At 54.0% G+C, this 140,554-nt stretch overlaps 1 protein-coding gene and 1 long non-coding RNA gene across 9 annotated transcripts; one reads left to right on the top strand and one right to left on the bottom strand.

Moving 5' to 3' along the window:
• Nucleotides 1-6,779: 6,779 nt before the first annotated feature.
• LOC130541728 (uncharacterized) lies at nucleotides 6,780-10,852 on the bottom strand. The gene is made up of 4 exons (XR_008955824.1): nucleotides 10,729-10,852; nucleotides 8,925-9,060; nucleotides 8,186-8,443; nucleotides 6,780-7,057 (listed from the first exon to the last, which is right to left on the bottom strand). It is a non-coding gene; the product is annotated as an uncharacterized LOC130541728 (long non-coding RNA).
• A 27,409-nt stretch (nucleotides 10,853-38,261) lies between these two features.
• On the top strand, nucleotides 38,262-139,743 carry SLC45A4 (solute carrier family 45 member 4). 8 transcript variants are annotated; one of them, XR_010113037.1, is made up of 9 exons: nucleotides 38,262-38,378; nucleotides 92,219-92,859; nucleotides 125,037-125,225; nucleotides 126,991-127,170; nucleotides 127,792-128,813; nucleotides 129,634-129,733; nucleotides 130,854-131,065; nucleotides 134,353-134,891; nucleotides 135,212-135,338. XR_010113037.1 is itself a non-coding variant. In XM_063606922.1 (9 exons), exons 2-9 carry the CDS (start codon nucleotides 92,619-92,621, stop codon nucleotides 135,335-135,337), a joined length of 2,430 nt encoding a protein of 809 aa, XP_063462992.1. In that variant the 5' UTR covers nucleotides 38,262-38,378; nucleotides 92,219-92,618; the 3' UTR covers nucleotides 135,338-139,743. The 8 variants fall into 8 exon arrangements, 7 of the variants coding, with proteins under 7 accessions (XP_063462992.1, XP_034822609.1, XP_034822607.1 ...); XM_063606922.1 differs by having other exon boundaries at nucleotides 134,353-134,712; nucleotides 135,212-139,743; XM_034966715.3 differs by lacking the exon at nucleotides 38,262-38,378 and adding an exon at nucleotides 40,540-40,612 and having other exon boundaries at nucleotides 134,353-134,712; nucleotides 135,212-139,743.
• Nucleotides 139,744-140,554: the final 811 nt, after the last annotated feature.

Raw genomic sequence — 140,554 nt, 5'->3', positions numbered from 1 at the left:
GGCCCAGCCTCGCCCTCCAGATTGGACCCTGCCCCACCTTTCCTCGGCCTCACTGAGCCCTCAAGGACTCAGCACGGATGACCCCTTCACCATCCCTCGGCTAGTTCTGGGCCTCCAGGTGTGTCTACCTAACTCTCCCCTGCAGCACCTCTCTGGAACTCAGCTGGAGCTGAGGCCAGGCCCCCTGCAGAGCCCTGGGGAGTCCTGTGCTCTCGTGGCTCAGCTGCAGGAGTGCTCAGATCCTAACCCCATGTGGCCAGCTCCAGGGAGAACAGTCAAGTGTTGGGCACAGGACGGGGTCACCCAGGAGGGCTCCAATGAGGAAGAGGTGCTCGACGTCATTCCCTCCTGGTCCTCTCTTTGCCCACCTGGGCCAGGAGGGACTTCTTCCAGATGACTCCCAGCTGGGTCTCTCCTGGAGGGTGTGGTGCTGGGAGCGCCAAGTGCCGCACAGACCTGGACAGGCTGGCAGGGCAGGGGTGTCGTACCCCCGTTTTACAGATGAGCTCACCTGCTGCAACCACACACCCTCCTGCCTAGTCCAGCTCGGCCCCTGATTCGCTGATTCCAGGTCACCTCTGAGCCTGGGCTTTGTCCCTGTAGGTGGGAGCCTAACACCAAACCGCAGGTGCCCCTCGCACCCGCCCAAGGGAGGCAGCGGAGGCCTGGCCGCTCGGGGGTCCCCCTGAGACCTCAGCCATGTCCCTGCCCCTCTCTGGGCCTCAGTTTCCCCATCTGTAATCCAGAGCTTAGAACAAATGGTTCCCTAGCCCTGGTGTGCGAGGTACCCACCCAGTGCCTCTGGGCCCTGCCCACCTCCTCTGCTGCCCCGGCCCTCAGCACAGCCTCCGCCTATCACGCCTGCATGGGGACGCCCTCACAAGTTGACGCCAAGGGCTGACGTGGGAAAAGCTCTTGTGTTTATAAGCCAGCCCCAGGCTCTGTGCCTGTCCTTCTCCTACAGCCCCCCAGCTTCCCAGGGCACCGGCGTGGGAGTCGTGGACAGAGAGGGGAACTCGCCCAGCACCACAACCCAGGGAGGCCTCGGGACACTCTGCTGAGATGGAGTGGGGGTGGGGCATGAACCTGGGGGGGAGGAGTGGGCCAGGTGGGCTGTCACTTGTCCTGCTCTGGAACATCAGGGACCCGGGTGCCTCCCTGGCATGTCACAGCATCGAGGGGCCCCTGGGTGTCCAGCGTGCTGTCTGACCACCCAGTGAGAGCTGCCCTTCAGACTACCACTTGACCCCAAGGGCCAGTCAGGAAATGCCACATCATCTATGTGCTCAGTATTTCAATGACATTATAGCATCACTGGGTTTTGGGAATCCTCGGTGTTTTACATAATGGGAGTCCACAGGCATCTTCAGCCACCAAGAGTTCCCGGGGGAACAGGCACTGACCATCTGAACCTGGTGTGCCTGGGTGGGGCTCCCAGGGGACTGGGAGGGCTGGGTCCACCACTCTCCTGGTACCTGCCCTGCTGTCCATGAGAGGCTCATCCCCTCCCAAATGCATTGCACATTTTACAAACTATTCTGCTTGGAAACTCAGCAAATGAGCTACCTGTCGGGGAAGGGGGCAGCACGGGGGCCCAACACCCATCAGATTTCACATCGGGGCCAGCCTGGGGGCTGAAGGGCATCGGATCCCCTGTGTACTGCAGGCATCCAGGCGGTACCAGTGGCCTGGGGTCAGGGTCCTCCACTCACCCCCACGGGTGCCCCTCTTAGTGGCCTGGTGGGGGTGCAGGGTTGAGGTCCAGGAGTCTGAATCCCCCACCTCAACCATCCTCTCCAGAACAAAGCCATGGAAGGGTTTTGGGGAGCTCCCAGAACCCTAACTTGGGAGATCACAGAGAGGCTGCCACAGCCCAACCCAGAGCAAGCCCTCCAGAATACAGCCCAGGTAACAGGATGGCCCAGCCGCCAGGCCCCTGAATCACACTAGCCCCTCGGCAAGTTACGTGTCTTTCCTAAGCCTCAGTTTCCTCCTCTGTCAAGGGGAGATTGCGGACACCCTCTGCCTTAAGGCAAGGTTGCGGGAATTAAGTGAGTGTGTGTGGATCTGTGTGTAGGCACGTGTTATGCATGCCTGCGTGTCTGTGTGTCTACATGTACGCAGGCATTCATGTGTACATGCAGGAATGTGTGTGTGTGTGTGTGTGTGTGTGTGTCTCAGTCCACTTTCTGTTGCTATAACCACATGTGCAGAACACCACAAACTGGCTAATTCCTAATGACTAGGAATTAATTGGCTCAACAAATTCCGGAGGCTGGGAAGTCCAAGATGGAGGGGCCCCATGTGGTGAAGGCGAGACAGATAGAGAGACAGACAGAGACAGAGAGTGTGCCAAACTTGTCCTTTCCTAAGGAACCCACTCCCAGGATGATGAACCATTCCCTGCTTTTACCTTTTGTTGCTTTGGGGGAAAAAGAACCATTCCTGAGATAACGTATTAATCCATTCATGAGGGTGGTGCCCGCATGACTCAAACACCTCCCAGTGGCCCCTCATCCCAACACTGTCACACTGGTGATCGAGTTTCTGACATGTGAACCTAGGGGCACCCGTGCAAACTGCAGCAGTGTGCATGTGTGAGTGTGTGTGTCCATGTACCTATGTACAGTCATGCGTCACTCACTGACAAGATACATTCTGAGAAATGCATCATTAGACCATTTCCTCATTAGGGGACCGTCACAGACTGTCCTTACACAAACTCAGATGGAACGGCCTCCAGCACCCCTCGGCTCTACACCGTAGGCTTTGCTCCTAGGCTGCAAACCTGTACCACGTGTTACTGTACTGAGTCCTGTGGGCGATGTAACACGGTGATAAGTATGTGTGCAACTAAACAAATCCACACATAGAAAAGGTAACGCACTGTGCCACAGTGTTACGATGGCTGGGACATCACTGGGCAACAGCCATTTTTCAGCTATTTAGAATCTGATAGGACCACTGTCATATACGCAGCCCATCACTGACTGAAACGTTGTTATGTGGAGCATGGTTGTATATGTGTCTGCGTATCTGTGTGTATGTACGTGTATATGTATGTGAGTCTGTGTGTACATTGTGTATGTATGTGCATATGTGTATGTATGTGTATATGCATGTGAGTCTGTGTGTGTGTTTGTGAGTCTGTGTATGTATTGTATATGTGATGTCTGTATGTACGTGTGTGTACTGAGTCGCTGTGTGTGTGTCTGTGTATGCACGTGTGTGTATGTTTGTGTTTGTATGTATACATACGTGTGTGTGTGTATGTGAGTCTGTATATGTGTGTGTACATGTATTTACGTTTGTGTGTGTATGTACCTATGTATATGTATATATGCATGAGTCTGTGTATGTGAGTCTGTGTGTGTGTATGTGAGTCTGTGTGTGTCTGTGTGTGAGTCTGTGTGTGTATGTGAATCTGTGTGTGTCTGTGTGTGTGTATGTGAATCTGTGTGTGTCTATGTGTATGTGAGTCTGTATGTGTGTATGAGTGTGTGTATGTGAGTCTGTGTGTGTATTTGAGTCTGTGTGTGTCTGTGTGTATGTGAGTCTCTGTGTGTGTATGTGAGTCTGTGTGTGTATTTGAGTCTGTGTGTGTCTGTGTGTATGTGAGTCTCTGTGTGTGTATGTGAGTCTGTGTATATGTGAGTCTGTATGTGTGTGTGTGTCCGTGTGTAAGTCTGTGTGTCTGTGTATGTGAGTCTGTGTGTGTGTGTGTGAGTCTGTATGTGTGTGTATGTATGTGTATGCGTGTGTGTATGTGAGTCTGTGTGTGTATGTGAGTCTGTATGTGTGTGTATGTGAGTATGTGTATGTGTGTGTGTGTGTGTATGTGAGTCTGTGTGTGTATGTGAGTCTGTATGTGTGTGTGTGTGTGTGTGTGTCCTCCCATGGTGTTTGGCACTCAATCAGTGATTGAACTGAGCTAATGAAAGGAGCAGGGCTGTCCTCTGGACAGTCCCCAGCACGTTCATTCATTAATTCAATCAACAGTTTATCTACCCACCCTGTGCCAGGTATAACTGAGGGTCTCACTCCCAACAAAACGTCTGCCTCCCCATACACACCCTTACATCCATGCACCATGATCACAGTGGCCAACCCCTCCAATGGGGCTCATTCCCCTGGGGCCAGCCCTATTTGCTCTGGGCTTTCCCTGGAACTTGCACACACATAGGGGTGGGCAGAGCTAAGGGGGCACATTCTGGGCCCCAGCCCAGCCTGGGCGAGCCCCTCCAGCTGGCCCCAGCCCCTCCACTGATCCGCTGGGAATGCCGGCAGGATGGAAGTGCCTGGGGCATGTGACCACCAGGTGGCGCTGCTGGCCTGGGAGCGGCTGCAGAGGCACCAGGACCCTCTGACCTTCCTCTGCCGCCTGTCTCTCAAGGCGTCGTCCCCAGAGCTGAGCAATCCTGGAAGAATGCTCAGAGGATCTGTGACTTCCTGACCGGCCTGGGAGAGGTTCTCGGACCGGACCTCGTTCCAGACTGCCCCTCCCTCTAGGTCTCTTTCCCCACCTAGGGGAGGGCTTGCGCTCAGGGGTCACAGCCTCGAGAGAATGTCTGCACTCCTCCTTACCTGAGTGGCCTTGCAGGTTCCTTTGCCTTCCCAACTTGGGGACAAGTGAGGGCATCTTCACTGTGTGCCTGCCCCATGCCAGCCTTGCAGATGGAGCGCAGATGGAGTCGGGTACAAGTGCCCTCCACCCTCCACCCTCCACGCACAGGCAGGCTAGCTCCTCCCTCCTCTGTATACCCGGACAGGAGGGGTTCTTATAATGCCCTCCTCCCAAGCAGAAGGAGGCTGAGGCTCAGCGAAGTGAGCCCTCACTCTGCCCGGGGCACACAGCTGGGGGCAGAGCCCACTCCTCACCTTCGCCTTCTCTCCAGGTCCCGAGGCGGTGTGCTGCCTTGCAGAGCGAAACTGTTTTCCCTGTTGTAGAGATAGGTGGGGAGCATGCAGGGAGACAGAAAATGCCCTGTCTGGAGTCACCCCAGCGAAGAGCAGTGGGGCTGGGGCTGGGCAGCTGTGTAGGGGTCAGGGGGCCGCTGGGGAGCTGCCTCTCCTTCTGGATGACAGGCTGCACTTGCACTTGTGGGGGGAGCCAAGAGCCCCACGGCCATCCATGGTCCTCAGGTTAAAAACCTCATTCATCACCTGTGAGCCCAGAGAGGTCAGAGCCCCCCACCCCGAGTCACACAGCCTGGCAGCTGAGATCGCTGTGTGGGCAGGAGCGAGAAACCAGCCTGAGGGCTCAGATGTCCTGACAGGCAGTCCTGAGCATTGCCAACCAGATCACTGGCACCTGCCCCAAAGCCAGTGGCGAGGGAGAGAGTGCTTGGGTGTGTGTCACTCGGCAGTCTCTGGCCCCTTGGGTCAGGCAGAGGGGACAGGCCCCACCTGTAGGGACAGAGGGAGACAGTGACAGTGTCCAGTAGACCCTGGCCCGACAGCTGGGCCACGCCCCTGCCTGTGTATCCATCTGCCCACTGTGGTTTAGCTGAGGGGGGACTGGCCTGGCAGGTGGGCACAAGGCCCAGGCCCCAGATTCCTGGAGAGGTCGGTGGGAGCTCCTGTCAGGGGGCCCCAGGGAGCGGGCAGTGTGGCCACTGGGCCCTGAGACCCTCTGGGGAGCCAGGGCAGGGCCGGGCCAGGGGTCTTGCCAGCCCACTCCCACTCCCGGGCTCCGAGTCGCCTGCCAGCTGTCTCACTTCCTTCCCGTCCACCGGCCCGCAGGCCACCTGCTGCCACCTTCTCCAGCACTCGCTCTGCCTCACCCATAGGCCTTTGCTGGACTGGGGGAGGCCAGAAAGATGGAAACAACTCCAGAACCCCAGAACCTTGATTCTTTTTGTTTGTTTTTAGTTTTGAGGCAGGGTCTTGCTCTGTCGCCCAGGCTGGAGTGCAGTGGTGCAATCACAGCTCACTGCAGCCTCGACCTCCTGGGCTCAAGCGACAGCCACCCTCACCCCAATGCCCACAGTAGCTGGGACTACAGGCACATGGAACCATGGTCAGATCTTTTTTTTTTTTTTACTTTTAGTAGAAATGGAGTCTCAACATGTTGCCCAGGCTGGTCTCCAATTCCTGGGCTCAAGGGATCCTCCTGCCTCAGCCTCCTAACGTGCTATAATTATAGGCATGAGCCACTGTGCCTGGCTGATTCTTTAAACCAGGATTTGAAATCCTTTCTTCATATCTTGTCCCTGCAATAGCTAATAGTTCTAGAACCTTCTATCCATTCACTTCCCTCTTCCCCTGTGGCATGACCCCCACAAGTCTCTCACAGAGGAAGCCTCAGGCCACAGTGCTTACCAACGACCCCTCTAAGGGGACAAGTTGGGGGCCAGCCTGAGGGAAGGGGCTCCCACTGTGTCTGTGTGGGAGCCCTTGGGAGACGATGCTGGCCCAGCAGGGTGGGTTCTGGGCCTGCGGGGGAAGGTGGCGATGCCACACCTGAGAGCCAGCCCAGGGGTCCGTGGGGCCACGGGTGCAGGGGAAGGTGGACAGGCCGAGTGGTCAGATACACTGCCCACCCCTAGGGCCTACCTGAGCCCATGCTAGGTACATAGTGGGGCTGTGTTTGTGGGGCTGGGACCAAATCCCAGGTCCAGCCCTTGACTGTTGTGTGACCTTGGAGCAGGTGAGTTCACCTCTGTAAGCCTGTTTGCTCCTTAGTAAAACAGCCATACTCACGCTAACTTCTTGGGTGGTTGAGATGAAATTGTGGGAAAGGGACAAGGCATTCAACTTAGCACCACACACAGCCCATCTATCATTCAGCAAGCATTTATTGAGCACCTACTATAAGCCTTGGCATGGAATCAGGATGAATGAGGGACAATCCCTGCCCTCAAGGAGCCCGCAGCTGCAATCCCGGGCAGTGAGGGCCTGTCGGAAATGTAAGCTGGGCTCAACTGCCTGCTAGAGAGGTGGGGAAGGCTTTCCAGAGGAAGTGACATTTAGCTGGGTTTTGAAGGATGAGTAGGAGTTTGCATCTGGAAGTGCATCTGCTGCAGCAGGAACTGTCGGGGCAGAAGTGGAGATGCGGCTGTGTTGTGGAAGCACAGAAGCACAGGGGTCACAGGGCCTGGCCGGCTGGCAGAGGAGCCTCAGGAAGGTCACCTCCCCTCTCTGGGCCGCAGTTTCCCTGTCTCTAGATGAGGATAAACGCGCCCGCCTCCCAAATGGGATAGTGGCTGTGGCAAGCGCGGGGTGAATGCTAATGTTCTCTATTTAATTTTCCATGTTCTGTTTTGAGGCCAGTCAGGGTTATTTCTGTCCACACTCGACTATTTCCAGGCCCAGAGTCCTCCTTTCCCACAGAGGACAGCGCTGGGCCTGCCCCAGCCCACTGTCTACTCCCAGGCCGTGGTGGGAGGCCAAGGGCAGGGGGCACCTGGAGAAGAAATGCAGACTCAGGATGGATCAGAGGCAGGGTGGGGACCCAGCCACCCCAGGAAGCCCAGGGCTCCAAGGGCCCCGTTTGGTGTGCCCAAGGCCGAGCAGCCCAGTTCCAAGCCCCTTTTCCAGGTGAGGTGGGACGGAGGATCCCATGTAGTCAGGGGAAGAGAGCAGAAGCATTCACCACACCCCCCAGGACTGCCCCGCTGCTGCCCGGCCTGCCCAGGCGAGGAATCTCCCCATCCCCACAGCCACAGCCTGGTGTGCCCCACCCGGCCTCCTCCCTGTTCTCTCAGCTTCCCAGTTCCCACCATCACCCCCATTCCGGCCCAAGGGGCTGACCCAGGGGTGTGACATCAGGGAAGACAAGAGGTGGGGTTAGGGCGCTGCCTGACCTCCTACAAAACAAGCTGCCTTCCTGGTAGCCCTGGGCAGCTGGCCCAGGGATGGCCCATGGGGGCCCCGCACTCTGGCCAGGTTACCTGCTGCTGGCCAAGAAGCTGGGGTGCTCTGGGCTGCCTCCCTGTCCCTTCTGCAAAGCCCCTGATCCCCACAACCTCTCTCCCACGCTGAGAGCCTGCCAGGGGGTCCTTCCTGGCCGTCCCTGGGCTCAGCCTCCTTGTCGTGGGGCACAGGATTGGGTGGCAGGAAAGAACAGGGGTGGCTGGGGCTGGGGCACAAGGGGGGCAGGGAAGAGACACAGAGTGGAAGGTGGGGAGGGACAGGCACAGCTGGAGACGACAGTGTGTGGAGGCTCCAGGCAAACACATCTCACCTCCAGCACGTTCTCAGCAATCCATCAGTGTGACTGCCCCTGGAACGTGCGGGGGAGCCAAGGCGGAGTTGCAGAGGCTGTTACTGATATGTATCGTGGGGTGAGTCGGGGTGGGGGATGCATATCCCCACTCAGAACTCTGCATCGTAGATCCCATGCGTCTTGACACCTTCGTCTGCTAACATCTAGAAACCTTAGCATTTGAGAACCTTCAGATCCAAGGGTTCTGAGAGCTTAGAATTGTAGGATTTGTGAATTCTAGAAACACAGGCAAGAAGATCACCTGTAGGGTGTCTCCTCTGCTCATGCAGCCTGGAGGGACCTCTCGGTGATCCCCGGCCGACCCCTCCCCCGCACTCAGCCCAAGAACCAGCCTCAACCACCTCCCTTCCCAGCTCAGCCTCACCTGCTGCCCAACCTGCAATACCTCCTCCCATCTCCCATCCTCAGACGGCCCATCCCTCCTGCAAGGTCCAGTCCGAAGTCGTCACCTCCCCCAGGAGGCCCACCCGTCCTCCTCAGCCCAGCCTGACTCTCAGGATCAGGCTCACCCTGCGGAGGCTGAAGCCACCAAGTCATAGTCCCAGTCCTAAGGGGAAGACAGGCCTGGAGCAGGGAGAGGTGTGGGCAAGAACACAGCCTCGGTCCCACAAAGAGGAGTTCAAACCCCCGCTCCAGCCCAAATGGCCGGGGCAGTGCCCTCACTCGTCTGCTTCAGCAGCCTCACCCGACCACTCACGATGGCTACAGATGGAAACTGCCCACGCATCTCTCAGCAGCTGAAAGGATGACTCCACAGTGGACTATTACTCAGGTGTAAAAAGGAGCAAAGCACTGGCACATGCAATAATGCGGAGGGACCTGAAGCCACCGTGCTAAGTGAAAGAAGCCAGACATGAAAGGCCACGTGGTGCTCACACCTCCAGAGATGTCCAGAACAGGCAAAGCCAGAGACAGAGCACAGACGTGGTAGCCAGGGCTGGCTTCCTTGGAGGCTCCCAAGGAGAATCTGTTTCCCTGCCTTTCCAGCCCCTGGGGGCCCCCCTGGACTCCATGGCTATGGGGGCGGGTGCCAAGGCCCTGGAGCAGGGCACGACCACCAGGACCCATTGGGAATTGGCATCTGACTCCCTTCCACCGCCCCGGGTGCCCCCATTGAGGAAGAGCAGACTCTCAGCAACTGTGCCCAGAGTGGCCTGGCCCATCAACCATGTGCCCCCTCAGCCTTCCTGCAGCCATTCAGAGACAGCAGTAAACACTCCTCCATCCCAGTGTGTGGGCCCAAAGCTGAGATCCCAGCCCAGGTCTCCCAGCTCACAGCCCTGCCCAGGGCCACCCTCCTGCTAGACGTCACCACATCAATGAGCATCTACCCCGTGCAAGGAAGAGGCCGGCGATGGGGTCCAGGTGAGGGGACAGCCAAGCCCACCAGGCGGTGGCCTTCCCTCACCTGCCCATTCTGGGCTAGGTCAGCTCTACCTGGAGCCCGAGCCCAGGCCCCTCCAGTGCCCTCTGCTGACTGCAGCAGACTGACCACCCTGGAGACCCTCCTGCCCCTGCCCCGAGACCCTCCATGCCACCCTGCCTCCAACCTCTGTCTTCTGCCCCTATTGCCCCTTCATGGTCCTGCAGGCCACCCATGCTCTGTAAATCCAGCCCACCTGGGCACCCCATGAGACCTCGGACCCGTCACATCCTGGTCCCTCCTCTTCCCCCACCCCCACATCCGACTGGCACTCCCTTTGGGCAGCTCCATCCGGTGGTGTCCTCTCTGAGTCCCAGGGCCTGCATCGGGTGGTGTCCTCTCTGAGTCCCAGGGCCTGGCACTCAGCAGGCCCTGGGGACATCAACCAGGGGCCCTTGAAGCTGTGTCCCTGGACACAGTTTCCCTGCCCCAAGCCCTGGCACATTCGGCCCAGGCTTGGCAAAAACTCCTTGTCCTCCAAGGACTCGGCTGCACCAGCCACTCAAATAAATTGATGTTCCCATCTCCGCTGACTCATGGATGAGAACATCGGGGTTCCTGCCAATGGCCACACACACCCCCAGCCCCACCAGGGAATAGCCCTGCACCCTGCAGGGACAATGTCATGAGCCTGAGAAGCCACCAGCTTCCCCTACTCCATGAGCACCAAGCTCCAGCCTGCTTGAGCTGTTGGGGGCCCCCTGCCTTGGCACTGTTCCTAATAGAGCCTAGGACCTTGTTTGAGCCCTACAAGGAAGCAGGGACCCCAGGCATCATCTTACAAACAAGGAAACTGAGGCTTGGGGAGGGGAGGAGCTTGTGGGTCCAAGTTCCCTGCCAGCTGTAACACTGTAGGAGTCAGAACCTGGCCAATGCCTGGAGGGGGCTTCCTTGGCCAGGGCTGAGCCTCAGGCTGCCCCCACCCCATCTCTCCCCGACTCCCATTGCATATGGAAACCAGAAAATCAATCCTAAGACCCCCAGCCAAATGAACGGACCCTCGTCTTGGCCAAGGACATTCCAAAGTGAACCTGAGAAACGAGTTCAGGCCACGGTGGGAAGCGGGAGACGGACATACCTTGTTATCCCCCCTCCCTTTTGGAATGACTGGCAGAACAGTCTTTCAGTCTGATAATAAACATCTCCCATCCATTCTCTCTGCAGTCTGCTGCCTGGAGGCTTCATCTGCATGATGAAACCTCGGTCTGCACAACCCATTATCTTAACCCAGACATTCCTATCTACCGACAATAACTCTTTCAACCAACGGCCAATCAGAAAATCTTCGAATCCACCTATGACCTGGAAGCATCCCCGCTTCCGGTGGTTCCGCCTTTCTAGGCGTAACCAATGTACAGCTTATGTGTATTGATTGATGCCTTGTGTCCCCCTAAAATGTATGAAACCTAGCTGTGGCCCGACCACCTTGAACACATGGTCTGAGGGTCTCCTGGGGCTGTCATGGGCCCCCGGCCATTCATCTTTGGCTCAGAATAAATGTCTCAAACACTTTACGGAGTTTGACTTTTTGTTGATGTATACCTCCAGGGAGGCCTCACTGCAGACTTACTGGGCCGCGGGGGCCTCAAGGACCAATATGGCCCCTCCTCTTGGAACAGACGGCCCCAAGCCAAGAGGACTTGGGGACCCTGTGGCCCAAACGGGTCATTTCACAGAATGGGAGACGGAGGGCCACGTGGGGAATGGAGGAGAGCGAGGTGGAGCAAGGCCCTTCCCAGCCCTGGGCGGCCCCTTGACCCTTTTGTTCCCCCTCGCTGCCAGGCCTGTGACTGGGTGGGCCTGGGTCTGCAGCCCTACGGGGACTGGAGGGACAGCTGAGTGAGCAGAAGGTGCCTTGTGGCCAAGGCACAGAGGCGTCAGGGCCCAGCTGCGTTCAGCAGGAAGAAGGTCTGTGAGTGGAATATGGGGGTGCAGCAGGGTGGGGGGCAGCCAGCCTGCAGCTCAGATGCTGCGCTGGGGCTTCGGCCGTGACCACGCTCAGCCTCTGTGTCCTCCCCGGTAAAGTGGGAGGAATCGCCTTCCACACAGGACTCAGGGCTGGGTGAGGGCTGGGCGGCCACCACCACCTGCCCTGGGGCAGCAGGAGCTGCAAAGCCAGGCTCAAGGCCTGGGGGAAGGAACCCGGCGCTGGGTGCCCAGAGTCCAGATGAGATGGGTGTGGGGGGAAGGAACCCAGCGCTGGGCACCCAGGGCCCACACGAGATGGGTGTGGGGGGAAGGAACCCGGCGCTGGGTGCCTAGAGTCCAGATGATGGGTGTGGGGGGAAGGAACCCGGCGCTGGGCGCCCAGGGCCCACATGAGATGGGTTTGGGGGGAAGGAACCCAGTGCTGGGTGCCCAGAGCCCACAAGTTGGGTGTCGGAGGAAGACGACCCCACCCAGGCCACCCCAGCCAGGGCTCAGGGACTTTGCCCACATGTTACCCTCTGGATCTTTCGGAACATTCTGCTGAATAAAAACTGGATTTAAAAAAGAGGCCAGGCACGGTGGCTCATGCTTGTAATCCTAGCACTTTGGGAGGCCAAGGTGGGCAGATCACTTGAGATCAGGAGTTCAAGACCAGCCTGACCAACATGGTGAAAACATATCTTTACTAAAAATACAAAAATTAGCCAGGTGTGGTGGCACATGCGTGTAATTCCAGCTACTTGGGAGGCTGAGGCAGGAGAATCACTTGAAATCTGGAGGCAGAGGTTGCAGTGAGCTGAGATTGCGCCACTGCACTCCAGCTTGGGCAACAGAGTGAGACTCCATCTCAAAAAATAATGAAAAATAAAAAAGGTATATTCTATGAAACTCTATTTGGGGTGTGATCTCATTTTTAACAAGTATTTAAGAAGTAGGCTGGTGCAAGGTGTTTCTAAATGCTTCACAGTGTTATCTCTAGCAAACATTTCATCTGACGGTCTTTTGAATGAGGAACTCCTGAACGTTCGGCAGAGGAGGTGGGACAGAAGACAGAGGGCAGGCAGGGGCGTCTCCCTTCTTATCAACGTATGACTAAGGGCACAACCTTATTTCCAAACAGAACAGTGGACAAACCGGGAGAGGGAGAGTCTGGAGAGATGAAGCGATACTATTAGTGCGGCTGACATGTCAATCACGGGGCTGGCACCGTTCACAGCTCTGAGGCTGCTGGATCTTTCCTGCCTCTCACCTCTGCTCTGCTCAGGCAAGCCTAGCCAAGCAGGGACTGGAGTGGGGGTGCTGTTTTCCAGTTCACAGAGGAAGTCACAAGGCCCTAGGACACTCAGGGCCTTGGGAAAGCCAGCCAAGGACCAGAACAGATGTTTCGGCCTGACAGCACCTACTCTTGGGTTAAGCATCACCCTCGGTTTGAAAAATAGAAGTGAGGCCAGGAGTGGCTCACGCCTGTAACCCCAGCACTTTGGGAAGCCAAGGCGGGCAGATCACTTGAAGTCAGGAGTTCAAGACCAGCCTGGCCAACATAGTGAAACCCTGTCTCTACTAAAAATACAAAAATTAGCCGGGCGTGGTGGCGGGCACCTGTAATCCCAGCTATTCGGGAGGCTGAGGCTGGAGAATTGCTTGAACCCAGGAGGCAGAGGTTGCAGTGGGCTGAGATTGCACCACTGCACTCCAGCCTCGGCGACAGAGCAAGACCCTGTCTCAATAAATAAATAAATAAAATTTTTAAAATAATTAAAAAAAAAACAGGCCGGGCACGGTGGCTCATGCCTGTAATTCTAGCACTTTGGGAGGCCACGGTGGGCGGATCACTCAAGGTCAGGAGTTCAAAACCAGCCTGGCCAACATGGTGAAACCCTGTCTCTACTAAAAATACAAAAAATTAGCTGGGCGTGGTGGCGCACACCTGTAGTCCCAGCTACTCAGGAGGCTGAGGCAGGAGAATCGCTTGAACCTGGGAGGTGGAGGTTGCAGTGAGCTGAGATCGTGCCACTGCACTTTAGCCTGGGTGACAGAGCGAGACCCCATCTCAAATAATAATAACAATAATAAAACAGAAGTGGGTAGGGCACGGTGGTTGACACATGTAATCCCAGTACTTTGGGAGGCTGAGGCAGGCAGATCGCTTGAGCCCAGGAGTTCAAGATTAGCCTGAGAAACATAGTGAGACCCCGTCTCTACAAAAATAAGTAAATAAATTAGCCAGGCATAGTGGTGCCCACCCATAGACCCAGCTACTCAGGGGCCTGAGGCGGGACGATTGCTTGAGCCTAGGAGTTCAAGACCAACCTGGGCAACATAGGAGACTTTGTCTCTATAAATAATTTTTAAAAATTAGCCAGGCCTAGTGGCACACCCCTGTAGTACCAGCTACTCGGCAGGCTGAGGCGGGAGGATGGCTCGAGCCCAGGATGTCGAGGCAGCAGTGAGCTGTGATCGTGCCACCGCACTCCAGCCTGGGCAACAGAGCAAGATCCTGTCTCTAAAAAGAAAAAAAAAGAAGAAGTATTCGTAGGAGGATCACAGAAGACCCCCAACACCCTGGTGATGTCACCCTGAAGTCCAAGAGAGCCGAGGCTGGAGTCTCGAGGAGAAGGACCCGGCCTGGATTGGGCCGCAGCCTCGGCGCTGGAGCCAGGCCTAAGACACTGCTCTCTATCACGCTGGGTTCCCCCCGCGGTGCTGCACAGCATGGGCTGGGCACCCTCTCTGGGATCAGTTTGCTCCCTGCAGGATGACAGGGTGGGCAGGGACGTGTATGGGACTCACCACCCACAACAAGGACCCAGGTCCTTCCCCATCTGGCTGGGGTCAGCCTGGGAGGGGCAGGTGTCCGCCTGCCTGATGCATTGCCTCCTGCTCACCACCCCCAAGCAACACTCCGGTCACTTCTTACTTCCATACCAGGTCTTCGCACTTGCTATTCCCTCTGTTTCCCATGCCTTTCCTCAGGAGAGCTCCTATGCCTCCAACACACAGCTGGGCCGCTGTGTGGTCTGGGAAGCTGTCTCTGAGCAGAGGCAGCCACTGTGCCCCATGCCCCGTGGGCCCTCGTCCTCACCTCCATTCAGCTGTGGCCCTGCTGGATCGTCACCATCCAAGTTGATACTCTCTCCCAGGGCCCCGTGAGCCCCATCAGTGCAGGGAGAGAGGCCGAGGGCAGTGGGAAGGTGGGGCGGGGACACACCAGGACACAGGAGTCTGCTGGATCATAGCCAAGTGCGTGGGGCCCACCCGACCAAGGAAGAGCAGTGGGACCCAAATTAGGAACTCCCTTGGGAGGGGAGCAAGCACTGGAGAAAGCCCAGCCTGCCCGGCTGCCCTCCGCATCCCTGCGGGCTCCTGCCCCGCTGCCCTCCGCATCCCCGCAGCCTCCTGCCCTGCTGCCCTCCGCATCCCCGCAGCCTCCTGCCCTGCTGCCCTCCGCATCCCCGCGGGCTCCTGCCCCGCTGCCCTCCGCGTCCCCTCAGCCTCCTGCCCCGCTGCCCTCCGCGTCCCCTCAGCCTCCTGCCCGGCTGCCCTCCGCGTCCCCGCAGGCTCCTGCCCGGCTGCCCTCCGTGTCCCCGCAGGCTTCTGCACCTCTAGCTCACACCACAGGCTGCCCAGGTGGGGACCTGACCTCGGCTCTTCTCACCCACAACCTCCTGCACCAGGGCCAGCAAATGCTGCCCCTCCTGCTGTTCCCCAGCTTAATTCCCAGCTGAAAACAGAGCAAAGGCATTGGCAAGACCAAAGCCACTTGTTTCCCAAGGACCTGGATTCTGAAGCGGGTGCCCAGGTGTACGGCCACACTGGACACCCTCTTGATCATCTCTGGAGCTGAGCTAAGGCCAAGGGCTGGCCCCAGCCCTGGCTGCCTAGTGACTATGCCCAGAGGCCCAGCACAGAAGGCGTAGCCTGCGGAGGCGCTGGGCAGAAGGACGGAGCCCTGAACTTGTGCAGAGGACACACTGCCTGTGGGCAAGCGAGGCTGTGGGACTAAGTGAGTGGTGCAAGGTGCACCACCCGCCGGCAGCCCTGGGCAGGGACCCCCATCCATCTGCTACGTGCTCCCCCAAGGCCAGCCAGGTGTCTCTGCTGGAGACAGTCACAGTTTGTGATCTGTTTATCTGATTAGTGTCTGCCACAGACTGTCAGCTCCAGGAGGGCAGGGTTCTGTCCTGTCCCTTCCAGCTGGAGCCCCATGTCCTAGCATAGTGCCTGACGTATCACATGAGCTCGGCCCATATTTGTGAGAAGAAGAGGAAGAGGGAAGGAGAGGCAGGCACCCCAGGGCCGACACGGAGGGCAGGTTGGAGGGTCTGGGAAACTTATTCAGAAGATGGGCATGGAGCATGAGTGAGTTAGCCTCCACAGCAGCTCAGGGTTTGAGTCCTGAGAGCAGAGTTCAGCGCAGGTGAGAAAAGGCCACATCCCAGGAATGAGGAGCTGGGCCTGACACTTTCCTACGTGGCCGCGGACGGCTCACCTTTAGGGACCACGTGCACTCGCTGCCATCTCTCTCTGGCCCTAGGAGGGACGAACACCCCGATACCTCCATTTTCACAGAGGAGCAGCGGGAGGCCCAGAGGTGAAGGTCCTCACCAGGCATGCAGCTAGGGTCTGTTCCTAAACCTGTCCTGTGCTGCCCCAGGTGCGGACAGGGGCTGAGGCTGAAGCAGGAGCCGGCCTGCTTGCCTGCTCTGTGTTCCCTGAGAACCCTGGCTGTCTAGTGGGGGCAACCCTGGCACGCCCAGAGACCCCGCGCTGTGGTGGGGGAGCCCCTCACAGGCCCAGGCGCAGGTGCATGTCCTCCCTGCCCCAGAGGCCCTCGCCTCCTGCCGCTGCTGGGGGCCGCCCTGGCTGAGCGCCCACCAAAGTGTGAAGTGCTTCCCGAGGGAGTCCCTGGGGAAGCCCCAGCCCCGCCTGCTGTGGCTGCATCAAGGAGGCGGCCTTCCTTCCGGGCCCATCGCCTGGGCCTCTGGGGTCAGGCCTCGGGTCACCCTCCGGCTGGGACAGGAAGCCTGACATGAGTCTGGAGTTGGGGGTAGGACAGGGCCGGGAGCCAGCCCAGCGGGATGGGGATGCCGGCTGTCTGGGCAGACACCGGTGGGGTCAGGGAGGAGGCTGGGGCAGGGTAGCTGCCCTGTGACCTGCCCCCCAGGGATGCCGCAGAGCCCAGGCCCGCTGCTTCCCTCCGGTGCAAGCTGGGATGGGCTGGCAGCTGAAGGGAGGGCCAGGAACCCCACCACAGCTCCAGGCCAGTCACCATCATTCCTGCCCTGGAAAAGGGCTTCCTTCCAGCCTCCCTGACTCTACTCCGGCCACCACAGCCCGATGTCCACGTATGTGTCATCCAAGACTGCGGCCTGAGTCTCATCCAAGATGTCATACAAGACTGCAGCCTGTCTTCTGAGTACATGAGGTGCAGCTAGTCTGAATTGAGTTGTACGGTAAGCATGGAATATGTCCCCACCTAGCATGAGACAGACTGTGAAATATCTCATTCATAATTTGTTACATGAATGACACGTTTAAATAATATATTGGATATATTAGGTTCCATAAAATATATTACTAAAATAATTTGCATCAAATTCTTTTTCCGTTTTCCTAACGTGGCTGATAGAAAATTAGAAATTATTCACGAGGCTGGCATAAGATTTCTAGTGGAGAGTGCTGTCTCTGTGCCGACAGAGGGAGTGTCTCCAATCTAATTCACACCAGTCCCTTCCTTGCTTAAATAAAGCCCATCAGGTCAGGGGAAAGTCTCCCATGTCCAGTGTGGACTTCTCCCAGGACTCAGTCTCACCTCTGCCCACCAACCCCACTTTCCAGCTGCCCCGTGGTGCCACATCTTCCAGCTGCCCCCGTGGTGCCACATCTTCCAGCTGCCCCCGTGGTGCCACATCTTCCAGCTGCCCCTGTGGTGCCACTGCTGGGCCTCTGTAAGCTGCTCCTTCTCTAGGAGTGCCCTTCCCTAACCCTGTTTCCTCCTTTGTCTAGGGATGTCTTCTGGGCTTTCACAGATGCCTGGAGTGTCACCCTTTCTTCAGTGCTCCCAAGCCCACCTCCCCTGTCCACCCCCAGCAGCCCCTGCCTCAGCCCCGCTGGCTTGGGCTCCAAGAGGCGGGGCACCGTGCCGGGGTCAGGGGATTGAGCAACTTGCCTCGGAGCATCAGTTTGCTCATCTGTGAAACAGGTGCCCCATTCACGGGACCCACATCCCAGGCAGTCACTCAGCTCAAGTGAGGTCATCTAGACAGCTCCCTCAGGGCTGCCGCACAGAAGGGAATCTTTGGCTGGAGGATTAAATGTCCAGGTCACCAAGCTGGCCACCCTCCTGAACAGAGCTGGTGAATCTTGAAAGAAAAAGAAAAATTGTTTCCTGAGCAGCAGCCCCGAACTGGGCCCGAAGGTGATCGCTAAGCAGGTCTGGCCCGGCGCCTCTTAGTGCTGAGAGGGCCCCTTCACTTAGGGCAGGGCTGGCTTTCAGACCAAACCTGGCCAGCCACCTGTTTCTGTAGGACTGCAAGCTAAAATGGTTTTTACATTTTGAAATGGTTGAAAAGAAAACTAAAGAAGGGGCCAGGTGCAGTGGCTCACACCTGTAATCCCAGTAGTTTGGGAGGCTGAGGCAGGCAGATCACCTGAAGTCAGGAGTTCAAGACCAGCCTGGCCAACATGGTGAAACCCCGTCTCTACTAAAAATACAAAAATTAGCTGGGCGTGGTGATGTGAGCCTGTAATCCCAGCTACCAAGGAGGCTGAGGTGGGAGGATTGCTTGAACTTGAGAAGTGGAGGCTGCAGGAGCCAAGATGGTGCCACTGCATCCCAGCCTGGGTGACAGAGCGAGACCCTGTCTCAAAAGACAAACAAACAAAACAAAAACCAAAGAACGAGAATATTACATGAAGTTCTACTTTCAGTGTCCATGAATCAAGTTTCCTGGGAACTCAGCCACACCCACTCCTTTACATCTGCTGTAAGGCTGCGTGCAAACTGCAGCTGCAGAGGTGAGTCTTACAACACAGACCTCACAGCCCGCAAAGGAGAAAAGATTTACTCCCTGGGCCCTTCCCAAAAGAGTTGGCCAACCCCTGCCTTAGGTAATCCTCCAACCCCTTGGGTAGGTGCTATTGGCCAAGGGGGAAACCGAAGCACAGGGGGGCTAAGTGTGTCCCCTGAGGGCGCCGGCCTTCAGCTGTGCTCCTACCCATCATGATGCCTGGTGCCCGCCCCCATCCCCAGGACCCAGAGGTCAACTATGAGTCCTGCTTTTCCCGCCCACCTCACACCCGGTCTTGGTGTTGTCTTGTTTTGTTGGCTGTGTGCCGTGTTTAGGAATCACTCACACTCACCGGAGGCCCTCGTCTGCTGGGCGTCGCTCCGTGCCTCGCACACATCTAAACAACCTTAACAACCCCCTGTCACCTGCCGGGGCTGCCAGAACAAAGTTCCACTCGCTGGGCGGCTGAAACAACAGGCATTTATTGCCTCACAGCTCCGGAGGCCAGAAGTCTGAAATCAAGGTGTCAGCAGGCTGGGTTCTTCCGAGGGCCAGAGGGAAGGGTCCGTTCCAGGCCTGCCTCCTTGGCTTGCAGAGGGCCATCCTCTCCTTCATGTGGCACATCTGTCTCCGAATCTCCCTTTTTCCAAGGACACAGTTACATTGGATTAGGGCCACTCCAACGACCTTATTCAACTTGATTACCTCTGTGGAGACTCCCTCCAAATAAGGTCACATTCTAAGGACTTCAGTTTGAATTTGGGGAGTCACAGTTCAACCCACAACACCCCAAGAAAGAAACTCTCCACCCCATTTTACAGATGAAGAGGGCTGGGACCCCTGCTTCAAGTGGGCTGGGGGCTGCAGCCCTCCCTGGAGAAGGAGGCTCCAGGAGAAGGTGGCTCCCAGCCTGGTGGGGTGAATCAAGTTTACCAGGGCAGTTGTTGCAGCTACATTTCAAAATCTGGCCCTTGCAACAGCCTCCTCCTCCTCTGCCTCCTCCTCGATTAATTGACCTCAGGCACCCACAGGGGTATCGATGTCTCTTCTCCCGGTCCCACCCCACCTGGGGAGCAGCTCTGGCATCTCCAGCCCTGCCGCCCCACCGCCGGTGGGCATATTCTCCGCTCAGCCTGCTGCTGTCTAGCCGTGTGCCCCGGCAGGCGTCTCTCTGTGCCCACCTGTGAAATGGGTGTGATGAGGCTCGAGTGAGTTCGTACCGTAGCAGGAAACCCCGAAGGAAGCCCTGAGCCCTGGAAGGAGCTTTGCGGGAAGCAAGCTGCCGGAGACCCCACCATAGGCAGTCACAGCCATGTGCTGAGCTCCGGGGTGAAAGCTGGCAAGCTGGGGAAATCTCTTTAGTGCTTAGGGCACTCCTGCAGGGCTGGACTCGCCTAACGGCGGGGTAGGCAGAGTAGGACTGGACCTCAGGCTGCCAGGCTAGACCAAAGCTTCCCCTCCTCCGCCCCTCCTTGTCCCCCCGGCCCCTCGCCCTCCCTGGCCTCCAAGTCCCCACCATCTCCAGTGAGGCTGTCCGGACGTCTGTGTCTTGAGCTGGTCCCAGCGTCTTTGTTCCTGCTCTGGAATAGGGATGGCTGAGAAAGCATTTGGGAGGGGCGCTGCGTTTTAGTTTAGATTGGAGGGCATGGGAGCTGGGCAAGGCCGGGCAGCATCTGACTGAAGGAACAGTGTGTGCGAAGAGGCCAGAGTGTGGATGACCTTTGACCCCAGGCCCTCTCTGGGTCCTTGCCCCCGCCACCCCCACCCCCGCCTTCTGTGGCTGCAGCCCTCGAGGGGGCTGGCAGCCTTAGAGGGTCTCCAGGCCTTGCTGTTTTCGCAGCGCTGCTCCTTCAGCCGGGAACGCCTTTCCATCTTTTCTGTCTGCGGAGACCCTGCCTGCCCCTTACCTCCTCCCAGGAGTCCAGCCCCCGTGTGCCCGTCACGTCCCTGGGCCTCAGCTTCTTCATTCACAAAGTGGGCTGATCCTGTCCTTGCCGCCCCTCGTGGTGGGGGTTGGTTGTAGGGTCGGCAGAGCCCCCGGGAGTACAATCCTCTGTGAACCGCAGGTCCCATGATGTGCTATGTGTGTCGGGGCCACGGCAGGTGGGGGGCCTCAGACCCCAGCATGGCAGGCACCACATGGCAGCTTGCTCAGCAGCCCCAGGGCCTCCGCATCCCCCGGGGGGTCGCGTAGCAGCAGCCACACCACGGGGCACTGCTGGGGTCAATGCCCAAGGCCGGTTGGGCTCAGGACCAGGGCCGGCTGTTGTCTCTTGGTTTTTCTTCACTCTTCTGGGTTTGACATCGAGGGACTGCCACGTGCTGACGCGAGAGCCCCCTCTCGCCCCCAGAGCTCAGAGTCAGAGCCGGGGCTGTGCTTCCCGGGGTGTCATGCTAGGTGACCCAGACTGAACGCTTCTAGTTCCCCAGCAGCTTCAGGGAGCCTGAGAAGCTTCCGGAAGGAGCTCACTCTCAGGGGTGCTATGGCCTTGGGGCTGAAGAGCTTGTGTCTCATTGCTGCCATCTCATCGCTGCCCCCTTTATGCAGGGCCTATCACCCCCTCCTGCAAGCCCTGTGGGCCGGTCGGGCTGCATTCCCTGTCACGGATGAGGAGACTGAGGCTCGAGGCAAAGGCTCCTCCCACCCACTGTGGGCAGAGTCCTGGAAGGAGCACAGTGTTCTTGAAGGAGCCTCCAGGGATGAGCAGAGACCTTATTCAGGTGACCCCAGGATTATGGCAGATGAGTGTCCTGGAGCCACCTGAATGGGGGATCAAGACCCCCCAGCCCCACCAAGTCAGCACCTCCTATAGCAGGCTGGCCTTCCTGGAGCCTCCATGTGGCACCACTTCACCCAGGGCCACCCATTAGTCCCCTGTTCCAAGGGCCCATGAGGTGGGTACTGCTGGTGTTCCCACCGTACAGGTGAGGAGACTGAAGTAGAGCCCAGTGCTTCCCAGTGGCCAAGATTGGAGCCAGGATTCCAGCCCAGCCCCCTCCACCACACCCCACTCATGGCAGCGAGGGGAGGGAGGGTCCCCAGACTCCTCGTCAGGAGAGATACGTGAGGCCCAGAGGAGCGCAAGGCCTTCCAGAGGGCTCCAAGCATGGCCAGGACAGACTACACCCTGGACCTGCACAGCTTCTGGCGGCTTCACCCTGGGGAGCCCACAGCCCGGGCATGAGACTTCCGGTCTTACGTCTTCTGCAGGCCGGTCAGCAAGACTCTGTGCCTTGAAAGGCCCTGGTTGGGCGGAGCAGCCATGTTTAAGGTGGGTGGGTTTTGTTCCTCGCTGGCCTCCCACAGACCAGGCTCTGGGCTGGGCACCAGGACGGGGTGGACAGCCTTAGTCCCTGCAGAAGTCACCATGGCGTCATCACGGAGGCCGCTGGGAGGTGGGAGCTGCGCATCAGGGTCCTCCCCTGAGAGGCATCTGTCCACCTGATCGGTGCTGTGCGTGCAGGCGGACACTCAGGAGCCTGCACACAGGACTCGCCTGGTCAGCGAGGCCCACATTTCCAAGCCCAATGGGCCCACAGGACAGTGGCAAAGAGGATGTGGCTGGCATTCCTTGCAGAAAGGAGGGGTCTCCTCGAGGGGCACCTGGAGACACATCCCAGAACAGCTGCTGGACCGAGAGCCAACAGGGCGTCTGGCACAGGCAGATGGAGCAGCAGCCGCTAACAGGAGGACAGGCGGGGTGGCCTTGGCTCTCAAGGACCCCCACTGGGGCCCAGGCCAGGGCAGCAGGAAGAAGGGGCTTTGGTCCAGCGCCCGGCCAGTTCGTCTTTCTCTGAAGCTGTTCAAACCCTTAGGCCCAGGGCAGACTGCCTCAGGAAGACGTGAGCGACAGACAGAAACGTGTGTCAGAAAAAAGGGGCAGGGGACAAAATGAAAAGCAAGACACCCTGGCGCTGGGGCATGGGACACTGAGGGACTGTGTGTGTGAGCAAGGGACAGGAGGGGTGTGTGTGTGCCTGTGCAGTGGGGCACACCCAGCGGGGCAGGATCCGTGGGCACACATAGACCAGCGGGACAGTGGCAAAAGGGGAGTATGGGACAGCCGCCGGTCTGTGCATGTGGATGTGTACATGTATGTGCATGCACACGTGTGTGAGCCTGTTCACCTGCAGTCTGAGGCAGAATGTGGGCATGCCTGTGCGCTCTCAAATCCCCATCTGGTGCCCCGGTGGCCCCCACTCAACGGGCTACAAATCTGTCTCATTGGCCTCAGAGAAGCGAATGCTCACAACAACCTATACCAGTGCCATGTGCTATACACATGGGGAAACTGAGGCACAGAGCGGGGAAGCTGGTTGTCTGATGTCATAGCTTGCAGAGAGTGGAGGGGACTCCAACACCTGGATCCAATTGTGCCTGTGCCCTTTGACCCCACCCCAACTTGGGGCCAGGGTAGCCAGGATGCATCCTCCAGGTGGGCCTGGGGTTCATTCGTCCATGAAGCCAGCCCCTCACGGCCCTGGAACAAGGGGGCTGAGCTGTGGTGTGTGTCACCTGCTGGGCCAGCATTCAGAGCAGAATCCATGACCCTCCCGGGCCTCTGTGAGGGGAGGTCACGGCCGAATGTTGTAGATGTGGGAAGTTGGCCTCAACCCTCCATGTGATCTCCCCCAGTCACAGACCGGGCTCCCTGGACATGCCTGCCTCCCACGGTGGCTGTGCACCTGCCCTCACCCTGGAAGCTGGTGGGGCTGAGGCTTTGCCTGGAGACCCAGGAGGGTCAAGCCCAGCTCCTCAAACCCATGTTCTCTGGAGACTAAGGAGGGTATCCCAAAGGCCCAGACCCCCCACGGCTAGGGGCCCCCAGCCCAGCTGCGACCGCAGAAGTCCCTGCTCTGGGAAAGAGCAGGTGGGGAGGGCATAGCCTGAGGGTGCTCCAGGTGTGGGGTGCCAGCAGGGTCAAACCAACCTGGCAGGTTGAGCAAGAACTGGGTTAGTCTTGTTCATTTCTGTACCCCACCCCTGCAGGATGAGAGTGACCTTATTACCGGCCTTGAGGACAGCCTGGGGCAATGGACAGAGGGGCCAGGGCTCTGCCTTCCCCTAACGAGTGTCCAGGCCACTGGGCCACGCCCAGGCCCATTTATGCATCGGTAAAGGGTGATCAGAATATGGCCCTAAAATTGCAGGTGGCCTCAAATGAGCAAGGGATGAAAAGTGTTTAGCATGGAGAATGCTCCATAGATGTCAGCTGTCATTGGTCATCGAGGCTCAAATGGCATCATGGCTGTGAGAGCAATGGGGTCATACCTGTGTCAGGAACCTGAACAGGAGTTGAGTGGGGAGCAGGGGGTGAGGGGCCCCACAAATGCCCAGTCACCTCTGAACTCAGAGATGGTATACTCCCACATCCAGCCCTTTGACCAACACAAGGCTCCAGTCTTTTTATTTTGTATTTTATTTTATGTATATTTATATTTTTATTTATCTATTATTATTATATTTTGAGACAGAGTCTCACTCTGTTGCCTAGGATAGAGTATAATGGCATGATCTCTGCTCACTGCAACCTCTGCCTCCCGAGTTCAAGTGACTCTCCTGCCTCAGCCTCCCAAGTAGCTGGAATTACAGGCGCCCACCACCATGCCTGGCTAATTTTTGTACTTTTAATAGAGATGGGGTTTCACCATGTTGGCCAGGCTGGTTTCGAACTCCTGACCTCAGGTGATCCACCTGCCTTGGCCTCCCAAAGTGCTGGGATTACAGGTGTGAGCCACTGCGCCCAGGCATTTTTTGTATATTTTTATTTTATTTTTAATTTTAGTTATTTATTTACTTATTTTTGAGGTCGAGTGTTGCCATGTTGCCCAGGCTGGAGTGCAGTGGTGCAATCTTGACTCACTGCACGCTCTGCCTCCCGGGTTCACGCCATTCTCCTGCCTCAGCCTCCCGAGTAGCTGGGACTACTGGCGCCCACCACCACGCCCGGCTAATTTTTTGTATTTTTAGTAAAGATGGGGTTTCACCATGTTAGACAGGATGGTCTCGAACTCCTGACCTCGTGATCCACCCGCCTCGGCCTCCCAAAGTGCTGGGATTACAGGCGTGAGCCACAGCACCCAGCCCTTACGTATATTTTTAAATTTTTAGTAGAGACAGGGGTCTCACTTTGTTGCCCAGGTTGGTCTTGAATGCCAGGACTCAAGCAATCCTCTCACCTCAGCCTCCCAATGTGCTGGGATTACAGGCGTAAGCCACCGCGCCCGGCCTTACTTTACTTCTAATTCGAGTCCTCTTGCTGGGGAAGAGGCTCCACTATTAATGACCCTGACCGCTCTTGGGATCAGCAGTCTGGACAAAATGGCTGGATGACTTTGATGTGTCACTTAACTGCTCCAGGCCTCAGTTTCCTCATCTGAGCAGAGGGAATAATGATAGCACCTGGTCCAATGAAGCAGGCTCTTAGAGGGTTGGATGAGTTGCTGTGAGAGGTGCAGGCCCTTCAACCCCACCTGCGCCCTGGCTGCTCCTGCCCTGTCAGCAGGCTCAGGTCTCCTCCTCCTCCCAGCCAGCCCCTGCACCCCAGCCCTTCCTGTTTTGGGGCCTCAGAGTTCTCCCGGGGAGGCAGCCCCCTGCCCCTCCAACAGCCCGCTCTCTCCCCAGCCCTGTCTCTGGTCTCTGGGGATGGGTTGCAGAGGGAAGGGGTGGGAAGGAGTGAGAAGAGGAGTCAGTTTTGGAAGAATTCTCAGATGGAGAGGCCTCAAAGGAACTGGTCGCCTGGTCCAGGCCTCGGGGTGCAGGAGTGTCAAGAAGGAAAAGATGATTCTGGAAGCTCTGTGAAGAGGGACATGGAGAGAGGGCCAGGCTGGACACCAAAGCCGAGGTCTCGGGGAGGTGGGAGGCCTGGGCCTAGCAAGCCAAGGCCATGCAGCTCTGTCCTCCCAGGCGCCCACCCGCCCAGTCCCTGCACCTGCACACCCCTGCACAGATGGCAGAGCACAGGGCCTCGAGGTCCCCCAGGCAAAGCCTTCAAGCGAGAGGTGGGCAGATGGGGCCTCGAGGCTGCAGGGGTTTGGCCATTCCATCAAGCTCCCAGAAGATGGCACCCACCTGGGGACTCAGCCACCAAGGTCCCCACACACCCCAACGTGCCCCGTGTTGGCTTTTTTCTTTCCAGGGCACTACCCACCCTCACCTGCTCTGCTGCCCTGGCCTCCACCCACCCTTACGCACCCGTCCTCCCCCTTCCACCCGCCATCCTTGTCTGCCTCACGCAGGTTCATTCCTTTCCATTGTCTTCCAGACTCTGGTCCACCCAAGGTGGGCGGCCTGCAGAGCAGGGAGTGCCCACCGGCTGCTAGAGCAACTACTGTCACCTGGCAGGAACTGTCACCTGGGGCCCCCTCAGAGCCCATGAAGACCCACTGTCCGATAACTGAGCCCTCTTCGCGCACAGGTGACTCCAGCTCCCAACACTTGCCAAGCACTCATCTTGGCAACCAGCCTTTGTGCCTTTGCTCAGGTGGTACCTGCTGCCTGGAATGCCCTCCTGCTCCCTCCTTCAAGTGACCCAGCCTGCAAAACCTCCTCCAGAGAGCCTTACTGAGTACCTGGGGAAGAATGCCTCCCTGGCCCTTCCTGAGCCTCTAAGTTATCTTGGTGTGTTGTACAATTGAGACCCAACTGGGCTGCCTGGGAGATGGGAGGTCATTCAGGGCTGGGACTGTGGCTAAGTGGCCCTTGAGTCTGTAGCACCTAGGACAGGTCCTGGCACAGAGAAGATGGTTCTCAAATGAAAGAGAAAGAATGATGAATGGGGCTACTGGTTCAGTGAAAAGAGACCAGGACACCCTGAGTCCACTTTAGGGCTGTGACTGTCACATGGCCCTCATGTTGAGTCCTGGCCTCAGTCAAAGACTGAGTCCTGATCCCACTCATTACTAATCCTCATAACTGACTGTCCTGATCCACACTGAACTCTCTAGTCACATTCTGAAACCTGATCCTAGTTACAGGCTGCACTTTAACCCTGGTCACACACTGAGCCCTGATCCTGGTCACACACTGAACCCTGATCCTGGTCACACACTGAGCCCTGACCCTGGTCACACACTGAACCCTGATCCTGATCACACACTGATCCCTGACCATGGTCACACTCTGAGCCCTGATCCTGATCACAGATGGAGCCTTGACCCTGGTCACATGCTGAGCCCTGACCCTGGTCACATGCTGAGTCCTGACCCTGGTCACACTCTAATCCCTGATCCTGGTCACACACAGAGCGCTGATCCTGTGGTTCACATTGAGCCCTGACCCTGGTCACACACTGAGCCCTGATCCTGTGGTTCACATTGAGCCCTGACCCTGGTCACACACTCAGCCCTGATCCTGGTCAAACTCTGAGCCCTGACCCTGGTCACACTCTGACCCCTGACCCTGGTCACACTCTGAGCCCTGACCCTGGTCACACTCTGAGCCCTGATCCTCGTAACACACTGAGTCCTGATCCTGGTCATACTCTGAGCCCTGACCCTGGTCACACGCTGAGCTCTGACCCTGGTCACATGCTGAGCCCTGACCCTGGTCACACTCTAATCCCTGATCCTGGTCACACATAGAGCCCTGATCCTGGTCATACTCTGAGCCCTGACCCTGGTCACACTCTGAGCCCTGATCCTGGTCACATGCTGAGCCCTGACCCTGGTCACACTCTAATCCCTGATCCTGGTCACACACAGAGCCCTGATCCTGGTCACACACTGAGCCCTGATCCTGTGGTTCACATTGAGCCCTGACCCTGGTCACACTCTGACCCCGGTCACACTCTGACCCCTGACCCTGGTCACATGCTGAGCCCTGACCCTGGTCACACTCTAATCCCTGATCCTGGTCACACTCTAATCCCTGATCCTGGTCACACACAGAGCCCTGATCCTGGTCACACTCTGAGCCCTGACCCTGGTCACACACAGAGCCCTGATCCTGGTCACTCTCTGAGCCCTGACCCTGGTCACACTCTGAGCCCTGGCCCTGGTCACACACTGAACCCTGATCCTGGTCATACATTGAGTCCTGATCCTGGTCACATGCTGAGTTCTGACCCTGGTCACATTCTGAGCCCTGATTCTGGTCACACTCTGAGCCCTGATCCTGGTCACATTCTGAGCCCTGATTCTAGTCACACTCTGAGCCCTGATCCTGGTCACACACTGAGCCCTGGCCCTGGTCACACACTGAACCCTGATCCTGGTCATACTTTGAGTCCTGATCGTGGTCACACACTGAGTTCTGACCCTGGTCACATTCTGAGCCCTGATCCTAGTCACACACAGAGCCCTGATCCTGGTCACAGACTGAGCCCTGACCTTGCTTGGACATTAATCCCTGACCCTGGTTATATGTTAAATCCTGATCCTTTCCTCGACTTAGCACTGGCTCTCATTTTACCCACTAAGCCCTGATCCTATTCGCTTCCCGGCTGAGCCTGACCCTGTTGACTGAATCGTGACCCCTTTGCTATCTGCTGTGCCCCTCCCTCACCAGGTAGCCTGGAAAAGTGCTCCCAGCTCAGCTCCACCCAAATCAGAGGTGGGCCTAGGAAGTGGCTGCTCAGGCTGTGGTTAAGGAGGGTGGAGCCTCCCCTCCCACTCATGGGTTGCCGGGCAGTCTGCTGCCTCCACCCTTCTCCACTGGCCCAGGGTGGCATCAGCACAGCCACCCCCACCTCCCAGCGTGCTGTCGAGGGGCTGACCCCGGGCACTCAGCCCAAATACTCAGAGCTCCTTGGAGCCGGAGAGCCCAGTAAACACCCTGGAAAACAGGCCTCCTGGCACCACTGCCTCGGGAAATGGGGTCAGCCCTCTCTGCAGCCTGCGTTCCTGGCTCCGGACCTCAGGCACCCCGGGCAACTTCTACTGGGCTCTCCCATCTCAGGGCCAGACAGTAGCAACCTGCCATGGGCAGCTGTCTAACAGGCTGCCACCCTTGACCCAGGATGCCCTGCCGCACCCAGTCACTGTGGCCCCAGTTGCCTTTGGCTTTAGCATTGCTCTCTCCCACCTCCCTTATTTTTTCTCTTTTCTTTTGAGTCAGGGTTTCACTCCCATTGCTCAGGCTGGAGTGTAGTGGTGCAGTCTCATCTCACTGCAGCCTCAATTTCCCAGGCTCAGGTGATTCTCCCACCTCAGCCTCCCAAGTAGCTGGGACTACAAGCGCACCACTATGCCCAGCTAATTTTTTGTATTTTTAGTAGGGACAGGGTTTCACCATGTTGGCTTGTCTTGAACTTTCAGGCTCAAGTGATTTGCCCACCTCGGCCTCCCAAAGTGGTGGGATTACCACTGGCTCACTGCAGCCTCAAACTCTCGAGCTCAAATGATCTTCCCTCCTCACTTTCTGGAGTAGCTGGGACTATAGGTGGGTGCCACCATGCCTGGCAAATTTTAGAAATTTTCTGTAGAGACAGGGTCTCACTATGTTGCCCAGGCTTCAGTTGATCTTCCCACCTTGCCCTCCCAAGTCTTCAGATTACAGGCATGAGCCACCATGCCCAGCCAAAACCACTATTTGTTAAGCGCCTGTGGGGTATTGTGTACCCACGCCTAGACCAGTGCCCAGCATGAATGGGGCCCCATTGAGGCTTTGCTGAGCCAACGAGGGCTGGCTTCACTCCCACATTTTCCCTGGCTTCTTCTCACTAGAGCCTTGGCAGTGAGGTACTAGCACCCCACTTCACAGGCGAGAAAACTGAGGCTTCAGGAGGCTTATGCAAGCTTTTACAGCCGCATCCTACTCCCAGCCCTCCAGTGATTCCGCCCTGCAGCTTCAGTGTTTACCAAGAATCCGGCCACGGCTCCTCCACTGCCAACACCCTGCCTGCAGCCATCAGCTCCCTGAATTGTCAAGAAGCTTCCCACGTCCTGTGCCCTCCAGCCACCCTCAGCAGCAGCCTGAGCCTTTTTAAAACATCGAGATCCCTGAGTCCCTCCTCTGCTCAGACCCTCCTGGGGTTCCTGTACCCCACTCGGGGGGGCTTTGCTGGCCACCTGCTATCCATAGCAACACCCTCCTTGCTCTGCCCTCTTTGTGTATTTAGTACCACCTGGTCTTCCACTATGTATTTATTGCTATGTCCTTGGATGTAACGCCCTTGAGAGCAGGGACTTTATCCATTTTGCTTCACACTCCACGGGACCCTGACCACCCGTGCTTCTTGCAGAACGGGAGGATGCATGAATGAATGCAGGCGTGCATGAACGCAGGAGCATGTGAGCCCGTGAGTGAACAGGAAAGCATCAGAACCAGGATGCACCTCATTTCCACTAGTTTCTCCAGGGTGTGCCGTTTCCTACAGGGCCTCCTCCTAGGGGAGGGCACATTCCTGCACCCACCTGTACCCTAGACAAGATGCAGCTGGGAGCCAGGCCAGTCACACTCGCTCATTCACTCCTTTCTCGTCCGTTCCTTTGCAAGTTGTGAACTGTGTACCAGGGACCCAGGGACGGACAGGGTGGGCTAGAGCCCAGCCACATAGTGCTCACAGTTGAGGGCAGAGGGTCGAAGGCAGCTGGGGCTGGAAGGGGGCTGGCTGGCAGGGCCAGGAGAACTGCAGCAAGGTGGCTGAGGGCAGCCCTACTGTGCCTGATCGTGGGGTAGGGGGTGTCTAACTCCCACTGAGAGATGAAGCTAACTCCTCTTCCCGTTCCCTCTCTTCCTTCAGGCCCTTCCTCAAAGTCCCCTTCAAGGGGGACTCTGCCTGCCCCTTTCCCCACATTTCCACAGCAGCTATCGCTGGCCGGCTTACTGCATGTCACTTGCTTCCTTGCTCCTTGGCTGTCTCTCAGCTGGGATGCAGATTCCAGGAGGTGTGGCCTCCCTAGCATCTATGTCAGAGTGCCTGGAGCAGAGCAGGTGCTTAGTCAATGTTTAGTGAATGAGTGAATGAACGAATGAATGATTAGAAATCACATAGGCCAGGCTTTGGCACCCAGGTAGGTCTCAGTGAGTATTAACTATTGGTGCAGTGACACTCCAGGTGAGCTCTGGTCCTGCCCTCACCTTTTAGGCCCCCATCTGTAAGGGGAGACCAGAACTGACTCCACAGGGCTGCTCAGAGGCTCCAATGAGACTGTGGACAGGACAAGCACGTTGTAAAGTATAGGCGGTTCTTTAAATGATGATTCAGGACTTAAAGCCTAGGTGGGCCTTATTTTTGCTATGTGCTGGGGGAGGCAGGAATTATTGAGAGCTGGGGTGGTCTGGGAGGGCTTCCTGGAGGAGGACACATGGGACAGGCAGACCCAAGGGAAATGGTGGGCACTACCGGCAGGATGAGCAGTGTAAGCAAACGCAGGAAAAGGGAGAGCCAAGCCAGAGGGCTGAGGAGGCTGCTGACTAAGCAGGGGCAGGGGTGGGAGTCCAGAGACGAAGCTGGGCTGAGGACAACGGCCTGGAGGGGATGTCTGGGAGGGAGGCTTACCCTGGGTTCCGCCCTGCCCTGGTGCCATCAGCAGGTGGGGCCTGCCGCAGGGGTCCTGGGTGGGGTGACCCCAGACACCACCTGCCTTTACCCTTCACTGTGAGAAGCCGTGCCGGATGCTCCACCCTGCTGGCCGCCCTGGGTGGCTGCCTCCCTGCTTCCTTTCCAGGTCACCCTGGTCATTTGGTTCATGGCTATGGCTCCAGTGCCAGCCCCTGTACTGGGCCCTACCCCTCCTCCCCATCCTGACAGGTGGGCTAGAGATGCCAGCAGATGCAGCAACCACTCCACACTCTGACAGTCTAGGAGCCCCTGGCAGGCCCTGTGACCTTGTGGAAGGGGGCACGAGGACTCAGAGCCAGATGGCCTGGGTTCAAACCCTGGCACAGTCACTGACTCGATACGTGACCCTAGGCCAGCTACCTCCCCTCTCTGTGCCTCAGTTTCCTCTTCTAGCAGATGGGGAATCTAATGGCAGCCAGCGCAGGGCTGCTGTCAGCACGAGATGACTTTGATCAGGCGGGGGCCCAGCTGGCTTCGGAGCCCTGTGGTAACTGATCCGCATCATTATCTGGGCCCTGACCAGCCCAGCTGAACAAGCACTAGCCAGCCACTGCCCCACTAGGCTCTAGATCCAATTTCTCAGCCCCGCCCCATATGCCCCACACGCGGGCCTCAAGGAGCTCTTTAAGACCCCCATCTGGCCGCTCGAAGGCCTCCCCAGGAAAGAGGTCAAATGCTGAGGCCCTCAAACCTGGACAAAGTCGGTGTCTGATCGTGTTGACTTATTTTACAGGTTTCATTGTGGGATATAAGACAGCTACAGAGAAAGGCATCGCAGAGCTGCAAGCGTGCACATCCTGCTGCCGGGCGGGCGTGGAGCCTGTCCCAGCCCCTCACCCGTCTCGTGCTTCTGAAACCCGGCCTTTGCCCAGGGCGAGCCCATGTGGGGAAAGCCTTCAGTGAAAACCTGCCTCAGTCTCTTCTGGGGAATCTTCAGGGTCTGCCCAGGCCTGGAGGGCCAGCGTCGTGCTGACGGCCACAGCCAGTCCTGGGCAGCTGCCCTTTCCTGGCACTGTGGTCACTGATGAGCTCTTCCTAGTAAATGACCTCCGCTGGGCCCTGCACTGTCATTTCCTCACATAATCCTCTCATACAGTCCTTTGTGCTAGAGAAACAAAGATTCTGTCCACCTCACTGATGAGGAAACTGAGGCTCAGGGAGGGGATGGGGCTCACCCAGGACACAGAAGCAGTGGAATGGCCTGGATTGCATTGAACTTCCAATGAGACACACCAGTATGGGGAGCCGTGTGGCCCCAGGTGTCCATGTGACCTGGGGTATGACCCCGAGTGGCTAAATCACTCCATCATCAGGTAGCTGTGTGACTCCTAGCGATTGTGACCGTGGGCAATCGCATGCCTTCAGGTAGCCATGAGACCCCAAGAAGCTCACGATCATAGGATGCCACATGGCCCCTTGGTGGCCATATGACACCGGGCAGCCATATGACCTCAGGAAGAGAAGCCGTGGGACCCCAGAAGCCCATTGCTCTGGAGCCAATTCAGGTACCTGGAGGTTCTGACCTGGATTCGTGTCCCGGTCCTGGGGCTGCTCTGAAAGCCCTTGGCTGCCCAGGACACTGGGCAGGCACATGGTCTTTAGGGTCTCGGGTCCCCTCCTGGGCAATTGAGATCCAAGACCTGCGGGTTGTGGACCCACTCACCTGCATCCCAGGGCTTTGGCCCCTACCCTCTGTGGAGCTCACACCCTCTTCATTTTGCCTTGGGGCTCACAGAGATTAGGTATTTTCTCCAAGGTCACACAGTAAGCTAGAACTCTGCTCCTGCGCTCTTAGCCACACCTAAGCAGAGGCTGCTCCTGGGGAAGGGGCGAAGCAGGCGGAAGGACGCTGGCAGGGTGAGTAGACACAGCCTGAACATCAGCGCCCTAAGCCCGAGAGCCAAGCGGGGCAGTGTCTTAGGAACACCTGGTGATACATGAGCGTGCTAATTGACATATTGGGGTTTTGTGAACGAGTTTGTTTAAAAACGTGTTTGTTGCTTTGAAAAGATAAAAGATTTGTGAAGGAGCACAGGAGGTGTCACTAAGGGACTGTCTGGCTGGGACACTGCTTCAGCTCGTCCCCTCTCTTTTCTCCCTCTTCAGGGCCCACCCACTTGCCGCCCCCACCCCACCACTGTGTAGGCTGCGGTCTCTGGAGAGAATCCTGTGCCTCCATTCTCTAAGGAAGCTGGGCAGAGGTTGAGGGCAGCTGGAGCACAGCAGGCCCTTGGTTAAAGGTGGGTTGTTGTTGGAATCATAGTAAAATTGGAGCCAGTTCAGGGAGGGCTTCCATATGTACCACCTCCCTCCCTTTCCTTTCGAACTGGGATCAATGGTTGTTGCTCTCGGACACTTCCTCATGGCAGGAGAGCACCAGGGACACTCCCAGAAGAGAAAATGGCAGATGCAAAGGTCCGGGGATGGGCTCAAATGGGTGGCACGGACAGTCACCTGGTGTGACAGAGGAGAGAGCCAGGGGAGGGGGGACCTGCCAGGCCCGCCAGGAATGTGGAGCTCCTGGCGCCCGCGGGCTCTACTGGCACCCGCATGCCTCACCAGCCCTCTAGCCTCCACCTCCGTGGGGGCTTCCTGCCCGGAAGCCCTCCTGCTCTTCCTAGGAAGAGAGGCTGCTCAGGCAAGTCACGCTACCTCTGAGCCTCGGTTTGTTTGTCTGTGCAATGGAAAGGCTGACAGAGGGCCAGGGAAGCTGAGGGCAGGGGCTGGAGAAGTCTGAGTGGCCTTCATTCCTCCTCCTTCTCTCCTGGTTTACCTGTTGTGCGGAGCACCTTCTACCTCTCTCCCATGGCCCAGTGTCTTCTCCACAAGGTCCAAAGAGGGCAGTCTTGTCTTTTCAACCAAGGTAGGAGCTGTCCATACCAGGTCACCAGCTGGCCTCTGGCTCAGAGCAGGTCACAGCCTGTTTGTGGGATGTGGACGTTTTGCACCAAACAGGCTCTTTCCTCTTCATTTACGAGGCACAGAGGAGAGGAAGGGAATGATGCCCAGCAATAGTAAGATGGGTGTGTTCACGGACGTCATTCATTCATTCATTCATTCAATCAGTCAGCCTGTTCACCTAACACCTAACCAGATATGACCCAGGTATAAATCCCGGCTCTATCACCTACCAGCTGTGCGGCTACAGGGACCAACAACCTGTGTCGCAGCTTCCTCCTCTGCAGGATGACACCCATCTCACAGGAAGGTGTGCACACATGAGCGCTGGGGATGAGAGGGGCCTGGCCCTGCTCCAAGGCATCCCCAGGTGAGGCACGGAGAAGACAAGGTTGGAACCTAAGCAGTGATGGAGGCGTCACGCCCTGGACTCGTCCCAGCATCGGGGAGGTTGTCACGCTCACAAAGATGCAGGATTTGCCACAGCATTTGTGGGGCCCTTCTTAAAAGCTGTGAAGCATTTAAAGATGGCAACAGCAGAGCGCTAAGCCAAGCGTGGAGCTATTCTGAGCACTGGGTATGTGTGACTACACAGGTCACACACCCATGACAGCTAAGGGCCCAGGAACGCCTGCTTCAGAGCCAGGCCAGAGTCCGTGTCTTTCTGACCCCTGGGCAAGAGGGCTTCCCCTGTATCAAGCTCTCTCCTCACAGGACTGGGGAGCCAGCCATTTAAGGAGGGGGTGGAGTGGGGCAAAGATGTGTGGGGGCCCTGAGGATTCCATTCCCCGGCTTCCATGGGCAGCTGGACAGGGGGGCCACAGGCCACTGACACATCTCACCCTTCTTGGTGGTGGCAGGTAATATAAGGCCCTGGCCGGGTAGGCTGGGAAGGAGTGCTGCAGGGTGGCCCTGCCACTGCCCTCTTGCATAGGCATGCACACACACACGCACATGCACACATGCACACGCACACGCACACACACATGCACACACACGCACACACATGCACACACATGCACATACATGCACACACACTCATGCACACACACTTGTTGAGGTGCTTGCACAATGGGGATATATTTTTTCTTAACTTTACTCTGGTCTCTGTGTTTAACTCCAGGTTATAGAAGTAAATTAGTCGGATGTTTCCACATCTCAGGCTTAGAAACTGCCTTCTAAGTTTCATTCACGAGAAACTTCATGCCTACACTTACATTCTTTTTTTTTTTGAGACAGGGTCTTGCTCTGTCATCCAGGCTGGAGCACAGTGGTGCAATCATAGCTCACTGTAGCTTTGAACTCCCAGGCTCAAGCGATCCTCCTGCCTCAGCCTTCTGAGGGCTGAGATTACAGGCATGTGCCACCACACCCAGCTAATTTTTGAATTCTTTGTAGAGATGGGGCCTAGCTATGTTGCTAGGCTGGTGCATATACTTCTATACTTGCATTCAGTTACTCTTCTAGAGGCTTTTTTTTTTTTGAGATGGGGTCTCATTCTATTGCCCAGGCTGGAGCGCAGTGGTGCGATCTCAGCTTACTGCAACCTCTGCCTTCCAGGTTCAAGTGATTCTCCCACCTCAGCCTCCCAAGTAGCTGGGCCCACAGATGCACACTGCCCCAATCAGCTAATTTTTGTATTTTTAATAGAGATGGGGTTTCGCCATGTTACCCAGGCTGGTCTAGAACTCTTGAGCTCAAGCAATCCACCCACCTCGGCCTCCCAAGGTGCTGGGATTACAGGCATGAACCACCACCATGCCCAGCCCCAAGAAATACTTATGGAGCACCTACTACAAGGCTGATCCTAGACTGGGCTCCATGGCTACCATGGCTGGTACATACCCCACCATGCGCTCCTTAAGAAGAGAGATGGGATCATGTTCCCAGCTCCAGTACTAGGACCCAGCAAAGCGTGTGGCATATAGTAGGCACACACTCAGTAATTGGTTACTGCATGAATGACAATGAAGACAATTCAATCAATACCAGCAATTTGTGAATAAACAAAGTCTTTACCTGTTCTGTCCTCTTGATTGTATTGTCATTTTAAAAAGCATCATTTTGCTATTTTGTTTAAGCTTCAGGACAACTTGTGAACTAGGTACTATTAGAATGCTCACTTATAGAAGAGGACTCAGGGAGGTTAAGTAGGCGCCCAGGCTCACACAGTTGGCTCACAGCACACCTGGAATTGCCGCTGCCTCTATCCTTTGGCCATTGAAAGAAAAATCACCAGGGAAGCAGATGTACAGTTTGAGCACTCATGATGTGTCTGATGCTGCTTTGGACTGTCTACAGACCATTGATGTACTTATTAACCCTCTGTTGAGATACTGCATACACATGGAAAAACACACACGTCTTTTTTTTTTTTTAATAGAGATAGGGTCTTACCATGTTGCCCAGGCTGGTCTCAAACTCCTGGGCTCAAGCAATCCACCCGCTTTGGCCTTCCAAAGTGTTAGAATTACAGGCGTGAATCACCGCGCCCCACAGGCACATGCATCTTGACTGCACAGCTGGAAAAGTCATCACAAACTGAGCACACTGTAACCAGCACTCAGACCAAGACACAGAACACAGCCAGCCCCCAGACACGTCCTCCGTGCCCGGCTTCCTGGCTCTGGCACCCCTCCCTCCAAGGGTAACCACTATCCTGACTGCTACCCCCATATACACCTTCTATCACTTTATCCACATGGAAACAAATATGGCTTTTTATCCTCTGGCTTCTTTTCCTCAACATCATTTGTGAGAGTCATCCATGTTGTTGTGTGTAGTTGTTGATTATTCACTGTCATTGCTGTCATTCCACTGTGTGAATATATCACAATTTATGTATCCATTTAATGGCTGATGAGCATTTCAGTAGTTTCCAGTTTGGGGCAATTATAAACACTGCTGCTATCAACAGAAACACAATGTTAGGTGTGTATCTAGGAGCAGAATTGCTGGGTAATCAAGGCCTTTCAAAAAGATTTTGAAAGTTGTACCACTTTGCATCTCCACCAACAGTGTCTGGCAGTTCCAGTTGCTCCATTTCCTTGTCAACACTTGATACTGTCAGATTTTCCCATTTCCAATGCTCTTGGAGGCTCTGCTCTGCACTTCACTTCTAAATTCCTTTAGCAACAGGTGAGATGGATCTTACGATTTCTATTTTACAGATGAGGACGCCAAGGTTCTGAGAAATGAAGTAATTCCTCCAAAGCGACTTAAACCCTGGCAAGGGTGCAGGGCTGCGACGTTAACAGGGTTGGCCTCAGCCCATCACATCTGTCTGTTAAAGCCGCCTCCCCAGACCTTGTCTTGATGGGGTTTCCCAGCAGTCCTGCCCTAGGGATTGTGGCCCTTCTACACTTGGGGAGAGACGGATCAGTGTCCCTGGCCAGGGCCAAGCCTGAGAGGGAGGCCCAGCCTCCAGGAAGCTCCGGGTCGGGTCTTCGTCCTGCCCCGCTCTCCAGGTTGGAGAGGGGACCTGCAGAGCGCGGGGCGTTGGGGGAGTTGGGGACGGGGGGGGGTGGTCCGGGACCAGGTAGGAGGTCTTCGGAGGGTGGCAGGGAGGGGAAAACAGGAGAGTTTTCTCCTGCAGCGGAGGAGGGGCTGCAGCACCTGGATGGGGCCCATGTCGCCGCGCCACGGGCAGGGGCGGAGGGGGCGGGAGGGTGCTTGCCAAGGGGCTGGGCTGCCGGGGGCCGGGGCCTCGTGGCTAGCCCGACCCCTCTGCGACAGAGTGGCGAGAGGAGCAGGGAGAGAAGGTGGGGACAGGCGGGGGCCACCTCCTGCGGCTGCGGAGTGGGATGGGGTGGATTGGGGGCCAGCGCTTTAGGGGAGAGAGGGCGGACGCTCGGTGCGGAGGGGCCGGGGCCGGGGGCGTAGCGGGAGGAGGGCGGGGGCGGGGCTGGACTAGGGCTGGGGGCGGGGCCATGGCGAGACGGGGGCGGGAGCCGCGGCGCGCGCGGGGGCGGGGCAGGGGCGCGGCGGGGGCGGGGCGGCCGTTCGGGGGCGGGGTGGGCGGCAGCGGAGGCCAATGAGCGCGCGCGGTGCAGACCCCGCCCCCCGAATCCCCGTCCCGCGGCGGCGGGTGCTGCATAGTCATGAGGCGCAGGGGCCGGCGCTGCGTCAGCGGAAGCGGCGCGGAGCGGCTGTTTCCGACCCGATAAAGCGGCGTTGTCTCCGCGCGCCGGCCGCAGCCTCGCAGCGCTCTCTCCGCGCCCGCGTCGCTGACTGACCGCCCGGCCGGCCGGCCGAGGGAGCAGCCCCCGCCCGGACCCGCAGCCGCCTCCCGACCCCGGTGCGCCCGGGGCTCCGCGCCCCCGTCGCCCCTGCCCGGCCCGGCCCGGCCGCCCCGCCGCCCCCGCGGCCCCGGCCGGAGGAGACAGGTGAGTGGCCTGCCGCCCGCAGCCGCCTGCCCCGCCGCCCCCTGCACCTCGCACCTGGGCGCCGGGCACCTGCAGCCTCCCCACCCCCACCTCCCGCACAGCCTCGGCCTCCAGGTCGGGTCCGCGCCGCAGCCCCAGCCCCGCACCTTCTCCGGGGGAGGGGACGTGCCCCCACCCGGCTTGCGCTGGCTCCTAAGGGCCCCCCAGTTCCTTCCCGCCTCCTCTTTCCGGATTGCACCTGCCTTGGTCCCCAGCCCTGCAGCCTCCCTGATTCCCCCTACGCCGGCCCCCACCCCGGAGCGCGCGCCTTCATTTGGACCCGGCCCCCTTTCGCACCCATCAGTCCTCCCCGCCCCCAGTTCCTCGGGTTTCTCTACCCAGAGAGGAGCCTGGCGCCTCTAACTCCTGGTCCTGACCCTGTCTTGTCCTTCTAACCCCTGCCTGCTATCTCTAACTTATGAGAATTCAACCAGCGATACACCACTCGCAAAGTGGCCCCCTCTCCCCTCTGTCTGGACCGGTCCTCCCAACCGAACGCACTTCCTTCTTCCCCTTCTTCCCCTCCTTTCCCTCTGCCCAGTGCACACACGACCCTGGCAGCACTGCTAGCCAGTGTCCCCCACCTCGGACCCCCAGCCTGCAGCGCCAGACTGTGGCTCTGCCCCGGTCTCATCGGCACTGCGCTCCCTTGTGTCCCTTTGAAGATACCTTGATTTCCTGAGACCGACCTTGTCCCTGGAGGAAAGAGGCCAGGGCATCAGTTCATCCGGGCCCAGATTCCCTGCTCTGTAGAAGTCCCCGCACCTTCTGCGTCTCAGCACCCGCTGCCCCTTTCCCCTTTGCGCTTAACCCGTTCCTCCCCCAGGTATCCTGCTCTGGATTGGAGCACTTCCAGCAGCGGCTTTTCCAGCGGAGGCGGATCCACACGGGGCCCAGCCTCCTGGTTAGCTATTCAGAATGATTCTAGAAGGCGGGGGCTAGGGAGGGCTGGGAACGGCCTCTTGACCTCCTAAGGAGCCTGAGGTGTTTGTGTCTCTCCAGTGCGGGTCGCTGATGGAGTGTGGCTTCAGGTTCACAGACCTAGCCACTGACCCCCATCTGATACCTCAGCTGACTCCAGCAAAACAGGGCTTGTCGTTTTTATTATTGTTTTGGGGGCTGTCTTTTCCAGTCTAGGACCCGGAGCGAGGAGGGTTTACCAGATGAGTGATTGAACTAATTGTTGTGGGGTCAGATGATTCTTGTGGGCTGGTAGATTCTGAATCGAAGCCCATTTCTGCTGGGGAAAAGCCACTGCATCTGCCCAGCATTACTGAGAGCGCCCTGCGCTTCCATTCCCCAGACGGTCTCATCCTTCCTGTGTCATTGGCAGACAGGTGGAATGTGGTAGGAATCTTATCCTTCTGTTATTTTGTGCTGGCTTTAGGAAAAAATAAGAAAACAAAAAGCTGGAGTATTGGTGTACAGGTTAGGGAGTGTAACACATGGGGATCAGAGCAGGTAACACTCACTGTCCTTAAAAGAAATGTATAGTGTCCTCACTTTTCTGCTAGGTTTGAATTATTGTTAAAAGAACGAGCAGAGATTATTTAAATGCTTGGGAGAGGTTTTGCAGAAGCCACTTGAGGATGAGAAGAGGCAGCCCTGCAGGTTGCGGGTGGAGGAGACTCAGGCGCAGTAAAGAACTCATGTGTTTCTAGAGAGACGCTGGGGAACTAGGTCGTCTTACACATCAAGGATTTCACACCCGTTCAGGCTAATTGTTTTTGTGGCAGTGGCTGTAAAGGAAAGAAGCAAATCGTTTGAAATGTGTTTGAAATACACACTGGGTATTTAAAGGTGTGTTTTTTTGGCCCAGGTGTTCACAGGGCGGGGAGCGGGGAGGCTGCCCAGGGCCACCTCCCGGGCCTCGTGGGGGGGAGTGGCCTGCTGCCCTGCCGAGATGCGTGCTGCAGCTTTGGCCCTTGTCGCATCGTGAAAGCAGATCAGAGATTGGACTGGGTGAGCTCCAAGGTGTGTGTCTTGCAGCTTGTAACACCCTCTAACTTTGCTTATTGGAGGGGGGTGGGGGAGGGGCGGAGCAAGCCTGTAAACCGGATTCTGCCTCCTTTCCGTGAGCTCTGAGATCCCGCCCCAGCCCGCCCCGCAGATCTGCAGGGAAGGAGAGGGCTGCGGCAGCGGCAGCGGCAGCGGCAGCTCCCCCCTTTCCTGATGGAGGAAAGGAGCCGAGGAAGGTATTTCAGCCAATCTTGAGGTTGCTTGGTGGTGAATAGATTGTATCTGTGTTGTCAGGAGAGAGGTGGGGAGGACAGAGGAGTGCAGCGCAGGGGTTCGGGCTGTGATTGTCGTTCTGACCGTGGTGCATCCCAGTGCCCTCTCCCGCTCTTCCCGAGGGCCCCGACGCCCAGTGGCTGGCTGGGGTGGTTTGTGACCAACAGCCTTGTGGCCTGGCACCGAGTGAGGGTGACTGACAAGCACTGTAGGTGGCAGACAACCCCAAATTGCCAGTGCCCTTCTTGGGAACACCCCTGGCAGAGTCGTGTCTGTAATTTGTGGAGCCAGAATATGCTGGAAGCCGCGTTCCTGCTAATGATGGGTGAGGACTGTTCCTCGCTGGCCTCCTAGGTTCCCCAGGTTTTCATCACTGCGTGATTATGCTGACGAAGGCGCACTTAGTGAAACACCATCAGAAGGGTTGTCTCCACCTGAGCCAGGAAACAGATTTGACCAGAGGGAGCAAACCTCCCAGCCGAAGAGCAGCCTTGTAGAAAGGAAGGGGTGAGAGGACCCCAAAAGCAGGCGTCTGCAGTGGGTTTTCACGCAGAGGACCTGAGCGGCTGCACCTCCCCCACCGGCTCCTAGACAAGGTCCCCTTGTTTAGATTAGCTTAATTACCCCACCAAAATCAATGAATAAGGATCTTTTTAAATGTGAAACTTTCAAAATGTGCTTCTAGTGGCCTTTTCCCCCGAGTATCAAATGCTAAGCCTTTGTGAAATCAGGCACTTTCAGAGGACCGGGAGACCTCTTTAATGTTCGTGGAAATGAATCTTCTCTACCCTGAATCAGGAGGGGGCCTGCCGAAAGGGAAGCTTAACAGGTCATATTGTCATTTTCAACCCCTTGCCATTGGGGTGGAGGTGACAGGAGAAACAGCATAGTGTTTACGAAGTGGCCTCCTTGGCAAGTGACTTTTGGAGGAGGCATTTTAAGAAGATTAAAAACATCCACAGACTTAGAGGGCAGCCGCATAACCCACTTAGTGTTTCATATCCCTGATAGAGTGGCCCTTTGAGAGCCGTGGATGGGTCGCTATTGTTCCCACCTCAGAGGACGTGGGTGTTAGTGCCCCAGGAAGACGGGACACTTGGTAGGGGTCATTTGTTGAGTGCGACTAGTTAGATTGCGGGAAGCAGCACAAAACCCTAATGATGGAGAGAAGGGCTCTGAGTTCTCTTTGGCTCAGCTGCTGTGTAGCTTGGGGACTTCAGGTGAGAGGGAGAGGAAGTTCTCTCTCTCCCCCCCCCCCCTTTTTTTTTTTTTGAGACAGTCTTACTCTGTCACCCAGGCTGGAGTGCAGTGGTGCGATCTTGGTTCACTGCAGCCTCCACCTCCCAGGTTCAAGCGATTCTTTTGCCTCCGCCTCCCGAATAGCTAGTACTACAGGTGCACATCACCATGCCCAGATAATTTTTGTATTTTTGTAGAAATGGGGTTTCACCATGTTGGCCAGGCTGGTCTTGAACTCCTGACCTCAAGTGATCTGCCTGCCTGGGCCTCCCGAAGTGCTGGCATTATAGTCTCTCTCCTTTGCGTGTGTGTGTGTGTGTGTGTGTGTGTATTTAAGAGTCAGGGGGTCTCACTGTGTTGCCCAAGCAGGTCTTGAACCCCTAGGCTCAAGTGATCCTCCTGCCCCAGCTTCCCAAGTAGCTGCTGGGTTATAGGTTCATACTACCACAGCTGGTGGGATTTCTCTTAAGTTAGAGGGGCTGGGCTGTAGCTGCATTATTTTGAGGGTCATCCCAAGGCCCACCTTCCTGTCTAGTGAGGGCTCCAGAACACAGGTTCACTCTCAGAGTCTGTCGGGAGCCGCGGGGGGGGATAGTGCTGGGCATTTTGTCCCCAGTGCAGGAATAAGGGTGCCAGCCAGTCCAGAGTGGGATCCTGAGGCAGCTGAAGGGATTTGCGTAACCTTTCAAGTCACTGAGCTTGGCCATCTCACCCTCCCACCTCTACTGGGCCCAGGCCCCAGTGAGGGAGGTATTGTTCAGACCTGGGTCTCGGTACTTTCATCCTCCTAAACCTGTTGAAGGATTTTGCTGGCAGTGAGAGGAAACTGCATTCCTGAACTCTGGCCCAGAGGTGCTTAATTTGCTGCATTGAAAAGTCCCTTCCAACCTGGGATTCTGTTACGCTACTTGCTCTGAGTTTTTGTAGTTTGCCCCAAGGTTTCTCTTGGGGTTCTGCCTTGAAATCCTGGAGCCATCTGAAATGACTGGCAACCAAATTTTTCCTATTTCAAAGAAAGGAAAATCTTGAGTGAAAAATGCATAGCAAACCCTTAGATAATAAAGAGGGATCAACACAGTGCTTACCTGGTCAGGTGTGGTGGTCATTATACTTTTATATATGACCCTTATTGCACAATTTTAGGAGATCACTCAGGCTGGGCACAGAGGCTCGTTCCTGCAATCCCAGCACTCTTGGAGGCTGAGGCAGGAGGATCGCTTGAGTCCGGGAGTTCCAGGCCAGCCTGAGCAACACGGCAAAACCCCACCTGTACAAAAAAAAAAAAAAACCAAAAATTAGCCGGGCACGATGGCACGTGCCTATAGTCCCAGCACTTTAGGCGGCTGAGGCGGGCAGATTGCCTGAGCCCAGGAGTTTGAGACCAGCGTGGACAACATGGCACAACCCTGTCTCTATAAATACAAAAAAATTAGCCGGATGCGGTGTCTCACATCAGTGGTCCCAGCTACTCGAGAGGCTGAGGCGGGAGGATTGCTGGAGCTCAGGAGGTCCAGGCTGCAGTGAGGGGAGATCACACCCACACTGCACTCCAGCCGGGGCAACAGAGTGAGACCCTGTCTCAAAAAAAAAAAAAAAAAAAAAGACATTGTAAGGCCAGAAAACAAGAAAAAACAGAAAATAAGTTCCTTATCACCAACAATGTAGTCATCATTTTAGGGAAATACATTTATTCAAGAGCATGGTTTTTGGTTTGGTATATATGGGAAGGGAATATTTTGTAAGTTTTTTGAGGGGGGAGGGGTTTGACATCTCCACACTGGAGATGAAATCGCATATTAAGAGCATGTTAGACACGAGGCGAGGGGGACTGCCTGAGTGTCGTAGAGGCAGCTCTTTCGCTGTCAGTGATGAATGAGTTAGGAATGTTTTAGAGTTACATTGCTGTCAAGCAAAGGCCTGAAAACATTTTTGCTTATGTGTTCTGTAAAATAACTTTGACGCCTGCCGCGGTGGCTCATGCCTGTAATCCTAGCTCTTTGGGAGGCCAAGGCGAGTGGATCACCTGACATCAGGAATTCGAGACCAGCCTGGCCAACGTGGCAAAACCATCTCTACTAAAAATACAAAAATTAGGCAGGTGTGGTGGTGCACGCCTATAATCCCAGCTACTTAGGAGGCTAAAGCACAAGAATGGCTTGAACCTGGGGGCAGGGGTGGGGTCGGGGGGAGGGAGGGCAGCGGGGATGGGGGGGGGGGTGGTGGTGGTGGTGGTGATGGTGAGTGGCGTGGAGGTTGCAGTGAGCCAAGATTGCACCACTTCACTCCAGCCTGAGCGAAAGAGCAAGCCTCTGTCTCCATCTAAAAAACAAAAAAAACTTTGAAAAACTGTAGACACATTTTTAAGTTGATGTTTAAATTTTTGGTCCTAATTTGAAACAACTGCAAAAGATGCAATTTCTAGTATAATGTTGGCATTTAAAAGTAACCATTGTATTGCTTTTTAAAAAGTATCCAATGTTAGATATCCTAATGATACCTACCATCAGTCACCCTTTTAAAAAATGAACAAATTGTTTTTAACAGTGTTGACAAGGCAGTTTTTTTCTTTGTGAACTTGTATGTTTGCTCCATTTGAAAGTCTTTTCATCCCTCATTCTTTTTTTTCTTTTTTGAGACAGTGTTTCCCTCTGTCACCCAGGCTGGATTGGAGTGGTGGGATCAGGGCTCGCTACAGCCTTGACCACCTAGGTCCATGCAATTCTCTCTCTCCAGCCTCCTGAGTAGCTGGGACCACAGGTGTATGCTATCATGCCCAGCTAGTTTTTATTTTTATTTTTTGCAGAGATGGGGTCTCACTGAGTTGCCCAGGATTTTTTTTTTTTTTTTTTTTTTTTTTTTTGAGATAGGGTCTCATTCTGTCCCCCAGGCTGGAGTCCAGTGGTGAGATCATGGCTCACTGCAGCCTCCACCTCCTGGGCTCAAGTGATCCTCCCACCTCCGCCCTCCAGGTAGCTGGGATTATGCCCAGCTAATTTTTCTTTGTATTTTTGGCAGAGACAGAGTTTCACCATGTTGCCCAGGCCGGTCATGAACTCGTGGCCTCAAGCGACCCTCCCTCCTGCCTCAGGCTCCCAGAGTGCTGAGATTACAGGCGTGAGCCACTGCACCCGGCCTATGGACTGTTCTCCATACTTCTCTGTGACAAAAGTATATATTGCAATTTAAAACATTTCTGTGATCATTTAGGCTATGTTAACATCCAGAAGAATGTTTTATGTCATTGTAATTATCAGTACAGAATTGATCACAGAAACATAAATATCATTGATCTTGATAAACAATTACTAAATGCACAAAATACACTGGAAGGAGGTCTCAAAGAGCTGGGGGGTGGGGCCCGTTTAAGGTGCCTTAATTAAAGGGATAATTGAACTGTCCCTGGTACCGGGTACATCTCTGTTGCTGGAACGTTCCCTGGGAAGAGTGCCTTCCTCTTGTCTAGGTGGGGCAGGCAGGCTGGAGGTGGGGGCTCCCTGGGCACTGGGACTTTCTCCACAGCAGCTTCTCAGGCAGTCCAGTTTTAGGCAGGCGTTTGTGGGGACCTTGCGGCTCTCTGAGTTCCCCACACCGGAGGCCCCTCAGGATGCTCCTGTGTTTGCACGGGTCGCTTGCTGTGCTGTGTTCACACACTTGGTCCACAGGTAAGGCCCACGCCACTTCGTCGGATCACGGTGTCCGTGCTGCTCCATGTTAAGCTTTACTGTTTAATTGCCTGTTTTCTAAATGCGCAATGTTAAAGGGCAGAAGATGAACCATTTCACGAGTAAGCACGCTGCGGCATTTTCATCTGGTTGGGCTAAAATGTAAGATGGTGGAATTGTGCCTTGGGTTAAATTTTAATTTGACAGAAAGGTGTGTTAGAAGCAGAGAAGACTGACATGGCCAGACTTTAGATTTGCTAGAGGTTTTTGCCTGGCAGGAATCTGGTCACCCTGCTCCGCCCTTCTTCCTGCACAGGGCATCTCTGTGCCTGTTCCGGAGCGAGGCAGCTGGTCTCAGGCCATCAGGTTGCCGTTGGGATCAGGGCCATGGGGTGGGTTGGGAAGGTGGGCCTCTCCCCGAGAACCAGATGAGGCTGGTCCAGGGCGTTGACACTTGGCATCCCTGAGAATTTGCTCAAATCTGGAGATGCTCAAAAAGTAGAAAGATTTACTATTTTTAGCCTTTAGACCTAATGAAATTTGGTATGAAAATCAGTTTAGTAACCAAAAAACCACCACTTCCCATCCCACTCAGAAACAGCACGCTGAGGACTGAGAGCAGTAGAACTTTGCGTTGTGTGATGGTTTTATGACATAAGAGGAGATTTGACGGACCTGGGGTCTCTGGCGTCTCCCAGCTTTGTTGGAGGAAAGCAGGCTACTCGCCCAACTCTGTGGAATCGGTAATGTGGGTCCGGCTGAAGTTTTAACCTGTCTTCTGTCCTCAGGGCTGGCCATTAGGAGTCCACTAAGAATGTGTTGCTTCCAATTCAGCCATGCAGCTATTTGGGGAGGCGATGATGTCCTCAGATCATGGGGCCAGTGCCTTCGTTCCAGGGATGGGTGAGGAGAGGAGCAGTTCCACGGTCATGTTCTAGGAATCCTGCGGTTTAAACAGTGAAGAACGGGACCAGGAAGACAGGCCAGCCCCTAATTACCCCACAGAACCGGATTAAATCACCCTGGAAAGGGGATCCTCCATTGGTCCCTTCTCCAAAGCAGCAAATCCTTATATTTTCGTGGTATTTTGGGTATTAATACTGAAATCAATGTTTCAGTCTCTTAAAAGACTTTGAGAAACGTTTTGGCTGCTGAAGAAGAACAGGTACAGCAGAGTCCAGCTGGTTCTAGAAATTCCTGCCCTAACCTGGGGCTTTACTTCAGTATGCAAATCCGCTCCCAGCCAGGAGTACTAGAATAACTGCTAGTGGTTTTTTTCGTGTTGCTTACGTAAAACGGCATTAAAAGCTTGGCGTGTGGAAGTCCTCCCCCATCAGGGCCTGCGCACCACCACCCTCTGCTGGATGAAGCCGGATCCCGGGGCTGCGGCCACGGCCGCTCTGCTGTCCCTAACCGTGCCCATTTGAAGGGCAGCTCTGATTTGGTGGCGAGAACGACGCCCACAGCTCAGGTGGTCTTGTTATGGACTTGCAGCCTGGAGCTGGTGTCTCTAGTGTGACAGGTGTCTCCCTAGGTAAGCCGAAGGGAATATCAAGGCTGTTGAAAACATGTCTAGCCCGCTACTGAGCTATTGAGGTGTCGAGAGTGTTTTTAATTCTTAAAGGCACGGGGCTCCCCGTCCGCTTTCTCCTTCCGTAGAAACATCATGAAGCCTGGCATCCTCGTTGTGGGTGGGGTGCAGGGAGAGTTTATAGTCCGGGCTGGGCCCTCCTTGGCTTTGTGACCTTCCAGAAGCCACCCAGTGCTCGGAGCTTCTGCTTCCGTGTGGTAACCGGGGTGTGTGAGGGGTTTCTGTCTCCAGCACTCAGTAGGCGCCTGAGAAGGGGTCACAGCAGCACTCACGCTGCTAGACAGTGCGGCATCTGCATCCGTGCCGGGCGCCCAGCTGGGACCTCTGGAGCAGCGCCTGGTGGGGGCACTGGTGAGGGAGAGGAGCCACCGGATACGGCCGGCCTAGTGCAGTTGTGGGCCACTGGGTCGCACTGCTCATCAGCTCCCCCCACCCCCCACTGAAAAGTGCCGTTTGTCTTCTGCCTGGAGAAATGCGGCAGTGCCCTCCATGCCTTGGATTCGACTTTGAGGCACCTTTGCGGTCACTCCCCATGCCAGGTAGCTGCTGCTGGAGGGGGCTCTGTGGCCAGCCCTGCTGTTGGCCCACGCAGCATGCTGGTTCCCACACCCCTCCTCCCTGGCCAAGAGCTTGGAAGGAAGGACTCCTGGCTGCCACAGGTATGGGCAGCTGTGCCCAGCTGGCACTGCCCTCTGGGTTGGCTCCCTGGCTCCTGCGGAGGTCAGGGAGGAGGTGCTGCCGCTCCAATTTGTTTCCTTGTTTCTTTCGGGCTGGCCACTTGGCTTGCTGGGTTGAGCCTTTGGTGCCCAATTTTGCCCTCTTGTTGGGCACTGTCACTAGGCTCAGACTGTGAGCTAGCAGGGGACTGGGCCTGCTGTGGTATGTTCCATTCTGGAGATGGTCCCCAGGTGGCTGCTCAGTGCCAGGCTCAAGGCAGGTGCCTGAGAAGACAGCCATCTGGGCAGGGTGATGGGGCAGGCCTGGGAACCCCGAGGAGGGCATCTGACCCATGGCTGGGTGCGGAAAACGTCTGAGCAGGTGGTCTTTGAAAGAAACAGAATGTTCTTCTTAAAAACTTCTTACTGTGGTTGTTTTCAGACATGCCTAAAAGTAGTGAAAATAGTGTAATCGTGTTATCCCCAGATTCATCACCCGTTAGCAATTCTGTCGACTCTCACTAGTCTTTGAACTGAGTTTTAAAGGACATGGCCTGTGGGATGAAGGGAAGAGCTTTGCAGAAAGAGCCTGGGGAGTGTGGACACGGGGGATGGTGGGCCAGTCGGGCTTGCCACAGGGGCTGTGCCCACAGCAGGTGGGCCTCCCGGGCAGCGCTGTGGCCCACCATCCACAGCTGGAGTGAGAAGCTGGGTGAACAGTCACATGGAGAAGGTTGTTTTTTTTTTTTTTGCAATTTTGGGTGTCATGTCCTTCTCTTTAATACTGTGGCTGTGTGTGAGAAAGATCTTGCTAACTTTTCCTGAAATGAAATGAGGTAATGTTTAAAGCTAATCAAATTTAAAATAAAATTGGAACAGTTTTTTTCAACAAGTGAACTAGCCAGTGGCAGTTTTGCTAATTCAAAAATCTACGCAAAAAGAAGAAAGCATTTTGCCATTTCCTAGATCTCTGCAAATGGAAAGTCCGCAGGTGCAGGCTGTGTGTGGCATGGCCACTGGCCGGGCTGTCAGTCCCGGGTTGGTTCCTGACAGTTCATGCCATCTCTGCAGCAGCGAGGCTGTGTGCTGATAAGGGCCCGTGGCTGGTGCCAGTTTGTGGTTGTAAAGTTCAGATAGGTTTTTGATTAAGTTTTCTGGGTCTGTGGGAGAGCCTGGAAGCCCTGTAAATGCAGGCTGTGGTTTCTGCCTGGTGATGATAGGGTTCTGGGAAATAGATTTGAAACATTTCCATGTGGATTTTCTCCTGATCCCCTCAGAGCCTTGTCCATCTGGGGATTTATTTTTGCCCACACAGTTCTGCCTCGGCTTAGCAGGCCTTAGGCGTGGACCCCAGGCCTGCCTCCCCCGCCAGCATCCACTTGCCGCATTGCCAGGCAGAGTGCCCGGCGCCCACCGGGTGCCCGCCTCTTCTTGGTGGAGCCCTGTTGCATTTGGCTTTAATAACTCAGAGGGGAAGGCAGCCAGGGAGCTGCCTGTGCTTCCTGAAGCACCAAGTGGATGGTGTAGAGAAGAACCAGAGGAAGCAGTTTCTGACCCTCCTCCCAAGGCCCTCACTGGTGTTTCTGGTTCAGTGTGGCAAACCTGGGGGGGGACTCAGTAACTTAGGGTGGTCAGACTGCTTCAAACACGTACCGTAGACCAGGTGGCTTTGCAACAACAAAGATTTCTTTCTCAAGTTCTGGAGGCTGGAAGGCCAAGAACAAGGCACAGGCAGGTTGGTGTCTCCTGAGGACCCATTTCTTGGTTCAAACATCGCCCCTTCTTGCTCTGTCTTCATATGATAAAGGGCGTGAGGGTCTTTCCCTCCACTTTTTTTTTTTTTTTTTGGCAATGGAGTCTCGCTGTGTCACCCAGGCTGGAGTATAGTGGCATGATCTCGGCTCACTGCAACCTCTGCCTCGTGGGTACAAGCGATTCTCCTGCCTCAGCCTCCTGAGTAGCTGGGACCGCAGGTGTGCGCCACCACACCCAGCTAATTTTTGTATTTTTAATAGGGATGGGGTTTCACCATGTTGGCCAGGCTGGTCTTGAATTCCTAACCTCAGGTTATCCACCCACCCCAGCCTCCCAAAGTGCTAGGATTACTGGCATGAGCCACCACGCCTGGCCTTTTTTTTTTTTAATTTTTTAATTTTTTTTTTTTTTTTTTTAAGAAATGAGGTCTTGCTCTGTCACCCAGGCTGGAGTGCAGCAGTGCAATCATAGCTCACTACAGCTTGAATTCCTGGGCTGAAGCCATCTTCCTGCCTCAGCCTCCTGAGTAGCTGGGACTACAGGCGTGTGCCACCATGCCAGGCTAATTTATTACTGTTTTTTGAAACAGGGTCTCACTCTGTTGCCCAGGCTGAAGTGCAGTGGGCAACTGCACTTCAACTCACTGCAACCTCTGCCTCCTGGATTGAAGCGATTCTCGTGCCTCAGCCTCCTGAGTAGCTGGGATTGCAGGTATGAACCACCATGTCTGGCTAATTTTTGTATTTTTAGCACGGACCAGGTTTCACTGTGTTGGCCAGGCTGGTCTCAAACTCCTGGCCTCCTGTGATCCGCCCACCACAGCCTCCCAAAGTGTTGGATTACAGGCGTCAGCCACTGTGCCCTGCTAATTTTTAATATTTTTATATAGAGAGGGTCTCACCATGTTGCCCAGGCTGGAAGCCTGTTTCCTAGGGGCCAGGCTTGGATGGTGGTCTTGTCGGGCTGACCCCGGGCTGTGGACACCTTGTCCCTTTGTGCCAGAGGGGCAAGGGCTCCAGCACCAAAGCCAGGGAGCCTCTGACCTTACGAGATGAGCTCCGCACCATCCTGGGCGGTGCAGGGCTGCTGGCTGCTGGGGCGCTCAAGGCCTTCAGCCTTGAGAAGTTGTTTTTTCTCATCACGTTCACTCAACCAGGGTAACCTTCCCAGGTGCTTCCAGCCTCTGGAGACCTTTCAGACTGATGTTGGGTTCCGAGTGGTCAATCGAGGGTCCTCAGTCAGTGCTGCCGTGGGGCAGTTCAGGGAGATGGAGCTGCTTGTGGAGCCGTTTACCCTGTTTTCTGCGTCCCCCTGGGTGCTGTGTTGTGGAAGTGGGTGTTCCAGACCAGCTTCTTTGCATCTTAGATGCCTTCACGTGATTGCAGAAGGGATTTCCTTATACCTGTCCCCTGCTGAGTGCGGTAGTTCCTGATAACACTTAAACTTTCAATGTTAATAGCCCTGTGATGCGCTGTTATCTCCATTTTAAAAAGAGAGAGATCTTCATGGAGGAACTGAGCCTAACTTGAAGGTGGCGGCCCTGGGAGTTCCGCCTGGTGCCCTTGGGCTCTTCCTGCCAGGACTGGGAGGTCCTGCAGAGATTGGATCCTGGTGCCTCTCTCAGGGGCCTGGGGCAGATCTCTAATTTCTGTGAGCCCCAGGGCCCCGCCCATAAAGCAGGTGTGGTCCCAGCTTCCCTCCTGCTTTCCCTTCACCCACAGGGGCTGCCTTCCCTGGCTCACGTGCCTCCAGCCTGTGGCAGCTCCTCTCTGACCACACAGCGCTGCTTCCTCCTGTCCAGTGTGTGTTCTCACTTCCCTCTCTGGAATGTCCACACCCCTCTGCCAACCCAAGACAGACAGGTCTGCCCGCAGCTCTCTCCTGAAGTCCAGTGGGAGGACTGTCCCCGGAGAACCTGGGGAACCTGCTGCCCCCACTCTGCCGGGTGTGAATGCTCCATTACCTGCCAGTTCCTGACTCACTTTCCTCACCTTCGAGCTGAGGCTGCCACTTGGGAGCGCCCTGGGAGCCCCTACAGGGTGAGATGAGGCCTAGGTTTGGCATTGGCCCTTGGTGGGGCTCTGCAAGTGGTGACTTAGGAGCTGATTCCCTCCCAGGGTGCCTCCCTCCCAGGGGTCCCGCACCAACTGGGCCTGGGGCTCAGCACCGCCGCTCCCCTCTCTTGTGCTGCCCTCTGTCTTCACATGTGTGTTTCTCCTGCCATGCTGGCTGGTGGCCCCCATTTAGCATGCATGGGTTCCCTGGGACGTGGGTTGCCACGTTGGGCTCACAGCCGTTCCTGCCACAGGAGTGTTGGTGCAGTTCCACTGCTCACAGGGAACTGGCTGTGAGGGGACCGCTCTGGGGAGGCCTCATGGGGCTCCACAGTCCCAGCCTTGGACCAGCAGGGACCGTGTGTCCCAGCAAGCCTCAGGCCAGCCTTGTCCCCACTGGCCATCTGCCTGCAGTGCTACCTTGGAATTGGGTTGGTGAGGCAGGGGCTGGGGTCAGGGCTGCCTCTGCTGACCTCCTGCTCTGCTTCTAGGCAGGGGCTGGCCCCGGTGCACGTTCCCTCTGCACGCACTGGTCCCTCCCGATGCGGCTTGTTCATTCACAGCAGGCGTTGACTGAGACCTGCTTCTGTCCAGCCACCCTGACCAGTCGCTGTGGGTTTTCTCAGGTGGCACATTGTCCCCAGGAAGCTCAGGCAGGGTCCCTCGGTTGGCCCTGGGGGAGTGCTATGCTAACAGTACACAGAGACCCTGGTCCACAGAGATCCTGGGCCACGGACTCAGGTCCTCCTGGTCTGCAGCGTGGCGTGCCCAAGGGTCTTCTTTTTGCTCCCAGCTGGCCTGAATCCCCAAACCAGATGTCTCAACCCTTGTTCAAACCATTTTTTCTCACTTTTTCTTCTGTAGATCTTTACCGCAGATGATTTTTTTTTTTTACATTTACTTTTTTTTTTTCTTGAGATAGAGTCTCGCTCTGTTGCCCAGGCTGGAGTGCAGTGACACTATCTCGGCTCACTGCAACCTCCACCTCCAAAGTTCAAGCCATTCTTGTGCCTCAGCCTCCCAAGTAGCTGGGAGTACAGGTGTGCACCACCACGCCCAGCTGATTTTTGTACTTTTAGTAGAGACGGGGTTTCACCATGTTTGCCAGGCTGGTTTCAAACTCCCAACCTCAGGCAATCTGCCCGCCTCGGCCTCCCAAAGTGTTAGGATTACAGGCATGAGCCACTGCTCCCGGTCTGTTTCCATTTTTTGATTGCAGAGAAGTTTTATACACAGAAAATGCATTTCCGAGCATGCCTTCCCCCTTGTCCCAACACTCTAAGCTAAGCTCAAAGGCAGACGTTGCCACACTGTCTTCAGTGGAACTTTGTGGATTCCACCCTACACTTTGTACAGTGCCATTGCCATGCATTTTATTTTCTTTTTTTTTTTCGAGACGGAGTCTCATTCTGTTGCCCAGGCTGGAGTGCAGTGGCGTGATCTGGGTTCACTGCAATCTCTGCCTACTGGGTTCGAGTGATTCTCTTGCCTCAGCCTCCCAAGTAGCTGGGATTACAGGCACCTGCCACCACTCCTGGCTAGTTTTTTGTATTTTTAGTAGAGTTGGGGTTTCACTATGTTGGCCAGGCTGGTCTCGAACCCCTGACCTCATGATCCACCTGCCTCAGCCTCCCAAAGTGCTGGGATTATAGGTGTGAGCCACTGCGCCCGGCCGCATTTTCTTTTTCACTTTGTGGGCTTGAGGAAGCAGGTGGCTGTAGTCACAGTGAACTGCTGGCGTGCATTACGTAGGCCCACGCATCCAGCCTCAGTAGGGGGGTGGGGGAGGATGGTGCTGTCCTCGAGTCACCATGCATGTGGGTGTCCAATCCCCATTTCCGATGACTGACCTGTAATCTGGGCCCTAGGGGGTATGTAGGCCCCTTGCCTGAGTGTCCCAGAGTCAGGCATCTGCGCACTCATCTGTCCTGCAGTTTAGAACCAGCTTCAAGGCTGATGGTTCTAGTCTTGATTTGTTAACAAGCTGATGGAGAACTTCTTAGAGTCAGCCCTTCATCATCGTTGATAGGGTGTGGTTTTTGTCACTGACACCTTCAGTGACCCATGAAGACTGTGTATGCCTGTGTGTGTTGTGGAGCGATGTTAGTTGCTGTGTCAGTCAGGTCCTCGTGTTACCAGGCGGCAAGTGGCACCCGCAAGGAGAGAGAGAGAGGAGGCAGTGGAAGGACTGGACCGAGGGTCGGGCAGGGCTGAGGGACACCAGCAAGGAGGGGTGAAGCCTCATGCTGCTGCTTCCACTCCAGGCCTAAGGGGCACACGGAGGGAGCTGTTACTGGAACCCCCCAAGAGAGCAGGGGTGCAGGAGCGGGCCGCAGCCTTCCGAGGAGGGACCCGAGGAGCCTGTGTGCTTGGCCAGCCTCCCGCCCTGGGCGCGTGCGGGGCTCTGTGCTCCACGGCCTCCTTGTGTGGTTCCCTGTTGGGTGGGAGCTGTGGCCATAAGTTTACGGTAACTTAGAGCCTTGGGGAGGGAGCAGAAGGAGGGGTCTGTGTCGGCCCACATAGCTGAGGAACCTGAGCCCAGAGCGGGCCCAGTGTGCCACGTGGCCTGAGCCCACAGCTGGATTGGCGGGCCCAGAATGCCGCGTGCCCTGGTCGGGGATGTATGCGGGTCTCCTGAGTGTGAGCCGCTTTCTCCTGTGAGAACCTGCCCCAGGTTGTGCATGGGCACCCGCTTGTCTGCCGTGTGCAGCTTCGAGGCAGCTCCAGGGCGGTGAGGGGCGGGGAGTAGGGCCGTGAGGTCTGGTTTCTCTGTGCTGTGATACCTAAGTTAGCGCATGGCCTCCCAGCACTAGGCACGCAGGAGCAGCAGCTCTGAGGGCCAACGCGGTGGCCAGACCCCAGAATCTGAGGGTTGAGCGGTGGTGTCCCAGCCGCTTCTTTAAACCTAACATGCAGATGAGATGAACGTTTTATCTGGATGACGGCCTGTGCTTTGGTTATGAAATGTGAAACCAGTATTTTGCTGTTTTTTTCTAGCTCAGTCTTTCCTTGGCTGGGTCTGTCCTGGGTTACTTTTCAAAATGCATGAGTTAACACCTATACAGAGGGTTCACAACAAGCTCACACTGCCCTGGCAAGCCACGCCAGTAACATTGACCCAGGGACTCCACTCCAGACACCACTGCTCGTCTGATTTGTTTTATTTGACAGATGCCAGTAGTTTTACCTGTAGTCGTTCATACGTTTGTCCATTCCTCTTGGATCAGTTCTAGAAAATGTGGTTTGACTGTTACTTTCTGACATCACCAAGTACGTGTTTGATGAGCTTCAGAAAATAGCTCTGTAGTGATCTGCGCTGTTACTTATAGCTTTTCCTAAACTTAGAATCTATTTTCCTTTGTTTCTATTTGCCCCCCCTTTTTTGTTTTGGTATGAGCCTAAATTGCCCAACTAAATTCTGAAGTAAACTACAAAAGGGAGGACTGATTAAAAAAAATTATGAGAAGATAATAACCACATCACAACAAAAATTCCTTTGGCCAGTCAGATGAACGTGTGTGTGTCCCCCAGCCCTCTTTCTCCAGACTGGGCTGGTTCTCTATCTTTTCTGGGTCATGGATTCCTTTGGAGATGTGGTGAAAGCTGTAAACTTGTTCTCACAAAAATGCAAATAGATGCAATTTTGTATACAGTTTAGGGAGTGTTTTGCCAGTGCGGTGGCTCATGCCTGTAATTCCAGCACTTTGGGAGGCTGAGGTGGGTGGATCACCCCCAGCACTTTGGGAGGCCAAGGTGGGCGGATCACTTGAGGTCAGGAGTGTGAGACCAGCCTGGCCAACATGGTGAAACCCCGTCTCTACTAAAAATACAAAAATTAGCCTGGCATGGTGGCAGGCACCTGTAATCCCAGCTACTTGGAAGGCTGAGGCAGGAGAATCGCTTGAGCCCAGGAGGCGGAGGTTACAGTGAGCTGAGATCACACCACTGCACTCCAGCCTGGGTGACAGAGTGAGACCCAGTCTCAAAACAAAACAATTTAGGTGTTGTTTATGTGTGTCCAGGGAAGATCCTCCCCAGGCCCCCCCGCCACATCCCTGCAGTCTCTGGACCGCAGGGTGAGACCACACGCAGCGTGGGCTGCCTGGTCTGTCTCTGGACCCAAGGACAACGTGCTTGACCTGGTCGTTCATGGGAGCTGTGTTTGGCAGCCCTGGAGGAGGGCGGCCTGGTTTCATCCCCAGTGGAGATAAATCCCAAGGGTGGCTGTCCTCACGCCTGGGTTGTTGTGTTTCATGTCGTTGTCACGACCGAAACTGGCCGAATCTGCAGAGTGACTGGAACGCTGCCATGGTGGTGACATGAACACCTCATATTTACTTTGTGGGGAAACATCAGGTAGTTAAAATTAGCAGTGAGCACCACGGAAAGTCAAGGTTGTCCAAAAGAATTGTGCAATGTCACATTGAGAAATGTGGCAGAGATAAGACTTGGCAGCGTTGGAGTGGCGGGTGGAATTCTCAACCCTGAGCCCAGCCTGAGTGGGAGGGCCGGGCTTGGAGCTGCGGCACTTGGGGCCTTTCTGCCGGTGCCGAGGAGTCCTGGAGAGGAGCCTGGGGTCAGACACCTGCACGTGTGGTGAGCTCACAGCCAGATGTGCACCACGCACTTAAAAAAAATAGATTCCTTTATACACAGTGCAGTGTTAGATGACCGTAGATGTAGATCATGTATAATATATACATATATACGTGTATATATTATATATGGACATGTATAATTATACATATGATGTATAATGATAGTACTGTCTAGCATAATGTAACATAATATGTTTTTTGCTTTTTCTTTAAAGTTCTTTGTAGGGCGATGTCTGGGTGTTGGAGTTCTCTGCTAGCTCATTTTCCCTGCTGAGGTGAGGGACTGCATGCTTTGTATGGGACTGAGATCTGGGATCTGAAGCTGTAGGGCCGGGGGCACCTCGCTCCAGTGTCCAGGGCCTCCAGGGCAGAGTTGGCTCTTGGTGCTCCTAGTGCTGAGGACTTGGAGGGTGGTGAGGCCTTGCCTTACCTGGAGTGTGCTCCCTGGGCTGGGCTGGAAGACCCCGGGCCATGGGCTTTCTCTAACCCTCACTCCAGGCCTCCCTGAGCCCCCCTCTGCAGAGGCCACAGCCGCAGGGGCCCCCTGAAGGTCCCTCTGGCCCCTGACCTCTTAGCTTCTCTTACTACAGGAAGCTGACCCTTTCCAGCATGGCGTCCACCAGAGTAGGAAGCCGGCTTCTCAGCAGGCCAGCCGGCTCTTCTCCGCCCAAGGAAAACCCAGTCATACCCATTTGTACAAATCGCCTCTCTGCACTCTTCAAATAAAACTGATAATTCTCAGCAATCTGTTTCCCATCTGGAGCCCTGAAAGATTAGAATCCTTGTTTGAATGCTGAGCCACGGTTGAGATAACATCTTTGTGACTCTCAGACTTCACTCCAGATGACTGTCTGTCATAGATGGAAGGGGTGAGTGAGTTAAGGGGAACTAAGGCGTGGAACTTAGGTTTTTGATCAGTGTAGGATTTAATGTCTTTCACTAAAAAGGACAAAAGTACAACCCCTGTTGGCTCCGAGTCTCCCAAGCAGCAGCCCTGTTTCTCACTCCTTCTCGAAAGTGCAGTGTGCACTCCCCCGCCGTCCCCACCTCTGCCCCTTCTGCTCTCCCTGGCCTCTGTGCCCACTGCTCCCTGGCACCGCCTTCTCCGCTCATCCTCTTCCCCAGGCCCTGACTCCATCGTGCACCTGGCTGGTTTCATGGCCGGCTGAGGCCCTGCTTATTCCTCTGGGACCACATCTCTGCCTCTGCCTCCCTCTTGGGAGCTGGGATCCTTTCCTGGACCGCTTTTCCCACCCACGCCGAAGGATTAGCGCCTCCATGTTACTGACTCATCTCTGACTGCAGTCCAGACTGCTCCCCAAGTTCTCCTGCTGTGCCAGCTGCCTGGCCATCTGCATTTGGACGGGGAGTCCCACAGAAAATGTGGCTGCACAGGGACTTGTGCCCCTTGCCCTCGTCTTCCTGTCATCTTTCCCAACCCAGCAGTGGCTCTGCATGAAGTAGCCAGGGCCGGCACCCTCCGTGAGTGCCCCAAGAGCATGGGTCCCATCCGGTCCCTGCTGTGTGTCCAGCACAGACCTCAGGCAGTGTGACCCCGCTCACTGCGGCTTGCTGGGCCCTGGCTGCCTCAGTCCTGCAGGACAGGACAGTGCCATAGTCAGTACACAGGTCCCTGGCTGTGTGAAGTAGGCCTGTAGGAGAAATTCCTGTGTGTAGACTAGCTGGGCTCCAGGAGAGCTAACTTGGTGGGGCAAGAGAAGGGTGCTTCTCATGAGCGGTCCAACCAGGCGTGGTCCCCATCAGACACGGTCAGGGCTTTTGCCTGGAGCCTTGTCCCGTGGTGGGTCACTCTGTCGTATGTGAAAATGTGGCGTACCGGTGCGCTTGCAATTTGCATTTCTCTTACTGGACGTGAGCTTGAACACCCCTAAGTGCCATTTGTATCTCCTTTTCTGTGAACTTTCTGTTTCTGGTGTTTGTGTGTTTTGCACTGGGCGGCCAGCCTTCTGCAGGTTTTGAATGAGCTGCACAAGGGCAGCCCTCGAGGCTCTGAAGGGCAGCGTGAATATGAATTCCCAGCCTGTCTTAAAAAATTTAAGACATACTCAAGCCTGTCGCCCAGGCTGGAGTGCAGTGTAGTGGCAGGATCATGGTTCATTGCAGCCTAAAACTCCTGGACTTAAACGATCCTCCCACGTCAGCCTCCCAAAGTGCAGGGATTACAGATGTGAGCCACCACCAAAAAGGAGGCTGTTGACATGACATAGGCTTGAAAGGGGCAAGGAGGGTGGGAGAAACGTGGGGGTCGGTGCAAAGCCGTCTAGTCCCCCTCGGTGGCTGGGCAAGAGGGTACGAGATGGAGCTGTTCCTTCTCTGAGCCCCGTCTTCCTCCAGGTGCCCCTGGCCCGGGCCCTCCTGTGTGCTACCCTGTGGACTGTGCCCTGGGAGGTCTGAGAGCTGTCTCCTCACCGCCCCCCTGAGGCCTGTCTGCAGATGCTGGAGATTCTAGCTGTTCCACCCGGCTGCCTGCTTCTGCCCAGCAGAGAGCCTGCTGTACCTTGGCAGCTCTTGAATGGGGTGGCAGGTGAAAGGAGGCACTTTTCACCTGTTATGGCCTAAAGCATTCTCTCGCTAGACTGAAAAGATGCCGCACAGAAGATCCTTTTAAGCTAAATACATGCTAGTGTTCACAGAAAAGACAGTACTCAACTGTCTGTAATTGTCCAATCAGCCAAGGAGGCCAGAAGCCCAGCGTCCTGGCCATGGAAATGGGAAACTCCAGACTTGCCGTGAAGGGTTAACGAGGGACTTTGGGGAGAAGGCCGGTCTGTGGCAGGGGCACAGTCTGCGCTCCGTGCCCTGCGTGTGGGTTATTTCCTCTTGTGAAAACACCTGTAGTATCCAGGTGACCTCACCTATCAGAGCATCAGAGCAGCTGAGTCACGATGCTGTAGTTAGTATCCGCCGGGAGAGGTTTTCATAGCTGCGGTTATGTCTTCTGCCTGTTAAAATCAGTCTTTTGAAGAAAGCATGAGCTGTGCTGAGTTTATAGTCTGTTTATTATAGGTTGCTGCTGGGCTCTGAAGGCCTCTCTCTCATGATGATACACACACCTTCGTGTGTGGTTTTCAGTTGTAGAATGAAAGCGTGTAGAAGTGGAAGGAACCGGGAAGTGGTCTGTTCACACCCTAAGGCCTCGCACATGACCTGGAGCGGTCAGGCGACTTCCTCAAGGTCACACCGTGCTTGGTCGTCCTCAGATGTTTTCTGATAGTCTTAGGATTTGGTGATAAAAATACTAACTTGGATGAGTTCAGGAGGGAGCCCCGTGGCCGCCGGCGAGAGAACTCTGCAGCTCCTCCCCACCGCAGCTGACATTGAACTATGGAGTTATTTTGGTTGGCTTCATTGTAAGGTTTAAAGTAGTTTGTGAAGAGCAGCTGCTTCTATTTTCCCCAAGTCTTGAACTTAACTGGGGGAAGATGGGGAAGAGGTTGGAGGCCGTGGTATGGGGTCAGTGGTGGGGAGCAGGGGGGCGGGGAGGCTGCTGCTGATAAGCGAACAAGTGGGAAAGTTAAAGTTGGGGCCTTACCCATTCCTGGGGCTCCTGGCTGATAACAGGGGGTCACATTTCTGGGGGGCAAACTCTGAAGAAAGTGTGAGTAGGAAGCAGGGTCAAATGCAGATGGGTACAGTTACTCTTTTAAATATTCAATGGGGGAAGTACTTTTCTTGTGAAGTATAAATTCCTGGATTTGCACCTGCCCTCATCTGGAAAGGGTTTCAAGTGGTTTAAGTAGGGCATGTGGGTAAAGGGTGCCCCGAAAGGGACCAGGAAGATACATTGGCAGGCTTCCGCGCTTACCTGGCTCTGCTTGTAACATCCACGCATGTGAGGCCACCTCTCGGACTGAGTTTCCTGAGGGCACAAATCCCATGTCCCACGCAGGGTGGTGAGGGTGGAGGCCTTTTCTGAACATGCAGTAAACCACCACCGCCCATTCTCCTCAGCTCCCGAGGGAAGGAAGGGGTGTCACAAGCCCATACCTCACCTTCCCGAGGAGGGGCTGTGGGCACCCAGTGCCTCGGGCACCCGAAGGGCTGGAGCCAGGCCTGTCTCCCCTTGTGCCTTTTTGACTCCTCTGGGCATAGCTCATGACCAGGAAGTCCCCAGCGGAGGGGAGCCAGTGTGTCCTTGGTCCCTGCAATGCAACTGCCCACGCCTGTGGGGTCAGTAACAAGAGCCACAGAGCCACGAGGTGCCGCTCACATCTGCCCCCACCCCAGGCAACCGCAGGCCCCTTCACGCTGCTGGTTCTCCTGAGGAACAGTGTCAAGGAGGTGCCCAGCCCTGTTCTGTTGTGAGAAGCACCACACTGGTTCCAGAGGTCTTGAGGGTGCCCTATTGGGACCATGGCTAGAACTCATGATCTCACATCTTTAGGATGCACTCGGGAAAGACTGAAAGCCAAGGATGTGTTCAGGTGCCCTCAGCCGGTCAGAAGGGGGCACGGGGCATTTGCAGACCCCTGCCCGGTGTCGTGCTTTCAGCCATGGGTCGTGCTCCTGCCTCTCAGTCTTGTCCTGTTGGTCCTCGTTATCCCAGGGCGGCGCTTCCCTAACTCGGGGTGCGCGTCTCTTTGGGAAATATGTTTAAACGGACGTGGCCGTGGATGTGCAGTGGGTGGAGTGCAGACCTCACAGGACTTGTAAAGATGCATTTGCTGGAGGCTGACTGCTCGTGTGCGGTTTATACCCCTGGTCTTGTCTGAAGTGGGGTCCTTCCGCAGAAAAACATGACACACCGTGACCTCGGGCCAAGTGCGAGGCCGGTCACTGTGGAGTGGGGATTTGGTAAAGATTTAGTGAAGGTCGAACCCGTGTAACTGGGGAGCACACAGGGGAACCACCTATCTTCCAATGTAGGCGAGGCCCCGTCATGGCGCAGACCGAGGAATCTCAGCCACGGCGGTGAAGGAAGCCATGAGGCTCCGTGACCCGAGGATGGCCGCTGGGGTGCGGGCGCGTTGTGGTTCCCAGCGGACGCTCTCTGGTGGCTGCTGTTGCAGGCAGGGCAGGGCAGTGACTACGTGCTGAAGGCAGGAGCTGGCGTTTCACCCGCCCTCCGTCCGTGCTGGACCCCGCTGGGCCGCTGGAGAGGAGAAGCTGCCCGTGAGGTGGGGGAAGTCTGCTTGGGAACCTGTGGCCCCGAGCCCCACTGCCAGCTCCGGACCCTGTTCTGCTCAGGCCTCTGCTGGCTACTGGTTCCTGTCAAGCCGGCCTTGCTGGGGGGCCGAGGCCCCAGGGAGTCGGGGTGTGGGGCGGCTCTGCATGCCACGGTGGACGCTTGGGACAGAGCTCCTAAATGTCAGCCGTGGCAGGGACAGGGGCGGGGCAGGGGGCACGGGCAGCTGTTCTCTTCCACAGTCAGGCCCTGGTGGGAACACAGAAGGGCCTCCCGGGGTGGGGAGGGGCAAGGAGCCTCCTGCCCTTCAGTCCTTCTTCATGGGACCCAGGCAGACACAGGCAGGCTTCGTACTGGGTTAGGCGTTTCATCCCCCAGGAGAGCTTTGCTCTAACCAAATAAACAGAGTAGAGTTACTTGGGGCCACTGGCCAAACTAGAAATATTTTGGATCTAGTGATCTTTTTCTTTGGGTCACTGTTCACCGTAGGAGGTTTTGACCTGTATTCCATTTCAGAATAGGAAGAACGGCTTATTTTTCAGAGCGGCAAATAAGGAAAAGAATGAGAGTATCTCAGAGTCTCTGTTTTCAGCGGCCCTCCTGGGAGAAACATTTTTTATAGACACCAGACGCCCTTGCCAGCCCCGCCAACTTTCCTTCCCCGGATGGCCGTGGAGTGCCGGGGGTGGCCCCTCCCTCCCGAGCTGATGCGAGGAGAGACCCGCACTGGCTGGGGTGGGCGCTGGGCAGGTGCCCTCAAGTGCACACTGCCACCCTGGCCCTGTGGCCACCTGTTCTTTGCTCTCAAGGCCCCAGGTCCCTGTGCCCACCAGCCGAGCTCTCTTTTGGGCTGTCCTTCTTACGTCCCAGACCTCAGCGTCTTCATGACTTGACGGTGGACAGTTGACCTAGATGAACAATTGATCTAGGTGGACGGTTGATCTAGGTGCGGGTGGTTTGGGGGAAGGTGACTGTCATCAAATAATCACTGAGTCATTAAGCAAATTGCATAATGTGTACATGAAAGCCAGTGGAGAAAATATATCAGCAGTCCTAGTTAAAGGAAGCTCCTGCCATTAGGATGAGCAGGAAGACTTCACGTCTCAGGCTTCCTCAGCCTCTTTAGGTGGCATGAGCTCCACACAGCCTGATTGGGTTTGAGCAGGTGAAACTCTCCTTCCGTAGAGCTCATGTGCAGAGCTGGGCTTTGATGTCCCTAAGTGCTTTGTAACGTGCTGGTTCTGGGAGTTTTCTGTTTTCAAATGTCCAGCCATCATGGGCCCTGCTGCAGTAGGGAGCAGGGTGGAGCTGGAGGTTTCCCTTTGTAACCTGGCTGCTGTTGATTCTTCTGGGTCCACGTGGAAGTGTGGCTGGGCTGTACCCACACTGCCACTTTTCTTCTGCTCCTTCAAGCTGCCCAGCAGTCACTGTAGGAAAATCCTTGAGGCTTTGCACTTGGGTGGCTGAAAGCTGACTGACCACAGACCGGTGGTGCCCTTTGTCCCTTGCTGCCCCCTGGGACTAGCCTAAAGCGTAGGCGGGGTTGACACCGATGTTGATGCCTGGAATTGATTTCTGGAGCGGTTGGGACACCCAGGGATGCAGTGCGAGAAGCCTTCATTGGTTCTCCTCTCTGCTGCCTTCTCCTGCCTGTCCCAGGGTGCACTGCACTGGGAGCTGGAGGTAGGCCTGGAGCTTTGGGGCTGGGAGGGAACCTTCCCAGGACGTGAGACTGTTGGGCCTGCTAGGAGGCCAGGCACTGCCACTGGTGCCCTTTAGAGAGAAGTACTGAGTGCCGCCTGCTCATCTTCCTCATGTTCGCAGAGGCTGCAGTGTTGTTGAGGTGTCGTAGCCTGGGCTCCCCCCAGAGTCATGCTTCAGAGGTTCTGTATCTAGCATCTAGCTCAGGACTTGAGGAATCTCATGTTCGTGAGGTTGTGGGATAGGAGAAGCAGTGATGTGACAAATTTTGGATGCAGAAAATCATAAAATCACAAACATTCCAGAGGCAGTAGGGGTGGTCTATCAGCACTTCTTTATCCCTTCAGGTTTTGCCAGAAACTTCTGCCGGCCTCTGGCGCTGAGCCTCAGGCAGGATGCCAGTCTGCAGCTTTGCCGCAGGTCTGTGCAGGTCTCCGGCTAGGCCTGATGGCCTAGGCACGAGGCCATGCTGACATCGTGTGACCCCTGCTCTGCATCTCTGACTCACGTGCCAGCCAGCCCCACTTCTGGGCACCCAGACGAGAAGTCACTGTGGCACTTGAGCGGGAAAGGAGCTGAGCTCAGGCCCACGGACTTGCAGCTGCCTGTTCAGGCACTGGAGGCGCACGGCAGACTCTTGCGACATCGTCCCAAATCGCGAAGGCGGTGCCAGCCCTGGGAAAGGTGGTTGACTTCTTGGCATCTGTTACCTGTAGCCCAGGCCTTGGACGTTGGGTTGAAGTTTAATGTTGTGAAGTGCAAAGGGGAGGTGAGTGCAGAGTTCATGGAAAAGGGAGGACCGCATCCATGAGCTGTGCACGGGGTGGTGTGAGCTGAGCGCAGCGCGCCCTGAGCGGCGGCGGCCTGGAGAGAGGGCAGCGATGGAGGCGGCGCGCCCTGAGCGGCGGCCTGGGGAGAGCATCCACGAGCTGTGCACGGGGTGGTGTGAGCTGAGCGCAGCGCGCCCTGAGTGGTGGCCTGGAGAGAGGGCAGCGATGGAGGCGGCGTGCGCTGAGTGGCGGCGGCCTGGGGGGAGCATCCACGAGCTGTGCACGGGGTGGTGTGAGCTGAGCGCAGCGCGCCCTGAGCGGCGGCGGCCTGGAGAGAGGGCAGCGATGGAGGCGGCGTGCCCTGAGCGGCGGCCTGGAGGGAGGGCAGCGATGGAGTCGGAGGCTCAGAAGTGCAGTTTGGTGGAGGCGGGGCCGCCTAGCAGGTGAGCTTGACTAGTGGCTGCTTAAGTTTGTGCAGCTGCCTTCTTCAGGCTCGTTCAGAGCAGCTGGCCAGTTTTCAGGAAATTCGAGGAAACTCCATCGTGGGGCCACCTGGGAAGGCAGGAGGAGCATAGTGTCAGGTCGGCTCTGCTCACGTGTCATTGTCCTCTTTGCTGAGGGCCCCCCCTTGGCCTCCCGGGCTCCGTTTCTGCCCTGCCGGTTTGAGGTTGGGCAGGATCAGCTCAGATGCTCCTTCCATCCTTGACGTCCTGAGACCCGGGCCTGCCTATATTTCTGACGATCGTCCTACTTCCAAAGGAGGCTCCCATGCATGCTTCGATTTGCTCTGGGCTTCCCCAGATGAGGAATTGGAGGTCAATCCTGGGAGCCCCACGGCTGACCCGTGTCCTTGCCAACCATGTGTCCTGGCGTTAGGAAAGGTGCCATGCAGCTCGGGGCAGGAGTCACCACGCGTCCTGGCGTTAGGAAAGGTGCTGTGCAGCTCCGGATGGGGGCCAGGCTTTCACTGGCTTTCTGATAACCAATGCGAAACACTTATTAACCTAAGGTTTTCGTTTTCTAAACCAAAAATATATCCCTTTTAGTGACAACTGGGTAAAAATCCTAATGAAACCAATGATATCATCATTATTAGATGATTCTTTTATTCTTTTGAGCGATTGAAACAAAAATTAGACCATGTTCAGTAGCTGCTGCTTTTCAGCTAGATGGTCCTGTGTTTTGTGTCTCTTTCAGGCTGAGTCTGTGTATGTGCAAACACTGTCATGTATTGAACCAAGGATTTGACTCATCCTAAGGCCATTTCAGAAAGTCGCCTTAGTTGACGGTACCTTGTCTCTGAGAGCAGTCGAGGGGCCACGTGCTACCGCGGAGCTTTAAGGCCAATAGCAACCGCTCTGTCCATGACAGCCTGCTGTGACAGGCACTGTGGTGTGGGCCAATAGCAACCGCTCTGTCCGTGAGAGCCTGCTGTGACAGGCACTGTGCTGTGTCGCCATCTGCCCTTTACAACATCGCAGTGTTGCTCCCATTTACAGGTGGGGAAACTGAGGGCTGAGCCTGTCACAGTCACAGCTACTGTAGGAGACTGATTCAGAGTTTTTTTTGTTTTTTGAGATGGAGTCTTGCTCTGTCACCCAGGCTGGAGTGCGGTGGCGTGATCTCAGCTCACTGCACCCTCCGCCTCCCGGGTTCAAGTGATTCTCCTACCTCAGCCTCCCGAGTAGCTGGGATTATAGGCGCTTGCCACCACACCCAGCTAATTTTTGTACTTTTAGTAAAGACAGGGTTTCACTATGTTGGCCAGGCTGGTCTCGAACTTCTGACCTCAGGTGATCCACCCGCCTCAGCCTCCCAAAGTGCTGGGATTACAGGCATGAGCCACCACACTTGGCTGAGACTGATTCAGACTTTTAAAGTCTGTTTCTCTACACCAGGGGAACTCGTGCGATGCTGAGAGGATGCCTGGACTCCGTTGTCTTTGAGTAGGAAAATGTGCAGGAGAAGGCAGCCTGGTGTAGGACGCACAGCCCGGTCTTGCGGAGACCTCACGAGGCCCTTTTCCTTTCCCTGCCCTGTGAGAAGCAAGGTCGTGCTAAGACAGTCCTTCGGGAGGTGCCCGGACAGGGACCTGCTCTCTGCACACCCACCTGTTGGGGAGGATTCCAGTTACCTGTGCGAGTCAGGCTCTGTCCTGACAGCTTGCTTCCTGTGTGTGTGGAGCTGCACGCTGTCGCATTACACGAACAAAAACCCCCATGGTGGAGGTACGGGTGGGGCAAAAACACACCCTGCAGAGGGTGGGCCGGCCTAGCACCCACTCAGCCTGGCTGTTTGGAGTCTCAACCTGGGATTGCTGATAGCAGGGGCCCCGAGTGACCCACTGCCCTCAGAGCTGGCCCCAACACCATGTTGCAGGGGCCCCGCGTGACCCACTGCTCTCAGAGCTGGCCCCAACACCATGTTGCATTTGGTTACCCAGGTTACTTAAATGTCTTTCAAGAAAGTAAGTTGGAATCAAATCTAAGCTTGAATGCTCCTTTGTTCCCTTTTATTCCAACAATCATCTTAAAACCTCTCCTTTTAGTTAAGTCCGTTTTCCACCTATTCCTGTTTGCTGTGGGTGGCTTATCTGTTGCCAGGCGCCTGGCCATCAGGGATCCAGGAGACAGAGTCGCAGTCCTGCCCTCACGAGCCGGTGACCCCAGGACAGGGTGGGCAGGGGGCACGTGGGGCCCAGAGGATTGGTGCCCTTACCCTGTCTTACTCACAGTGCCCAAGGTGAGTCCTGCTGCTCAGCTTGCAGGGGGCTGCATGTGGAGTGTGACACGGGGTGAGGGGCCAGCGTGGTGCTGGGTGCAAGGAGGTGCCTGGGGAGTCGAACTGTGTGCGGCAAGGCTGGAAGCAGTGCCTGGGCCCGTGCCTCGCTGCCCTGTGGCCGCCGCTGCTGCCGCTGGTTCTTGCTTTAGAACTGCTGTCTTGGCAGCTTTCACTTCTCATGTAGGCGAGTCCCAAGCTAATATTTATCCTCCAAAGTATCTTAACAATGCTAGAGTGCTGAGTGTTTGGGGGGAACTTTATTAATCTTTGAAAGAGTTATTGTTACATTGATAAACTGAGGCACTGTTTACAATAGCCAGATTGTGTTTGGACTTGCAGCCTTTAATTCTGCCGTTAGTTTTTGTTCGCAGATGGAATTGTTTTGGCTGTTCTTGTAAAGACTCCTTTGTCCGTGTGGGTTTTGTTTGTTGCCGGCCAGCGCGGGGCGTGTGCCAGGGAGGGCAGCCTGGCCAGGGAGGGGTGCGCGATGCACCAGGTCAGGTGTTTCCACTGCATAATTGGCAGGCTTCTCGGGAATGCGAAATTGTGTACTTGAAGCCCCCAACTTTTTATGAATTGTCGGTTTACAACTGAAGGCATCTCCTTCCAGAGGGAAAGCTGGCCTCCCTCATCAAAAACTTGCAACGTATGTGAAAGAGCAAGTGACACACGTAAGAATGGGGGTAGAGGGCATTGAGGTATGGTCCATGGGATTGCAGTTGTAAAGGAAAATGACACTCTTAGCCGACTTGCTCCTTCAAACAAAGTCAGCTAAGAGTCTGTCCTGCGGATGTTACTTTTCAGTAAAGCCAGACTTGTCCTGGCTCCCCTCCAGAGCCGTTTCCTTCACCTGGCAGCCATCCTGGGCTTCTGAGTAGGCGGATGGGAGGCAAGGAAAGGCCGCCTGGCACGGTGGGAATAGAGCCAGGGCCCCGAGGCCACAGGGGCTCCCACGAGCATCGGCCCTTCCTTTCCAGGCTGCGTGGGGGAAGGAGGTGAGAGGAGAACCAGCAGAGCCTGGAGGTGGGTCCCGCAGAATGTGGGAGCCATCACAGAGGTGGGGGTCGTGGGGTGAAGGCTGGAGCTGGAAGGTGTGGAAGCCAGGCCCAGCCGAGCCTGTGGAGAGAAACTGTGCCCACAGGCTGGGGGCCAAGGTGGGGGCTGGGGCTTGGCTTGTCTGGCCTTGAAGGGGACAGAGCAGGCTGAGGTGTGCTGCCCTGGAGGCTGGAGCCCTGGCCCCCAGCAGCCTGGCAGTGAAATGTGCCTGGGGGCAGCAGGGACAGAGCCCGGGGCAGAGGATGCCCCCAGCAGGTCTGAGCAGCCCTTGCTGCGTCCTGCAGTGCTGCCCACTCCCTTGCGGGTGCGTCTGTGCCTTGTTGAGACGTTAGCAAGGAGCCCAGCTTCCTCTCTGGTCAGCTGACTGCATTGCATTTTCCTGCTCTCTCACAGTTCCTCTATTTCCTCCACTTGCTTGCCTGTGCTGCCTATGCTGCCTGTGGGGGCTGTGGTCAGCACTCAGCTGCTGGTGGCTAGGGGGCGGAGGCCTGTCTCTCCTTCGGCTGCCCGCCCCACCTCCACTGCAGGTGCTCACCCCTGTCTCACCAGTGTCCTCGTGGGTCGGCCGCCCGCCCCGCCTCCACCGCAGGTGCTCACCCCTGTCCCGCCAGTGTCCTCGTGTGTTGTGCTCACCCCTGTCCCGCCAGTGTCCTCGTGGGTCGGCCACCCGCCCTGCCTCCACCGCAGGTGCTCACCCCTGTCCCGCCAGTGTCCTCATGGGTTGTGCTCACCCCGTCTCGCCAGTGTCCTCGTGGGTTGTGCTCACCCCTGTCCCGCCAGTGTCCTCGTGGGTCGGCCACCCGCCCTGCCTCCACCGCAGGTGCTCACCCCTGTCCCGCCAGTGTCCTCATGGGTTGTGCTCACCCCATCTCGCCAGTGTCCTCGTGGGTTTCACAGACCGAGGAGTCCCAGTTGGCTCAGTTATTGGGTTGCACTGAGATCCCATCGGGGAAACCCACTGTCTCACGAGTGTGGCCTCAGCCCAGGCTCCCTATGTGCTGCGGGAGCTCAGCTCAGCTGCCTGGTGCTGGGGCTGTCAGAGGGGGGGGCTGCTGCTGAGGCAGGTGCAAAAGTGTAAGGGTGTGTCCTGGAACTATTCGCAGATGAGAAGTGTGCTGTATTTAAAACAGTGACTTATAAGCCGGACATGGATGTTGGCATGCATCTGTAGTCCCAGCTGCTTGGGAGGCTGAGGCAGGAGGATTGCTTGAGCCCAGGAATTTGAGGTCACCAGTGAGCTATGATTGCACCACTACATTCCAGCCTGGACCACATGGTGAGACCTTATCTCTTAAAAAAATTTTTTTTTCACTTTGTGAGGCTGAAGCAGGCGGATCACGAGGTCAGGAGATCGAGAGCATCCTGGCTAACATGGTGAAACCCCATCTCTACAAAAAAAATACAAAAAAATTAGCTGGGCGTGGTGGCAGGCGCCTGTAGTCCCAGCTACTCTGGAGGCTGAGGCAGGAGAATGGCGTGAACGCGGGAGGCGGAGCTTGCAGTGAGCCGAGATCACCCCACTGCACTCCAGCCTGGGGCACAGAGCAAGACTCCATCTCAAAAAAAAAATGTTTAAAGATAACACAATTTGAAGATTTTTTTTTTTTAAGAGTAAAAGGGTGGACAGTAAAATCTAAAACATCTAAAGTACATGAATCATGTTGATTTTATCATGTCTGTGATAAGCTTTCAGGTCTTACTGTCATTTGGAGTTCACATAAAGTAAATACAGTTTATTGATGAATTTGAGGACTCCATTGTGACCAGAGTAGCTTGGCTTAATTATTTTTCTAGGTTTAAACACTGTTGTGTGTCAGCTTCATGAACCTTTGTCCAGCACTTAGCAAGGTTTTAATATTCGGACAGGGATCAGTTGACATTTCTGAAACTGGTCTTTTTGGTAGCCCATGATGGTCCTTTCATTCCGGTCCTCGCCGGACCCGGACCTGCCTTGTGTCCCCAGATGAGGAAGATTCTGATGAAGTTCACCAGTGTCACAGGATGCAGACAAAACGATGTCTGTCCACATGTGGCCGGCGTGTGTGGCTTTGCATTGCCCGTTGCCATCGTGGCGCTCCCATCTGTAGAGGGCGGTGCGGGCTCCTCACCCCTGTGCTGGGCATCCTTCAGAGCCTGGCTCGCAGGTGTCCAAGGGCTCTGCCTGCCTTCCCTTGCTGCCTGGAGCTTGCTGGAGGCGACGTCCTGTGCTGGCTCGCAGGCGGCCATCAGATCCTGGAGGGCAGTGCTTAGGCCGGGGGGACGTCAGCACCTAGGAATTAATGAGTTGGAAAGGTGCCCGTGATATCTTCAGCTGAGGAGCCCACGTGAGGTGTTTGGCCTTGGAAGCCCAGCGCTGTCTGGGCCTCAGGCAGGGAGGATGCTGTAAACTACCCAGACAAGAAGTAGAGCTTCTGAGCCCGTGTGGGCCTGTAGCAGGCCATGTCCTGTGGTCTCTTTCAGCCTGGAAAGAAGGGAAAAGGGCAGTCGACTCCTTTCTCCCTGGTAGGCTCAGTGCCTTGTAGTCGGGGCTGACTCATAGATACCTGTGAGTGCAGTGCTGTGCAGAGGCGTGGGCGACACTGGGGCAGAGTCCGAGTGAGGTCCCCGCCAAGGATCCTGGAGGAATGAGTAGCACCTATGTTCCAAGAACATTTGGGAGGAACCTGCTGTTTTCCTGGGTGGGGTTATGGACCTGCCACTTTCATGCTGTTGCCAGATCGGGGAAGGCTTCTGTAGTGTTTCCGTACCAAATAGCTGGACCCACTAGCACCTCAGTGCAGTCAGCTTTTCAGACTTGCTCTCCCTACTGAGCTTCAGGAGCTGCTCGCATCGCAAACCTCTGTTGGAAGGTCTAGGCCATCTGAGATTCAGTAAGTCATCTTAAAACACTCCTGAATGTCATATCACTTACCCAGACTTGTGTGATGTTGGACAGGGAACCAGAAAATCTGTTTTTAAAGGTAATTTATTGTTTGTTTGTTTTAATTAAAAGTAAATTTGGCCAGGCAAGGTGGCTCACACTTGTAATCCCAGCAATTTGGGAGGCTGAGGAGGAAGGATCACTTAAGCCCAGGAGTTCAAGACCAGCCTGGGCAGCATAGTGAGATCCCATCTCAAAAAATCAGCTAGGTATGGTGCCATATACCTGTAGTCCTAGCTTCTTGGGAGACTGAGGTGGGAGGATTGCCTGAGCCCAGAAGGTGGAGGCTGCAGTGAGCCGTGATTGAGCCACTGCACTCCAGCCTGGGTGACAGAGTAAGACCCCGTCTCAAAAAAAAAAAAAAGTAAAGTTTAGGTCCTATAGGAGCAGAAAGACTCTATGAAACATGCATAAATAACACCTTTTTATCTGCATCCGTACCTTTCTAAAGAACTCAATGTGATCATAATGTAGTTTTAACCTGCTTAAACTTAGTAGTGGGTAAGTATATTTGCATGTCAACAAATTGTCATTCATCATGATTTTGTGATTTTGTATGTGGATATGCCATGCTTTATTTTACCAATCTTTTTTGGATATTTAAGGTTTCTTAGTGGTGTAATAAGCATTGCTCTGTAGTGTTTCATGGTTGTTGTTGTTGTTGTTGTTTTTTTTTTGAGACAGGGGTCTCACTATATTGCCCAGGCTGCAGCACGCCACCTATTCACAGGTGGAGTCGTGGTTCACTGCAGCCCCGAATTCCAGGACTCAAGTGCTCCTCCTGCTTCAGCCTACCGAATAGCTGGGACCACAGGAGCATGCCACCAAGCCTGGCTTCCTGTGGCTTTGTTTTCTTATGATAAGTTCTAAAGGGTAAAATTTTGGGATCAAAAGTTGTACGCATTTTAAGGTTTTTGATACATATTAACCAGGACTCCAGTTTTTAAGAAGTCATTTTTGTTGACTTCGGGACTGTCCCAATTAATTCCCTAGGAGATATTGTTCATCTTGAACGTGGCTGCTGTCCATAATCCCAAGAAAACGCTTGGTTCTGAACAGCTGACTTTTCCAGATAAATGAGGGGCTGCTCGCTGAACTATAGACTGACTTTCCACGTCACAGAAAATGGAGGACCACGAGGTTATGGGATAACTCCTCTCTCGTAGAGGAGGGGAGATGTTTCGTGGGTTTTTAGTCGAACCGATGTGGTTGGCGGAATTCAGAGCTGGCTCCTGCCGGCACCACACCCTGTAGAGTTGTCCAGCCACTTCCCTGCATGAAGACAGGAGAGCACGAAGAGGAAGTGGCCATTCTGCCCTCTCCTCTGTCTCCCATCCGCAGTGGCCCTCTGAACCGGAATGCCCCTGGGGCCCCCTTTTCCTTGTGGTGAACCCCTGTTGTGAGTTTACACAAGGGATCCACGAGAAAGTAGAAGGGTTTTGCAAAGGGCCACAGAGCATCATGAGATACTGTTAAAAGTGTCACCTTTAGCCCATGTTTTTAGTGGCTCAGCCATGCCATGTCATCCAGTAAGTAGTAGAGGTGACCCATTCTGTCCCTCGAGATGGCTGACCTTCAGCCTTAGTTTCAGGCGGAGCCCCTGGTATTGAGGAGAGTGAAGGGGAGAGGGTCCCATGGTGGTTTTGTTGTTTACTTGGTCTTAGAAAGTAGGAATAAATCTAGCCCCAGGCCAAGGCCATATGTAAGTTTTGGTCATTCACCCACATTTCACTTTTTTTTTTTTTTTTTTTGAGACCGAGTTTCTCTCTTGTCACCCAGGCTGGAGTGCAATGGCACGATCGCGGCTCACTGCAACCTCCGCCTCCCGGGTTCAAGCGATTCTCCTGCCTCAGCCTCCCGAGTACCTGGGATTACAGGTGTCTGTCACCACGCCCAGCTTATTTTTGTATTTTTAACAGAGACTGGGTTTTACCATGTTGGCCAGGCTGGTCTTGAACTCCTGACCTCGGGTGATCCACCCGCCTCAGCCTCCCAGAGTGCTGGGATTACAGGCGTGAGCTACCACACCTGGCCCAAACTTTACATTTTGTTTGTTTGAGACTGAGTCTCCCTCTGTTGCCCAGGCTGGAGCGCAGTGGCGTGATCTCAGCTCACTGTAAACTCTGCCTCCCAGGTTCGCGCCATTCTCCTGCCTCAGCCTCCAGAGTAGCTGGGACTATAGGCGCCTGCCACCACGCCCAGCTATTTTTTTGTATTTTTAGTAGAGACGAGGTTTCACCGTGTTAGCCAGGATGGTCTCAATCTTCTGACCTCATGATCCGCCCGCCTCGGCCTCCCAAAGTGCTGGGATTACAGGCGTGAGCCACCACGCCTGGCCCAAACTTTACATTTTTTAAAGACGAGCTTTGACATTAACATTGCTGAAATATCCGTCATACTTCCCTTCAAACACACAGACGTCGTGTGTCCTGAGTGCACACCATAACTGAAAGAGCTCCGTATCATTGGACAGTTAGCCATTTCCATTTTTCACTTTCGTAGCACGACGTTCACTATGTTCTTTTCTGCTTGAGGTTAAGTTCAGGACCTGGAAACCGCTTTGATTTGACTTGATTTTACATGGAAGCACCATCAAAAGGTCTAATTCCATCTTGGCAGTCATTAGTGGTATTCCTCAATTGTGCCCTGTCTGTGAGGTCAGTTCTTGATTATATGTGTGTGATGTGAGGGTTTCTGCTTCCATGTTTGGATACCATTTAGCTGCTTCGCGTGCTGTCAGGAACACGCGACCTGCCTCTCCCACGCTGCGGGTGACAGACTCAGTTTATTTGTACCTGGGTTTGCTCCTAAAGTAACCGCGACTCAGGAGACCTAGTTTATCCTAGGACTTATGGGCATTTCAGGTTGATACTGGCGCTTGATTTTCCTGAATTCCCAGCTGAGATTTCAGGGGATGCGCAGGCTAGAAGCATGCCACCGTTTCCATGGCAGCCAAAGCGTCCTTCGGACCCTGGCACACACACCAGGTCAGTGCTTGAGCATTTGGAAAGAAGGGCACACCCCTCATTGCCTCTTAATTAAAAATCCAAAAACCTACTCAGCTGATCGTGCAAATCAAGGAGACTATATACAGGTAAGAAGGGAGATGAGCAAAACTTTGTATGTTCTAACAGAAGCTCAGTGGCGCAGAGAATATTTTCTTTTGGGGGCAGCGTGTCCTTGTTTTCATGTGATTTCCTCTTAAATGAGCTCTTCTCGCGTGTTTGCTACGTGTCGGACGCTGCATCTTCTTCCTGTTGACATTTAGGTAACAGTTTGTTTTGGTAGAAGATGAAGAGGGATTCTGTTTAAAAAGGTGTCTTATTTCAAATCCTAACACCTTAACCCTTAAATTTTAGAAAGTGGAGTAATAAATGCTTTGATTCGATGCACTATTGAGGAGTATTTACCATCATGTAAATTGTCACTGGCCTTTGCCTGTTTAAATACACTGTTGCGTTTACTTTCTGTCTGGTGTTGTGGAGGGAAGGGGGAGAGCTTGGGGTCCTGTTGGAACTCGGCTCCAGGCAGCGCTGGCGAGGAGGCTGTTTGACCAGTGTGCCTAGGACAGCACCGCTGAGGGGCAGCGGGCAGAGGGTATAGCAGGAGTAGGGGGGGTGAGGGCCTAAGGCTTGCAGGTGCCATGTGGCAAGGGCCCCGTGGTTGAGCTGGGCTGGCAGGCTCTCCGGAAGGGTTTGGGGAGCCAGGCGGGACTCCGTGAGGTGAGGAATGGCTGGTCTGACTCTGTGTTGTAAGGTACCGCCCTGTTCACAGTACTGACAGCGGGTACTGTGGGTAAGGGTGGAAGCTGTGAAACCAGTCACGACCCTCCCGTGGTAGCCTGGGCAGGAGATGCACTGGCACGGACGTGGAGGAGAAGGTGGGAGGGGAGGTTCTGGGTGCACTGGGAGACAGAGCCCGGTCTGCGAGATCAGCCGTAGCGCGTGAGCTGGTGAACACACCACACACCACTTCCTGTTCAGATTTTGGCTTTAGTGTATTTTGGGGACTGTCCTGACCTGTGTCAGCAGGCTTCATAATCATGCTTCTAAACTGAATGAATTTCTCTGATTAGAATATGGCAACCGAGGAGACTGTATTTCCTGTCTTTATATAGTTTTGAAGATCAGGAAGATCAATGAAAATGAAAATTTTTGAAAGAGACACTTTCAGCTCAGCCTGCCTGTGTGTTGCGTGCACATGTGTGTGAATGCATGTGTGTACGCAGGTGTGTGTTGCATGCACACGTGTATGGGTGCATGTGTACGCAGGTGTGTTGTACACGTGTATGGGTGCATGTGTGTGTACACAGGTGTGTGTTGCACACATGTGTGAGCGCATGTATGTGTACGCAGGTGTGTGTTGCATGCACGTGTGTGAGTGCATTGTGTGTGTACGCAGGTGTGTGTTGCATGCACACGTGGTGTGTGTGTTGCGTGCACACTTGTGTATATACACTCAGTGCCTGTCCTGTGCTGTGTTGGTGCTGGGGTGGTGTCAGGAAGAGTGTTGGTGAACTGCGGACTTCCCCTGACATATGATCATATCTGTGAGAGTGGCTGTCCCCTGCCAGCTGTTTGAGGGATAGAACGGTGTCTGCTGGAGAAGAGCTGAGCTTCCCTGGCCCCTTGTGAAATGGGGTCAGGAAGGGGATCAGGAGGGGGATTACCCTGATGCCTGCTGCCTGCTCCCATTTGATCCACCCACACAGTCTCTTGAGGTAGGGGCTGGCACCCTGTTGTCCAGCTGTGTGTGGCCTTTCTGAATGATGTGGTTCTTGGGCATCTGAGCCAGTCGCCAGCCATGTGCCCTGCCCCACAGGCTCTGGGAGTTCCTGGTAGGATCCCACAGCTGTTGGCAAGTCTGAGGTTTGCCTTTGCAGATGGAAAAATGGCTTCCAGAATTGAGTGTGGTGCCAGCCAGGAGAGCCCAGAAGCTGTGAGGTGATGCTCTAGCCTGTGGTGCAGGGGCCTTGCCACCAGCATCCTACAGTTGGCCTGTGACTTCACCGGCAGGAAGGTCATCTTCTCCAGGAAGTCTCTGGGAGCTCTTCCAGTAAGCTCAGTTCCCAATGGATTTCCTAGCCATAATGTGTGGGGTTAGCCCCGTGTGCTGGGCGCCGGAGGCGGGCAAGCGTTCTGGCTCATCAGTAACTATGAGAACAGCATTGTCGACGTCAGTCAGAGCCTTTGTGGGAATAGTGCCATTGTGGGTCCTTTACTCTGGCTTGGCGTTAGCACCCAAGGCGCTTCATTTGCTCATTTACAGGTCCTTCTGAGTCCCTGTCTCGCCAGGCCATGCCCTCTGCCTGCCCCTGGGGTCAGGGATCTTGCCGTGGCTGAGGAGACACAAGCACATGACTGACTAGACAGGGAGGTACGAGCTGGTCGAGCTGGTGGTGCCGTGGGGACCCAGAGGAAGTCCACCTGTTGTCTTGGGGTCCAGGGAGCCCCCTGGGCTGGGGGAAGGGCCCTTTGGTATGTAGAGTTTACTGCTGAGAAAGCAGGCCCAGCAAAGGGAAATGAGCTTGCACCAGGCCTCCTGGAGGTCTGGGCGAGTCTGCGAGGGTCACGCTGGCATTGGACACGGGACAGAGACTCTGTCACCCTGGCTAGAGTGCAGCGATGCGATCTTGGCTCACTGCAGCCTCCACCTCCTGGCCTCAAGTGGTTCTCCCACCTCAGTCTCCTGAGTAGCTGGGACTACAGGGGTGTGCCACCACACCTGGCTAATTTTTTTTTTTTTGTAAAGATGGGGTTTTGCCATGTTGTCCAGGCTGGTCTGGAACTCCTGAGCTCAGGCGATTCTCCCGCCTCAGCCTCCCAAAGTGTTGGGATTACAGGCGTTAGCTACCGCACCGAGCCTTTTTTTTTTTAATGTATTTATTTATGTAGAGATGGGGTCTCACTGTGTCGCCCAGGGTGGTCTTGAACTCCTGGCCCCAAGCAATCCTCCTTCCTCAGCCTCCCAAAGTGCTAGGATTATAGTGGTGAGCCACCGCCCCCTGGTTTTCTTTATTGATGGAGTAATTATGGGTTAGACTGGCCCCTCTGCCTTTAGCACTTAGGGATTCATTTCTTTTAAAGACCATCTGGGTGCCTGCGCTGCGTGTGTGCTGGACCCAGAGGTAGTCCAACTGCGCTGTGCCCTCAGGGTCTGTGGGGCAGGAGGCAAGGTCTGCAAGCAGGCGTGAGAAGGGCAGGGCAGGGGTCTGGAGGAGGCGGGAGGAGACTTCAGGGCACTGTCTGGGGCTTGGGCCAGGCTGCCCTGTATGGTCAGCAGAGAAGTGCGGGGAAAGACATGCTGGGGGCATGCACACTGGGCTGCCTCTGCTGTGGCGATGCCAGCCATAGACACACTGTGGCCATACAGTGTCCGCTCACTCCTGGGGGCCCTTCCAGATTTTCCTTGATTCAGTTTCTTCAAACTTAGGGTATTTTACAAACACAACACATACACACGCACAGATGTACAGACACAGACATGCAGAGATAGACACAGACATACAGACACATATAGATCCATCCAGAGATGCAGAGACAGACACACACAGACACAGACACACATACACATGCCCACACAGACACACAGAGGCAGGCAGACAGACACCCCCACACACCCCCCGCACAGACACATAGGCAGACATTGACACACAGACACACCCACACACACACCCACACAGGCAGACATCGATACACACACGCAACACAGGCAGACATCACACACAGACACACACACACAGACGCATAGGCAGACATCGACACACATACACTTGGCCTCTGCCCACTCCCCTCTGCCGCTGCAGATTCACAGCAAGCTCTAATGGAAAGGAGAGCAGAGAAGAAGGATGGATGTGTGGTCTGCTGTGTGTCCTTTTCGGTTTCTGAAGTGCCCTGACTTGTGGCACAAAATGCACAAAGAGGGTTATCAGAAGACTTAAGGCACAATTAAGCTTTAGATCATTCATCTCTGAAGTGCTGGGGTGTTCTAACTGGGACACTCTTGAGGGTGAAAGGGGGGACGTAGTAGCTGCCCCACCAAGGTGACAGCGCAGCCTGGAGCTGTCGGGTGAGGCGGAGCTCGTGGCGCCCCCTATACAGCATATGACTCAGGAGTGGCTGCAGTGCAGACTCTTGGTCTCTGATCCAGTGGGTCTGGGGTGGAGCCCCAGAACCTGCAGTTTAGGGAAGCCCCTCCACACTGATCCACATGAGGCGCGCTGAGTGTTTGGAGGAGGCCAGGATGTCACATGCCTCGTTGAAACTGGTGTGAACTTTGTATTTCTTTAGCCCATGTGTCTGGGACTAGAGGCTCGTTGTATGATCAGAGGCAGCCAAGCTGGGTTTCTCCAGGTGATGCATAGCACACCTGGAGATGGGCACCTCCACGATTGGACACTTTGTTCAGCTGTAAGCAGGTGGCACAGAAAGCTTCCCCAAGTACGCGGCAGTCAGCATGGATGCCCCTTAATTCCTTTCTCATGAAGAGTTTTGGTTTCTTCCTAACACTGGACAACCAGGGATTATCAGGAGTTTTTGATTGCCTTATTTATTTATGTAAATACAAGGACACAACATTGAAAATCAACAAACTACTTTCTAGAGCAGTTTTAGGTTGACAACAAAATTGAGAGGAAGGTAACAGATTTCCCATGTGCCCCTGCCCCCACTCCCAGCCTCCCCCAGTGTCCATGTCGCCGGCCAGAGTGGGACATTGATTACGGTGGATGAGCCTGCAGTGGCACGTCTCTGTCACCCCAGTGCGGAGGTCACGTCAGGGTCTCCACTCTGGGCGCTGTAGCTCCAGTAGATTGGCAAATGCATAGTGACATGCGTCTGCCATTAGAGTGCCATACAGAGTAGTTCCACTGCCCTGACACCCTCCTCAGCCTCTCTTCTTCCCCAGGCCCTGGTCACCGCTGCTTCTTTTACTGTGTCCTTGATTTTGCCTCTTCCAGAAAGTCGTCTAGTTGGAATCACGCAGTTGGTAGCCGTTTCAGAGTAGCTTCTTTCACTTAGAAATACTCATTTAAAGTGCCCGCATATCTTTTCGTGCATGGCGTCAGAGCTCATTTCCATTTAGCGGTGAATGACACTCCATCATCTGGATGTTCCACGGTTTATTCAGTCACCTACACAAGGACGTCTTGGTTGCTTCCAAGTTTTGGCAATGACGAATAAAGCGGCTCTCACATCTGAGCACAGGTTTTTGTGTGGACATAAGTTCTCAGCTCTGTTTGGTAAATACCAAGGAACTTGGTTGCTGGGTGTCATGGTTGAAAGTATGTCTGGTTTTGTGAAAATGGGCAAACCGTCTTTCGAATTGGTTGCTGCATTTTACATTTCTGCCAACCGTGAACGAGTGTTCCTGCTGCCCCACATCCTCACCTGCTTTTGGTGTTGTCTGTGCCCTAAGCTTTGGCCATTCTCATAGGTGTGTGGTGGCACCACAGCTACAACCCCTTGAGGACCTCGAGTGTGGAGTGTCTTTCCATATGCTCATTTGCTGTCTGTGTATCATCTTTGGTGAGGTGTCTTCAGACTTTTTGCCATCTTTTCCCCCACATAGCAAAAGATCATTTATTGGCTCTTGTTCTTCCAGCTCTTTGCTTTGAAACTGAGCAGATGCTACTCTTTAAGCCTCAAAATCCAACACATCATGTGCATCCTACTTTCTATAGTAAGAATCCATCTCACACAGTGTAAAGCCTTGCCTTGCCTCAAAAATGCAATTCCCCGGCACTGTCCGGCGTCATCAAGTAGTCACAACATTCTTGCCCGCACAGGGCTTCTGTGAACTCTTCAGGCACGCATGTGCACAGCCGTACGCTCGCTGGTGAGCCTGCCTCCATCCCTCAGCATCTCCACTCCAGTGCAGGAGCCTGGACTGTTGCACTGTGTAGCCACGCAGGCCCCACGGGACACGGCAGCAGGTGGTCTGCCGGCTTCCCAGAGCTGCTGCCCCGGCATCATTCCTGAAGGACAGCAGTGAAGCTGCTGAGCCCAAGGGAAGGCCAGAGTCCAAGGAAGGCAGTGGAAGTGTCACGGAAGTCTCCTGGCTTGTGGTGAATGCAGCACTTGCTATATGTGCACACAGATCTGGCCGTTCACAGGCAGGTCACCTGCCCCGTCCTGCCAGCCCCTGCAGTTCAGGGACCCGCCCACCGCTGTCCTGGGGCTCCCTTGCTGTGTCGTGTTGCTTGACTATGTGCCTACTCTGAGTCCAGTATAGCTCAAGACAGCTTGCCAGGCCAGGGTACCACGAATTGTTAGAAAATTAATACTTCATTTCCTCATTTCCAGTATCTTAATGGTAGAGTGATGGCGGACATTTGTGGGAATAAGGCACTTCAACATCTGGGCCCTCTTGTTAGGTCTGTTTTGGAAATTTCTGCCCTTCCAGCACACACTGCTTGCCCCACACTTCCTGCCCAGCCAGGCATGCGCTGAATACATGTGGGGAGGAACTTGTAGAAGAGCTCATTTTCTTTTCGTTGAGTTTTAAGGACTCTTTGTATATTGAGGATGCCAGTCTTTTATCAGATATGTCTTTTGCAAATACTTTTACCCCGTTTGTGGCTTGTCTTCTTCTTCCCTTGACACACACTGGTTTCATGCTGGAAGTCAGTGGGATTTCTCACATGCTTTTCAGGAAATAGCCTTAGACGCAGAATCGCCAATGCTGTTGTTAGTGTTCCTCTCCGTGGCCATCTGGAGAGGCAGGAAGACACGTGCCGGCCGTGACTGGGGGAACTGCATTGGTAAAGATTGAACGGGGCCGTCCGAGGCTGATGGTGGTGGTGGGTTTGTCTGACTGTGGGTGCCCCTACTCATGCCTGTTTCTGGGTGGTGGGTGCAGAAAACACACAGCCGTTCTCATGAGCCGGCCCTCATCAGCACGTGCCGCCCACAAGCGGTGTCTGCAGCCCATGGCGTCAGGCCCATGCGTGCGTGTACATGCGCTTCGCGCGTAGGGGCTGTGAAAGGGGCAGCACACGTTTGTGGTCACCGTGCGGACGCGTGTTGTCCGGACTCGATAGACCGCTTCCCAGGAAGCATGGCTCACGGAATTCTCCTGTCGCTGTTGAACGCTGGGACTGTGCTGTAGATCTGAAAGTTTCACCCAAGCTTGAGGTGTGTGTCAGCAGCAACTCTCCAGTTACCTTTTTGGTGAAATTTAAGTTTACAGCCAGCTTTTCCACTCAGCAAATTGTAGGAAGTCATGTGTTTTGGCATCAGTTACCCTTAAATTAGAAACAGGACAATAGAGGAAGTTGTTGGTTGGAACAATTGTAGTTTCGCTTGTCTGAGTGCATCTGCGAATCATAACAAAATTGTTGTCACCGAATGCCCCGACAGTCGCTGGAACAGATTCCAAAGGGAAGCTTGCTTTTCTGTGCTAGGGAAAATCTGCCCGAAAAGTTTCACTGTTCTTTTGAATATGAGATACTAGAACAGGTCACAGCTTAACTTTTGAGCTTCTCCGCATTTTAAGCAGCTGAGGCGGCAGCAGCTCTCAGGGGTACAGGATTGCCTGTGCTGGGGGAGGGAGGAGCGTGGCCTCCCTTAAATGGGTTCAGTGTGACGTCATGCCTCAGTGGGGAGTTTTCAGCTGTGTACTAGAGAAGAATCATTTTCCTTTTTTCAGATAATGCTCTTGTGCTTATATAAAATAGTTTCCTTACAGAAAACAATTTGCTTGCTCTAAGAAAGTGACCTCACGGCTGTAGTTTGCTGGGCGTTGGACTGGTTTTATGGTATCTGATTGCCCCCGCGCAGTGTGAGAACACGCCCCGCGCTGGCACCCAGCCCCTCCCTGCGCACTCCTCCCTTCTCTTCTCAGAGCTGCTTTCCTTTCATTTCTTGTGAGGCCCTAGAGATGAAGTGACTGGGGGAGGCCGTGAAGGGAAGGATTTCAAACTGCCTCAGAGTCTTCGTGTTCAGGAAATATGCACCACATGGGCCCTTGTTCCAGTCCCAGCGAGGGCTGTGGGTGAGGAGGACCAGAGGGCCTCGAGGTGTCCACTGTTGTCTCTCGGGAAATGGACCATCACATCCAAACATGTGTCCATAAACTTTGGAAATACAATCCATCTTTAAGTTGGCAGCTATGCATATTTTGGTAATGGTTTGGTAGACTTGTTAATTTGGTTATATTCTTTTTTTTTGTCCATTCTCACTCAGACAACAAAAGAATTAGATTATAAACTGAAAATATAAGAATGAATAGCCTTAATTAGATGGGAAGGAACACAGGGGCCTTTCCAGCATGATAGACGGGTTCTGTCTTGATAGGAATTTGTTGAAACTGTCTGGGTAGTACCTTCTCACTGCATGTAAATTATAGCTGACTTCATAAACAACACTTACCAGCTGTCATGATCTAGCCAGTTAGAAAACATAAGGGCAGAGGAAATCCTATTTGCAGTGACCATGACAAAGTTAATTAGGAGAAAACAACGTGGAAGACCATGGAAGGACTGCTTTTAAGTTCTCCCCGAAGGCGTCAGGGTGGACTTGGACAGGTGCAGGAGCGCTGTTGTTCTTGGAGAGAACGACTCAGCAGCCTGAGGATATTGGCTCCCCCCAGGCTAGTTTATAACATTAATGGAATCTCAATAAAAATACCAACAAAGACTTTTTTCCCAGAGCGAATCAAAGTTCACGTGCTCATAAAGTTCTTGGCAATAAACATGAGAGAATTATTAGGACAGCACTGATGGGGAATAAGCAGCAACATCAGGACCCTCCCCTCCCCCAGCAGAGGTCGAGATGTCCCGGCAGCCTCTCTGCCTCCCGCAGCTAGGTAGACAGGCACATGGGTGGGACAGATTGCAGCCTTGAGAAACGGAAACAAGTGCACGCCGACATTTGGTGTGTGATAAAAGAGCAGTCTCAGGACTGGCGGTGGACTCTTAGATCAATCATACTGCAACACCCAGAGGGCCACCGGGAGATGCAAAGTGGCTCCTGACTCACACCACACTCGAGCATATGGATCCAAGGCCTCACACGGACCCACATAGTTTTCCACTGGGAGCTGTCATCTGGGTTGAACATTCAGTAGCCTGTTACATGGATTTCCTGACCGGGACACGCTCTTGCGTTCTTAAACGTATCAGAATTTGCTGGTACCTTTCCCATAGGCTGCGGACCCAGGAACCTGTCCTTCAGCCTTGGCCCTTTAACTGAAGAAATGCTCAGACTGGTTCTTCTGGCACCAACCCGGAGGCCACCAGCTCTCCTTTCAGAGTGGCCAGTGCTGGGGCCGGGTCACCATGGCCTTCTCTGTGTGCTGTCCCCTGCAGTTCCACCCTCTAGATCTTTCGGTATTCATAGCCACTCCTTGACAAGGTGATAGGACCCTTAATTAATTAATTTATTTATTTTCTTTCTTTCTCTTTTTGTTTTTATTATTATTATTATTATTATTTTTTTTTTTTTGAGACGGAGTCTTGCTCTGTCGCCCAGGCTGGAGTACAGTGGCGCAGTTTCGGCTCACTGCAACCTCTGCCTCCCGGGTTCAAGCGATTCTCCTGCTTCAGCCTCCCCAGTAGCTGGGATTACAGGCACATGCCACCATGCCCAGCTAATTTTTGTATTTTTTTTTTTTAAGTAGAGATGGGGTTTCACCATGTTGACCAGGATGGTCTTGATCTGACGTCGTGATCTACCCGCCTCGGCCTCCCAAAATGCTGGGATTACAGGCATGAGCCACTGTGCCCGGCCATGACCCTTGATTTTCTAAGTAAACACTTAAACTTTATTTATTTATTTATTTATTTTTTCACAGTTTATGTGGACTTTATTTCTTTTTTCTTCTTTTTTTAAAATTTTATTATTATTATACTTTAAGTTTTAGGGTACATGTGCACAATGTGCTGGTTAGTTACATATGTATACATGTGCCATGTTGTTGTGCCGCACCCATTAACTCGTCATTTAACATTAGGTATATCTCTTCATGCTATCCCTCCCCCCTCCCCCCACCCCACAACAGTCCCTGGCGTGTGATGTTCCCCTTCCTGTGTCCATGTGTTCTCATTGTTCAATTCCCATCTATGAGTGAGAACACGTGGTGTTTGGTTTTTTGTCCTTGCGATAGTTTACTGAGAATGATGGTTTCCAGTTTCATCCATGTCCCTACAAAGGACATGAACTCATCATTTTTTATGGCTGCATAGTATTCCATGGTGTATATGTGCCACATTTTCTTAATCCAGTCTATCATTGTTGGACATTTGGGTTGGTTCCAAGTCTTTGCTATTGTGAATAGGGCTGCAATAAACATACGTGTGCATGTGTCTTTATAGCAGCATGATTTATAATCCTTTGGGTATATACCCAGTAATGGGATGGCTGGGTCAAATGGTATTTCTAGTTCTAGATCCCTGAGGAATCGCCACACTGACTTCCACAATGGTTGAACTAGTTTATAGTCCCACCAACAGTGTAAAAGTGTTCCTATTTCTCCACATCCTCTCCAGCACCTGTTGTTTCCTGACTTTTTAATGATCACCATTCTGAATGGTGTGAGATGGTATCTCATTGTGGTTTTGATTTGCATTTCTCTGATGGCCAGTGATGATGAGCATTTTTTCATGTGTTTTTTGGCTGCATAAATGTCTTCTTTTGAGAAGTGTCTGTTCATATCCTTCACCCACTTTTTGATGGGGTTGTTTTTTTTCTTGTAAATTTGTTTGAGTTCATTGTAGATTCTGGATATTAGCCCTTTGTCAGATGAGTAGGTTGTGAAAATTTTCTCCCATTTTGTAGGTTGCCTGTTCACTCTGATGGTAGTTTCTTTTGCTGTGCAGAAGCTCTTTAGTTTAATTAGATCCCATTTGTCAATTGTGGCTTTTGTTGCCATTGCTTTTGGTGTTTTAGACATGAAGTCCTTGCCCATGCCTATGTCCTGAATGGTATTGCCTAGGTTTTCTTCTAGGGTTTTTATGGTTTTAGGTCTAACATGTAAGTCTTTAATCCATCTTGAATTAATTTTTGTATAAGGTGTAAGCAAGGGATCCAGTTTCAGCTTTCTACATATGGCTAGCCAGTTTTCCCAGCACCATTTATTAAATAGGGAATCCTTTCCCCATTTCTTGTTTTTGTCAGGTTTGTCAAAGATTAGATGGTTGTAGATATGTGGCATTATTTCTGAGGGCTCTGTTCTGTTCCATTGATCTATATCTCTGTTTTGGTACCAGTACCATGCTGTTTTGGTTACTGTAGCCTTGTAGTATAGTTTGAAGTCAGGTAGCGTGATGCCTCCAGCTTTGTTCTTTTGGCTTAGGATTGACTTGGCGATGCAGGCTCTTTTTTGGTTCCATATGAACTTTAAAGTAGTTTTTTCCAGTTATGTGAAGAAAGTCATTGGTAGCTTGATGGGGATGGCATTGAATCTATAAATTACCTTGGGCAGTGTGGCCATTTTCATGATATTGATTCTTCCTACCCATGAGCATGGAATGTTCTTCCATTTGTTTGTATCCTCTTTTATTTCATTGAGCAGTGGTTTGTAGTTCTCCTTGAAGAGGTCCTTCACATCCCTTGTAAGTTGGATTCCTAGGTATTTTATTCTCTTTGAAGCAATTATGAATGGGAGTTCACTCATGATTTGGCTCTCTGTTTGTCTGTTATTGGTGTATAAGAATGCTTGTGATTTTTCTACATTGATTTTGTATCCTGAGACTTTGCTGAAGTTGCTTATCAGCTTAAGGAGATTTTGGGCTGAGATGATGGGGTTTTCTAGATATACAATCATGTCATCTGCAAACAGGGACAATTTGACTTCCTCTTTTACTAATTGAATACCCTTTATTTCCTTCTTCTGCCTAATTGCCCTGGCCAGAACTTCCAACGCTATGTTGAATAGGAGTGGTGAGAGAGGGCATCCCTGTCTTGTGCCAGTTTTCAAAGGGAATGCTTCCAGTTTTTGCCCATTCAGTATGATATTGGCTGTGGGTCTGTCATAGATAGCTCTTATTTTGAGATACGTCCCATCAATACCTAATTTATTGAGAGCTTTTAGCATGAAGGGTTGTTGAATTTTGTCAAAGGCCTTTTCTGCATCTATTGAGATAATCATGTGGTTTTTGTCTTTGGTTGTGTTTATACGCTGGATTACATTTATTGATTTGTGAATGTTGAACCAGCCTTGCATCTCAGGGATGAAGCCCACTTGATCATGGTGGATAAGCTTTTTGATGTGCTGCTGGATTCGGTTTGCCAGTATTTTATTGAGGATTTTTGCATCAATGTTCATCAAGGATATTGGTCTAAAATTCTCTTTTTTGGTTGTGTCTCTGCCAGGCTTTGGTATCAGGATGATGCTGGCCTCATAAAATGAGTTAGGGAGGATTCCCTCTTTTTCTATTGATTGGAATAGTTTCAGAAGGAATGGTACCAGCTCCTCCTTGTACCTCTGGTAGAATTCGGTTGTGAATCCATCTGGTCCTGGACTTTTTTTGGTTGGTAAGCTATTGATTAGTGCCACAATTTCGGAGCCTGTTATTGGTCTATTCAGAGATTCAACTTCTTCCTGGTTTAGTCTTGGGAGGGTGTATGTGTCGAGGAATTTATCCATTTCTTCTAGATTTTCTAGTTTTAAGCTTTATTTTTAAATTATTTTCTGACTTCCCCTAAAGTGCTTACAGAATCCCCAGGGCTTTGCAGAAATAAAATGTTTGGAAGCAGCAGCTGCACCAGGTGGCATCCTACTGTGAGCTGTTGGGTGTTGTCTTCAAGATACTCACTTTAAAACTGGGTTAGTCCAATGGGTGCATATCTTTGAGGAAATTAAGGTTGGTTAACATGAGGTGATGTTGTTGTAGTGGTTAATTTAGCCTTGTTAAGATTACTGTTTGGACAGTTGCCTCAACTTTGCCTGCTCTTAGAAGCTCAGAAGCTTGCATTGGTGTTGACACCCTAGGTTGATAACATTCCTTGGATAAGTTCATGAAGGTATGAGGCATTTGGTAGATTTTTGTACTTACTGCTACTTTAAACAAACTCAAGATGTCTAAAGATATTTGTTGTTTTCATCAATATAGATGCCAGTGAGGTCACCTGTGTAAAATCCGTGTACTGTGCCCCTGCCTCTGCCCTGCTTGAGGAAGGGAAGCCAGCTGTGTCCATGCGTAGACTACTTGCGTAACAGGTGACACCAGTGCCATGCTCATGCTGTTTCATGAGGACTTCAGGGACACATAAGCCGGTGGCTGGTCACCCGGGGCACCTGGGAGTGACTTCAGCATAGCTGGTGGGGTGGGGAATGGTTTTCCAGTGCAGATACCCCATAGTAACTATCAGCTGATCAGCCTTATTCATTCATTCGCTTCATTTGTTCATTTAACAAATCTTGTCAAGCTCTTGCTGTGTGGCTGGAAACGGTGCATATGGAAGGGAAAGCCCAGGTTCAAGAAGCATGGACGTTGCCCATTGTGGACCGATGCTGGGAGATCTGGGGACAGATGAAAGCGGGGGATGAGGGTCTCTTGAGGGGGCTTCTCTCACTGCTTGGCAGGGTTTTGCCACCTACCAGTAGCTGTCATAATCCTTTGTGCAAGATGGGGATCACCCGTTTTAAAGGGGTCCAGTGAGCCCTGAGAAGAGTCTCTAAAAACGGGGTGGTTGAGCTGAAGGTGGGAAGGGCAAGAGGAGATGCACGGGAGGAGATGCAAGAGGAGATGCATGGGAAGGGCAAGGGAGATGCATGGCTGGTGGTGTGGGCAGAGCCAAGCTCAGGGGAGAGACGGAAGGGTGCAGGCTGGCGGAGAGGCAGCCTGCTCCGAAGGGTGATCCCTCGACCGATGGGCAGCACTGCCCAGGCATGGTTCTGGAGCTGGGGGGCCTGAGGTGGGGCCTGTGTGCACGGCTGAACGTGCAGCGCCATCACTGGCGGGCTGGGTCAGCAGTGTCCCAAGGCGTGAAGCCGTCTTGCTGGCCCCTCAGCCTGCTGAGCAGCGGTGTCTGGCGGCTTGCCCTGACCGTGGCCATGCGGATACTCTGGGGGTGTGGGCTAGATGCCTTTCCCACCCAGATGCTGGTCTCCCTCCTTTTCATCTTCTCTTTGGAAGGCCAACTTTATACCAGTTGTTAGAAGTTTGCTAGGAAAGCCCCAACATGTCAGAGGAACTCCAGTGAGGCAGCTGACTTTCCATGTCAAGGGAGCACTCCTGCACCACTCTGTCCTTCTGTGGACTTGTGACTCTGTTACTAAGGACACAGGGCCCTTGCTCCCTGAGGGCTTAGTTTTTTGAAATCCTCAGCTATTCCCAGGTAAAAAGACATCTTGTTTTAGAGTCTGTTTTTTTTTTTAAAAAAAAAAAAAAAAAAAACAAGGTCTCACTGTGTCTCGCAGACTGGAGTGCAATGGCATAATTGTAGCTTACTTCAGCCTTGAACTCCTGGGCTCAAACAATCCTTCTGCCTCAATCTCCTGAGTAGATGGGATTATAGGCACATACCATCACATCTGGCTAATTAAAAAATAATAATAATAATAATAATTATAGAGATGGAGTCTTGCTGTGTTGCCCAGGCTGGTCTTCAACTCCTGGGCTCAAGCGATCCTCCTGCCTCAGCCTCTGGAGTAGCTGGGATCACAGGTATGCACCACCATGCTATCTTTGAAAAAAGGGTCTGACTGTGTTGCACAGGCCGAATGAATCTTTAGCTGATCCCTAAGACCTTTTGGTGGCCATCCCTGTGGCCCCAAGGTTGGAGTCCATGCTCCATGTGAGAGGCTGATGGTTGCCTGGGGCTTTTCTCTGTGGCTCCTCAGTGATTCTTACGCAACCTGCTCTTTGCAAACAAGGTGCTGAGAAATACCACTGGCTGGAGCGCAGCTGAGCTGCTTGGGAAAGGAATGGCCTGTAGCGTTGCCGCCTACACTCCTGGCCTCGGGTTGTCTCGGCACACGGGAGCGTGTCCGGTGTGTTTTCCAGTTCTGCTTTAAGTCAGGACTGGACAGTTTAGGTGGCACGGAGCAGAGTGAGGCTGGGGGGTGTGGGAGCCAAGCAGGGCTCCACCGTCGCCTTCTTTCCTGTTAAACAGAGAGACTCTGGCGACTTCCTGACCCTAGACCAGGCCGGAGGGCAGCAAACTGTGACCCAGGGGGCAGATCCAGCGCAGAGCTGGGATTTACAAGAATGACCAGCAAGCTAAGAATAGGTGTTGTGTTTTTAAAGGATTGTTTAAAAAAAAAAAAAAAAAAGAAGAAACAAAAAAGGAGAATGTGCAACAGAGACCATCTGTGGCCCGAAATCCCGGAAATGTTCATCATCCAGCTTTACAGAGAAAGCTTCAGTGTCTGGTCTTGTCGGTGGACTCGGAATGGAATAATCAAGGGGTGAAGCATTTTTAAAGAAAGCCGTTTCCCTATTTAGTAATAACCCTAGAACAGAGTGTCTCCCTTTGGTGCTGTTGACGTTCTGGGCCAGGGCCTTCTCTGCTGGAGGCTGTTCTGTGCACTGTGGTGAGTTGAGCGGCATCCCTGGCCTCCGCCTATAAGATGCCAGTACTGTCCCCTCCTCCCCCTGTTGTCGCAAGCAGAGATGTCTCACATCATTGCCAAGTGTCCCTGGAGGGTGCAGAGTTGCCCCTGGTTGAGAATCACTACCTTAGAATAATTCATATATTACTTATTACAGACATTTATTGCCTAACTCTCAGCTCTTACTGGAACGACTCTTAGGAACAGAGACGGCTTCACTTCAGGCACAAGTCTCCGAGGACACTGTAATGGGACAAAGAGCCGATTGAGCAGGCATGAAGGGTCTGATGTTTATAATTAAGTCATTAGGATTTCTTAGAAAACTAATTGCTTTTGTTCCTGCCCAAAACCCAGCTGATGTTTTCAGTCTTTGCAGACATGTCTGGGTGTTACTTCTTCTCACAAAAATGACTCTTCTTACCTGGTGGAAGAAAGCAGTTAAAATCATTGACCCTATTCTGGTACAAGATTGACAGACTGAAAACAGGGAAAATCGTGATATTTTCTGTTAGGAATGATTCTGAAAAGGTGGGGGCGGAACAAGAATAGCAGAATGTTGGTCCTTATTAAACCTGGGTGGTTTCTTACACTATTCTGTTTACTTTGCATATGTTAGAAATAGTTCTGGCTGGGTGTGGTGCCCCACGCTTGTAATCCCAGCACTTTGGGAGGCCGAAGCAGGTGGATCATGAGGTCAGGAGATCAAGACCATCCTGGCCAACATGGTGAAACCCTGTGTCTACTAAAAATACAAAAATTAGCTGGGCGTGGTGGCATGTGCCTGTAATCCCAGCTACTCAGGAGGCTGAGGCGGGAGAATCGCTTGAACCTGGGAGGCGGAGGTTGCAGTGAGCCGAGATCACACCACTGCACTCCAGCCTGGGCAACAGAGCGAGACTGTCTCAAAAAAAAAAAGTTTCATTACACAGTTTTTTGAAAAAATATTGCAGTAAGGTGACAGTTTGGAAACTCTTGTTTTAATTGAGATGTTTCTACGGTAGAGGACATTTGGAAAACTTGAAAGAATTCTCAAGGGCTGTCGTGTGGAATCGTAGCGACATTCGGGGGACGTAAGAAGCAAATACATAGGTAGCACCACTTGAACCTTTGGTTCTTAAGGAATTAGTAGGCATTCTGGTTTCCGCTGCAGCGTGAAAGAAGATGTAGGGAGGAGCTGGGACGGAAGAGCCAGGCGCACGGCTTCCTTCCAGAACCTCCTGTACAGCGGAGTCTTCTCCCTCCTGGGGCCCACGTGCCGGGGACCCACCTTCTCCATCAGGGCTGTGTGAGAGAGGAGCCGAGTAAAGACAGCACCTCGAGGTTTCTGATCTCCTCTGGGGAGAAAGAGAGGAGGAGCTAATTAAGACCACCTTTGGTTCGCTGGAAAGTAATGAGAAATATTTTTATTGAAACCAGTTGTTGGAAAAATTCTCAGTAAGGTATTGGCCCATAGACCTACCTTAATATAAACTGTGAACACCATTTAGGTGTGTTTTTAGGGGCTCTAACACTTCAGTTGAACCGAACCCCATGTCTGGAGACCTAACTCCAGAAGTCCTGAACTTGGGGTGTTCCACATCCCCGATCTTATCTTACCTGAGGAGAGATTGACCTCATTTCCTAAAACATTTCCAAGGTGGCATTTCCAGTTAGCTTATTGCTGCATTATTGTATGTGTTTGCCCAGGTGGGGAATTTGTCACCAAGCTGGGTTTGTCACTGGAGGCAGGGTGGTGGAAAGCCGAGGGTTGGGGTGATAGGGTTCCGTAGACCCTGGGAAAGCTGCGTGTGGGTTGGGAGTCTCCGAACCCCTAGGTACTATAGTCAGAGTTTGGCACATGCGTACATTTTTTTCTGGAGAGAAGGTCTATAATTTCATTTTATTCCCAAGAGGTTTTATAACCTAAAGGCCAATACCACAGGAGTCCAGGTGCCTTTGGGTAGACTTCGAACTCCCCCCGGACAGAGAATCATGCTATCCTCATTGCACCCAGCCTCCTACTTTTCATTTTTCTTTTCTTTTTGTTTTTTGTTTGTTTGTTTGTTTTTGTTTTTGTTTTTTGAGACAGGGTCTCACTCTGTCGCCCAGGCTGGAGTGCAGTGGTGCGATCTCAGCTTACTGCAACTTCCACCTCCCGGGTTCAAGTGATTCTCCTGCCTCACCCTCCTGAGTAGCTGGTATTACAGGCGCCCGCCACCATGCCTGGCTAATTTTTGTATTTTTAGTAGAGATGGGCTTTCGCCATGTTGCCCAAGCAGGTCTTGAACTCCTAATCTCAGGTGATCCACCTGCTTCAGCCCCCTAATGTGCTGGGATTACAGACTTGAGCCACCGTGCCCAGCTGCTTTTTATTTTTAATTTCCACCTCTCCAGGCAGGGTCTACAGTTTCCCTTTTTGGCTGGGCACGGTGGCTAACACTTGTAAATCCTAGTGCTTTGGGAGGCCGAGGCAGGGTAGATCGCTTGAGCCCAGGAGTTGGATACCAGCCGGGTCAATGTAATGGGGACCCTAGAAAAATTAGCTGGGTGTAGTGGTGCACGCCTATAGTCGCAGCTACTCGGGAGGATGAGGTGGGAGATCACTTGAGCCCAGGAGTTTGAGGCTGCAGAGAGCCATGGTCGTGTGACCACACTCCAGCCTGGGCAACGGAGCGAGACGTTGTCTCTAACAAATTAAACTTTTTTAAACAAAAGTTTTCCCTTTTGATTCTCTTTTGCCTACCTCCCCCACTTTTCCCTTCACCTCCTTACTTCCCTCTCATGATATCTGCAGCCACAAAGGGTGTCGCCAGCCGCCTCCAGCCTGCTGGAATAGTTACGTGCTGTGGTACACAGGGTGGACGATATTGTTACTGGCCAAAGAGTGAATATTTCTAGCGTTTTTCTGTCTGTTCTTTGATCCTGCTTTCCTTGATTGCCCCACCTTTGTCCTTCCCCAGGATTCACTTTCGTATGAGAAAATGTTTTTCTAGAAAGTAGGTTTGGTTATTTGCACAGACGTACCCAGAGTGAGTGGCAGAGAGCTGTGTGATCTTGGGTCAGGCCCTCGGGGCACACGGCTTGCTCGGGGGTCGGGCGGCGGTCCACAGGGCCATCTGGTGGCCGTCCCCTGACTCTCTGGCCGGGTTGTTTTCCTCTTTTGCAGATCATCCAGTCACTCGATGGGGATTACCAGCGGACCACCTGTTTGTATCACCTTCCCACCTCTCTGTAGCAAGAAAAATCACTTCAGCACCTCTTCAGTAATAATGATGAAACTGGTATTAACTGAATGGCAATTATGGATTTTTAACTCTAATTCACAGTAAACCAGCAAGCCATATGTTTAAAATCCAACCAAAAATCGTTCTGTGTTGCTGCATGTCTCATACCGTTGTGAGAAGTTGTGAGATAGCCACTTGTGCAAAGAGGAATGTAAGTGTTACCTGCCCGAGGAACACAGCAGAAGCAGAAAGAGAAGACGTCTTAATTTATCATTACAGATATATGAAAGCATTATTTATATAGATAGAATATATAGATAAATACATATATTTTTGGTGGTAATGAAAATGGCTCCGCAGAATGCCGACCCGGAATCTATGCAAGTTCAAGAGTTATCCGTGCCCCTGCCGGACCCGCAGAAAGCCGGAGGCGCAGAGGCCGAGAACTGCGAGACCATCAGCGAGGGGTCAATAGACCGAATCCCCATGCGCCTGTGGGTGATGCACGGGGCGGTGATGTTTGGCAGGGAGTTCTGTTACGCCATGGAAACCGCTCTGGTCACACCAATACTGTTGCAGATTGGTAAGTCTCCTCCCCGTCTGTGCGCAGTGAACGCTGAGCGGAGTGCTAGCGGACTGGGCGTGGCTCTGATCCTCTGGAGGCAGAGGATGGTGCGTCCTGGAGAGCCCCGGGCACAGGAGTCTTTGTCTCCTCTCCCTTCAGCCTGCCCTGATGGTGGTTTTCGTCTCCTGTTTTCAGCCAGGTTTGGGGAGGAGTGATCTTCGGATGTTGACGTTGAATTACAGTTTTGGCAAAGTGGTAGCTCAGCATCTGGGGCAGAATTGGCACTGATAAGTACTGGCTCTCGGCCAGGGCTCACCTCTCCCGCTGTCCCTGCCAGGCCACAGTGAACAACGAGCAAAGGGCAGGGTCGCCAGCACTGACAGTCACTGGCTGTGTCATGCAGGCGAATTCGGGAGCCCCTCTGTGCCACACACTGATTCTTTGTGTGTAAAGTGATTGCAATCGCAAACCAACCCTAAGAGGGTCCCAGGTGTGCTTAGAACAGTGCCTGGCTGTGGGAGATACTGGAAGATGCTGTCATCTTATCATTGTTGCTGTTGACTTGAATCCAAGGTTCTTGTGGACAGTAGATGGCTCAGAGACAGGCATTTCCATAAGCATGGAAATTCACAGGCACGCACAGGTGGGCATGAAAACATGGAAAATCACAGACGCACAGGTGGGCATGAAAACACGGAAATTCACAGACACGTGCAGGTGGGCATGAAAACACGGAAATTCACAGACACGCAGGTGGGCATGAAAACATGGAAATTCACAGACATGCAGGTGGGCATGAAAACACGGAAATTCACAGACACGCAGGTGGGCATGAAAACACAGAAATTCACAGACGCACAGGTGGGCATGAAAACACGGAAATTCACAGACACGCAAGTAGACATGAAAACAAATTCACAGACACGCGCAGGTGGGCATGAAAACACGGAAATTCACAGACACTCGCAGGTGGGCGTGAAAACACGGAAATTCAGACGCACAGGTGGGCACGAAAACGGAAATTCACAGACACAGGTGGGCATGAAAACACAGAAATTCACAGACGCACAGGTGGGCATGAAAACACGGAAATTCGCAGACATTCGCAGGTGGGCATGAAAACACGGAAATTCACAGACGCACAGGTGGGTATGAAAACACGGAAATTCACAGACGCACAGGTGGGCATGAAAACACGGAAATTCACAGACACTCGCAGGTGGGCGTGAAAACACGGAAATTCACAGACGCACAGGTGGGCATGAAAACACGGAAATTCACAGACGCACAGGTGGGCATGAAAACACAGAAATTCACAGACATGCAGGTGGGCATGAAAACACGGAAATTCACAGACACTCGCAGGTGGGCGTGAAAACACGGAAATTCACAGACACGCAGGTGGGCGTGAAAACACGGAAATTCACAGACGCACAGGTGGGCGTGAAAACACGGAAATTCACAGACACGCAGGTGGGCATGAAAACACGGAAATTAACAGAGACGCGCAGGTTGGCATGACCAGGCTCGCATGGGCAAGATGTGGTGTTTCTTCCAGATTACCGGGCAGCAGAGCGGGGACCCTGTAGGGAGTCCCCACTGGGAGTGTCTTGGGCCCTAAAAATCTTGTCAGAATGTTTATTTTCTTTATGACCTAAGGAAGTTTTTAAAAAATCTGTCATTTTCCAAACCCTTAGCAATATAAGGTGTCTGGGTAAGAGGCAGACAGTTTAGAAGCATCAGTTTTATTCTAGAATTCAACATATTGCATGGTAAAGTATTTTCAAGCCTACTTATTTTGGTTGTTTTAGGGATGTTTGGTGATACAAACATAATAAAGTGTTTCTTGTTCCGTGAGCGCTCACTCAGCCTCGCTGCAGTGCGGATCCCTCGGTTATGTGCACGGATCTGACTCCAGCGTGAAATCGTAGCATTTTCTTCGATTGTGTGTGGGGCAGCCCCGCTGGCATCAGCACTGATTTCCTGTCACCCTGCCGTGGGAGCTGATGCTGATTATTACCAAAATCACAGGAGATACTGTGTCCATCCCTCGATCTTGTCACTTAATACATTAATGAAAAAGCACTCATCTTACTTTTCCAGTGCTTCCATGATTGTATTTCATCGTGCTTTTCCGTCTGCAATCCTGTGTCTTTTTTCATCTTTAAAAACCTTGTTTTGAGAAGGCTTCATGAGAAGGCCAGAGGACCTGGGGCTCAGACAAGGTTAGAGGACTCTTTTCTGGAGGGTCGGGGGCTCGGACGTAGGGGACCGGGCGCAGTTCGCGCTCTTGTTCTCTCCTCTGTGTGTGTCATTCTGCATGTATTCTGCTTGTGCTCCTTGGGTGCCCATCATATCCTAGGGCACGGAGGGTGGACAGGACCCACATCTGTGGGCCAGGGGGCTTAGCTCTGTGGCAGGGGGGGCGCTTCAAGAAAGAAAGTGACCCGACCAGCGAGGGAAAGAAATGGGCTGGACCAGTGTGGGAAGGCCTTCATGGAGAGCAGGGCAAGGGCTCTTGGGCATCACATCCAGAGGCTGAGGGAGGGGAGACCTGGCTGTGTTCGTGGAACTGAAGGACCATTTTCACGACTAGACCTTAGCCAGGGAGAAGTTGGGTAGCAGTTAATTTTACTAAACATTTTTTTCGTCCCTTCAGTATGTGAGGACTTGGCACCGAGTTAATCATGAAAGCACTGTCATAACAAAGCTGAGGCGCTTGGAATAATGAATTGGGCACCATCCTTCAGTTTCTGGACAACGACTTGTGGTCGTGGTGACAAATACAAAATTTAGAACCTCCGGTTCCTAAGAATAAGTGGATGTGGTAAAGAGTCATTAGGAACTGCTTTTCCCTAATTGTCTCTATGGCAGATGATGTGTATTGTGGCTTTGAAAACCCTAATACTTCCACAACACCTTGGAATTTTCATACTTTATAGATGGTGAGTCTCAATTTCTATGCACGTTTCATTGTTTTGTTTTGATTATTTATTACATGAGACTTGTATAGATTTTAGATAATTTAGGAGGACAAATACAGATGCTCCTCAACTTGCAACGGGGGTATGTCTCAGTAAACCCATCGTTGAAAATACCTTGAGTCGAAAATGGATTTAACACACCTACCGCACCGCACGTCATAGTCCAGCCTCACCTTCCTTAACCATGCCCAGAACACTCACATCAGGCTGGGCACTCTGGCTCATGCTTATAATCCCAACACTTTGGGAGGCCCAGGTGGGAGGATCACTTGAGCCCAGGAGTTCCAGCTAGGGCAACATAGTGAAACTCGGTGTCTACAAAAAATAAAAAATTAGCTGGATGTGGTGGTGCACACCTGTAATCACAGCTATTTGGGAGGCTGAGGTGGGAGGATTGCTTGCGCCTGGGAGATGGAGGCTGCAGTGAGCCATGATCATCCAGCCTGAAGACAGAGTAAGACACTGTCTCAAAAAAAAAAAAAAAAAAACACTCACACCAGCCTATAGTTGGGCAAAATCATGTAACACAGAGCCTATTTTATATAATAAAGTGTTGAAGATCTTGTGTAATTTATTGAATACTGTACTCAAAGTGAAAACCAGTGTGTATGAGGACTCAAGATATGGTTTCAAGTGAATGCGTACGGCTTTCACGTTAGTGTGAAGTTGAACAATCATAGGTCCCACCATCATAAGCCCAGGACCTGTCTGCGTATGTACTTTACTACACAATATATGTAGTGCATATTGAAGGTAGCTTTACAAAGTTGCAGGGGTGTCTGTTCCATAGATTCCATATAAACCTCCAGAAATGCTGACTGAAATGGGGAGAGTTGTAGTAAGCGGTTAGGCTGTGGCAAACTGACCCTCACCAGATGAAAGTAACCTTTATTGACCCTGAGCATTACAGAGTTCACGTAAAACTGTAAGCCCTGGTCTGTGTTCAGCAGGAGAGCAGGAATCATGAATAGAAGGTATTTTTATGGGTTATAGGAACAGGGCTTTAATGAGTTTGTTCTTAGACGTGCTTAGATTGAGTCCAGACAACAAAAGGCCCAATTTATTTCTCAGAGTTTGACTGAAATGACACTTACAAGGGCAACGTAGTGACCAAAGTTTTCCCTGATCGGAGTTGGAGTTTCTTTAAAAAGTTGTCTGCCGTCCGTACCCAGAGCCACAGTGCTTATGATTGGATTTGGAAATACTGTTACCTTCACTCCGGGCAGTTTGACAGTTGGCATGAGATGTCCACGGTGGTGTGGCTGCCACCATTAGGACCTAGAATATTTTCATCACCCCAGTGCTCCCAAATGCCCCCCACATCAGCCCCCGCTGTCCCCAGCCACCACCAGCCTGCCTCTGTTGTCATGGTGCTGCCTGTTCTGGAATCGATGTAACTGAAATCACACAGCGTATGGTCTGGCTCTTGTCACTCAGCATAATGCTTTTCTGATTCATCCATGTTACTGCATGAATCAGTACTTTCTTTGCTCCTTTTCTGTGCTGACTAGTACTCCACTGAATGGACCTGCCATCATTTGTTTTCATTCATCAGGTGGTAGAGATTTGGGTTGTTTCCATTTTGGAGGCTGTAATAATAAAGCTGCTGTGAACATTCACCTGCAAGGCTCTGTGTGGATGTGTTTCATTTCTCATGAGTGGTTCACTGGGAGTGGCTTGCTGGGTCCAGTGCTTTCCAGGGTGACGGTACCGTCTTGCATTCCCACCGCAGCGTAGGACAGTTCCCATTTCTCCACATCCTCGTCAATGTTTAGTGTTGTCAGTCCTTTTCAACTTCATTCATCGAAGTGGGTGTGAACCATATCTCACTACAGCTTTAATTTGCATGTCTTTTTTTTTTTTTTTTTTTAAGATGGGGTCTCACTCTGTCACCCAGGCTGGAGTGCCACGGCACTATCACAACTTACTACAGCCATGACCTCCCTGGGCTCAGCTGATTCTCCCACCTCAGCCTCCCAGGTAGCTGGGACTACAGGTGTGCACCACCACGCCCATCTAGTTTTTGTATTTTTTGTAGAGATGGGGTTTCACCATATGTTGCCCAGGCTGGTTTCGAACTTCTGGGCTCGAGCCATCCGCCCACCTCAGCCTCGCCAAGTGCTGTAATTACAGATGTGAGCTACATGCCTAGCCTGTTTTTGTTTTTTTTTATATATATTCTTACACTTTATTGAGACGAGGTTTTGCTATGTCACCCAGGCCAGTCTTGAACTCTTGGGCTTAAGTGATCCTCTTACCTTGGTCTCCCAAAGTGCTAGGATTACAGGCATGAGCCACTTTTATTTATTTATTATTATTTTTTAAACAGGGACTGTTTCCCAGGCTGAAATGCAGTGGTGTGATCACAGCTCTCTGCAGCCTCAACCTTCCTGGGCTCAAGTGATCCTCCCGCCTCAGCCTCCTGAGTAGCTTGGACTATAGGTACGCACCACCACACCTGGCTAATATTTTAAATTTTTTAGGGAGATGGAGTCTCACTATGTTGCCCTGGCTGGTCTAGAACTCCAGGGCTCAAGTGATCCTCCTGCCTGAGTCCCAGAGTGCTGGGGCTACAGGCGTGAGCCACTGTGCCAGGTTCCTTTCCATTTTCCTAATGATGTCTTTCAGAAAGCAAAAGTTTTAAATTTTGATGAAATTTGGTGTATCAAATATGTTCTTTTTTTTGTTCTTTTTCAATTAAGAACTCTTTGCCTGACCTGAAGTCTTTTTTAAGAGCTGGGGGTCTCACTGCATTGCCTGGGCTAGAGTGTAGTACTGTGATCGTGGCTCACTGCAGCTTCAACTCCTGGGCCTGAAGTCTTAATGATTTTCCCTTATGTTTCCTTCTAGATGCCTCAGTAGTTCTCTCACGTAGGTCTGTGATCCATTTTGAGTGAATTTTTGTATACCGTAAGAGTTGAGGGATTCCCCCTCCATCTGGCATGTGGAAATTGAGTTGTTGCAGCATCACTTGTAAAAAGCCTGTCCTTTCCCATTGAAATCCATGGCACCTCTGTTGGCATTTACTGGCTACCTATATTGTGAATCTGTTTCTAGGCACTGTTCTGTTCCATTGATCTATATGTCTGTTCCTGATACAACAATTGATTGATTTCTGTAGTTTTATGGGGCATCTCGAAATTAGGAAATATGCCTACCTTTTGGAACTTGTTTTGGGCCAGGCGTAGTGACTCACACCTGTAATCCCAGCACTTTGGGAAGCCAAGGAGGGAAGATTGCTTGAACTCAGGCATTCGAGACCATCCTAGGCAACACAGCAAGACCTCGTTTCTAAAAAAGAAAAAGAAAACTTGTTTTGGCTGTTGCAGGTCTTTCACATCTCCATATAAATTTTAGAGTTATCAATTTCTACAAAAAGCCTGCTGGATTTTTACTGGGATTTCATTGAATCTATAGAGAATTGACATCTTAATTTTGAGTCCTTCAATCCATGAACATAATATATCTTCTCAACACACTTAAGTCTTTAATTTCTCCTAGGAATGTTTCATAATTTTTAGTATGTAGGTCTGTCACATACTTAAAGTATTTCATTGTATCATGTTATTGTAAATAGTACTGCTTTAATTTCCATTTCTGGTTGTTCATCGTTCTATAGAGTAGTATAAGTGATTTTTATATATTGACCTTATACCTTGCAATTTTGCCAAACTCACTTAGTAGTTCCAGTAACTTTTAATTGTAAGACCTGTATTGATGTTCCTTCTTTCCTGATATTGGTAATTTGATCAGCCTGGTTAAAGGTTTATCAATTTTGTTGGTCTTTTCAAAGACTATGCTTTCAGCTTCATTCGGTTTTTTCCTCTGTTGTTCATTTTCTATTTTGTTAATTTATGCTCTTATATTCATTTTGTTTTCTTCTGCTTACTTGGTTTTAATTTGCTCTTTTTCTAGTTTATTATTTTTCTATTATTAGATGGTGTCTCACTGTGTTGCCCAGGCTGGCTGGACTGAAACTCCTGGGCTCAAGCGATCCTCCTGCCTCAGCCTCCTGAGTAGCTGGGATTGCAGGTGTGCGCCACCACAACTGGCTACTTTTTCTAGTTTCTTAAGGTGAAGCTTATAGCATTGGTTTTTTTAGACTTTTCTTTCCTAATAAAATCATTTATTAGAAATGGTTTCATTTCTAATAAATTTGCTGTTACACAGAGGGGTCAGGGAGGAGTATAAAGAGACTCTAAGAGACCCCTGAGATACCCTCTGTGTGACCCCGGTGACCTTCACCCCTTGGCTTTCATGGCCTTGTGCAATGCCCTCCCCTTGAGTAATTCCTGTTAAGCAATAGAATATGGCAGCATTGAGGGGATGTCGCCTGACGCAAACGTGTGACTCCACCTTGCTGGGAGACCCTCTCTGTTGCTGCCTTGGCCTGCACGTCTTGAGTAATTCCTGTTAACCAATAGAATATGGCAGCATCGAGGGGATGTCGCCTGATGCAAACGTGTGACTCCACCTTGCTGGGAGACTCTCTCTGTTGCTGCCTTGGCCTGCACATCTTGATGAATCAAGCTGCCTTCTTGGAAAGACCCATATGGCAAATAACTGAGCAGGAGGCCTCAGCCAACACCCCCAGGGCCGAGGCTCTCAGTCCAGGAGCCTGTGAGAGGCCCCAAGCCAGAGCCACCCCGCAGAGCTGTGCCTGAATTCCCGGCCACAGGAGGTATGTGGCCGTAACTGTTGCTCGGTGTTGCTGGGTGGTGTGCAGTTTGTTACGCAGCAGCAGGAAACCAGTACACGTGCTCAGAATATTCTGTTTGTCAGACTCTTTGCACTGCTTCCCCCTGTATAACTTCGGGTACATTGGAATTTTTCCCATTGTCTCAATCCTCATCTTGGTAGAAGGGGTACGAAGGTACTACAGAAGAAGCATGTTTGTATCGATAAATATCGCAGCAGAAACCTTAGATGATAACTCGTTTTGAAATATCAAGCAATAGCAAGTCTGCCCTTTCTCTCTTCCCCAAAGAAAACTTTCCCTTTGAAAATCAGCAAACTGGAAGCTGTGAGAAGCAAATTAGCTCAGTCTCTGCCATCATCAGCATCAGTAGAGGAGTTGTTTGGAATCTAGGAGCAGCCAGCTAATGCCCGTGTGTGTGAGGTGGCCCTTGATGGCAGTTTCCTAAAGCGATTCAGCCTGCACCATCCTTACCCCAGGCAGTGTGCTGTCTTCTTCAGAAGTTAGTGGTGACACTGCCTGCGATGCTGCTGGCAGACAGTGCTGCTGCCCCTGGGAGGCCCCTCCCTTCCCCCTGCCCTTGACTCCTGGGCCTAAGGCTGGTCTGGGGTTGGGACACGCTGAGGCTCTGTGAGTCCCATCTAGCTCTAAGAGTCCAGCCTCCTCTGAGCGGCAGGTTGGGAGTTGTCTGCCATCAGGTGACTTTGGTGTGCTTATGAAGCTGAGACCAGATTTTGGGGTCTCCTGGGAGCCCCTGATGCTCTGGGATTCTGCGGCTGCCCCCAGGTCAGCCCTGGGGGAGGCAAGCAGTAAAGGGGGCTCTGGGAACCCTGGACAGAAGACGTGATGGAGCGGAAGGCCCATTGTTCGTTGAGTGATGAATTAACACTTTCCTTCATGATGATGATTCAAGTCCTGTTTCTGGTTTCTCTTTCATTTCCATTATTTGCTCAAGTGACAGAGATTTCCTGTCCCTCCTCGAAATGGTGGTGGTGGAGGTAGCAGCAGCCAGCAACCCAATGTTGGCTCCTCTTGGAGAATCCAAACATCGACCATGTTCCAAGTGTGTAGCCTTACTTATCTCAGCAGATACCAGCACCTCCTTTCTTCTGGAAACATGTGCAGAGTTGACACATATGATGTGCTTAGAGCAGAGCCTGTAATTGTTAGCTGTTATTACTGTCATTATCTTTTTCTCCACTTGGGTTCGTAGTCAGCAGCCTTGGTGGTAACTTGTCAAGGGCCTGCCTCGCACTTAGTGTGGAAAAGTCACTCAGTGGGGCAGTTTGCACCTCATTCATTGCACCCCACTCTAGCCCAGCCTCCACCTCCACACCCACCCCCCCGCCCACGTCTTCTTGCTGAATGCGCAGGGATGTCCTCATTTCCAAACTCAGAGGTTTTCTGGGCCCTGGCGCTGGCCCTGTCTCCCATCGCACAGGGCTGAGTGGGCCTGGCTTCCGGCTCTGCCCTCCCTCACTCTTGTCCTGTGTGTGTCCCGTCCTGAGCCCCGTCGGTGTCACACTGGACAACTCCAGGGTCTGTCACATTCAGTATGTTTGAGAGAGCAGTGCTTTTGAAAATGGTGGCATCTTGGATTTGATGAAATACAGCCCATCTCCAGGCCAGACTTGTCTCTGCAGCTGTTTACTGCTCACATCCGCCTGGCCTGGCCCCCCTGCATGCTCCCACTCAACGCACTCCACAGTGTGTGCATCTCTTCAGTGTTCACATGTGCTCCAGGACCCCCTGCAGCCCTGTCTTTCCACCCGTTGTTCCTGAAGGTTGCCCTCTCCCTCCTAGACTGTGCATCCCCTAAGGACAAGGTCCAACTCACCTTTGTTCCCATGCCCAGTGTGGAACAAAGACTTGCAGGACTGAATGAGTGACTTGCTGATGAAGGAGAAATTGACCTGCCTTGGATGCCTCATATGGCCACATGCTCCTGTCCCAGGCCAGAAGCTGATGTATTATATTCTGGAGGAGGCTGGAGGCTACTCTGCCTCCGGCCCAGGCATGGGCTGGACTCCATCTGGAGCTGCTCACTTGGAGGAGGCACAGGGGAACCTCCTGCAGGCAGGGCAGGGAAGAGGTCTTTCAAACCCAGGTGTTACCAGTCAGCACTGTGCCCGAGACAGAACCTCCTGTGACCTCAGGACAGGCGGAGCGCACCATGAAGAATAGGGGCAGTCTCCCAAGTAGCCGAGTTGATTGGGAGGGCAGTTGGGTATACAGCTGACCCTTGAGCAGCTCAGGTTAGGGCAGTCAGTTGACACATACCTTCTATATTATATGTATTATATGTTTATAGTAAAGTAACCTGAAGAAAACATAGCTAAGAAAATGATTAAGAAGAGAAATGTATTTCCTATTCATTATGTGGAAGTGGACCGTCATAAAGGCCTTCATCCTCATCTTCATGTTGAGTAGGCTGAGGAGGATCAGGAGCGGGGGTCTTGCTGTCTCGGGGGGCAGAAGCGGAAGAAGATCTGTGTAAGTGGACGGTACAGTTCAAACCCACGTTGTTCAAGGGTCAGCTGTATTTTAATTTATTTTTGAGACAGGGTCTCTGTCGCCCAGGCTGGAGCACAGTGGTGCGATTACGGCTCACTGCAGCCTTGACCTCCCAGGCTCAAGCCATCCTCCTGCCTCAGCCTCCCAAAGTGTTGAGATGATAGGTGTGAGCCACTGCACCCGGCCTGTAGTTAAATCTTGAAAGGTTTTTGGCAAATGTCATTTCAGGTGTAGTATGGTTGATGGCAAGTGGTTTTGTTTTTCTGACAGCGGAAGGAATGGCTTTTCCTGTTCTTAAAAACCCTTTCTAGTTTGTGGGAATGAGAGCGCCATTGACACAGATGCCACTGCGCTTCGTGCTTGCTGCGGCAGGGGGCACCTGGCGGAGCTGCTCTCGGTCACATCCCCACACCGCTGTGTAGGCTTGCTCAAACCTCGCCCTCCCTCCGATATTGGAGGACCTGCTGAGCCACATGCAGTGTCTTGGGACACAGAAGGCAGACATGGGGTCCCCCTGACTTTCTGGCGGCCCGGTGGGGAGGACAGTCATGGAAACAGGTTGCTGCAAGGTGGTGCTCAGAGGGGGACTGACAGTGTGTGGAGGGACCCCGGAGCGGGAGTAATACTCCCAACTCTAGCAGGTTTTTCTGTGGCTCCCAGCAAAGCCTTGGAGGTGGAGCCCTCTGTCACCACCCTGCCGGCTCCCCGCTGCACACGGGCTGGCTTAGGTTTGAAAATCCCATCGCCTCTTGTGAGAGATTCTATAGCCTCCTACCACATTGCGTGGCCTGGGATACACATTCAGATGCACATTCAGCTTCCCGCGGTGTTTGTATAAACCCAGGATGGTGGTAGATGGGCTCCCCCAGCGCGTGGCCTCCAGTCTCAGGCCTGTGCATTGAGGTGCTCGTGGAAGACAGTATCTGCCGGCTCTCTTCCCAGCAGCCTGTGAGTGAGAGCAGGGAGTGGCAAGCTGCCTAATGGAGGAGTTTGACTCAGCGACTTGTCCAGGGTCAGTGTTGGGCTTGTTATCTGGGGCACTCACCGATGTAGCACGGGAGCTGCAACAAGCTACGAACTGAGCAACTTTGTATTCTCATGAGACCCTCAGGCTCTTTTCCCAGCACTGTCTCGCCCGTTCTTGATAATGGGGGAGGATGGTGTTCTTTCTGATACTGGAGCCCGCGTTTCTAATCACAGCACTTCCCCCACTGGTCTAAACATCCTCTGTGGAAAAACAATGTAGAATTGTCACAGCCAGGAGCCACGTTCATTCCCGCCGTGGAAGTCACTTGGGCCTGGCCTATTAGATACCTAGGTTTAAGAAATTTAAAAATCACGATGATTCCAGTACTTATTTTATTTCTTAAATTCTATCTGTCACATGAGCTGGATTATTTAGAAGACTCTGGGCCTTTTGATCATCGTCCTGGTCATCACTCTTAGCTGTGGGGGATTTTGTTTTTCTTTCACGGTGAAGTTTGAGTCTGTGGGTTTTTATTTTCAGTTGCCAGTTGTTCCCTGTGATCTCGGCTAAATGTGCGTATAATGATGGCCACACTTGGCGGGATGCGCCTCTCTTTTCATCTCATCTGTGCAGGGAGTTTGAGGATAGGCTCCCAGCCATGAGGAGGGCTGCCTGCTCTTTTCTGTCTGACCTGGAGATTCGGGCTGTCCTGCTGTCCGTGCGAAGGCCACCGTACACTCCCTTGTCTTGTCCCTGTATGCACCATGCCTTCACAGCTGCCATCTGTGTCCCGGCAGGAATGGCCCTGCCCCCACTTCTGCCTGGCCAGGGTGGGACCTGAATCCTTGATTCCACACAGCCACGTCCTTTTCTGAAGGCGCTCCAGAACAGAAGCAGTGGTCCCTCCTAGTGCTGGGGGGATTGCTGGGCTCCCATGCCTGGGAGGAAAGGCTTGGAGGCAGTGGGGGTGCCCAGACCTCTGGCTGGCTATGAAGGGAGAGACAGCCCACCTGTCCCCAGAGGACCCTGTCAGCACCATCCCCTGAGCAGGTCCTGCCCCACAGAGCCAGCCCACCAGCGGTTCCCAGACCTGACTCAAAAGGGAAGCTGTTTTTCTTTTTTTTTTCTTTGACTGTATTGTAATGGATGCAAAGGCACTGTTTTTAAAATATGAATTCTACTTTCTTAAATGGACAGCGCCTTCACCAAGTTCAGAGTTGAGAAGTTACCATAGGGCAGACAGCGAGGTTTCCGTCCACTCCTGTCCCACAGCCTCCCATCTCCCTTCCCCGAAGGCAGCAACATTCCCAGCTTCTACACAGTCGCACCCTAGGCAAGCGTCCTTGGACCTCACCACTGTCCCCAGAGCAACTCTTGGAGAACAACAGCGCAGATAAAGCCTCTGGTTCTGTGTCCACCACGTTGCCGGTGAGCTGTCTGTCGCCCTTCTTGGCTGTGCTGCACAGTGCCCTCCTGGCTGTGCTGCACAGTGCCCTCATGGCTGTGCTGCTGCTCCGCCTGCCCGCAGAGCCACTGCTCACCGCAGCCTGGCCGTTTGTGACGCTGTGTGTGTTATGCACTACATTTCCACACCATTTATTGAATGATGCACTTCTGGAGGAGACTTTTAAAAATATGTACATTCTTAGCCCCAGGCTGAGTCCCATAAAGGAGATGAGAGCACACCCACAAACCGGTGCCCATAGGCCCACAGCGCCCCAAAGCGGGGAGAGCGGGAGGGTGTGAAGTGGCCCCGATGTTAGTCAAGACCCAGGAAGATACTCCCCCTCCCATGGATCCGGGCGGCTGCCCCCAGCTGCCCTCACAGGACGGTCTGGAGGGGAGAGGAGGGCTTTGTCTGGGAAGTGTCCTGCAGGCCCCACTCTGCACATCCACATGCGTCTCCACTGCAGCACGGCAGGTGATGCGTGTGGTGTCTCAGAGCTAGGATCCAATCACAGTGTCGGGCAGCCGGTTTCTCATTTTACTTATTTATTTGTGAGACAGGGTCTCGCTCTGTCACCCAGGTTGGAGTGTGGTTGTGCGATCACGGCTCACTGCAACCTCTAACCTCTACCCGCCAGGCTCAAGTGATCCTTTCACCTCAACCTCCCCAAGTGCTGGGACAACAGGCACTGTCCCCACCACTGGGCCTGGCCTGTGGTCACTTTTTAAAAGCGTGTTGTGGAACCAGGCTGCTCTGGAACTCTTTGGGAGCCGACCTTTCCAAAGAGCCAGCCCCCAGTCTCTGAGTCACGCTCAGCTCCGTTGGAGCACCCCTTCCCGCTGGGATGTGTTTTTCCCATGTAGCCGTTTTCCCTCGGGAAGGAGAAGTCCAGTCTCCCCTCCTGTTGATTGTTTTCTTCTTGGTTCAGGAAGTATACTCAGGGGAAAAGGAAAATCATGTAAAAGAAAAAAGGGGCGTTCTTTTGTTGCAGTCTCAGTTTGACTCATGAGTTAGAACTGGATTAACGTGAGAGCCTAACTTCTCTCCACTCAACGAAGATCGTGAGCAATAGAACATCCGAGAATGAATAAGTGACGTCTGCAGATTTATTTGTTGGGGAAGTCAGGTTTATTCTTGTCCGTCTCAATTCAGGAGGCTGGGCGTAATGACTAAAGCTATGCTCACTTTATATCTGTCCATTTGTTTAAAACACCAGACTTTCCATTCTTCATTGTCGTTTCGTGTGAATCGAGATTCCTAGGATACGGTTTGTTGTAGCTGGAAGCTCGCCTTTTCTTCCTCTGGGAAAAGTCTACTCTTGAAAAGCCTGCCTCACACAAAACACTGGAAGTTTTAAAACATACATTAAGCGCTGGTCATTGCCCTCCACTCCCTGGGTTGTGTGGGGCCCTGACCATTCTATGCTGGGTGCTGGTGGGAGCAGGTGTGCAGAGATGACCAGGCCTCAGCCCCGCACTGAGTCACCTGCAGAGGCCATGCCCTCCAGAGCCCAGTCTCATGAGCCCAGCCCTTCTTAGGAACTCAGCGTGTTGTCTCTAAAACCGGCAGCCGTCTTATGCAACTGACCATAGCTTAGTGTTGAAATCCACCTGAAAACACATCTTTGGCAAGAATTGAGAAACACATTCCTACCATGTTCAGGTGAAAATGCACCTCATGATGCTGTGTGTGTGCGTGCGTGTGTGTGTGCGTGCGTGTGTGTATGCTTTGCTCCTGCACCCTCCTGGAGTAAGCACTTACTTTGCTAAGCAGGTGACTAAGCAGTTGGTTACTTTCCTTCTGCAGGACGTATCTAACTGGGCAACTGTGTGAAACTTGGAAGCTGAGCTGTGTTGCAATTCCCTTGCCTGGGAGGTTGGCAAGTATTTTAATAGTGCACTTCTGCAGTTCAGGTACACTCGATGCCTTTCTAGGAGTTCCTCTGTGTGTGATGACACTCTGAAAGGGGTTCAGTAAACGTATTTTGTTTTGTCTGAAAACACCCACTGACCCAGGGGTGTCTGTGGATAGCACACTCTTGGTTTGTCTTCCTGTTTTGAAAAACCACACTCAGCACCTAGCTAACCCTAAACAGTTTCCTTTTTGGCAGGAATAATTCCTAAGGGGCATGTTTGCCGCAGTCACGTGGGTAACCTGGTAGGGCTTTGTCACAACAAGCATCTGGGGACTAGAGTGGACCCTGCAGAAATTCACCGCGTGGCCCAGGCAGCAGCCCTGGCTCATAGCAGCCGGGTGGTTAATTTTCTCCATCATGCTTCTGGTCTGATGGTTCTTTCCTCCCTATACTAACTCGGATGAGCTGGAAACTGCTGTTGAGGAACCTGGGGAGACTTTACTAGAAGAGTACCTTGCACTGGGGTTTCCCAGGCGCCCTTCATAGCACCTCCCACAGTCTGGGCTTTCATGGGGCTGCGTGTCTGCAGCTCCTCAGGGCAGGGCAGCCTGCTCTGCCCCGCGCCGGCCCCCTGGCAGCTGTACTGTGGGTGCAGGCACCCCACGTCTAGCATCATGCCTGGTATTGGGGAGGGTGCTACGTAAATCTATACTCAAGGGCTCCTCAAAGTTACAAAGTGAGCAGTGTCTCCGTGGGGAATGGGTGGTGGATGCTGGAAGAGGCTGGAGAGCTTGGTGCCTGCTGCCCTCCAGGGGCCAGGGGGAGATGCGGTGGTGGGGGAAGACTGTGAATGGCCACAGCTGGATAGACTCGGTGAAAAGCTGTGTGATTCCACTCATAGGAGGGCCCTGGAGGTGTCAGATTCATAGAGGCAGAAAGCAGAATGGTGGAGGCCAGGGGCTGGGGGAGGAAAGAGGAGTGCATGTTTTGTGGGGACAGAGTTTCAGTTTGGGAAGATGACGTCGCTCTAGGGTGAGTGGTGATGGTTGCACAGCAGTCTAAGTGTGCTCACTGCCCCTGAGCTGTGCACTTACAGGGATTAAAAAGGTCAATTCGATGTTGTGTATATTTGATCACAATAAAAATGTGAAAAAAAAAGGGGCGACTTTACAAAGCTAAAAATTGGATTTCCTGCTGACTGGAGACTTATAGCTTGATGGTGACGCAGGTCCAGGCTTGGAGCTGCGACTGCCCACTCTAGTCCAGTGGGAGAGGGTTTGGAGACTCGGGCACGCGTCTGCTGCCCAGGAGTCCTAGGCGTCCACAGAGCAGCACAGGTGGCCCGTGGCCAGCTAACCGCACACTAGAGGGAGAACCACGTATGTGGGCTGGGCAGCATTCAGGAGATCTTGACCAAAATAGTTGAGAAACTTCTTGTGCAAGGATGTTTTGTTTAGACTGGGAAGCCTGGATTTCCTTGCATTTCAGATCATTGTATTTTTTAAACAATAAAATGTCAACTATGGTAATTTTTCCCAAAGAGTTACACGCCTATTATTCTTTCGTCAAGTACTTACGGAGCACCTACCTGCTAGATGCTGGGCATTGTGCCCAGGGCTGGAGGTGAAACGGGCAGCCTGAGGCCTCCAGCTCACTTGGAGATACGAGCACGTGACCTGGCGCTCCCAGTTCGGTGAGGTGAGAAGCGTGCTGAGAGGAGACACTGGCCTGCTGAGCACTCGCTCCAGGGATGGTGGAGCGCCACTTCCGGGAAGGTGTGGAGGGCGGCAGTGAGGGACACCGTGTGGCTTTGGGGTGAGGGTTATGATTTTTGCCCTGGAGGCCCTCCAGGTCTGGAGGAGAAAGATTAGGAAGGACGGTTAAAATATGAGGCATTTCCTGCTCGCTTCTAAAGGTAAGCATGGAGTACAGGGGAACAGGGCAGAGGGACACCCAGCGCAATGCAGACAGAAAGAGGGGCTGGAAGCCAGGAGGCAGTGCCCCCAAGTTGCAAGGGGTCACTAGGGGTCAGTGAAGCAAGGGTGGCCCTGGGCACAATCTGGGCTGTGGTGTGGTGGGGAGACTGTGGCATGTTATGGAAGTGGTGACTAGTCTAGCATGGCAGAAGTCTGTGAGCTCAGTGCAGAGTGGTGTTTCAGGCAGGGAAGGACGACATCACAGGAGGCCTTACGTGCCACTCCAGGGAGGTGATTTACAGAGAAACCTGAGCGATTCAGCCTTTTTTCAATATTGTGCATATGAGCACTGGTAAAGTAACAGTAGTTTTTAAATCCCATATAGTAAGCAATATATCATATTTTGGCAATTTCCAAACTTACTAGATCGCTATAATTTTCAAAATCTTAGAACATGAACCATACACATTTGAATTAAGACCAAAAACATCAATTATTTCTGCCGAAAAATGATCATTTAACAAAAGCCAAAAGGAAATTAAATATTAACAAAACAGCACAAATGTGTTTGAACTGATAGGACTGGATACCAGCTAGCTCAGGGACCGATGGAGGTTTGTGTTGATCTGTGGGCCATGTGTTAGTGCTACCCTCTGGCCAGCCCTCCGTGCCCTCATCCACTGGGCACCGCCCAGTGGCTCTCTGAGGAAGGGCGCACTGTTCTCAAGGGAATTACTCCATAAATGTTTAATATTTCCCTAAAACATGTATCAAAATAAAGTTAAATTATGGAAATAAGTGGGCTTTTTGTGAAAGTAAGTTTTAGAATAAAATGCGGCAGTTACTTTGCCATTAAAAGCAATTAGTATACAATGTGTCCACCAGCAGGATGCTTCCCAGATGATGATCATTTTGTCATTTAAAAAAACGGACTATTTAGATCTTACAGAAGGATAGGTACACGTGTAATTATGTCAATAGTATGTTAATAGGATTTGTCTTTGGGTGCAGAATAGGTTGTTTGCCCCCTTTTTAAAGTGAAGCATGGACTTGGATGTGCAGACGTATTTTCTAGCTTATGAACTATTTGGGAACATCACAGAAACATTAAATGTTGAGTTGGAAGTAACTGTTAGACACTTGATATGTGAGGATTTAGGTGTAGATGTGTTACACAATGGAAAACTTTGGGGAAACTGAGAGTTTGAGTTCCAGTTTGAAGGCAGTCAGGGCTGGGCGAGAGGGAAGATCCAGGGACGGCTTTCTCTGGACGCCTACATGTTGAGTTAAACATGGCTTGGGAAGCCAGTGCCTGGGCTTTGGTGTTAGGGACGAAAGTCCTCAGGGACAGTCGGCACTGCAGGCTCTACGCAGGCAGCGGAGAATCCAGGCACTCACTCTCATGTTTGTTTTTGTTTTTGTTTTTGAGACGGAGTCTTGCTCTGTCGCCCAGGCTGGAGTGCAGTGGCGTGATCTCAGCTCACTGCAACCTCCACCTCCCGGGTTCAAGCGATTCTCCTGCCTCAGCCTCCTGAGTAGCCAGGATTACAGGCACATACCACCACACCCGGCTAATTTTTTTATATTTTTAGTAGAGACGGGGTTTCACCATGTTGGCCAGGCTGGTCTCGAACTCCTGACCTCAGGTGATCCCGCCCGCCTCAGCCTCCCGAAGTGCTGAGATTACAGGCATGAGCCACCACGCCCAGCCAACTCTGATGTTTCGTACATTTCAGTCCAGTTGTTTATTTAACTTTTTGAACATGCACACGCTTAAATTTTTCATTCGAGAACGTGACTAATGAGAATTGCTGCCTATGTTTTGATGGCATGGTTTGTTTTGTTTTTTACCTCGGAGCAGTTTTGTGCAATGCCTGCCCCTCTCTCCCTCTTCCATAAACCCAGGGCCTGACACCTAAGCTCTGAAACAGTTCCCCATTCTCTGCCAAGCCCAAGGCCAGCCTGGCTCCCTGTGGCTTTGTGTTTTCTTCGGATAATTCACCAGTTCTTATAAGCTTTACGTTGGAATCGTTGTGGGGTTCACAGAGGGTCTTTGGTCCTTCATATTCTCCAGAATACGAATATGTCCTCCTCGTCACCGTTACCCTTGCTAGACCATGACAGCCGAGCATGATTTAACTGCAGCCACACCGGAAGTGCACTCTGCAGACACACCCGCTGTGCCCTGGGTTGAAATGCCCCTCACGGTAACCTGACGCTCATGATTTATAAATGGGGCCGCCTGTGTGTCTCATGCATTTAAATTGCTTCACCTGCATGAAGAAGGGGGGTGGCATTTGAGCAGTCAGTGCCGTTCCCTGCTGGTTTCATATCACCTGGTTTTCAGCACTGCTGCTGCTGTGGGTCAGGGACTTCAGAGTGTGACAACCTTGGACAAGCCTTAACAAGCCAAGCCATGGCTCCTGTGGGTAGAGAGCTGAGCATGGTCACCTGCATCTCCACTCGGAGATGAAGCAACAAACCCAGTGCTGGAGAGTCAGTTTCGGTTTGCAGAGTGCCTTCCGAGCACCTGCTAGGTAGCGGGCGCATTCCTGTCCTCGGGGAAGGCAGACCAGCGCGGGGACACACATTTAAACAGCCAGTATCATGGTCACCAAGGCGGACAGCCGTGCCAGGCTGGGGAGCAAAAGCTCACAGTGACACAATCCCAGGAGGTCGAGTCCTGCTGGAGCCTGGCTGTGCTGGGGGGAGGGGCCAGAGTGGAACGTGGAGGTGAGCTGTGTCCAGCTTTCCTGTGCCAGTCGAGACCTCTCCAAAGCCTGTTGTCATCAGTGTAGTTATCAGGGAGGTCACCTCAGGCCACCGCCACAGCCCTGACAGGGCCTAAGGGCCCTCTCCTGGCAGCGCGCAGGAGAACATCCCAGGGCAGGCAGACTGCATCAGGACCTGGGGTAGGTTCAAGCTGGCAAGTAACACTCCCTGCCCACCTCTGGACCCTTTCCTGGTGCACACGGAGTCCTGTTGGGGAAGCCAGGCCACTTGCAACCCTGTTTGGGTGGAAAGATGCTAAATGTAGTAACAGGAAAGGGAAATGTCAAAATGGGGTAGCAAATAGGGTTCAAATTGCCAGCCACGAGCAGGGAACAAACACGGACGCCCTTCTTCCACACTGGCCAGGAAGCCCACCCCGCACCCTTCAGTCCTGGGAAGAGCCCAAGCTAGGCCCACGAGGAGGTGGCCTCTGTCTCTAGAAACCAGGGCTCCAAAGAGAAAGGTGACCTCCTTGAGGTCCTGACGGTGAATGAAGAATGTGAATTGGAGGCCAGCACTTTTCCTTCAAACCGGGCTGCCTTCCACCAGCACCAGCAGGCTAGGGCTGAGGTTTCCGAGGGACGAGATGTGAATTAGGCCTCAGTGGACATAGAGAAGAACAGTCCCCACTCCCTCAGGTGAGCGATGCAGGCCCCGATGTTGGTGACGATTCACTAATGGTTTATGCCAACAGTGAGCTGTTCAGGATGACTCAGTTCTCATAAAAGCCTGGTGATGATGTTTACAGATTTCTGCAGATCAGGAAACGGACACTCAACAGAGCTAGTAGATGGTAGAGCTGGGATTCAGACTCGGAATTCAGCCTCCACTCAACCATGGGGCCCTAGTGCTGGCCTCTGAAGCCCAGCTCAGCCCAGAGTCAGGTCCAGCCACAGACCCGCTGGACCTGCCTAGCCAAGGCGCTGCACCAGGGAAAAGCACAGCAAAACGGGTGCCACGCTCCACAGCCGTTTCCCAGGGGCCTGCCGTCTTGGGCAGAAGTGTCATAAAGGGAGATATTGTTAGAGGGTTTTTTATTTCATTTTATTATTTATTTGTTTATTGTGAGACAGTCTCACTCTGTTGCCCAGATTGCAGTGCAGTGGCGCACTCTTGGCTCACTGCAACCTCTGCCTCCTGGGTTCAAGCAATGCTTGTGCCTCAGCCTCCCAAGTAGCTGGGATTACAGGTGTCTGCCACCACGCCCGGCTAATTGTTTTCTATTTTTGCTGCAGGTGGTGGGGTTTTACCATGTTGGCCAGGCTGATCTCGAACTTCTGGCCTCAAGTGATCTGCCTCAGCCTTCTAAAGTGCTGGGATTACAGGTGCGAGCCACCGCACCTGGCTGTGTTTTTTTTAATTTTTAAATACCCAAGATCTTTATTGATAAACTGCAATAGTAACCATCAGTAAGAATTCATTTTTTCCTTAATTTCCAAAAACTTGCTAGTTTTAACTTAACAGCATTCTCAAGCCACATCTAAATCAGTGTGTGGCAGTAGGCAGGGTATAATGAACGAATGTCTGCAGCCCAGCTGTGTGCTGGAACCAGCTCATCCTGGCTCCTGAGAGCCAGCTTAAATTTTCAAGAACTTTGCGGGCTGGCCGTTAACACATCCATTGTGAAAAAAGTTACTTGCTTACAGTTGATTTAGGTTAGCAAAGTTAACGCGCACTTAGCACTTCCTAATGCCTGACTCCCTTTCGCCTTGGTGTGTCTGCCTGCTGTACCTGCGGGGCAGAGGTGCCGCTCAGCGCTGGCTGCTGCTCCTCTCCACTCCTGTTCAGCGACGTCACCTCAGCAGCTTGAGATTGGGCGGGGTGGTAGCATCTACACCATGGAAAGTGGCAACCACTGAAAGGAGACGCCAGTCCAGCCCAAGCTGGTCGTGAGCGTTCACCCGGGAGCCATTGAGTGCGTGTGTTCCCGTTGCAGCTGGTGAGCGCTCACCTGGGAGCCACTGAGTGTGTGTGTTCCCGTTGCAGCTCGCGAGCGCTCACCTGGGAGCCACTGAGTGTGTGTGTTCCCGTTGCAGCTTGTGAGTGCTCACCTGGGAGCCACTGTGTGTGTGTTCCCATTGCAGCTCATGAGCACTCACCTGGGAGCCGTTGAGTGTGTGTGTTCACGTTGCAGCTTGTGAGTGCTCACCTGGGAGCCACTGAGTGTGTGTGTTCACGTTGCAGCTCGTGAGTGCTCACCTGGGAGCCACTGAGTGTGTGTTCCCATTGCAGCTCATGAGCGCTCACCTGGGAGCCGTTGAGTGTGTGTGTTCACGTTGCAGCTCCCGAGTGCTCACCTGGGAGCCACTGAGTGTGCGTTCACGTTGCAGCAGCAGCATTCCCTGTCTTCACCTGAGGCCTTGGCGTGATTATTCCATGCTTGGGCATTTGGGGTGTTTCTGGCCCTTTGTTATAATCAAAGCTACAAACAGCAGTATATAAGGGTGGCAGCTGGATTTCCCATCTGTCCCTAATTCAAACCATAAAGGCTTATAGCTGAAGGGGACATTTGCTGTCATCTTGTCCAAGCCTTGGACGTAAACCAGCCCATGGCCAAAGCATGGCGCACAGAGCAGCGGGGCTGGCATGTGATGGACTGTTGAGGTTCCCCGGCCCCATGTGTGGGAGCCTGAGGGGGGTTCCCCCGCCCCCTCCAGTCCCTAGCATCTGTATGAGCTTAGGCAGATGATATAATCCATTGGAGGCTCAGCTTCACCCCTGAAGACCCCTTCTGTAGGCCAGCGGCAGAGGGGAGATGCAGAGCCTGAGTCGGGCACTTGGCGTGTGGGGCCTGGCCCCACTGGAATGTACTGTTCCTGCCATTTTCACTGGGCCTGGGCAGTGCTACGTGACCTGGAGCCTTGGTTACCCAGGCACTACCTTCCAGTGCCCATGGAGGGAGGAGAACCTTGGTAAAGAACTGAAGTGGGGTCTCCTGATCTCGGGCCATTTGCCCTCACCAGGCGCTGTTGAGAGGTGTCGCTGTGTACTGGGCCTTCGCGCACACAGAGCAGTCTCATGTGGCAGTAACTTCCTAGTGGGATCCATGGCTCAGTGCCGTGTGGCGAGAGTGTTTCCTACTGTGCCTGTCAATGTAGTGGGCTGGGCAGGGCCCACAGTGGCTCTGTGTCTGATTGGGGAGGGTCCCCCATGGTCCCTGGGTCTCTGCCTGCACCTTGGCTCGAGGGTTCTTTGTCTGGAAGATGCCAGGTGGCCAGGTGACCCGACCACTCGGTGTGGGTCCCACAATGCCAGCCGTCCGCCCACCTGCTGTTGCTGGGTGCTCCCCCACGTGGCATCCGACTCCGGGTAGCTGCGCGGCCCTCTTGGAGCAGCCCCTCCTAATGTGCCCTGTTCATCCAGTGGTGACCTTGTGATCCAAGCCTTTGACCTCGGGGACTTGGCTGGTCATCTGGTCCAGGGAGTACGAGGTTGGACCAAACCGGCCTCCTCATGGTCCTCCCCCCACCAACTTGCAGTGTGGCCTTCACGGGGACCTGCGTGTCCCAGCCCAGGCACCTTTGAGGGGTCCCTGCTGCCTCTGGCGCGAGGGGCCACGCTCTCAGCCCAGAGCCAAGGCCTTCCCAGCCTGGCTGCCCCTGCCCTGTCTCCGGCGCTCCTTCCCACACTGTGCCCTTCATCCTACCCTCCGCACCCATCCTGGGACCTGCCAGGTCCTTTCTCTTCCGGGGTGACCTTAAGCCCTAGAAACGTGACCGAATGTGGCTTCTCCCACACTAGTGTTCTTTGCAGAGAGGGCCTGTCTTTCCCTCCATTTTACAGGGGAGAAGAGAGAGGCCGGGCGGGGTGGGGGAAATGCCTCACTGGGTGTCACACGCTGTTGCCACCGCCACCACAGCGTCCCCGGAGCAGGAGGTGCTGCCCCAGCATCTGCATTCCTGGATCCCCGGGTGGGGCAGGCCTGGTTCCGCGTCGTTGGGGCCGTCATCAGTGCCACGTTCCCAATTTGGCTGGCAGAATGCAGTCACCACGCCTGTGCCACATGCTCTCCAGCAGCATTTCTCTTCTTTTCATTTCTTCAGAAAATGGACAGTGTCAGCATTGCACTTCCCTGGGCAGGAGACTTTTCAGGTGGCTAATTCCACAGGAAGATAGTGTCAGGTATAGGTGCCGGGGCAGCGGCCGGACTGTCCCCAGACACAGCGTGCGCTCGGGCAGCAAGGCCGGGCGGCAGAGGCAGCACTGGCCTGGGCGCTGCTCCTGGCAGCCCCCCAGCCACCAGGGCCCTTCGTCCCCCGCTGCTTACCCCATCCTGGAGCTGGGCACGCTTGGGGCTTCAGACCTTCACGTGGCCACCGGAGCTGCTGTCTCAGGACCCCTCTCTGGCACAGCTGTTTGTCTCCAATACAAGGACTGTCCTGTGAGTGTGCAGGGCTCTGCTGGCCGTGCTGGGAACCCTCGGCACCCATGGGTCTTCGCGGCCGCTTCCCTCTCTGCCTTCTGTCCTGAGAGGCTTTCTGATGGAAGGGCGGGGACTTCAGGAGCGGCCCTCCCTTGTTGAGATGGGGTGTTCTGACAGCACCTTTAACTTTAAAGACCTCCAGGGCCCAGCCCTGACAGCCACAGTGGGTCTTATTTGAGTCGGTGATGCAGAAACAGAGGCCTGTGCTTCTTCAGCTTCTGGGAAACCTACTTCCAAGAGTCTACTCACCGGGCCGGCTGTGTTGTGGAAAATAGTCTAATGCGGCCTCTGACATGTAATTCATTTACCGAGAGTAAGTAGACTTGCAGAGAACTTTCTTATCATCGTGTAATGGTGCTGTGGTGTTGTCCTTCCAGCATTTTGAACTCACTGCCCATGGACGTCATCAGAGCACCACGGCCTCGGGAGTGCAGGCAGGGATCTAGTGTCCAGCGCTGAGCTGTGTGCACCATGTTCTCCTTTAATCTCCATAATGCCCACCTTTCCCAGCATGCCCCTTTACATGCAGGGCAGCACGTTCAAAGCCCAGGCTGCTCCGAAGTCCCGCAGCCAGAGTGGGGTGGGCTGCAAGCTCAGAGCTGAGCATTTCTGCTTGGAAGCCATGTGGCCCCTGCTGTTGGCCAGGCTTTGGCTGTGAGGGAGGTGCAGGTAGGGAAGTCAGGCTCATCACCCAGTGGGTCTGTTGTCAGGGCCCACCTGGCACGCACTGGAGTGGCAGCAGGGTCTCTGCCATGGGTGCAGGCCGTGGTCTGCGGGCGCCGTCACCTGCCACGTGCTTGTTGAGAACCTCCTACGATGCGGTCCTGGATGGTCCCGCTGCCTTGAAGCTCGTGGCCTTGACAAGGGAGTGCCTGGATGCCAGGGGAGCTGCCCCTACCCGGGGAAGGCACTGGCTGGACCCTCCCCAGTGGCCGTGGCTGAGGTTCTGAGCGGGATGTGAGCCTGGTGTTTTCTAGAAGAGGAGGTGGGGTGGGGTGGGCGGTTGGAGTCTGGTGTGGAGAGGGAAGCGGCCTGGCATGGGCTGTCCAGCCAGTGGGTAGGGTAGGGTGTTGTGGGCTGCAGGCAGGAGGCGGGACTTTGAGGGCCCTGGACGCCGCGGCAGGTGCAAGCAGTGGGTTTTAGGTGGTCACTCTGACTGCAGGTGGCGGGTGGGTTACGGAGGATGAGGGAGGAACCAGGGGTCAGTTGGAAGCCTGCTGTGCTCACAAAACTCTGCTCCTGAGAGTGCAGCTCTTTTAAGGGCACTAAGCAGTTATTAAGTGTCAGGTAAGGGGGGAGGTAGAGTACTTCAGGCAGAGGCAGCAGTGTCTTCGAAGGTCCCATGGGCGGGAGGAGCCGATGGGGAGACAAGTGTACGGCGGGGATGTGCGGCCGAGGAGGCAGCGGCACCTGGCGCCAGGTGGGCTGTGGGGCGGGTGGTGTTGGTGCCCGGGGTCCTGACAGCATGAGTGGTGGGTGACAGAGCCTTTTCTCTGAGTTAGGGGACCCCAGAGGAGGTCTAGATATGAAGCGGCACATCCAGAGATGGGTTTGGGATGTATTGAATTAGAACTTTCCTTTCTCTCTTCCAAGGCCTGGGGTAGCTGTTGGCTTCTGGAACTGATTGACCCCTGAGCTTAGCCAGGGCTGCAGGACATGGCCTGACCTGCATTTTGTGCTCTTCAGGAAGCTTCCGGAATCTCAGGCCAAAGGCCATACGGTTGTTTATACAGCTACGATAACATCACTGTGTCATCACAAAGATGTTTGCGTGTTGCAACATCTGTTTTAAAGAGCCGAGGATGGGTGGCTGTGCTGATAGGGCAGAGAGCAGCCCATGCTCCAGCTGCGGGGAGTGCCTGCCCGAGGAGCTGGCCAGTGAAGACAGGTGCCTGCCAGTGAAGACAGGTGCCCACAAGCTGGACACAGGGTCGGCTCCGAGACAGGACAGCAGCTGCGGAATATTCCCGCTGGCTTTCTGGAGCGTCAGCGTCCTGCTTGGGTCTGGCCAGGGGCCTCTAGCCGGGCTGTTGAGGCGCCCCTCCTTGTTGAAGAGGAGAAACAGTGGCCCCCTGGGAGTTGCTGGAAGGCGCCTGGCACAGGGCAGCAGGGACAGCATCATCTATGGGGAAAGCAAGCCCAGCCTCAGGGCTGTCCCGTCCAAAGACCCTTGTGAGTCCACTGAGGTCAAATCAATGGAGTCTTCAGAAAGGTTAGAATGCTCAATTTCAAAACTGCTGCCTCCACCCAGATCACTCCATCTAAAGCTTGCGGTGAGCCACAGCCTCTGGGTCACCCAACAGCTCCACTCCGCACAGCTCTCCCCTCAGGGCTCTGCCTCACCCTCTGGAAATGAGGTGCTGGGTCCCGGGTTTCAAGTTTCAATTCCTCCTCTCCTACAAAAGGCCAAAGCCCGGGAACTTATTGTCCCCGGCCCTTCAACGCCAGATTCTCCCACAGGGTTCGGGGAGCCATGGCTGGCACTCCGGGAGGGGCTGGGTAGGCCGTGGGAGTTGGAGTGGGAAGGCGGCACATGTGAGAACACTCAAGGTGCTGCTGTCCCCTCCACCCTAAATGATGGGCCGGTTTGTAGTAGGCTCAGGAAAAGCACCTAAGCTTGCCCCTCTTTTCACCCCCTCCCTATCTTCCTGTGGCTGTAGTGGTTCTGGAACATTCCTTGCAGCTGTGGGGCCCTCGCCAGCACAGAGCCTCAGTGCCGGGGGCCCAGTGCCAGTGGCCCTTCCCCTCTTGCAAGCAGGTGGCCCGAGCCCTGGGGGACCCGGCTCCCCCGGCCCAGTGTCTTTCCTGTCTGGGGCCCTTCAGAAGTGGCTCCTGACAGTGTTCCTTGACTTAAATTCATCAGAGGTCACTCAAGGATGCTAAGCCTTTCCCACGCAGGACTTGTGCTCACGAGTTTCGCCGCACTGTGGCATTTGGTCCCAGCACACAAGCATATCTTGATGTGGAAGCTTTGTCCATTGAAAGAAAGAATGCAAGTTCCTGTTCCCATTGCAGATCTTTTGTTAAACATTTATAGGCGACTTTCCCACTCCTTGCCCTCCCCACCCCTGCCAGTCTCCCCTCACCAGAAAGTCCCAGTTTATCACACACGGCACTGTGAACGGGAGCCGCCACACGTGACCCGAGCGTCGCCCGTGACCTCACACAGCCCGCGGCCGAGCGGTGACACAGTATTTCCTGTGAACGGGGAGCCTTCCTGGTCTCACCATTGTTGTTCAACTTTTCCCTGGGAAAAAACAAAACTTATTTACTGGGCCCAGCGTTGTGTGTGTTTGGAGCCGGGCTGGGAAATGCCCCGTCAGAGGCGTCCCAGTGGCAGCTCCCTGCTGCGAACGGGGGACACCGAGTTCTCACCGCCGGGGACGTCGGAGCAGGACCTGCGAGGCAGGGAGGCGGCAGCTGTGCCCTCCCAGGGCCGTTTTGAAGATATGATGAAAAATGTTTATTTTTCTTGCCAAGATGCTTAAAACAAAGGAAGCTGTCCCCTGATACTCAGGACCACTCACTCCTGCAGCCTGGCTCTGTGGGCACGCGGCAGGCGTCCCGTGGCCGTGCTGCCTTAGGTGCTGGGGACTGAGATGGAGTCGCTGACTTCCTATTGGGCTTGAGCTTTCCTTGCAGCCTGGAATTGACTTTTAGGCTGACTGGGGAGGGAAGAATGAGACAGACACTGCTGGCCCTGTCCCGGCCCCCCGGCCTGTCTCTCCATCCTCGGCCTGACCTGCTCATGGTGTCTGCGGCCTTCACCCCATGACCACTCCCGAGGGAAGCCTCCTGCGACCCTGGCAACCCTCCTGCCTTGTGTACCCCAGTCATGGGTCTCCTGCTCTGGCCAGATTCTGGATTCCTCCAGAGGGGACAGGCCAGCACCTGGGGTGGCGCCAGGCCCACCGAGAGGTTCAGCAGCGACAGCTGTCGTTGGGTGTAGATGCTTGGTGCCAAGGCGTGCCACCCCTTCCAGGGAAAGCACGTGGGGCAGGGCACCTTGCGCACCAGCATTGAGAGCGCCCCAGCAGGAGGCCCATGTGCTTCTCGCCGCACTGAGCATCGTGGGTGGGAGGCACGGGCGGTGGTGCCACGGTGGGCTCTGTGTCTCCACTGATCCCCTTTGAATGTGCCAAGTGCCAGTCCCAACGTGTAGACTTGGGGTTGTCCAAGCAGAGGGGAAAGATGGAGAAAGGAAGCCCCACGATGTCTTGTTGAGGACTGGAACGCGGGCCCTGACACCGCAGGGTGTAAAGTTAAAATCACGATGTCAGGCCGTGAGGAACGGTCCAAGGCTTCCAGGCACAGTCCATGGCAGCTGTGTGGTTTGAGGGGCTGACCTGGGTCCCAAGGCAGGCCGGCCAGAGGTAGGGGTGAGTTAGTGGGAGTCAGAGAGAGGCGTGGGGAGGCCTGACCTAGGGCTGGGGGCTGGCAACACAGGAGAGACCAGGGCCAGGGCCGCACGGAGGCTGGGGCAGCTGTGGGGGCTATAGGAGTCAGAGCTGAGGGCAAAGGGGAGGAGGCTGGCGGGTGGAGGTGCCCAGGGAGGCCTGGGGCCGGGTCCCACCAGGCTCTGGAGGGGCCTGTGGGACAAGGGTGGAGAAGCAGCCTCCACAGGAGGACTGGGAGCCGAGGGCCTGGCCCGGGCCCAGTGGTTCCCCCCAGTGCCCTGTGTCTTCTTGTCTCCCGGGATGAGAAGCCTCCCTTCTGGGCTGGGGACGGCTGCCTGGTCCAGGGCTGCTCCGGACCCAGCGTCTTCCCGGCTCCCGGGGTTGGCAGCACGAAGGCGGGACAGGCCTGTGCACGCAGCGCCTCCTCTAGATTAGGTGGGCTGGGTTGCACCTGCAGGTCCTCCCCGCCCTCCTGACACCCAGCCAGCGCTTGGGGTAGAAACCAAGTAGGAAGTTGACGGCTGGAAGAGGGAGTGCCTCGGTTTCTCTCTTGGCACCGCTTTTAACCCGACTGTTGGCCTTCATTGACGCAACACAGGGTGGCTAAAACTTGGATAGTTAACTCCACTCTGCCTTTCTTGAAGAACCCACAGGCAGAGTTAGGGTGGAGTTAGGAGATGGGGCGGGAATTTCAAACCCTCGTGTTAAATAAAACCATGAACACTCTCAGAGGAATATAGCAGTGTAGTCTATGACACATCATTCACAGTGTCTAGGATACAATTCAATGTTATTAGACATGTTTTTTTTAAAAAAAGAAAAGGCGACCGTTGCTGGAGGACGGCAGCAGTGGAGGCTGACCCACGATGATGTCGCGTGTCACACTGGTCAGATGGGTGTGCGTAACTACGCCCAAGGACAGAAAACACGCTCAGAATGGAGAGCACAGAGTCCCAGCAGAGAAATGGAAGCTACAGAAATAGAGCCAAGTGGAAATTCTAGGTCTGAAAACTATGGTATCAAAATAGAAAATGAACCAGATGGGGTTAACAGCAGATTGGAGGGGACAGAAGAGTCAGTGGACTTCATGATATGTCAACAGAAATGATCATATAGAGATTAAAGCCTGAAAAAAGAAATGAAGAATGCTCCAGGAAACAGAGGGATGATCTCAAAGGTCTGATGTCTGTCATGGGAACCCCAGAAGAAAGGAAATAGAGAATGGGATGTAAAACCTTTGCAGGGGCAGGTGCAGTGGCTCACGCCTGTCATCACAGCACTTCGGGAGGCCGAGGTGGGCAGATTGCTTGAGCTCAGAAGTTTGAGACCAGCCTGGCCAGCATGGCGAAACCCTGTCTCTACAAAAAATACAAAAATTAGCCGCCGGGTGTGGTGGTGCACACCTGTACCCAGCTACTCGAGAGGCTGAGGCACAAGAATTGCTTGAATCCAGGAGGCCGGAGGTTGCAGTGAGCTGAGATTGCGCCACGGCATTCCACCCTGGGTGACAGCAAGACCCTGTCTCCAAAAACAAAACAAAAAACTCACAGCTTTGAAGTAAGACATAACAGGATGAACGGGATGTTTTCTAAACTTGGTGAAACGTATAAATCTACAAATTCATGAAGCTCCAGAAAGCCCAACCAGGATGTGTGTCCAGAAATCCCTGTCTAGGCTTGTCATTGTCAAACTGCTGAAAAGCAGCAGTAAAGAGAATCTTTAAGGCAGCCAGAGAAAAAAAAGATCCATGACATACAAGGGGACACTCATGGGAATCACCACAGCTGCCCTGTCAGAAACCATGGGGTTCAGGACACAGTGGATCACATCTTCAAAGATCTGGGCTGGGAGGAATTAACCCAGAATTCTGTGTGCAGCAGAAATATTCTTCAAGAGTATAAGTGTAATAAGGAGAGTTCAGACAGAATCCAAGAGCATTTGTCGTCAGCAGAGCCCCTCCTATTAGAAATGCTAAAAAAAAAAAAAAAACTACAGAAAATCCTTCAGGATTAAGCAAAGGGATATCAGATGAAAAGTCAGAGTTTTCAGAAAGGAAAGAGGACTGCTGGAAATGGTAAAGTGGTTTGGTTCAGGTCAGCTACTGTTCGAGCCCTCTGTGGGTCACAGGTCCCATCTGGTGCCAGACTGGGGTGAGTGGTGGAGAGAGAGGAGTGAGCAGCTACGGCCCTCTGGGGGCACGGTCTCTCGTGAGTGCATGTGGGTGGCCGAGGTGGCTTCAATGCTGTGTGGAAAACGCAGGACCTGGCATGCGCAGGGTTGGCGGGGGCCTCCTGGGTGGATGGCCCCCAAGGAGTTTGAAAAGGGACAGCAGGAGGGGTTCCCAGGCAGGGAGGTGAGAACCAGCGCGCTGCTACAGGAGGCACCGAGAGCCCTTCTGGGTGCCCAATCCAGAGGAGCCAGGACCGCACACAGGCTCCGCAGCTCTGCGAGGGGCTGCCTGGCACGGGTTTGCCGACATACATTGGTACAGTCTGCATGTGGTGGGAGTAATGACTGCTTCCCATTCTTTCTGAAGTTTTGAGTGTTGCGCCCTCTGCGTAGTTTTGATAAAGAGACTTTTCTGAGAAATAGGCTTCCTGATGGATCATTATTAACAAGGGCAGGGACTCAGTTCTGGTGAAGCTGAGGAACCCGGGTCTGCCATGTAAACTCTCACCCATCCAGCGGACACGCTTCACATACTTCTCGTTTCCTGAAACATCAGTCCTTTCTGCTGACTCCAAGTAGGAATAAAATTCACCTTTCCTGAAGTTGTGTGCAGTGCAAAGGTCAAAGCAAACACCTTACATCCTCGGCCGAATGCATACATGTTTTAGCACATTAGCAATAATTTTGAAAGGTGCTTCCCTCCGCCTCTGAAAATGATTTCCTCCTCCCACACAAGTTTATTTTTCTTGCTAGCTCAACACAATATTCTCAATGGCTTTTGGCAGTGTACAATGTTAGCCAGATGAGCCGCTGGCGTGCCAAGCACCTTTATTTTGTAAGGAAGTGTTTTACTGACGTATAGTATGGGGGGAGGGCACAGATCTCAAGTCCCCTGTGGGATGAATTGGCACCGCGTGACTGGAGCGTGGGACTCCCATCCAGATCAAGAACAGACACCCGACCCCACTTCAGCCACTGCCCCCTGCCCCCTGCCAAGGGCAACCGGCACCCAAGTTCTCACAGTGGAGGGTCCTTTCCACGCCTTTGGACATCACACGACAGGCGTCAGAGGTGCGTGGTCGTCTGTGTGGCTGCTTCGCTCAGCGCTGTGAGTGGGCTCGTGCGCACGGCTGCACAAGGCGGCCGCTCGTTCCCGTGCTGTGGTGCTCGTGACTGCCGACACTGTGTGCCCGCCTGGTTGGTGATGGACACGCAGGTTTCTGTGATAGGGAGGCAGCGTGTCAACTCAGGGACAGAGTTTGAAATCAGGTAGCCCTGGGCAGGAATCCTAGCTGTGTGACCTGGGGTGGATTACCTAACCTCTCTGAGCTTCAGTTTCTCTGTCTGCAATAGGCACCGTATTTCCTACCTCCCTGGGTGGTCAGGAAGGAGAATGTGAGCATGACAGGTGCCATCTGCAACCCCTTGGCTCCAGCTGGAGACACTCATGGTGCATCCCCCTGCCTCCACTCAGTGCCCACACAGAACAGCCTTTTGCTGGCTGTGGGGACCCTCTGCAGGACCCTCCATGGTACATTTTCAGCCAGTGAGGTCCAGAAGTCGTGGGCCCTTCCTGCCTCTGTGAAGCTGCAGTCACCGTCCTGCTCTTGTAGACTGTCTGGTGTCAGGGGACAGTGGCCCTGTGCCTGCCACCCTCAAAGTGGCCTTCAGCAGCCCCGAGGCCCTGGACAGCACCAGCAGTGTGGAGGGGCTCTCAGCCCTGTGTCCAGCCCCGGGCGGGGCGCCCTCCATGTGCCTGCACAGTCAGTGTGTGCTGCCCCTTAGGCTCGGGCCAGTGCAGGTGGGGCCCACTGGCCCTCCAAGGCCTGGCTGCTTTTCTCTGGCCACCTGATGCTTACAGCTGGGGCCGGGTTGATTTCAAGTCATCTGGCCTTGCAGAAAAAGGAAAGTCTACCCCGTGGAGACAACCTGAGCAGGGGATGTGCGCATGCGTGCATGTACACAGAGGCACCTGCCTGTCGCGGGGCTCCCAGGCAGACTGTGGCAGAGCCCGGCCAGTGCCTGCGTGTGCGACGGCCCTCGTGTCCCTTGCAGGCCTTCCGGAGCAGTACTACAGCCTCACCTGGTTCCTGAGCCCCATCCTTGGCCTCATCTTCACACCTCTCATTGGGTCTGCGAGTGACCGGTGCACCCTGAGCTGGGGCCGCCGGCGGCCCTTCATCCTCGCCCTCTGCGTTGGCGTCCTCTTTGGCGTTGCACTTTTCCTTAACGGCTCTGCCATCGGTAAGTTTCTCGGCCACACCTGGTGTCCTCACAACACAGACGGGGTCCTGGCCCTGGGTAGCTCCTCTCATTAAAAGCTGAATGGTGTTGAATATTCAGGCTGACCCTCTGTGGGCCTGGCTGGGCTGCCGGGGCCGCCCTGGCGGTGACCACCCCTGGCGGTGACCACCCCTGGCAGCGCCGAAGCCGGCCCCATGTGGGAAAGCCGGAGGAACCTGTTCACAGGGAAACGCTTCCTGTTGTGATCGTTTGTTTTTAATGCGTATCTGACACCACGTCCTGTTTCCAGCATTCTTTCAGAAATTATCTTGTCTTTTTTTGTTCTCCTTTTCTTCGACTTGGTGTTAAAATGTCCAGAACCTGGTTTGATGTTTGTGTTTTGCCTTCTTGGTTGTTGTTTTCTTTTGAATTAAAGCAACTCTGTGTGGGAAAATAGTTTTTGCCTTGAGGGCACCCATCAAAACTGTTAAAACATTTTTCTGGCAAGAACTTTTTGAGACAGAGGAGCTTAATCTGTGTTCTGAACTAGAGGAACTTGCCCCGGGCCTGCACTGATGCGGACGGAGCTGAGGGAGTTAAGCGGCAGGAGGAGAGGCCCCGGGACGCTTCTCAGAGCCTGAGTGGGCACTGGCCGTGGGGTGGGCTTCGTCGCCAACAGGCGATGCCTCTGATTGCGTGTTGGGGGTGCGGCTGCCCTGGCACCTGCTGGGCGCGGAGCTGCCGGCCCCCTGCCTGTCCGTGTCCCTCGAGAGCAGCCCTCCCCTCCCTGCTGGAACAACGTGGCTTCCCAGGGCTGTGTCCTTGGGGGTGGTCCTGCCCAAATGTGACCCAGATGGCAGCCAGCTTGGGAGCCCCAGCCCCTCTGCCTCGGAGCCGTCGCCTGCCCGTGGTCTGAGGAGGCCAGCAAGGACCACCTGGGCAGAAAGCCCTTCTCCCGCGCCTCCCACGGGACAGGTGTATCTGTGTTCAGGCCTGGGTCCCGGGCTCTGGCCCCCAATTCCTCTAATCTTGTCAGGAGGGCACTGCTTGTCTCCCTGGTGGGAAGTGGAGACCCAAGGTGAGCCTCAGCCATCAACATTGATCTGGATTCAGGGGCAGACTCCCCTGAGGCAGGAGGGACATGGGTGGGACTGCTTTTGAGTGCCGGCAGCCCACTGCAGGAGGACTCGTAGGTGAGGTGCGGCCACTGGCATCTTTCTCTCCAGAGCCACGTCTCCTGAACCCAGGCTGCCCCGAGAACTTGTGTGCAAAGCCCCTAGAGTTTGGGGTGTCGTTTCCTTTCAGATCTAGAGCAGGCCCAGCGAGACCCCCTGCGCCTGCCTCGCGAAGCCTCATCAGTGTCCCCTGCGGGTTGTCTGCGGCATGAGCGCTTTTCCCTGTGGGCGTCTGCACTACCATGTGCGGCCTTCTTAGCGACAGTGAATTCGTGCTTCCAGCACAGCAGCCATCCTCTGACAGCCGGGGTAGAAAGGTCTATTCTTCCCCTTTCTGTTTGAAAAACGTCAAGGGCGCGTAAACCCTTGGAGGTCCAATAAACAGCTAACCGAATGGGGAGAAAAACCCTGGAACCCTCAGAAGTGCGTGGAATAAAGCCCAACTCCTTTCTGCTGCCTCTGTGCCTAAGAGCCTCTCTCTTGTGCCGGAAGGCTGGCATGGTTTTGTGGCCGTGCCCCCTCCGCATGCCCCTTCCATGTGGCTGTTTGCTATCAGGCCCACCCTGGCCAGTGCTTGAGGACCTGACCGCCCTCCCGTGTGCTCTGCGCAGGTCTGGCCCTCGGCGATGTCCCCAACCGGCAGCCCATCGGCATCGTGCTCACGGTACTGGGGGTGGTGGTCCTGGACTTCAGCGCCGATGCCACCGAGGGGCCCATCCGCGCCTATCTGCTGGACGTGGTGGACAGCGAGGAGCAGGACATGGCCCTAAACATCCACGCCTTCTCTGCCGGTAACGCTGCCGCACCGAGGCTGGGTGGCCGGGGTCCAACGTGCCCGGGCCTGGTGTGGGGAGGCGACAGGAGCCTGTGTTGCCAGCGCTGCCTCATCAGGCTGCATGGAGGGTTGAGGCAGTGGGCAGGGTCTTAGGGCTGGAAGGTAACCAGGGGCAGCCCCCTCCTGACCACCGAGCACAGTGGGGCCAAGGCACTGAGGAGCCTCAAGGGGCAGGAGGCCAGGCCTGCAGAGGGTGACATGCATGCTGGCACAGTGAACCTCCCAGCCCTGCACTGACCTTGCCCTCCAGCAGGGCAGTACTCCCATCCAGGGTGAACGTGGCCAGCTCCGTATGCAGAGGGAATGCCCTTCAGTGCAGAGAGGCGCACACTTGTGTCCGTCCTGGGGTAGTCTGCCCTTCATTGATCAAGGGGCAATTCTGCTGGGTCAGAATTCTCAGACCCAGCGGCAGCTGCAGTTTCTTGTTTTGTTTTCCTACTGCTTTCTCCTTCTCCATCCCCTGACTCCCATCATGAGGGCAGCCCCGGCCCCCTGGTAGAGGGAGAGGCCCTCCCAGAGCTTTCCCCCCCGTGGCCTGGTGCCACCGGCTCACCGGCTGCCGCTTCCTCCCACGCAGGCCTCGGCGGAGCCATCGGCTACGTGCTGGGTGGGCTGGACTGGACCCAGACCTTCCTGGGCAGCTGGTTCCGGACCCAGAACCAGGTGCTCTTCTTCTTCGCCGCCATCATCTTCACGGTGTCCGTGGCCCTGCACCTGTTCAGCATCGACGAGGAGCAGTACAGCCCGCAGCAGGAGCGCAGCGCTGAGGAGCCCGGCGCCCTGGACGGGGGCGAGCCGCACGGCGTCCCTGCCTTCCCGGACGAGGTACAGTCGGAGCACGAGCTGGCCCTGGACTACCCGGACGTGGACATCGTGCGCAGCAAAAGCGACTCGGCGTTGCACGTGCCGGACACCGCGCTGGACCTGGAGCCCGAGCTGCTGTTCCTGCACGACATCGAGCCCTCCATCTTCCACGACGCCTCCTACCCCGCCACCCCCCGCAGCACCAGCCAGGAGCTCGCCAAGACCAAGCTGCCCCGCCTGGCCACCTTCCTCAAGGAAGCCGCCAAGGAGGACGAGACCTTGCTGGATAATCACTTGAATGAAGCTAAAGTCCCAAACGGAAGTGGCTCCCCCACAAAGGACGCCCTCGGCGGCTACACCAGGGTGGACACGAAGCCCTCGGCCACGTCGAGCTCCGTGCGGCGGCGGCGGCACGCGTTCCGCAGGCAGGCCTCCAGCACCTTCTCCTACTACGGCAAGCTCGGGTCCCACTGCTACCGCTACCGGCGCGCCAACGCCGTGGTGCTGATCAAGCCGTCGCGCAGCATGAGCGACCTGTACGACATGCAGAAGCGGCAGCGGCAGCGGCACCGGCACCGGAACCAGAGCGGGGCCACCACCTCCAGCGGGGACACCGAGAGTGAGGAGGGGGAGGGCGAGACCACCGTGCGCCTGCTGTGGCTCTCCATGCTGAAGATGCCCAGGGAGCTGATGCGGCTGTGCCTCTGCCACCTCCTCACCTGGTTCTCTGTCATCGCCGAGGCCGTGTTCTACACCGACTTCATGGGCCAGGTCATCTTCGAAGGCGACCCCAAGGTGAGTGCTCGGCCACCGGAGCGGGGCTGCTCTCTCTGTCCACCTGCGGCTCACGGAGAAGCTCACGGGCTGGGCCGGGGGGCCTCTTCCTCGTGCCCACGTGTGTCAGGGAGGCCACACGGTGCCTCCCGTGCAGGTGAGGGACCCGCGGCAGGCGGCTGGCCCACGTGCGCCTCTGGGAACTTGGTGGGGGCCGTCCTGAGTCACGGGGTGGGTTGCAGTGAGGCCCGCGGTGAGCAGTCGTGAATGCTGATTCTGGTGTGAACGGGGTGTCTGTTACTGTGTGTCAGACTACCCCAAAACGGCAGCTAAGATAATGGCCTGCTGTTGACCATGCCAGGCTCATTGGCGGCCCTTCTGGTCCCTGTGGTAACGGCTGGGTCACACCTGTGGCTGCGTTTGCCAGGAGAACCAAGGTGCCCTCAGCACACGCTCGGGCCTCCTGTCTCCATACGGTCCCTCCCTTTCTGGTCCAGTCTGAGCTGCTCCATGCAGTGGCTCCGAGAGGGCCATGGCGGAGGCTGCGGCTGCGTCACTTCTGCAAGTCCAGACCAGCCCAGACTGGGGACCGGGAGACACACAGAACCCCCCGCCTCTTGCCGCGGTGGCAGAGTCACATCACAGAACATTCGTGGTCTGGGAGGCATGGAAATGCTTTACAGATAGCAAGCGACTTGGGCTGGGCTCCCCTCCTGGATGGGACTTTGCTGTCACCGCTCTCAGAATGAGCAGCCGGTCAGCAGTTCCCGTGGGAAATACGCTCCTGGCCTGGAGGGCCCAGCAGATGCCCTCGTCAGCCCCCGTCTCATTTCCGGAACAGGCCCCCTCCAACTCGACCGCCTGGCAAGCCTACAACGCCGGGGTCAAGATGGGCTGCTGGGGCCTGGTCATTTATGCTGCCACTGGTGCTATTTGTTCAGGTAAGAGCTCCCCAAGTCAGGTCAGCACTCGCACCCCAGAAAACTCAGCGATTAGAAATGCAGACGAGAGAATCCTGCACCTTAGAAGCTGGGGCCATCAGTCGCACTGACTTCTGGGTCCCTCAAAACAGGGCCGCCCCTTGGGGGGAAGCATCGAAATTCCCATATCCTCGTTTTAGGGAAAAGGCCGCTGTGGGCTGGCACCAGAAGCAGTGTGGTTCTGAGACCCTTTTGGGGCCTGTCCTGCCTCTGCGGTCCCATGATGCTGTCCCACGTCAATGGCGCCTCCAGACACGCTGTCCCTGGCCCCAGCACAGAGCTGGATGGAGGCCTGGCGATCAGAGCAGTGGAGGAGCAGGGCCCAGGCACGTTTCACCCTGAGGGATGGGGCCGGGGTGACAGGCTTCCGTCCTGCAGCGAGGCTCACCGGGAACCAGGGGTAATTGGGTCAGGGGTCTCTGAGCCGAGTGTGAATCGGGCTGGCCTGCCTGGACTCTGAACATGGGGAAGGCCAGCTTCATTTCGGCCTGAGCCAGATGTGAGGATGGCCGAAGTAAATGCCTCTTGGTCAGCGGCGGCCGGCGCATTGGTAAACGGCGTTGTCACCGCTTGAACAGAGGAATTCTCAGCAGAGCACTTTCCCAGGGGAGGTGCCGTCTGAGCTGCCGCATCAGGAAGGGTGAGGGAAGAACAGAGCGGTGCCCATGAGAAAAACCAGCAAAAATGTGTGTTCCCGAGGCAGGACTGTCCACTGCTACCCACATCAGGAGAAGAAATCGTCCTGGGTGTATGGCCAGAGAAGGCCACTGAGTGGGCCCAGATTGGCCTGGCAGGGCAGGGGGCCCCTGGGAGCTGCAGGAAGGGCGGGGTTATGGGGTCTGGGACAAGGAGGGCCAACTTCTGTCTGTGGTGCTGGAGCCACTGGGCATCCCAGCGGGCCCATGAGCTACAAATACATGCCGGAGGCCTGTGCCAGCTGTGCCTGCCTGACCAGTTCTGGGTTCAGCTGGAAGGAGTGGAGGTCGGGGGGATGTGGGGGGCGAGGGGAGGGATGGTGGAGGGAGCCCGACAGGAGCCAGCCGCCTGCCCACTGTCCTTGTCCCTGTGCCCCTCTCTGCAGCCCTGTTACAGAAGTACTTGGACAACTACGACCTGAGTGTCAGGGTGATCTACGTGCTGGGGACGCTGGGCTTCTCTGTCGGCACAGCCGTGATGGCCATGTTTCCCAACGTCTACGTCGCCATGGTCACCATCAGCACCATGGGCATCGTCTCCATGAGCATCTCCTACTGCCCGTACGCCCTGCTGGGCCAGTACCATGACATCAAGCAGGTGCGTCCACCGTAGCCCTGAGATCTGCGCTCCAGCCTCCTGAGTGCCTTCCCTCCATACAGAGCAGAGCCCTGTGCTTCCCCGGGGGGACGTTCACGACACAGATGGCCCTCCTTCCTCTCCGGTTCTGAGATGGCCCCTTCCAAAGCCCACAGAGCCACCACCTGCCCCTGGTTGGTCCCTGGCCACAAAGGGTCTTCTCCTTCAGCCGCCCCCACCCCCCTAGCACCTCCAGAGGCTTCTGGAGGCAAAAGCACTGTCCCTGCCCCTTTGGTCCCCTCAGGCCCAGTCACATTTCCCTGAGGGGGAAGCTCCAGCCCCGTGTTTTCCACTTGGATGGGAGGAAAGCCACCCAGGTATGCCTAGACTTCCTGGCGGCCACATTTAGAAAGTGAAAAGGCCAGTGAAGGCCATTTTCATAGCATATTTATTCAACCTGGTGTATCTAAAACATTATTTCAGCATGTACTCTATATGAAAAAAGTCATCGAGATACCTTACACTCTTGCTCATCGTTGAAATTGTGTGTATGTTACATCACAGCACATCACACATGAGACGAGCTTTATCTCAAATGCTCAGTAGCCGCAGCACAGGCAGACTCTTGCCTCTTTCTGGACTTTATGCAGCTGAAACATCTGGCTTCATCCTCTAGGATTCACTCATGTGCTTGCTGGCGGCAGCACGGCCAGCCTTTTCAGGTCACAGTGTGTGGCCAGATGCACCCTGCTTTGTGAGCCTTTGGGTGCTTCCAGGTTGGGGCCATCACAGGTAGCACTGCACGAACATCCCTTGCCACAAACACCTCCTGTTGTGCCCGTGCTGTTGGTTGACAGTCTCCTTGGAGTAGATGTGGTGTGTGTGGTTTGAGGTGGGGGTTCAAGACTTTTATTTTTTTCCCTACATATGGGTGTCTGCCTAGGTCATGACCCAGCACTGCTCCCCGCCCCTCTGTGCAGTGCCACCTTTGCCATAAATTGGGCTTCCTTGTAAGCATGTGTTTCCGCTGTCTTCTCTTCCGCTAGTCTCTCTATTCTTGCACAAATGTCAACTGTCTCTCACTAGTTTTATGATAAGTCCTGAAAACTGGTAGTAGAAATCCCTCAACTTTGTTCTTCAAGATTGTCTTGGCTATTCTCAACCATTTATTTGTCATCTAAATGTTAGATTCAGCTTCTGGGCTTTTAAAATTAAAAACAAATTATATGGGTCAATTTGGGGAGAGTGAATGACTTTGTAGTATGGAACTTCCTATCCCTAAGTGTGACATACCCTTCTATTATTAATCCTCAGTGCATCAGTGTGACATGCCCTTCTATTATTAATCCTCAGTGCATCAGTGTGACATGCCCTTCTATTATTAATCCTCAGTGCATCAGTGTGACATGCCCTTCTATTATTAATCCTCAGCACATCTGGAGGTTCTTTGGGCCATCTACTTACACAGCCACATCATCTGTGTCTAATGAGCTCCGTTTTCTCCTTCCTGATCCTTCGTACCTGTTACTTATTTTCCTTGCCTTCTTGGAATGGCTGGAACCTCCAATACTAAATGCGTAGAAGTGGTGTTTGCTCTTTCAAACTCAACAGGGGAGTATTTAATATCTTACTAGGAAGTATGATGCTTTTTTTTTTTTTTTTTTTTTGGAGACAGAGTCTCGATCTGTCGCCCAGGCTGGAGTGCAGTGGTGCAATCTCGGCTCACTACAACCTCTGCCTCCTAGCTACTCAGCCTCCCGAGTAGCTGGAACTACAGGCGCCTGCCACCACACCCAGCTAATTTTTGTATTTTTAGTAGAGACGACAGTTTCACCATGTTGGCCAGGCTGGTCTCAAACTCCTGACCTTAGGTGATCCACCCATCTCGGCCTCCCAAGGTGCTGGGATTACAGGTGGAAGCCACTGCGCCCAACCCAGAGTATGATGCTTTAATTTGTGTTTTTCTGAGAATGTGTCCATTTCATCTGCACTTTCAAAATTATTAGCATTAAATTGTTCTCTTATGATCTAATGTGATGGAACCTATAGTGATAACACCTTTTTCCTCCCGTATTAGTTATCTGAGACTTTATTGATTTTATTTGTGTTTCAAAGAACTTTTGGCGTCTTAGTCTTCCCTGCCACGTGTCCGCGTGCTTGCGTGTTCACTGCCGTCCTTTGCTGTCTCCTGCCTTCCGTTATGTCTTGGTTTAATTTGCTGTTGCTCATTTCTTACTCTGATTTCCAAGCTAATATTTGCATTTAAGGTCAGTTTCCCTCCACACACACCTTTAGCTGCACCATGCAGGTTTTAATGTTGGGTTTTCTTTTAAAAGATTTTTATAATTTTCATTACGATTTCTATTTTGAACCATGAATTATTTAGAAGGACACTGATGAATTTCTGACATTTGGGCTTTTTCCAGTTGTCCTGTTGTTACTGATTTCCAGTGTGACTCCTTAATGGCCAGAGAACATACCCCATGTGGTTGCAGCCTTACAGTTAGCTGAGGCTTCCTTTGTGGCCCAGCACATCACGCGTGTTGGTAAATGTTCCGTGTACGCTTGGAAAGAATGTGGGTCCTGCACCTAGTGCCCCGTCTCTGTCTGTGAGGTCAACCTTGACATTGCTTAGCTCTTCTCTTCCTGCTTCTGTCTATTTTCTGAAAGGTAGATAACCATCTCTCACTGTGATTATGGCACACACATTTAGAGCTGCTTTGTTTTTTAGCTTCTTAGTGGACTGACCTTTTTTCACTATCTCTAGGAAAAAGCCTTTGCATAGATGCTGTCTAATGGTAGTAATATATGTCCAGCAGTTTTCTTTTGTATCTTTGTGCAAGAAACACAAGTGAAACTGCTCACTCTTTCCGTGGGTCCAGCCTTTGTTGCACGTGGCCACCTGCAGTTATACTTTGGGAGGCATCAACCTGGGCTCACAGCACCCCTCCCCACTCAGCCCCTGCTGGAGACCACCAGGGTGAGGGGGAGCCCGCCTGGTGGAGCCTGGCCCTGCCACCTCCTTGAGACTGGAGGCCAGATTCCTGGGAAGCCCACGTCCCGATTGGATTGACAGAGTTGCTTCCACGCCTGCCCTCTCCTTGAGCTAGAACTTCCCACCTCTTCCGCCTGTACAGTGCTGGACAGGAGCTGGGGGATTGAGGGTGCTCAGGCAGGAGTGGTTGCCAAGAGACTCGGTGGAAGACGGGTCATGTTTCCAGGCTTCTGGGTTAATACTCACAGTTTTGAAGCGCGGGTGGCAGCCACCTTCTCCAGCCGCTCACCACCTCGTGTTTCCTCTCTTGCAGTACATCCACCACAGCCCCGGGAACTCCAAGCGAGGGTTTGGCATAGATTGCGCCATCCTGTCCTGCCAAGTGTACATCTCGCAGATCCTGGTGGCCTCTGCCCTTGGGGGCGTGGTCGACGCCGTGGGGACTGTCCGTGTCATCCCCATGGTGGCCTCTGTGGGCTCTTTCCTGGGCTTCCTGACGGCCACATTCCTGGTGATCTATCCCGACGTGTCAGAGGAGGCCAAGGAGGAGCAGAAAGGCCTGTCTTCCCAGTTGGCTGGCGAAGGCGGGGCCGGCGGGAACAGCGAAAAGCCCACCGTGCTGAAGCTCACGCGGAAGGAGGGCCTGCAGGGACCGGTGGAGACGGAGTCCGTGGTCTGAGCCGCACTCCCGTTTACACACATTCCACCGGGCGGGTGGGCGGGCGGGCGGCGGGGCCAGGCCATGGGCGGGAGCAGAGAGACACCGCGGAACCCTGCAGATGCTGTGGCTGACCCAGCAGTGCGGGCCAGAGCCCCTCCGCCCCCATAGCCACAATTCTCAGTAGTCGTAGGGTAGGTTTGAGCTACTAAGCAAATACCACACTAACCACTTTTTCGATAATTAAAAGAATCATTTGAAATATTTTTTTTAATTGAAAAAGATCTTTTAATTTCAGCTGTTTTATTCTGCAGGTGTATTATTCTGCATGTTTTTAAATGATATAAAACATTTATATAGACAATAAGCAACTTAGAAAAAATAAGATTTTGCATTTCTAAAATTATAATTGAAAACAAAATCTGACATTCTCTGCTAGGTCTTATCTGAATGCTTCAGATAATGGTAGTGTAGTCAGTGACTAAAATATTTTTATCAAATTTCCTCTCTGTAGACGCCTGCAGGTATTGACGTCTGTCAGATCTCGTCACATTGGCTGGTGCCGCAGCTGTTGGAGAGTATTTTTCTTTATGATTATTTTAGAAAAAAAATTTTCTTTTCCACAATGTGGTTCTCTTAGAAGAACGACGTATCTTCTTTTCCTCAGCGAGTTGGACACATTGTACCCAGGGCAGCCCTGTCCTTGGGCAGCGGCCGCACACCAAAGCTGGGAGGAGGCTGGTCCGGGGGGCCTGGGCAGAAGACAGTGATTTGCAGGGGTGGCTCCCAGACACCCTGCCCAGGGATGGGCTGGGCACCACCTGGGGGCGGAGCATGAGCTCCAGACGAGCTCCTGCGTGCGCGTGTGAGTGTGTCTGCGCCCAGCCATGTGACCCCGCTCGTCCCGTCTGAAGGACTCTCCTAGGAGGCCAGGTTGCCCCTCCAGACCCCTCCAGACCCCTCCCAATGTCAGGGGGAAGGAAACGTTGACTTTCACTGCACTTTGATTCGTCTCTAAACCATTTGCTGGGGATTCCTGAGAGCAGAGCTCCCAGCGGGCCCTGCCTCCCAAGTCCCGCCGCAAGGCTACCTCGGGTGTGTGGATGTGCGAGGGCCTCCCCCGCTTGCAAAGGGGACATGCGTGCTGGAACCTGTCGGAACTCCATGCCTTCCTCGCCTGCTCACCTGCTCGACGCTGGAATCGGGACAGGTGCAAAGGGAAGCAGACGTCTGGGACAGCTAAGGCCTGTGTCACCGGAGGGCTCCGCACAGTCGTTCTGGTTTCAACGAATAAGCAAAACTCGGGCAAGTACTGCAGCTATTTGGAGATGTTTTCCAAACCACAGTCTCTTTAGAACTAAGCCGATTTGAAACGGTTGGTGTAGGCTTACTGAGATCAGGAGACAGGGAGGCCCCGCACATCACACAGATAAAGTCAGACAATTGTAATTAATACTTTTGCTGCCTCAAGTTGTTTTTTAAATAAAGTACTTTGAAATGCATGAGAATCATGCTGCAATATGATCATTCTAGAGCAAATATATATATACACGTATATATATTTCAAGATGAAACTAAAGCAGTTTTTAAATAAATTACTTGAATTTTCTGTGTATTTAAAGGAACGACTGTTTAATGTACTTGATGGGCCTCTGGTCTTGCCGTGTCTCCTGCCGCTGGTGGCACTTTGTAGATTGTGTGTTTGTGTCCGGGTAGCAGTTGGGTACCTGCTCACGCACGGTGTGTCTGCCAGGCCACGGTGTCCCAGGATCGCAGAGGGCTGACTTCAAGACTTCAAGAACATTTTCTGGATGTGTGGAAACTTGAGAATGGCCTTGTGAATCTCGTGCTTGGACAGGGCAAGTCCGACTACTGAAAGTGCTGCCAGCTTTGCTGCGAGCCCTCCGGCCAGCGGGAGCCCCGTGGGCTGGGCACTGTGGCCCTTCTTCTCTGGGGGACGGCACCCCTGGCTTCCTCACCTCGGCCGGGCGTCCGTGGCAGCTCACTCTATGCAACTTGATCCTCTAGCGGCTTTAAGACTGTAGATCCCCTCTCTGAGACCTGGCTGTACTTGTCAGGATCTCGAGGCACAGCTCCCGTCTTAGCTGGTTTCTCCAGCTTCTCGTCCTGATGACTGTAAAACAGTTGGAGGCAAGAAAGCAGCGGATGTGGGGTGGCAGTGGCCTGACCCGAATCAAGATCCGACCCAAACCACACCAAATGTGGGTTCATCTGGGGGCCACCCCTTGCCTGAGGCTTCCCACCCTCATCTGAAGGCCCAGGGGCCGGATCCAGGGCTCACCAAAGCCGATTCCTCGCCAGCTGGGAGTGCAGAAGTCTCAGGGCCTGGCTGCGACTTGATTTTTAGGAGGAAGAGGGGCTTCGCAACCCCCCTCTGAACAGTGTGTTAACCCTTGAGATCCCAGCCTCGACTAATCTGAAGTAAGGACAACAAAGGCCATTCAGTGCCCTCCACGTGGCCTTGCCACAGTCACTGTCAGGGTATGAACGTGCCGGAAGCCAGTGTCAGCCAGGGACAGGCGTGACTGTTGTGTGCTCCTCGGTGACAGGAGTCGGTGGCTGCACACTTTGTAGACTCGTCAAGCTGTCAGCACTTCAGGTGTTTGCAAGCAAAGCCCTTCTTAGTGTGCAGGTCAGTGTGCAGACCCCAAATGAGGGGACCGCAGGGGCTGGGGTCCAGGGTCAGTAGAGTCGGTTTCTGGAGCTGCCTTCCTGGGAGGCAGGTGTGGGTGACCAGGGCTCTGGCGGTGCGTGTGGGCCCGGCCTGGCCACAGCGCGGACCAGGTAACGACATCTTTAGCCTCAACCCCTCCCTTGCACTGAGATTATTTCCAGATTGCACTCACTTGAAACTGTCCGTGTCGTCACCTTGTGTCTTAAGGGAAGCCGAGAAGAAGGGCAGGCGGGCAGGCTGTCTTGTCTGCAAAGCGCCATTGCGCCCGCAGCTTGTGTCGGTCAGGCTGCAGCTCAGGTGTCTGTGGCTTCTAACCTTGTACCTCAGACAGATGCGGTAACAAGGCGGGGCTGGGGACGCCGGTCAGTGTCAAAGGGGAGGTGCTCTGGCTGATAGCCTTGCCCGAGAGGGACGAGGAGGCCGTGCGGGTGCCCCCTGGGGAAGCTGGCCAGCCATCCAGTGCTGAGGATGCAGCTGGAGTTGGGCTCATGGCACCCTTGGGGTGTGGGCTGTGCAGGCTGCTGGCCTGGGTGCCTCTGCACACTGAGTGGAGTGTCAGGCAGGGTGTGTCGGTTGGTCGAGTCTTGTGTAATGTGCGCAGACCAGTTACCAAACTAGGATAATGTTGGTCTCATTTGTGGTGGTTTTGTTCCCTAAGTCAGCTAAGTAAAGACTCTTTTAACGAGCTTCCCCTTAACACATGGCAGAAGTTTCCAGGTGCAGGAATGCGAGCTGGCGGGAAGGGGCAGAGGCCGTGAGCTCTCAGCTGGGCCGGCCTGCCTGTGCCCCCTTTCCTGGGTCTGTCGGCAGACTGGCATCATGACGTTCCCTGGTGGCTGAAGAGCTAGCTTTGGAGTGTTGTTTTTCTCACTCTCAGGCAGGGGCCTTAGCTGGAATCATCCGACCTGCCACTGAACACGCCAGTGCTGTGTGCTGCCTCTTGGACACCTGCCCTTGAAAGCCTCAGGCCCCTGGGAGAAGCACTCTGTCCAGTCCTGTCCCCGGGGGGAAGGCAGGGCCACTGAGCCCTCCTCAGATGGTTAGTGGCTTCCAACAGCCATCAGGAGTGTTTCTTGAAGGCCCCAGGTGTGGAGGACTTGGTCTGTGACCATCTAGAACCCCAGAGCTGAACAGGAAGCCGCCCTTGCAGCAACAAGAGGGCTGGAAGGGGGGGCTGCAGGCCACCCTCGGCTCTCCCACTGCTGGGGCGGTGATGTTCGGGTGACATGTTTGAAAAATACTCTCAAAGATACCAACTGTTCCCTTATATGGCTAATGGTTTGTGCAGCCACCAGCGATGGCGGCCCCTATTAGAGACCAGGTTTGTTAAAACACCAAATATTGCTGTCCACACTAGACATTAACCGGCTTCAGAAAAGATGGACACCTTTTCCCACGCTGTTTCGCTTCTTAACTTTGGTCCAGCTTTAGCCACCACACAGCGTGTGAGGGACTGCTGCTGCGGAGTCAGCCTCGTTTGTCCCTCCGCCTCCCACCAGCACGTGCCGCTTCTGAGAGACACCAGCTCCCTGCCTCCAAGCCTGGTGCCACAGGCCTGTCGTGAGGGACCCCTGCTTCCGAGAGCTCCTGGGGGGGTTCTGCCCTTCACCACCTGGGAGAGGTGTCAGTTCAGTTCCGAGTTGAACAAGGCCCGTGCACACAGCATGTTGAGGGCCCAGCCGAAAGTTCTTGTCACCTCCTCATGCAAAGCCAGCCATCACTCTCCGGCCAGAGCTCAAGGTGGCCCCTTGGCCAGCCCTTCCTTGGGTCCTCCAGGAGGACTGAGCACCCCTCCTAGCGGCATCCCTTGCCCTCCACAGGGCTGCCAGGGGCACGTCGCTCTGTGCCGTGGACTGAGACCATCCCCTGGTGACAGAATGACCCGTTTGTTGGAAATGCCTCGTTGCCAGAGAAACTCCCCAGGCATCTCGGAACGAAACTATTTAGTTCCATTGTGAACTGGCCACAGGACAGCTTTTTATCAACTTATTAAGTTGGAGCACTGTAATCGCGCTTGCTGAGTTAGCGGTGGTGGTAAGCGTGTGTTAAACACATAATGTTACGTTTTAGGAGGAGGTGGTCGTAAGGCAGTGTCGTGTCGCTCATGACTCTTCTGTTAGTTGGGTAACAGTGGCCTCATGTTTGTGTCTGTGTGTACACAGAGCCCTTAGGTTCTGCTCTGTCTCTTTGCCAGGTGAATGTTTGTGGCATGCGCTGCTGTCCGCGCCCCTCTGTCCTGCGCAGGGTTCAGCTGTGCAGCGCCCTGATTTCCTCCATACACACAGAACCTCCTTGTGTCTGTTTCTCTGTTCCTCTGTGGCTGACTCAATAAACTTTTCCCTCTGACATGATGATGTGGGTGTGTCTGTCACTTCCCTGTGGCCTCCTGCCCTCTGCCTTCCTGGAGCCTGGTGGGTCTAGTGGGCTGTCTGAGGCCTGCGGAGGGGAGCTGGGCCCAAGTACCAGAGCATTTGCTTCCCAGAGGCCCCGCCAGCTGGCAAATCTGGGGCCTGTCCCTGGAACCCACACACAGGCCCACCCAGGTGGGGTTGAGGCCTGGGCCTTCTGCAGGCCTGTTCTGGTGGAGCCGGGGTGGGGCCCGCGGCCTGCCTCTGCTGAAGGGTCCCTGACTGTCCCTGGAGCCAGTGTCTTAAGGAGGCAGCCTGCTTGCTGTTGCTGCCAGCAGGAGGGGCCGTGCTGGGCTGAGGACGGGGTGGCCTGGTGTGTGCACCTGGCTTTGGCGCCCCAGGGGACATACGGGGTCCTGGGGCGGCTGGAAGAGCGCTCCATTGACCTTCCTACAGGCAGAGTGAGTCATCTCTGTCCTCTGGCACCCCACTGAGGGCTGTGACTGGCAGTTGGCAGTGGAGGAAATGAAAGGGAGGGGACTTGCCCCGGGTTACCCAGCTGCTGGGGTTTGAATCCGGAAGCGAGTTTTCTTCAGTGGCTCTTCTGATTTGTGGGGCGTGGAAGGGGTCCCAGCAGGGCCGGGGTGTGGGGTAGAAGGGATCTGCTCAGACGAGGGAGAAAGGGACGAGGGACTTTGATAGTTGGGGGGTGTCACCACGGGGCTCCTGGATGGGACCTGCGCAGTTGGGGGCCCACGGAAGCCAGGAACCTCCGGACCTGGGGACAAGTCCCAGCTGGGCCACTCTGGCGCTG

The sequence above is a fragment of the Pan paniscus genome, chromosome 7, assembly GCF_029289425.2.
Source record: "Pan paniscus chromosome 7, NHGRI_mPanPan1-v2.0_pri, whole genome shotgun sequence".
Classification (NCBI taxonomy): domain Eukaryota; kingdom Metazoa; phylum Chordata; class Mammalia; order Primates; family Hominidae; genus Pan; species Pan paniscus.
This window is presented reverse-complemented; position numbering and strand designations above follow the sequence as displayed.

Bases quoted from the DNA above. Each gene is read 5' to 3' on its own strand.
- SLC45A4 (XM_063606922.1), top strand. From the start codon at position 92,619: ATGAAAATGGCTCCGCAGAATGCCGACCCGGAATCTATGCAAGTTCAA. The intron at 131,066-134,352 runs GTGCGTCCACCG...CCTCTCTTGCAG, and splicing joins AGTACCATGACATCAAGCAG to TACATCCACCACAGCCCCGG. The intron at 134,713-135,211 runs GTCTGAGCCGCA...TCCTCTCTGTAG, and splicing joins CGGTGGAGACGGAGTCCGTG to ACGCCTGCAGGTATTGACGT.